The 120,672-nt window shown below is 29.2% G+C and overlaps 1 protein-coding gene across 8 annotated transcripts; it reads right to left on the bottom strand.

Moving 5' to 3' along the window:
* Positions 1–23,262: 23,262 nt before the first annotated feature.
* LOC147817049 (transcription-associated protein 1-like) lies at positions 23,263–107,682 on the bottom strand. Of its 8 annotated transcripts, XM_087154278.1 has the most exons (12): positions 107,351–107,670; positions 104,627–104,791; positions 104,016–104,065; positions 103,111–103,221; positions 42,529–42,612; positions 41,679–41,775; positions 40,584–40,722; positions 35,554–35,704; positions 32,962–33,160; positions 29,971–30,075; positions 27,335–27,523; positions 23,263–27,070 (listed from the first exon to the last, which is right to left on the bottom strand). In XM_087154278.1, exons 2-6 carry the CDS (start codon positions 104,730–104,732, stop codon positions 41,689–41,691), a joined length of 438 nt encoding a protein of 145 aa, XP_087010404.1. In that variant the 5' UTR covers positions 104,733–104,791; positions 107,351–107,670; the 3' UTR covers positions 23,263–27,070; positions 27,335–27,523; positions 29,971–30,075; positions 32,962–33,160; positions 35,554–35,704; positions 40,584–40,722; positions 41,679–41,688. The 8 variants fall into 8 exon arrangements, 7 of the variants coding, with proteins under 7 accessions (XP_087010404.1, XP_087010419.1, XP_087010405.1 ...); XM_087154293.1 differs by having other exon boundaries at positions 23,263–27,523; positions 107,284–107,682; XM_087154279.1 differs by having other exon boundaries at positions 23,263–27,523; positions 107,311–107,676.
* Positions 107,683–120,672: the final 12,990 nt, after the last annotated feature.

Here is a 120,672-nt window from a genome sequence, read left to right as displayed (position 1 = left end):
TTTTGATGACTTCATCGCTTCAATCATGTTGTTGGACACATAATTGTGGATCATTAATCTACATGACCCCCTCCTCTGGCTCACAATAGGCTGTTGAGCCACGCGCTACTTTTAAGGAAAAATATAATACACATTTTTAATAGCTTAAGCATTTAACAAAAAAAAAACACACACACATATATTGAGCATTTTATTTTATTTTATAACCGTCGTTGAACAGCCGGCCCAATTTTATGGGTTTACGACTACTGATGTTCAACTCCGCAGCCTTGTAATTTTGAACCCAATCCAAAAGACAAGGGAACTCCTGGATCGAGTATTGAGAGAAATTAGCCTTCGTGGAGTACTTTTTGACTTCAGCTGACCCGCATTTGCGGTCAGCTGAAGTCAGACGGAGAGGAAGACCACGAAAACCTCTCACGGTTAACCTGATTGCAAGAGGACTCTAACTTATGTTCTGTCTACTACCTACGTCAGTACTGTGGTCGGTGTAAGCCGGATGCGGAATTTGTATCGACTGGGATTCGAACCCGGTTCACTAATTAGAAGTCGAACACTCTATTACCTGAGCTATTGCGGCTCATATTGAACATTTGTTATAATATTGATGCCTAGATGTTTGAAAAATTTATCTTGGATGAAAAAAAAATAATTCTGTAAAATTAAGTAAGAATTTAGAAGATGTCACTTTGTCCAATTATAGATATAATCTAATTTGCCAAGAAAACACTGTAAAAAATTTCGAATTAAATTACGATTAAAAGTACTGACCGTTTGAGTGCATTATCTGTAAAATCATGCTCACTGTAAAATCTATTTCTGCGGTAAAATTTTATACCGTAATTTTTAAAGAAAATTTTGTTCCATGATTTATTATTCATAAGATTTTTTCCCTCACCTGAATATTAATTTGCAATCCGTTATGCAAATACTTTTGTTTATTTCCGATTTAGAAAAATTCTGCAAATATATATTAAGAAGACGGTAATTTCCAAACAGCCTTTTTTAGAAGCTGTTTATAAATATTGAGTTAAATTATTATTTTAAAATCAAGTATAAAATTGATTGATTATTATTTTTAATTTTCAAAATAAAACAAAACACATTTGTTATCTTGAAATACACCTTCCGAAAACAATTATTATTATTATTGTTTTTATTATTATTATTAACATTTCTGAAGCCCTATTTGCATACTTACCAGTCCTTTCTAAATCTTATTTTTAAATAATTTTTATTTTACGTTCAGAACTTTAACAAACTATTAGAATCATTAAAATTGATTTTGAATGGGCGGGTTGATAGCGAAAAAATCTATAACTTGGAAGTGTTGGTTTCGCCAAACTAATAAAAAAAAAGATTCTATCATAAATATGGAAACCGAAAAAAAAAATCGCATCTGTTGATTTTAAACAAGAGAAAATAAAAAAGAAAAACTCCCTCCTCACACATTTTCACAAATTAAAAAGTTGGCATGAGGCCAAAGAAGTAATAAACCATGAATTTGAAAACAATAACTTGATATTTAAACTCAAATTTTAATTCAATCTTTTTTAGACGTTTTCAATTTTATTATTTCTTTCTTTTATTCATAACGTGTTACAAAATCAATATAATTTCTGTTCAAAGCTTAAAGAATATATATACTAATTTTAAAGAAAGATAAAACTTTCTTGGTATAGGGGGATTTAAAAAGAGTCTAGAAAAAAAAGGCTTAAAAGATCATTCACTGCTTTGAAATGAAATATAACTTTAAATCAGTATGGGTTAAAAATGTTCCAAAACCGCTATGTTTGGAGAGAAGGGAAGAGGTAATATCACATACAACACCACACATTTTGGTTAAATTAAAAATATTTAAAATTATTTAATATTTTTAAAATTATTTAATAAATTTATTCTGATTTTATTATTTAATATATTTATACTTTTTTTTTATCTCTATTATCAAAATAAGGGCTCATCTACATTCAGATCACAAATGTAATTTAAAAATATACTTTAAAATTAAAAAATAAATTTTGATGTCCACTGTTATTTTCTGTTATGTCGACTGTTATAGAGAATGAAGTAAGTCAGGTAACGGCATCAAATCGACATATTGAGTCTTGGGATTATTTTCTTTAATAATTGCAATTTAATTATTTTTAACCAGATTATTAATAAAAAGAAAATATACATATTTTTTTGTAAAAAAACGTGTAAAATCTTTAATATCCAATTGCAATGATTGTAACATTTGTCTGTTTTCCTTTAAATTCAATTTATTTTATTCGTTTTTTGTTTATGCGTGAACTAAATACAAATTCAGAACTAGTCTGTGAATCTTACATAACATCCAATTTTAAAACTATTATTATTAAAACTATACAAAATTTAATTACTCCCTTCAAATAGTCTTTCTTTACTTACTAAATCGGTTTTCCGTCAATCGATCATCGAGTTTAACGAGGGCCTATACCACACAACCTCGGTCCCTACGCAGACTGATCCAAGTGGTCACCCACTCTCACACTGACGGCAGCCAGTGATACTTTACTTCGGTAATCTGCAGGGAACCGTGTACTAACAATCAGTCCACAGCGGAACACTTAAAACGTAGGCCAAAAAGAATATTCCTAACCATTCTCATATCATATTTGCGTTACTATCGATTTAAGCGACACCTGTGCTAATGATCAAGGGTGACACGGACAAAATAAAAATTTTTTAACGATGTTTAATAACTATTTTTCATCATATGCATATATTTTTTGAAATTTTGACACCTATGCAATGATTTAAAATTAATCCGAAAGTTCTCCTGTGAGCTCAAAAAATATAAAAAATCATTAAAGTGTCCGCCAAATGACCCCCTCAAATGCAGTATTCAATATTAATTAGAAAGCAAAGGAGAACAATGTCTATAACTGAAATGCACAATAGTGTATAAAAAAAGTAGGCCAAAAAGAATATTCTTATCCCTTCGCATATCATATTTGCGTCACTATCGATTTTAGCGACACCTGTGCTAATGACCTAGGGTGACATGGTCAAAAAAATATTTTTTTAACGATGTTTAATAAATATTTTTCATCATATGTATATATTTTTAGAAATTTTGACACCTATGCAATGATTTAAAATTAATCCGAAAGTTCTCCTGTGAGCTCAAAAAATATAAAAAATCATTAAAGTGTCCGCCAAATGACCCCCTCAAATGCAATATTCAATATTAGTTAGAAAGCAAAGGAGAACAATGTCTATAACTGAAATGCACAATAGTGTATAAAAAAAGTAGGCCAAAAAGAATATTCTTATCCCTTCGCATATCATATTTGCGTCACTATCGATTTTAGCGACACCTGTGCTAATGATCTAGGGTGACATCGTCAAAAAAATATTTTTTTAGCGATGTTTAATAAATATTTTTCATCATATGTATATATTTTTAGAAATTTTGACACCTATGCAATGATTTCAAATTAATCCGAAAGTTCTCCTGTGAGCTCAAAAAATATAAAAAATCATTAAAGTGTCCGCCAAATGACCCCCTTAAATGCAGTATTCAATATTAATTAGAAATCAAAGGAGAACAATGTCTATAACTGAAATGCACAATAGTGTATAAAAAAAAGTAGGCCAAAAAGAATACTCCTAACCCTTCGCATGTCATATTTGCGTCACTATCGATTTTAGCGACACCTGTGCTAATGATCTAGGGTGACATGGTCAAAAAATTATTTTTTAACTATGTATAATAAATATTTTTCATCATAAGTATATATTTTTAGAAATTTTGACACCCATGCAATGATTTAAAATTAATCCGAAAGTTTTCCTGTGAGCTCAAAAAATATAAAAAATCATTAAAGTGTCCGCCAAATGACCCCCTCAACTGCAGTATTTAATATTAATTAGAAAGCAAAGGAGAACAATGTCTATAACTGAAATGCACAATAGTGTATAAAAAAAAGTAGGCCAAAAAGAATATTCTTATCCCTTCTCATATCATATTTGCGTCACTATCGATTTTAGCGACACCTGTGCTAATGATCTAGGGCATGCCCTCCTTTTATGAGGATTTTGAAAATAATTCTTTCTAGTGGTAGCGAACCAAAGTAGAAATTTTTAAAGCTAATGGATCTCTCATAAAACTTTTATCAGAACTTAAGTATCTAGCCATATGGCCTGCACTTTTATAAGTAATAGTGGACAAGTTACGCTAAAATTAATTTTTTTTAAATATTAAGGCATTAATTTTGCTACCGTCTGAAAAGAAGATTTCTGAAACTACGGAAATTCCGTAGCAGTTGGAGGGTATGATCTAGGGTGACACGAGCAAAATAAAAAATGTCAAAACATGTTTAATAAATATTTTTCTTCATTCGCATATATTTTTAGAAATTTTGACACCTATGCAATGATTTAAAATTAAAAGGCTCACTTCTTAAATATTTTTAGCCGTTTTGATACATATTAAGTGTCAAAAGTATTAGTTCAAATAAAAATTTCAACACTAAACAATATTTATTGCGGATGATTCGGTTAGTTTAGTTATGCAAAACTGGCTATGAGCATAGCACATGATAAAAGGATATTTTAAAAATTTAAAAGAATTTGTGACACTATCTAGCCATAGTTTAAATAGTAAATAAATTTAGAAAATTTTCCCTTTTAATGTAAATATGCCTGGATGAGCAAATTTAGAGCAATTCATGCTAAAGGAATTTAGTTATGCATTCATATTTTATGTACGTTATTTCTGGCTAATTACTAACATACGACTACCAAAACAGGGTAGTCATCCCCTCTGCAGAGGACCAAAGTTGCGATGGCATGTCTTCGGATCATCCTCAGGTATGTTACCCACACCGTTGCCAACAGCCCATTGTGCAGCTCTAGTGTGACGTAATAGTGCTAAGCAAGTAAAAAGTTTCAGAATCAAACAGAAAAACTTCCTCTGAATAAACATAGTTTTTTGTTATTAGATTTTGAATCTTAATCCTTAAATTATAGTGATAACCGCCATCTTTAAAATATGTATGGCCTCACTAGTTAAATCAGAAAAGTGACCAAAATTGTCTACACTTTAATGTTAATTTCCAATTTTTGCTTCATCAGTTTACTCTGCACATAGTTAAGCAAATCAAACGCTCCTTATTATGAAACACATTTAGTCAAAAATAATTAAATGTAAAAAAAAAAAAAAATCAGTACCATTTAATTTAATGATAGACTAAAAATTCTAAATGTCACATAGAATGAAAGCGCGATTAGAAAATAAGAATGAAAATGCAGTTTTTAAGTAAAGAAGTTTTTTAAAAAAATTAAATTTTTAACTTTTAATCTGATTCTTAAGAATTCATCATTTTTAATCTCATTTCTTTATCATTTATATAAATACAACTTTAAATATGTCATTTAAAGTTGTATTTATATAAATGATAAAAAAAATGAGTATGATTTTAAATTTTGCTACCATTCTTAAATTTATTATTTAAAAATAATAATTGTAAAAACTTTTTTCAGCTTCAAATTATAGATCGATAAGCAACTTTCATAATTGCGAGGAAAAACAATTTCCCTTAAATTACAAATATGCAAAAAGAGAAATTAATATTAAGGGATCTTAATGTTCAACCGCGCACCAGATTGAACTAGTGGGATTATAATTTACAATTTACGGTAACCTAATATTTTTTTAGAGTCACGAAAAACGAATCGTTCGAAAAACTATGATGGCTTAGTAATGAGAAATGCGTTCTTAGGCCCGAGTTTGTGACTTCAAAGTATTTTCCGTACTTAATAGCTTTATTTTGTATCCATCATTGAACAGTCGACCCGATTTTGAGTTTACGACTAACAATATTCAATTCTGTAGCCTGAAAATTTTTGACCCAATCCAGAAGACTGTGCGATCAAGTATTAGGAGAAATTCAACCCTTGTGGAAGACTTTTTTTGATGAAACTAACTCCCATTTACTTTACATGATGATGAAAAGCACGAAAATTTCCCATGGTTAGTCTGACGGCAAGAAGACTTCAATCAATGACCTGCCTACCACAGAGGATATTTTACATCCGCTCTGTGGTCAGTGCAAGCTGGGAAAGGAGCGCTCTATTCCCTGAGCCACCACGGTTCGCACTTATTTGTTAACATGTTTAAAGCTAGATTCTGGAACCATTAAGATTGAATATTAGTGTTTTTAAGTAGCTCCTTTTTTATTTCGCGCACTGTATAATATTTGTAAAAAATGAAATAAAACATTTTCTATGGATCGCAAACTTTAAAAAAATTTATGTAAAATCAAAACCAGTTTATTTGTTTGGTCACTGCAGGTGGCTAGCCGACACTTGAAGCGGGTTTACGGCTTTTCGTGGCCACTGCGTAAACAATATTCCCCACAAATTCGGAGGTCCGCAGGTCCCCACCCCCTGACTTGCAAGGCACACAGCCGTCACCCAGAAGCGACGCGTGTGCAATCCCGCACACTTAATGCCCACTCCTACAACCCTACAGACCTACTATTTTTTTTTTAGCCGTCGTTGAACAGCCGACCCAATTTTGAGTTTACGTTTACTAATTGTAAGATGCTAGACTGTAAAAATTATTCTATATAGCAATCAAAAGAGCAGGAAAGGGACAAATAGGCTGTTAAACAGGATAATTACAATTTTTCTTTCAAACTTTATTTAAAATTATTAACAAGGGAGATTGGTGACCTCTCTCATAGGAATCCTTGAAGCTTCTGAGTACCGCTACATTTACAGTGAGAGAGGATGACGCAACACTAATGTTCAACTCCGCAGCCTTGTCATTTTGAACCAAACCGGAAGACAAGGAAACTCCTGGATCAGTACCCCCAGAGGTATGTTATGGGAACATGGAGGACTTTGAGACTCGATAGATTTACTCTTTCGGCCAGCTGGGATCGAAACCGCGAACTCTTGGACATGGGTCCACTGCCCTACCAACCAGGCTATATCTCTATTTGTTTAGAAAATTTAAATGGTAGCACAGGTAAATGTTTGGGCATGGATCCTAAAGCGGATCCTAGACTCCATGTGTTTGGGTCATTTCGAGTTTTATCAGACAAATAAACTGGGTTTAATTATCTTAATGGCACTTATGCTATGATGATTCTCTATACTTATTCACCTGGTATAGGTAATAAATGCTAGTTTTCCTTTCTAATATTTATTTGAAACTCTAAATGCACTAATTCTAATAGTGACCACTTATGTGAGGATAATACTACAAATATATAAAGGTCATCAATAATGTCTAATTTGCATTACAGGGTGGCTTCTAAATACTGTAACACTCAAAAAGATAGGAATTAATTTGAAACGTTTGGTAAAATAATTTCTTTCTCACTATTCCTGTGATCGCTTTCTATAAGTGCAAACGTTTTTTGCTGAGAGCAAATCATTTAGAATAAATTTAAAGATGTTATCGTAAGGTTAAACAGTTTTTCGATAGTGATAATTTCTACAGGTAGAATCTTTACGTAATTAAAATCTCTCGGGTTTAATAGAACATATAAATGTTCTATTAAATTAAAGATATAAGAATTGATTATTGGATTCTAATAGCTGTAAAGATAAATTTCTAGGGACTTTCATTCTTGTGGTAAGTTTAAATGTAATTCAATTTTCATACTTTTTTAAAAATATAACAATAAATCTGAATCCCCAAACTATAATAATATAATATTCCAACAATAAATCTGAAAATAAAATCTATAGCAGCTTTGAAGCTGCTTTCAGAGTTTCTTCATTTCAACACTTTTGAATGAAAACGTTTTAAAAAGAAATGCCACCAACTGTTTTTTTCCTTTTCTTTTAAGATAAAAGTTCAGAAATGACAACTTAATGAAAAAGAACGTCTATTGCCTTACAACCATTTTCATGAAAATTCCACTAAGTAATATTTTAATTTTGTATCTCTTAATGCTCGGGTACCTTAACAGGAAAAGACATTTGTTTAGATGCTCTGATTTCTTTTTTCTGCAAAAAAAAAAGAAAAAAAAACATAATAGTTTATAATTGTCTTCTTTTTTTCTTTTTCTTCTTCTTTGGTTCAAGAGCTACCACGGGCAGAGTCGGATTATACCTTTCGTAGGCCCTAGGCATAGCCCTTTTTGGGCCCTTCCCCCACTCCTCCCCTCTTTTCTAAATATATGCTAAAATTTTCTTGCATGTTTTTTTTAACATTTTTTTTAATATGGATTTTAATTTACAAATTTGTTTATCGAACTTTATCTGCAATACCAACATACTGCCGATATTGCAGTTGATATCGATAATACCATTATGATTTGTTCGCTCGATAACTATGTAAACACTTCACGTCAACAATACAACAACAAACCAGCAAAGAAAATAGTGAAATTGATAGTGATATTTGTCGATTCTTGAATCAAATGCAGAAGGAGAAAGATCTTTCTCCAGATTAAAATTGATAAAAAATTATTTGCTTTCAACAATGAATCAAGATCGTTTGGCATCGCTCGAACTTATGTCTATTGAATACGACATTTTGCATAGTTTGGAATTCGACAGCATAATACAAGATTTCGTTGAATCCAAAAATCGCAAAAAAGTAATATAATAAGATTCTGCAAAATAATTTATTACCGAAAAATATTATATTTTTATTTGTATCTTCATAATTTTGTGCAAAATACACTTGTTTTTAAAGCTAAATTATTTTTGTCAACAAATTTTTTTCTCCCAAGTTTTTCGTAGGCCCTAGGCACGTGCCTAGTGTGCCTATAGGTTAATCCGGCCCTGACCACGGGTCGTGCACCTCTAGTGTATAATTTCTGAATCATGCGCCCTCACACCTCGTGCGCTCCCCAGCACATAGGAGGTTGCGGCGTCAATTACACCACTGGGTGTTACTATTGCATAAAGACTATTAATCTTGTTTGACTGCTGTTCCCGTCAACAGTCCTCCTCAATAAACGTGAAATATCCTCAGTGGTAGACGGATCATGGGTTAGAGTCCCCTTGCGGTCAGGCTAACAGTGGGAGGTTCTCGTGGTCTTCCTCTCCTTGTAACGCAAATGCGGGTTTGCACCATCAAAAAGTCCTCCACGAAGGCAAATTTCTCCCAATACTCGATCCAGGAGTTCCCTTGTCTTCTGGATTGGGTTCAAAATGACAAGGGTAAGGAGTTGAACATTAGTAGTCTTAAACCCATAAAATTGGGTAGGCTGTTCAACGACGGTTATATATATATATATATATATATATATATATATATATATATATATATATATATATATATATATATATATATATATATATATATATATATATATATATATATATATATATATATATATATATATATATATATATATATATATATATATATATATATATATATATATATATATAAAATTAGTCCTCCACGGAGCCGCGATGGCTCAGGGGATAGAGTGTTGCCTTCCAATGAGGCGAACCAGGTTCCAATCCCAGTCGATACGAAATCCGCATCCGGCTTGCACCGACCACAGCGAAATATCCTCAGTGGTAGACGGATCTTTTTCCTATATATTAATTTTCGTATAATTTATGTCAATCCTCTTTTATATTATATTTCTTAACCTTTATTTTGTAATTAAACCTCGTTCTTAATAGTAGAATAATTAAAACAGATTTAGAAATTTGTGATACGAAATTTTATTTACATGGATTGCTTATATTTTCTATATTCTACTTTAAAACCCTCTTTGTTATCTGCATTTTACCCACTTCATCTCGTAAGGTAGAGGCTAGGTAAAACTCATAGGGCGGTGTAAGATGGTTTCCCGTCTCCCTTTTTTAAGTAGAGATAGGGAAGCCCTATGTGGAGCAGGCATCTAAGAATTCTCTTTTTTTTTTTTTTTTTTTTTTTTTTAAATCTCTTTTTCCTATATATTAATTTTCGCATAATTTATGTAATTTTTCTTTTAAATATTATTATTATATTCCTTAGCCTTTACTTTGTAATTGAACCTCGTTCTTTATAGTAGTATAATTAAACTAGTAATAGAGTTAGAAATTTGCGATACGAAATTTTATTTATATGAATTGTTTATATTTTCTCTATTAAATTTTCTGCTAAAACCCTACGTGTTGTCTGCATTTTACTCTTAAGGTTAGAGGCTAAGGAAAACTCATAGCATACATAATTATTCATAGCATACATAAACACATCCTGGCATCTACACTTTCTATCATAGTGAGTAGCGTTTTTAAAAACTGCTTTATGGTGCATTTTTCGTGTTTTAAAAGCCCTTTAAATGTGCTTATTTTACTGGTTGTTTTTAAAAAATGCTTAATTTTCCCTTTTTGAATATTAGATTTTTCTTTTCTTTAACATGCCGATTTTCGTCACGTATTATGCAAGAGCGTGGATTTCATTTTGTTCTATTCATTGTTCATTCGAACATAATACATTTTGACTTACCGTCGGCCCATAGCATATGACAGTAATTTTAAATGTTTGATGAAATACTGATGCGAGCATATACTGAGCTGGATGGGTTTGGATAGATTCCTCAATAACCTCAACTTATACTTTAAACAATTAAAATAACGAAAAAATATTTTTAATACTAAAGTATCATTAAAAAATTGTACAAAATGTTATTATTAACAGTAATAAAAATTGCTTTAAATAAAAAAAAACATACTTTTAAGATTGGGACAGTTTGTTTCTGTAACATTTGGAGAAGGCGTTGAGCAAAATTTATCTAGTTTTTTTAAATCAAAATCATATAGGATAATCAAAGTATTTGTGTTAATTATCTTTCTGAAAACTTTTTTTATGTAATATTTTTAAAAAAGTTTAAAGTTAGAATTTTTGTTTAAGGTATGCATTTGATTACTTTGATTACTGCTGAGGGAGGAAAAGAATTTATCTGATCATCAGAATTTTAATTTAAAATTTCTTCAAAATGTGGACATTTCTGTTTATCAATTAAATAACTTTATTTTCCATTTTAAACACGGCAATGTCGATTTAAAACCAGAAGAATTAAACCGGAACAAGAACACATTTCACTTAAGATTGCTTTAATTTTATTGAACTTTCACTTTCTGCTATTATTTCGTATTAACAGGGAAAAAAAAGTCATACCCAGGCAATTTTCATCATTAGAACTCTCTTGCTTCTGCTTCATTTACCTCTTTGCCAAATATCACTGACTCCAAAGAGCTGCATAGTTTTGCAAACATCAGCTTCAATGGAGTCAATTATTTAGCTTTTCTGATGACTCAAAGGATGACACTTCACACACTAATCATAAGGAAAACACGCTCTAGGAGCCAAAACATTTAAAGTAATTTGAAATAAGCATAATTATGTGTTTTAACTAAGTCAAAGAGCAAGCTGTGAGATATATTTTAGAACTTAAAATAAATAACCATCAGAACTAACTAATAATAAAAATCCTTGTCTAAAAAATATGTAGAAATACAATTGCAAGAAGAAATATTAAAAGAGCAGGAAAAAAGGTGCAAGGCCAGTTGCAAAATTGAAAGTTTGCAAGGAGAGAATAATATAATAATTGGATTCATATTGTAAAGAAACCTTTTATTATAAGCAACTTTATTTCTAAGCACTAAATTGGTTTATGTAAAGTTTTTTATGTAGCCTTTTCTAATGGAAACGGATATTTAGCAACACATACACATAATAAATCATTTAGGAATAATAATTCTATCCAACACAGGGATGGAAAATAGTACTTTCATGCTTAGAACATTAAAAGTAATCTGGAAAAAAACTTCATCATGTTTAACAACTCACATTATTATGAAATTTAATTTCAAAATTAACTGTACTAGAAAAAAAAATTTTGAGAACGGAAATTTAAGTATAGTTACTTAAATAAATAATTTATAAAAAAAATTAATGCCAAAATGAATAAAAAAGCAAATCCTAACAGTTCTAACAGTCCTAAAAGCAAATCCTAACAAATCCAAAAGAAAATAGTTCATGACAATAATCCTATAGCAAGAAAACATTAAAGTCAAAAATCTAATCTTTGTAAGTTTTTACAATGTTGCTTTTTTTTCTTCAAATCAACAGAAAAAAAAAAGTAAAATAAAAAGTATACCCTTCAAAGCTTTCAATATCAGAACATTCTAACTTCTTTTTCATTAACTAATGACTAAATATCACCAACTCCAAAGAGTTGCATAGTTTACTAATATCAACTTCAATGGAGTTAGTTATTTAGCCAAATACACATATGGTGTCACATAGATGATACTTCATACACTTATCGCGAGGAATGATACAGCATGAAACATTTAAACTAATCTGATATAAAAATGTGATTATGTGCATTTACTAAACCCAAGAGAAAGCTGAAAGATGGAAAAATATATACATATGTATTAGTATACATATTTTTATAAACTGAAAAGGTAAAAGCTGTGTGAGCAACCTATAATAAATAAAATGAAATAACAAATAAAGTACTGCCCACTACTTTTAAGTATAGTATAGTAAAAGTACTAATTGAAGAAATGTTTCTATGCAAAAATTAGAGAAAATATTCCAGGAAAAGAAAACTAAGAATAAAACCAAGTGCTAAATTTGAAAGAAGAGATCAAGAACACTAGATTAAGTTCCTAGTAAAAGATCTCATAGCATAAATAAGAACGAAGAATAGAAACTTACGCATATACCATTATATTAAGATAGCTGCAAATCCAAATGCATTATAAACATCTTGTATTACAAACAGAAATACATTAGTTTCAAAATAGCAACTCAACAACTACAGGTTCTAAAGAAAACTTTCAGGAGCGAGGAAAACAGCAGGTTATATTCTTTAGAAGATCATTTTAATTAAATTAAGATTAGACTGAATTATACAAATATCACCATTAATGAAAGTCATACTAAATATAAAAACAATTTGCAAATTCTAGCACAAGGTAATAGAAATTAAGAAAAAAAATGTAATAAATTCAGGCAGATGAATTTTTTTATAACAAACTAGGAAAATTGTAGGTCCAAATATAACAATTATATAACTATATAAAAATTTCTTCTTTATCCCGAGACCACAAGCTATAAATTAAAATCAACTAATACCTTAAACATGGAATTTATAATAGGCAGAAAAATATGAAATATAAAAGCTCCAGACAAATGCTAAAAAGAAATTATAGAAGCAAAGAGAACTTCAGGTCAACAGATCATACTACAATTTCTTCGTCTGTAGAGAATACCAGCCGTAAATTAAAATTAATAAATAATTGAAACATAAATATTTAAGATAAGCAAAAAATATTAAATATAAAAATTCTGGACAAATGTCAGAAAAATAATCAAAAAACCGTATAGAAATTTTTTTTTCACCCTCAAAGACCACACAAGCTATAAAATTAAAATCAATAAGTTCCAGGCAAATTTATAAAAAATTATTCTCTATTTACAATATTTTCCGTATGTTAGAAGCACAATGAAAATGAAAAGAATAAAATTTCTATGTGTGAATAAAATTATGAGAATAATTAAGTTTGAGAAAGCGTTTAGTTTTGAATAATAAATTAAGAATAAGACGTAGATAATGAAATAACAAAAAGATTAAAGCTTTTTATGTTGCAGCCCACTTCCCTGAAACTTTTTTATTACCACCCAAAAATTTATAAAAAATTATTCTCTATTTATAATACTTTCCCTATGTTAGAAGCACAATTCACATGAAAAGAATAAAATTTATTATCTTAATATACAATCAATATATAAAAATAAGAATTATAAAAAACACACTATTGAAAAATGACAAAAAAATTAACACACAATTAGCTGCAAATAAATCTTTATAGGCCTACTTTACAATTAAATGAATTTTTTTAAAAAAAGATTTTAATAGATTATATTTACTCTTTGTCAGTTGAAAGTCATTTGTTTATTTTTCTTGATAATAGACTTTTTACCAATAAATACCATTCTTAATTTATAGTAATAACTTAAAATGATAAATTTCCCCATGCAGTTAAGAATGCAAACATTCAAAAACATTAAATATAAAAATAGAAAAAAAAATCAATCTAAAATTAGAAACTATAAAAAGGAGAGATTAGAGATTATAAAAAAAGAGAGAACAGGTTGTATAACAAGTATGCTGTAGCAACACTACAGTAGTGTGAAAAAACCAAGGCCAAATATTAAATAATACATTCCCAAAACATTTATAATAAGTTGAAAAGCTTAGAGCTCAGAGTAGATTTTTCAGAAAAATACTGTATAAAGTAACAAAAAATATTAATAAACTAACAAATTTTATTAAAATATCTTTTAGAATTAAAACTAATAATATTATACAAACTATAATAAATCTTAAATAAAATTTTTTATTGTAAAAAATGCCTTTACAATTTAGGAAATTTTCTGCAAAATTCATGACATATACATTTTTAGGAGAATGACATAAATATTATTAAAATATTTAAAGCAGAATAGTTATATAAATGTAAAAAGCAAACTGGAATTGTAAATAGAAAATTATAATTAGAGAAGATGAAAAATATGGTTAAATAAACAATAAAATAATAACAATAAAACCCAGTTTAAAATCTGGAAAATACAGTAGAATCTTAACTTTCCGGATTAAATTGAAATCATACAAAAATTTACATTATATACAATTATATTTACATTAACAAACATTGAGCAGGGTGGCCACTTTATTTAGGTTTTAAATTTCCCTGATTTTTTCAGGTTTTCCAGGTAAACATACTAAAATTTTCAGGTCAGCATGTTTTTTTCTCATAAAGTGTAGGATAGGTACAAGAAAAGTGTCAATATTATAAAATATTTTATTTAAAATGTTATTCTTTTAATATATCACCGTGAAAAATAATCAGACTAAATTGATTTTAACAAATTAGTAAAATATTAGTTTTTTATTCTTTAATGTTTGGATAAATTTTTAAAAAATTAAGACAGATGTGGTGAAAATATCTTCAGCTAGTAGAATATAGTGTTTTTATTGACTAAAAAATGTTTTAATGTGATACACTAAGTAATTTTTTCCCAAAGTGTACTAAATATCAAATAAAGAGCGACCAAAAAAAAAAAAAACTTGAATAAGTATTGTTTAATAAGCAAAATAATATAAATATATTTTCATTAAGCAAAAGAAAAAGATTCTAGGCGATTAAACATCAAAAAAATTTTATTTTTACAGTGGCTTCCAAAAGTGTCGTACACTTATGAGTTTTATTGAAATAAGGCTTTTTTCATTAATTAAAATGAATATTTCAGAATGGGTATTTAATAATAAGATGAATAACCTTTTTTTAGCAAATCATCATGGAATATTTTAAAAATGAAGTAAAAGTTTATTTTTAAGAAATCAATAAAAAAATAACAAAAATTTTACTTTACAATCATTGTACACTTAAATGCTTTTAGATTTCAGAATTATTGTCTATTAATTTAATTTTTTTATTTAATTATTTTCATTTAATTTAATTTACTCATTTATTTGTAATTTAGTATCAAACTTATGTTAGCAAAATTATATTTTAATTTTTGCTGGCTAATTCCATAATATTTTCTTCTCTTCTATAATGGCTCGTAGTCATAATTATACAACAGACAACATTTGAAAGATGATTATTTGTCATCATAAGAGGTAAATCAGTAATGAATATTGCTGAATTAGTCTATTTTGTCCCATTCCATTGTGCAATATGTGATAAAATGCTTAAAAGATGTACTTCATATCAACGTGATCTGAGATTAAAATTATAAAATTTGTGAAAAAATTCATAAATTCCCATATGAAAGTTGTAAAATCTCTGCAAAATTTTATAAAAATATTCTGCTTAAATTTCATTTTCGATGAGGCTTTACTTTGCAAAATCAATGATAAATAGATCCTAATATAGTAATAATGTTTTATCGGCTAATGGAAACAAATTTAACACATTGGGTTTTGATGTGCATTATGAAGCAGAAAAAATGAGGAACTTTATCCAAAGAACTCAGTTGGAACAGTTAAGCATGGTGGTGGTGTCTTTGTATGTTGATGCATATTAACATAAGGATAGGGTAAATAGTTATTTATTGATGGCATAATGAATCTACCTATTCATTTAAATATTTTAAAACACATTTACAATTATCAGCCAAAAATTTGGATTGGAATCTTTGTCTTATATTAAAATTGCTATCATAAGCACACGTCTCTCATCATTTGTGCCCAATGTCTCAATAATTGATCACAAGCTTTCAGCGCCCCACCTCAATTGCCAAACTTAAACCCAATAAAGTATATTTGAAGAGAACTAGGTGCATGATAACATGACATTAAAAGAAAAAACTAACTATAATTAATAATGGTAAAAAAAAGCAACGTCATGTGCACATGAATAAAAACTTTTTAGATTTTATGTTTACACATCATTGAACATACTTTTTTCTCAGTCTTTGCCAGATTTTTAAGGTAAAAGAAGAAACAGTTTCAGAAATATCTCTAGATTGCAAACAACATTTACAAACGTTCAACATTGTAATTACTACACATTTCGTATTTTGAATCAAAAATCAAATATTTACCATATCATATAGTTGCTACTGAAAAGAACCTTTTTATAATGAAAGTATAAGAGGCTAAAATGAAATTAAGAAAATGAGAATTAATGCAACAATTGAAACGATCTATCGTCAAACATTGCTGTTAGTGATTGCAAGAAAATGTGTGATTGATCGGCTTTGCTGAGAAAAAATAATTTACCGATTTCATTGGATGAGAGTACAAAAGCTAGTGCAATCTAAAATCTTTTGCTACTAAGTTATAACCAAGGAATTTTTGGAGAATTTTATTAGGTAAAAAATATTAAAACATTTTGTCAAAAAAAAAAAAAAAAACTACCCAAAAGCATTGGAACAAATTAGAACAATAAATGAATTCAGCCCACAGACTAGAAGAAAAAAGAAAACCTACTTTTTATAATTATAAGCAAATATCCCAACCTCTTCTTCCAAAATCTTTGACCATTCTAAAATGTACAGTTCCATAGTCTCCAATGAAGTCAAAGGTTTATTCATTCATTTAGCAACACTGTCTAAAAGAGTGAGTTTATAATGGATGGTAAAATAATTTAAATTAGTAAAATTAAAAAAATATATATAAGAGAAAATTCCAGCTTTTCTTTAAAATTCCCTGAATTTTCCAGTATAAAAAAAGTCCCTGATAATTCCAGGCGGGTAGTTCCCCTGACTAAGTTTTTAGTTGGGTTTTGCTAACTATATCTTACTGAGTGATGTTCTGTCTTGAAATCTAGTAGCACAATTTACACTTGACATTTTGATTAAACATACGCTAAACTTTTTAAATTTTCAGAATATCTTTAAATGTTAGCATATTGTAGTTTCATGAGCAGAATTTGAAAACAAAGATACAACAATGTTTGGAAGTTAATAAAAGTTTGCAAAACTTTCAATGCTACGAGAATGCTTCATCCAGACATTTCAGCTTGTTCTTGGCTAACAAATTTAACTCAAAACAAATCTAAAGATGCATCTTCAATCATTTCTGAATCAAAGCAGAACATGACTGATTTTTAAATTGTTCAACAATATTCTCTCCTAATTTTTGTTTAATAAAATAACAAAATATATTATTTTAAATATGTTCTTTCATATGAACTTCTTTTGACCTCTTCTGAGGCATCTTCATACTTTCTTAACTGTGATAATTAAAAAGTGAGTGACGATTGCGTGTATTGAATTATGGGCATTCAGTTACTTCCCTTAATTCAGAAACAGTTTTCATTTGAATTCCTCCTCTCCTTCTTTTAACTGTAACTCATTTTTTCAAGAAGTGTAATCCATAACTGTAGCTTTGTTCTGTTTGTTAGTAAGTGGCAGATAGCAATTTGTTACACATCTTTCTAAATGCAACAATAAAAAATCTAAATGCCTTAACAAGAAAACAAATAAACGGACTTATTAATCGAAAAGCATTTTAAAATTCAATCATTAATACAAACATTTCATACTACTTTAAACTTGCTTCATAATCCGCTTTTTTTTTTTTAAATTTTATTAGAGTGATGTATTTTTATCAAATTGTCACTAAAAAATTACATACAAGTAATATCATGCATGAAATATAACAAAGAAAAGAAATTACAACTAAACATAAAGAGAGGGAATACAAGTAGTTAGGGAAAGTGCAAATAGCTAGGGAAAATAAATTTTACGTACAACAAATGTAGTTCTTCTTGATCTTGTAGCTCGGCTAGTTCAAGAGAACTTCTACAGTGGGATGTTCAATTTCAAATAGTTCAGGAGAGTTACATTCTGTTAGATATAAAACTATATTTAAATAAGAAAATTCATAAATAATTTAATAAAAATCGAAATATCCTTTTAAAATGAAGAGTATATTATTATATTCTGAGAACATTTAAGCATTTCTATTTAGAAGTAGCACACAGAGTTCATACTCAGAAAATATTTTCTCCTGACTTTTTCAAGCAGATTTTTATACAAATCCAGGATTTATTTTTCTGAAAAAATTCAATAAAATTTAAATTTGATAAAACTATAAATTAAAATTATAATAAAATCGCAACTCAAAATTATAAGTTTAATTACAATGGACAATTACAGTCAAATTTTTTTATAATTTTAATGCATTCAGAATCCCTCAAAACTCCCAGAAAACATTTTATTACTTTTCTAAGAAGGCTATTTATTTAGTTATTTTCAATCAAAAAACGCTTACTTTCGTTTTCGCCTGAAACGGGGAGTCACGTGATTATTCACAAACTGACGTCACACGTGTCCATCTGCCGTTCACTTACAATAGCTGTGCTGTGAAAACCAATACGTTCTTGCTTTCGTTTAAATTTTCTAATTAAATCCAACCGTTTTAGATGGTCTAAAGCTATCTGTATAAAAAATTGCGCCTTAATATCGCTTAATAAAAATTTGGATTTGATATAACGTATTTTTATAATGTTAAATTTCAGTGGTACCCACTGAAACATTGTTAATACTTGACGAAATTTTCTAGCTCGGAATATTTAAGATTTTTTAGTTCAATAAAAAAAAGTGCATGGTATTGCTTATAAATTACGCGTTATAAATACAAAATAACTTCGTTTTTTCATTTTTTAACTATAATCTTAATTTTAATGTATACTTCAAGTTCATTTGGAAGATTTATTTTCATCTTAAGTTAAGTGAAAGAAATGTTGGATCAATTTCTTATGTAGAATAAATAGTTTCAGATTTTAAAATGTAGGACAGCGTAAGTTACTGATAATTTTTATCTATTTATTCTAGCGTGAATTCAAAGCATGTAATTGTCTTCACAGCAGTAGCCTCTTAAAAAACTTGTGATCCCAGCAAAACTTTAATATATATATATATATATATATATATATATATATATATATATATTCCTGCAGATTTTATTAACTTTACTTTAATTGTCTTAATCTATGCTATAAGTATTTGAAATCAAGCATATGCATTTATTTAGTTCTTTATTGCAGAAATAGGAATAAAATTTCATAAATGCATATAAAAAAATTTTTCGCCATAGCAAAGTTCCTATTTACTCAAAAAATAAAAATATTGAGAAAAAATATCAACATTACTGTTTATTTTTTAATTATTTAATAAATTATTAAGAATGTGCATTAGAATTTCTTTCCATTTTGTATAAGTTAATTTTTTATTTTTCTTCTCTAGCTTTAGTGAAACAAAAACTTCCAGCTTAATGATATTCGCTGAAACTTTGTGGATAAATAAGTTAATTAGATATGGATAAATGAGAAATTAAGTGAAATTTTAAGTATAACTAGATTATGGTGATGATGATGGTCAGATATATTTCAATGGACTAGATTCTTGAAAGTGTTGATACGTTTTCGGCTATACCGTATGCATAACCCGGTATTTTTTTAAAACTATTTTATTAATTTTTTTTTTAATTAAAAATGTATAATGTATTAATTTTACTATTTTAGAATTCTTCATTGCAAGCACTGACAAATAGCTTGCAAAAATAAGGAGAGAAATTAACAATAACCATACTTTATAAATACTATATTGCAGAAAAAGGAATTAAAATTTATAAATTTAAAAATAAAAATAATTTTGAACTGTAACGGAATTCCAATTTAAGCTAGGAATAATAAATATAAGCGTTAATGTGTATTTAAATATTTAATGCATAGTGAAACAAAAAAAAAGATAACATAAACTGGATTAGTAAATATTTACTTAAAAAGAAAATCCTTCAACTCTAGTAATAAATAAATAAATTAAAGAAGCATCATTAAATTACAGTATTTGAATTTTTGATCATTAGCACATAGATCGTAACGATGATGGACTGATATTTTTCAATGGACTAGATTTATGAAAATACTGATTTGTTTTAATGCAATAACGAATTATAAAATCATTCATCCTATATCAAAATGTATAAAATTTCTATCCAATCTGTGACTTATTTTAATTATGTAATTAGGTTGTAATGAAGCATTATTTTAATTTAAAAGTAAATGGAATAAAATAGTATTTTCTATGAACTTTAACACCACTGATTTCAGCCGAAAAGAAATGTTGATTGGCTGTAAAGAGTTTATCATTCATAATCATTTCTTCAGATATTTTAATGATAAATAACAACGTTTGAAGTTTTAAAATCTTTCTTTCATTTTGCACACACTCTCAGAACCGTAAATTTAATTCACAAAATTTTTACTGATAATTTACAAAGGATGTTCATACGATATATGTGATATCAAAACTAAAAGAGCATTGAAATAGCCTTGGCGGATGGAGACGGCACGTTTCCCTTCGGCACATTTGACGTCATAACCAATCAGGGGTCGTTTTTGATTGCATCACTTACGGAGGCCTTTTGGGGCAATTTAAATGTTTAATAACTAAATAAATTAACATTTGCCGCAAAAAACAATCAGATTTTCGGTTTCAGGGGAGAATTTCCAATAAGTTAGGTATGAAAATAAAAAAATTTATGATGTGCTGTAATTGTCCATTATAAGTAAGCAATTACAAATTATTTTTATTTAAAAAAATCAGGTGATTTAAATTATGTCAACTCTGATGAAGAATAATAAAGTGTCAGAAATATGACTGAAAAAGGAAACACAAGGCAAAACTTGCAAATGAAACTGCACCTCTGAAGAATTGAAATTTATTCAGTTAAAAAATATGGCTTCATAAAAGATATAAAAGCAGCTGACAAAAAATGTTTTGTTCTTAACAATTAAAGTCTCGTAAGAAATTATAAAACAATTTGTCATAAAATATCAAGAAGAACGAGAAACAAAAGTGGATACAAAGAAAAACCTAACATCTAAATACTCTTAGGGCAGAATTTTAATACTTTTAAGGCACCTTAACAACACTCCAGAATTTAACTAACAGCATTCCAGAAATGCTTAAGAATAATGGAAGAATCTTGTAGAATACACCTAATCAAAATCACAAATTAGCAATTTCAAAAACAGTAAAAAATGCTATATTGGAAATCCAGTATCATTTGAAATTTAGAGTTATTAAAATTTCTCCTTTTTTTTAAAATTTACATGATTTCAAATAAGGCACAATTTTTTCTAACAGAATTTTATGAAGATTTATTCAAAAAATTATTTTTAGAAAGAAGACAGAATGCTCTTACAAAAAAGAAAAGTTTTTCTGTTCTGTCACAATAAGAGTTATGATTGATTTGAAATTGAAAATTTAACTTACAAATTACAATGCATGATATTTGACTTAAATAATGAAAAGTTAGTCAGTTTATCAGTTTTTGAAAAAAAATATTGATTTAAATATCATATACCACTATGCTTATATATGAAAATTCGCTTTTTTATTGATGATTTTCAAAATCTGTTCTCTGTTTAAACCAAAGTTTTTAAAATTTTGTCAGTCAGTTTTAAATTTAGATACGTTTAAATTGATTGCCAAAACAAAAAATTCCTAAAAAAAAGAATGGATGTGTTATTTATTTGTTCAAAACGATGACATAATAACAGAGATGACGTAATAGAGAGAGTACATAAATAACAGAGATAATAATAAAAAGCAAGACAAGATCTTAAAAAGTAAAAATTGAATACTCAAATATTGTCCACGAGCATTTTATTCAGAATAATGGGCCCTAAAGAACTCTTTGCTATGTTGCTATTGCAAAACAGCTGCCACTGTAAAATATATACAAAAGTTAGTAAGAATATAAAGAAACTTAAAAATCTATACAAAAAAATTTAATAATGCTTTTAAAAGAAAAATTATATTCTTAACAATCAACGCCTATCTATTCTTAGAAGCTGTGATGGGACAAGATATATTTTTCAAAATATATATATGTAAAATGTTTAGTTTGAACTTTTATTTTTATCCAAACTAGCTTAGGTTTCATTACAAATAATTATTAATTATTATTTTTTTTTAAAGGTGTTCTTCTAGTTCATATTAGCCCCATTTTATGGGGCTAGTGAGGATAGATGTCATAAAACTGATTATTTAATCTATTGTTACTTATTAAAAGTAAACAATATCAAAATTAAATTTTTACAATGTTAAATAAATGCTAATTTGTAAATAGCATCTAATCTCTAGTGTTCAATTATTTAAAAAGTTTTTTCAAACAGCCTACTACATTAAAACATTAATTTTATTTAGTAGTATCTGTGATATTTACAAACTTTGTAAAACTAAAATGAATTCTTGGGTTCTGAAATTTTCAATTCTGAAATTTTAAATATTTTTTTTTAACCCTTCTTTAAAAGATATAAATTTGGTACAACAACTATTTTGTACTTTTTGAAATTCACATTAAATTCTTTCTATTTTTTTTAAATATTTTAATATCTATTAGACCTGCTGCTGAGTGAAAAAAACTATTTATTAGTAATACCTTCATCATACTTTCAAATGGAATTTAAAAACAAGCTTCCTTCTTAGAATTACAGCTTCGTATTAACATCATGGTATTCTTAAGTTTTTATGGCTAGTTAATCAAAAATTATTGTGCGCTCCTACTTTTAATTTTTATTTTGTTTAGAGTCTGGCAGTTTGATCAAAAGTAACAAGCAAGAAGTAAACTTTTATTTATTTAAAAAATTATTTGTTTACTTTCAGATAAGCAGGGGTAATTGTGAGACCAAGTCAAAATTCCGGAAAAATTTCTTGAGTTAAAAAAAAAAGAAGAAAAAAAAAAAACAAGGTTTTTTCTCTCCTTTTTCTCAATATTTCTTAGTTTACTTAACATATATTTAAAATTTTACACATACCTATGATGACCTGGAGAAGTAATTAAAATTTACAAATATGTTTTTCGTTCTTGAGTTTATGATTTTAACAACTATTTACTGATAAAAAATGAATATTAATCATGAATATAAGGTTATAAAGTATATTTCTGGCTCTCCCTTACAAACAAATAAAATAAACTGTGTTTTTAAGTTCCACCTTTGAAAATTTGATTTCTGGAAACTTCTGTGATCAATGATTTTTTAAAACGTCTGGACCTTCAATATCCGGAAACTTCCGGATCACCGTTAGCGAAAAATCCGGAAATCCAGATTTTTTCCGGAGCACATTCAGCCCTGGATAAGTAAATCTGTCATTATTCGGTAGGCTATATGGTTAAATAAGAATCTTTTTAAATCCTTATTTACTTGATTTATAGTTATTTTGTTATGCAAAGTAAATAACAACAGTATTTCTTTCTGCTATCTGATGTTCACATACACACAAATGATAAGATTACCTTAAAATTGATTTCATTATTCTCACAAATGTGCAAGAAGAAAGGGAGAAACAATTTTAGAACAGCCTGATATTTATTATATTACCATCTAGATTAATTTAGCCAGTAGTAAAAATGATCAAGAACCAAATTAGAGTAGGGTAAACTAACCAGTGAAGGAACACTTAAGCTTCGCTTGCCTTTTAAAAAATCATATTAATTTCAAAATTCGTAATTTTAGTTAAATGACAGCGTCAACATATTTGTTACTAATTGCAAATTATGTAAAAATAATTTAGCAAACTTACATAATATTGTTTTAAAGTTTTGGAGGTTCAAACAACAAGTAGTAAGAAGACCAAGTGAAGGAACAGCTCTTACCAGTGAAGGAACACAAAATTGCCCAGTAAAGGAACACTTAATTTTGTTTTTTTTAAATGCTCTTTGGTTAGGTTTGGTCTGGTTATTTTTTAATGCTCTTTTATGAATTTATTAGCCATACAAATATATAAAAACAAGACTATTTATGAAATTATAACATACAAGTACTTGTGAATGCTAACTTTTTTCTGTAATCATGAGCTAGAAATTAAAGTGATGTTAAACACAAAATAAATAAAAAAAAAAACCATTCTTTCTTATAATTTGACAGTCAATAAAATCATTGTCATCTAAATCATTGTGTCATCCGATGCTGTTTATTATCATTATTATTTTATCACCTTTTTGTTTACTCTTTTTCCTCTTATTTCTTGAAGCTTTTTTTTCTTTTTTAAGTATTTTTTCTTTCTTTTTCTTCTCCATATTCTTTTGTTTTAACTTTTTTTTAGATCTTTCAGCCTCTTGAAATGTTTGCCCTTTCTCTGAAGTTAGTGCAAAAGGTAATTTATTCGTTTTTCTTCTTGTTTGACCTTTCTTTTTATCATCAATGCTTGGCTAATGTGAATGGTTCTTCCAAACTTCTGATTTTTCAGCAACAATTCTAGAATGCCTTTCTCGAAAATAGACGGGGGAAAGGTGTCTTGAAGTTTGAGGGAAATCCATCTCTTGTTGACTTATATCTAGAGGATCTTTAGAAGTACTGATTTTACTTATAGAATCATTTCTTTTTTCAACTAAGAGAGGATCAGCATGAGGACTCATTTCAAATTCGATATCTAAGATGTCATTATCAATACTAGCTTCAGTTCCTAAGTTTGACTGAACCAAGTGGTCTTCTTTTAATAGGTACTTCTTCCATATTAAAAAAAAGTACAGGCTCTTGGACATTTTTGATATTAGACTCTTCAGTCAATGCAGCGTTAAAAATATGCGACAAGGATGTCTTCAACACTACGCTTTGAATAACTCTGCACTAGCCAAAGAGTATATCCAGTGTGTCTCAGCAAAGTATTGTTTTATTATAAAATATGCACCATTCATTGAACAAGTCCATAATTTACGTAACTAAAATTATCATCTTTTAAAAATAAATTCATGAATAAGAAAAATTATAGCAGGTACAAAAATCAAGTTGATCTATGTGACATTTTACTATATCACCAGTTGTTGTAACAGCTTGGTAAGAGAATGGACTTAACCACCATTGCTGGAAATCACTTTTGACCATGTCCATAAGACTGGATCGTCGACACTGAACGATCTTTGAAGATAATCGCTATATTTCTTACATACATCTTTCTCCTGCCTTAACTTTTTCTCAGCTGTCAGATCTTAATGGAGACTATCTAAAAAAGTTCTCCCTATCCATCAGCAGGACTAGCACTAATTGTTCTGGTAGGATTGCAATGTTGTCGAAGAAAAAATTTTGCTACATGTTACCTCAAATTTCCCATCATGATATGTCTTTACAGTCTGGACTGTTCTTTCTCTGGACTGACCATTTCCGGACTGACGTCTTGGAGTGATCATAACCCTTTAAATAAGATTCATCTCCAAGAAAGTCTGGCACTCAGATGCTCGAAATTTACCTCCGTTATCGGAAACAATGACATGAGGTATTCCATGGGTAGCAAAAATTTCTTGGAGGATATTGACTATTGTAGAGGCGGATGTTGAAGTCATATGACATACTTCCATCCACTTTGACATGGCATCTACTATGATGAGCAATGCTTGTCCCTGCAAAGCCTAGGGGCATGACAAGTCTGTTGACATTTTTTGGAATCTCTCAACATGCAATTCTATGTCATAATCTGGCCACCACATGTATGAACATATTACTTTATATTTGGAAGGGTGAATACCCTTTGCATCGATACGGTAGCCCAAAAAAATCGAACTTGATTTACACTAAAAAATAATTTCTTCCTATTTGTTTCAAGACCCGATCTTTTCAAATGCTCAAGTACTTGCTTAAAACAAGTAGCTAACTCTTCTTCAGAGCTTCCTCGAATCAAAATAAGGAACAACTCCTTCTAAATTTTCTAGATAAATCTTCAATTAAATTTTGAAAAATTCCTGGGGCTATGTTAATTTTAAATTGAATCCTTTTTACCTTATATGCACGTTTATGCGTGATAATAGTTTGAGCTTCAGTGGAAGCATCATCAACTGATAATTTTAAGTATATCTGAGCCAAATCTATCTTACCATAATAACCTTTTTTAAGATTCGTAAGGAGGTGATTTACAGTGGAAATCACAAAAAGATGAGCACTCGTTGCTTTGTTTAACATGATTTTATAATCTCCGCACAATTGTACTTCACCTGAAGATTTAATCACTAGAAAAACCGGGGCTGACCATTTTGGATTAGAAATTTCTTCAATAACCCCTTCACTTTAAAATTTTGCTAGGGCAGCACAGCTTCAATTTTGGGCCTAATTGCGCAAGAAACGTTTCTCGCTTTACATCGAACAGGAGCAATAACCGACTTTATAAGAAGAGATACTGGATTAACGTATACGATCCCTTTTTATCAACTATTTCAATAATTCCAATTTTAATTTCATTTACCCCAGTTAATGAAATTTCCAAAGCAAACCAAGAACATCTCAAAATATTTGCACTGTCAATTTTTGAAATTAATAATTCTAGCTTTACTTAAGCCGGCTAGTGAACTCCTATTTTCAGAAAAGTTGCACAGTTTAATGGAAGTTTCTTTGATCATGAGTTGCTCAGAACGGAAAACTTTATTCACAATATTTTCAAATAAATAATTAAATAATAAAAATCTGAATCAATTTCCATTTCTAATTTTTCTTACACAGAGATTAAAAAATTACAACATTAAAATATTCAGGTTGAACTTCAATTTCATTTGCACACTGCTTCTCATAGGGATCAAGAGAAAAATTCTCTCATCACCAAGAATTTCTGTAAAGATAAAAATTCAATTGTTGAGGCTGAGAGGTAGAAGCCTTCCAGTCTGAATGAGAAGAATTCAACATTTATATTAGCTTTTTATAAAATGCAATAAATTGGAATCACACAAACAAGGAAACAACTCCTTGCAGAGTAAATATTAAGAATTAAAACTGTATTGAAAGAAAAAAAAGTAGCCAAAAGAGATATTAAAAAGATAATCATCATAAAACGGCTATTCAGTGTACGCAAAATTTGAAACTATTTTCATCTTACCTAAACTATGACCAGCAACAAAACACTTTTCCACAAACTGCTGGACTACGGAATACAAAAACAAATTATTGAGCTCTTGAGTCACAGTATCCACAATTGATTGACAGTATGAAGAGCTACTAGACAATAAGATATCTATTAAAGTATCATTTGTGAAGTGGCGTAACTTAGGTAATCATTTTCATTGTTCTGAAAAGGGTAAAAAAAGATAAATAAGCATAAATACACTCAATTTTTTTAAAACAGAACTAAATAACTTAAAAAATAAACAATAAAAGTCGAACAAGTTATCCAAAAAAGAAGCACGAAAGACATATGGTGACACATAAAGCATAATTATGAAAGAATGCCTTTCTAGAAAGTTCATTTTAAAGAAAGTTCATAAAAAAATACTTTTTTGATTTGTGAAATCAAATAACTTCATGATTTCCGTAATAAATTTAAATTATAAAAATTAAATATATCCTATGATTTTTCAAAAATATTTATACAGTACAAAGTCTATTTCCTTTCTTAATAAATCCTCTTTCCCCACAGCAGTTATTTTTAAAACAGAAGCTTAACAACTTATTAAACTCAACTCATAAAATATTGAAACAGTCACACTAGTCTTAGCATATATTTTTTACCCCTTTGAAAATCTTTTTAATATTAAGCTCTATACTTTTCAATCAATTACTAATAACTATATAAAAGCTTAAAGATTTACAGCCAATTTAAATTAACACAATAAGCATTATTGTTCAGATATCATCACATCACAACTAAATATAGATCCAAGTTAAAATTGCATAGTATTCACAGGCAGAGAAAGTTTTGTATCATAATTTCTTTTAAATAAATTAAAATCTGAAAAACATTTTAAATTTCAAAAATATATTCTGAGATGAGAAACCAAAAATATTAGGAATTATGAATCAAAATTTGAGGATGATTAAACCATAGCCATTCTCAAATGAAAACTAAAATACAATGATTCCAACAATTTATGAATAGATTTTTCTTCTTAGTTAAGAACCAATTAATTTCTTTGAATGTGAGTAAAACTTAATTGTACCTTAAATATATATAATTTTTTAACACCCAAAAGAAGATGATCATTGAATTTTCAATAAAATTCATAAATACCCAGGTATTTGTGAATTTTGAGTATTAACTCGGGTAAATACCCAGGGTATTTGCCAAGTTATAAAATCTAAAGGCATGGTGTAATAAAAAAGAAAAAAATAAATGAATGAAAAATAAGGAATAAAAAAATACACATAAAAAAAAGAAGTTAAGACTGTTATATGTGCAGCAAATTTAGTAACTAACTATGCATTTTAATTGTTGTGTTATAGAAGAAAATATAAAATCTGAATAATGTAGGAAAATATAACTTATAAGCAACTAATTTTGAAATAGACATTTTACTGTACACAGATCCGGCCTGAAATTACTTAATTATTTAAGCTAGTTAATAAATATTCATTTTATGCATATTAAATATTTATGTTTTTGAAAAAAATATAAAATCTAAATAATGTAAGGAAATATAACTTATAAGCAACTAATATTGAAATACAAATTTCACAGTATCTTATCTGCTGTATTGTACTTTACAGATATGTTCTTAAAATTCTATTAAAGTTAAGCTAGTTGATAAATATGCATTTTACAGTGCTGACACTTATTCACAACAATGCTGATAGTACTTTTCTTATTCTTGTGATAAGAAATAGACTAGAAGAATTTAACACTAAGTAAAATTAATAATAGGATAATTGTAAACTTTTAACAAGCAGTAATTGATCAATATGTAACTACACCAATTAAAAAATGTTTACATAATAGGATGTTAAAAATATAAAAGGTTATGTAAGGTAGTTAAAGGTAAGTAGTAAATGAAACATTTAGGTAGCAAAACTGAAAACCAGCAGCTATGTTTGTAGAAACATGACCTTTTTCTTTATCAATAAATAAATTTAAAGTTTGATTTTAGTAGTTATTATAAATTTTAAGCCAATAATTCCCTTTCTTGTGTGTTTTAAGTCATTTCTTAATTATGTAAATACTTCGCAATGTAAATGCCCTTAACTACCTACTGTAAATTCTTGTGAGTGGTTTTTTCTAAGCATTCTCCTCAAGAAGGAAAAAAATGCAGTAAATTTGAAAAATGACTTCAGAAAATCAGAAAAAGAGCAAAAAATATTTCACATTTTTTTAAAAATAACTTCACAGAGAAATGACTCAAAATGTTATTTTATGCCGAATAACAAAAAAAGTAACATTGTTCCTCTGTGTCCATACATAAGAGTATAGTCATCTAATATATTTCATTCTATTGAAATGAAAAAAGTTCGAAAAATTTCAAAATCACGCTAATGATGTCAGTATAGTAGTTTACTTGCCTTCAGTTACTATCTATGGAGTCTCACAATAGAAAAAATAATTATTAGCAAGTTATTTTAAAAACTGAATTAATAAAAGTAAAATGTTAATCCTTAAAGTGCATTTTTTCTTATACTAATAATAAATGCTACAATGTAAAGTAGAAAGGTAAAAAAGTCTTGCCTGATGTTTCCTTTAAAAGTTGTTTGTAACATTTTGGAAATTTATAAATTTAGAATAGGGTTCAACTTTCAAAAATAACATACCTTGCATCCTAACAGCAATAAGACACTGTTTTTGCACATTCACAATGCACACCTTTATGTATTTTCATACACCTTCACTTTGGCTTGGATCTTACTTAGCTTACCCTTATAAAAAGAAAAAAATTCATATGAAGAAATTTTACATGACAAAAAAAAATTTTAACATGAAAATAAGGATTTAAAAAAAGTATTCTTATGGGTTAATCATGGGTTGTTTTTATGGTGAAAAAATGTGTTAATTTTCAACACTTGCCAAACTTGCAAAAAAATTTTTTGTACTTTCTGTTAATGGAAAATAGTTATTTGAACCGTTCTATGTAAGCCCTCAAAATTTCAGATCGATTTGATTTTTTTTTTTGACGAAGTTATAGAATTTTGAAAAACATGTGTACTTTTCTTGATTTTTGAGCATTCCACATATGCAGTCTTTTGGTCTATACATCTTTTACCAAAGAACTTTTTAATTTTAATGTTTTCTATATTTTCAAATAATTAATATTTATTATAAAACAAATATTTTTATTCATTATTGTAATTATTGTTATAACAAAGAATTTATTATGAATGTAATTAAAACAATATGTCATAAATGTCACTGTACACGATTGTACACAATGTGCTGGTTCATTGAATACTAGAAGTTTAACAAACTATACTTTATTTAACAATTGTAAATAATCAAACCAAAATCATTACACTATTGCAATGGTAGCTACGACTGGCTCAAACAAGAGTTCAAGAGCAACTGACTAGTTTGAAACAACTACAACAAATGCCATTTCGCTTAAAACCGAACTAATTGACTAATTCTTCTACTATTAAATTATTTTATTTGAAGCAACATTATAAATATGTCTCCTAGAAAAGAAATATCAACTGAAAAACGTGCAGCTATAATATCTTTAAGAAAAGCAGGTCACACTATAGACAAAATCCCTGCATTGGAAAACGTTTCATTACCATGCGTTTATTCTACAATTAAGAGGTTCAATGAAACAGGACTCTACGTTGATCGTACACGTTCCGGAAGGCCAAAGATTACATCAAATCGAGATGATCGAAAAATTATTGCTACAAGTTTAAAAAATAGATTCGATACACCTGCACAACTGAAGTGTAAATTATTCCTAGGTTCAGAAAAAGTTTCAACTTCAACGTATGTTAAATTAAATGTAAGTTAAATTTTAAAAAAATATATAATTTAAAATTTTTAGAAAATTTAATAAAAAAAATTATCATTAATGAATGACTCACTCACTGCCTTATTTTGGAAACAAGACATCAATGAACGCATCAGCTCATAAATTAAATAAGATAGTGCGACTATCTTTACCACACATCAATATTAAACACATGCAAACTATTTATATTAGCTGCTAAAAACATTGCTCTATATAGTTTGTCTAAAGTAAGAATTCCTACAGCCATTTTTCTGGGCCCGTGGAGGTGACTATGGAAACGAGATCTAATTATTTCAAGAAGGGGTGTCGGGTTGTTGTGTCGAACAGGTTTTGGATCGAAAGAAAGGCAATATTTTTCTTTGCCCAAGAATGAAGAGAAGCTACCCTCCCTAAAATGTGCTATTCTTGGTTCCATAGCAGTAGATGGCCACAGAATTAGTGGCAGGGGGAGTTCTTACCGTAGACAAACTATACCTATGTTTAACATGTTAACCAATAATCATAACAAATACAAACTGATTTTACAAGTCCTCCACGAAGGAAAATTTCTTCCAATACTCGATCCAGGAGTTTTCTTGCCTTCTGGATTGGGTTCAAAATTACAAGGCTACGGAGTTGAACATTAGTAGTCGTAAATCCAAAAATTGGGTCGGCTGTTCAACGACGGTTATAATTTTTTTTTTTTAAAAGCTGGTTTAAAATAATGGCCACTTATTTATCCAAACAGTAAAACATATTATAAAATAAAATAATGAACATGTTGCATTAAATTTTATAACAAAATATTAAATCTTTATCAACTAATGTGAATAAGAATTAGAATTGTGATAGGATACACTAAACATCAAAAACACTTATTGCACTCAAAACATTTAAAAACTAAATAAATAAATATCTAACTATACTTTTCATCACATTTAATTTAAAATATTTGCTCAATACCAATTGAAATCTTGAAATTTTAAGATTATTTTAATAAGTTTTAAAATGCATGAGTAAATAGAAAATGAATTGCATATAAACTCAAAGAATAACTTTATCCTTAAATCTCATAACAGTTTTGAGTCATTTGTAAAAAGCAGCTATTTCTTTTAAATATATCGTAAAAAAGAAAATTCCAGAAATTACAGCTTGATTAACTGTCATTGTCTTAGTTGTTTAACACTGTTTCTGCAAAACTACCTTGCAATGTCTGGTTTTAGACTAACTAAAATAGAAAGGATAAAACCAACCATTTTTAAACATTTTGATCAGCATTTAATAATAATTTAAATAATTCATGGTTAATTTTGAGTTACAGTTTATTGCTACTCAATAATTACGTAATGCTTAACTTTTACAAAGTCTAACTATGAGGCTGAGATAGCCTGGTAGGTAGGGCACTGTGCCCATTCCCAAGACTTCGTGTGTTTAATTCCCGGTGGCCGAAGACTCTCTGTGTAGTAGATGGTGATTGATGCATGTTAAATCTGTTGAGTCGAAAAGTCCTCCATGTTCCCATAATAAATCAATACATCTGGAGGTACTGGATTAGAGATTATTATATGTATTATTATTAAGAATATTAATATGTTTCATTAGAGCTTTGTTGTAAATAAATAAAAATATATGATTTAAATTTAAAAAAAATCTGACTTAAAAATATATATACTGTGATTTGTGCCATTTAGTTTTATTCTGAAATGATTTATGTTGCATGCATATTAGACGAAAAACCAACCAATAATACTGATATATTTTTGAAAAAATGCATGCAATTTTTACAAAAATCTTAAAATAATAGAACTTTTAAGCGGCCTCTTTTACATACCATATGAGAAAAGACGAGGTTCTAAAGTGATGCAGAATGTATTCCCGTCTAACAATGCTATTTGAGATAGCACAGGCTGGTGTCGTAGATTGTGTTTTTGCAATGGAACATAATCAATGAGCAGTTCTCTACTTGGCCCGATAATATTATTGATGCTTGTATTTCTAACTTCTGCAATTACTATCAATGAATTCATAGCCTATAAATATTCAAACTGAATTAACTCATGTAAATATGTATAGAAATTTGAACAAAACAGTTTAGAGCCTAACAATGTTATCCAGATAATAAAAGCTAAGAATATATTTGAAATAAAAATTACAAGTTACAATCTAACAATCATCTCACACAGTTTCTCAATGTTCTAAGTTAAAATTTCACAAATTGTTGTAAAATTTTATTTTTTTATTTCAGTAGTCATCAAAAATAAAAAAAACTGAGCATGTATTTCACAATTAAAAATCAATTAATTTTATAAAGAAAAAACGTAAATATTTCTATGATTTTTTTCTCCATAAATGCAACAGCTCACTTTTTAATTTCATGCAAATAAACTAAATACAATTCAATTCTATCCCAACTGTGTACCAAAATCAATTTATAATCTTTTATTTTTTCTCCAACCACATAGAACATCAGTATAAACATTAATAGGCTTACTTTGATTTTTAACGAACTTCTTGGAATTAAATCTCCAGTCAGCTTAATTAAATGTTAACATTAGATATTGTGAGATTAGCACAATTGGCTTGAATTTTGGCTTTGTTAATTTTTAATGGATCTCATTCTGTATTCCAAACCAACAATTAAATATGCACTTCTTAACTGGCATTTAATCAGACAGGTCATAGTGAGTTTATCTCCCATGGCTTATTCTTATTTATATCTTTATTCAAAATATATTATTTTTTCTCAAAATGTTAAATGTAAACTAAGTAACAAGAGCTCTGCAATATTTTATGAAATAAAAGTTTCGTACAGTCATCCTGTTCCTGTTTTTCATCACTTACGATTTATTTAATTTTCAACATATATCATCTGCAATTATTATTGAAGCAACATCCACCTATCCAAACTGGAATTGTAAGGTTTAAGTATACTTTTTCACTAAGTTTGTTTTCTGTTAAAAATCAACAAAATCATCAAAGTAAATTTTTTACTTACATCAACTTCAAAATAATAGCCACATGCAGAATTTGACCAATTAGGTGATCAGCTAGCTAAGCTAAGAATGAGTAGTTTCGAATTCCAAGATTAAAATCAATTTTTTTCAGTAAATAAGACAAGTTTAAAAGTTATGAATATGTTCCACAACACCTGCATTTCAAGTTTGAATACAGATTTCAATGAAATTCACTTATAATTGGATATTCAAAGGAAACTGAAAAGCAATGACTACAGCAATTATCAGCAGCTTGTAAAGCAATAGTAATTGTTCTGCAATTAAACCAGGTATGAGATAATTACCGCTCACATGCCAGTCTGAAAATAATTTTTTATGACTTGACATAAATAAAAACTTAAAATAATTGAGCTACAAGTTATCAACTAATAATAGCCTCAAACAGTTTCTCAATGTTCTGAAATTAAAATTTCCCATATTCTTGTCAAAGCCTCAAAACATAATAAATACTAAGATTATATTTTCCAATAAAAAATTAAACATAATAAATACTAAGATTACATTTTCAAATCGAAAATCAAACATGAAAGGTTTTTCATCAATTAAACCAAGTATGGGCAAATAACCACTCACAAGCCAGCTCTTTCCTGTCTGAAAATTTTTTTTACAACTTGCCACAAATAAAAAATATATTTACATAATATTTACAATAATTATATACATATCAAATTATTGTCTGAGTCCCAAATATATAATGCAAAACATCCAGAAAATTAGAGATAATATATGATTACACCATTTTATCTTCTACGAATAAACATGCATTTTCATCCATGCACCTTGTAAAGAATTTTATTAAAAATGGAGGCTAAGGGATGAACATTTAGCATTACTTTTTGAAATTTGAACAATGCAGTTCAATTTTTTTTTTTAAAGAACCTTTGAAATCACAATTGCAGTTTAATGCAACATATTGCTATTTTTGCTATAATATTTTTAAGCTTTTTGAAATTTTAAATTATCATCTTCCAATTTTCAAAGAAATTTGCTTAACACTGTATAAAGATAAACTAAACTATATTATGATAAACTAAATATATTCATATTTTTAATGTTAAAAATTTCCGGTCTTATGAACATTTTAGGGAAAAACAATTATGGTCCCTAAAATTTAAGTTGTAATTTTCTATACTCAGTTAAGCTGTAAGTTAAAAAATTAAGTTTCGATATTCAGCGTTGTCTGTCTCCTAACAACTCTGATGACAAATTTCTTTGATGTCTCGAAGATTTTCGACTAATTCTTAGACTGATAAAAAAATTATTCTTTTTTTATAAATAATATTTATGAGGAAATCATTCACGATAATTTATATATTTTTTCAAAACATTTAATTTATTACATAATTAAAACAAAAGAAATAAATCTGTTTGTTATTAAAGTTATTGAAAAAGACTATAAAAATAGTTACCTGATCTCTAACACATGTATGTGGTTGCGTCAGCTGTCATACAAGTTCTTGAACAACTTCAATTATAGTTTTGTTTTCATCTGCAATCATGTCTGCATCATCACCAGGATAATGTTTAGAGCAAGTAGGGAGCATCGTTAGGAAATTATTTCTAAACAAATAAAAATGTTGGAAAAAATTAGTGAAGTAAAATCATTTCGTTTCTTTTTAAATTGTTTGTAAATCAGTAGAGAACTAATAAAAAAAGCATATAACAAGTAGTATTTTTGACATATTGGTTAACCTTTTCAACCTATCAATTACAATGAAAAATAGGAAATATTGATGTGTCATGATATCCATTGAGTAAGGCAGTTGTCATTTTTTTTTAGCTAATGCTAAGTCTTATATTTTGAAAAGCCTGGGATTGATACTTGACACATTAAACAGTTTATTTTTAACTTAAGAAAGTAAAAGCATTAGATTAAAAAAATATTCACAATTTCTTTTTTTTTTCCACATTTATTTAACTCAAGGCAAGACATAGATATGAAAAAGAGAAATATTTGGCTGTTCTTGTAATCATTGTTTTAGAATGAAAAATTTGAAAAACTAGGTTGAAAGTACAATTTAAAAACATGTAAGCTTGATGTGAGTATGCTGCACAGAAGTCTAAGTAAAAATAACATTCCGATCATTCATGCTCAAATTAAAAAGTAATGTAACAATGGTATAAACTATACTAATAAAAAACTATAGGGGCAAATATATACAAAAACAATATTGATTGGAGGATCAGGATAAATCTAAACAAAGTATTAATAAGGAAACTAATACATCAGATATTACTTGATAAACTAAATAACTTTGATATACATTACAAAATTATCTTAAACTCATAAATAAAATTTGTATTTTTATATCTCAAAAAATAAATTTGTCTATTTTACTTAGCAAGATCAACAGCACCACTTGAAACTTCACCAGTTAAATCCATCATTACAAAAAGTAATGCTTTGAGAAAACTATACATAAACCCATATCTTATGACATTTTTCAAACAAGGTCTTTAATGCTATGCATCTGTAAAATACTTTGGAGAAATATTAAGAAAATGACAGTATATTTCTCCCAAAACAACTATTCATATTTAAGTCCCAAACAGCATTAATAAAGGTTAAATTTGCATTTATTAATTTATGGAAGAAAAGTAGCTAAAGAAAGAACTATGGAGAAAAAAAAACAGATAATAATATCAGGGATGATATTCAAAATTGTTTAAAAAAAAACTGAAGCTGTTCCATAATGAAAAACTTATCAACAATACTTTATGTATGATTATTCTCTTCAAAAATGTATTTGGAAGAAACAGAGTCCCATTTCAACAAGAAGGAAATTAATCTTTAAAAAAAAAAAAAAACAGAATTTAGACGAAATAGAGTGGTGGGAGAATGGAAAGTCTCGTAAATTTTTAAAAAACAATATTCTTAGCTTACAGCTTAAATATTTTTATTCTAAACATTTAAAAATATGGTCTTTAATTCTTTAAAACTGAATTTTCTTTTGGTGACGGGTGGCATTGTAATCAAACATAATCTCTCTGATCTCAACCCTTCCAAAGAGTTTTTGAGAACGAATGCAAGAATACAGAAACTTTTTTCAAAATAAAAATATTAGTTTTTTCTAAATTAAATATTAGTAAACTAAGTATTAGTAAACATTGTTTACCCTTTAAAAAATATTTCTAGAAGCGTTATTTTTTTAAATTAAATTTCTTAGTTTTGTAAAGGAAAGAAATAAGGAACAACTGCAATAGATAACTTGAATAATACAAATCTACAAACTATGGAAACTAATATGCCCTTGAAAACGGGCAATAAATACAATTTACTTGATGATCTGAAATAAAATTTTAGATTCGATTTGATATTCTGAATCAGTGAAACAATCATTGTAAATGATTAAACCGTAACCAAAATTAACAATTGAGAATCAAAGGAAGCCATTATTACAGTGATAAACATCCCTCATATTATTTGTAAGTTTATTTAATTTAGTTTAAATGATCAAAATTTAATTTAATGCAGAATATATGCTTATCAATGAAGATTAGAAACTCTTTGTTGTCAGGTTAACTGTGGAAAGTTTTCACATTTTTTTCCTTCTGAATTAGTTTCAAAATTATAAGGCTAAAAAGTTGAACATTGATAGCCGTATATCCAAATATGGATAGGCTATTAAATGAAGGAAAGATTAAATAAAACATATAATTGGGTAAAATTATACTGTGTTTTTTAATATAACAGGCTTTCCACCAGATACAATAGCCTTTAAAAAATTTCAATGTCAAAACTTCCAGCATACTTTGCAACTTCATAAGCAAAGCTTTCCAAAGTGGTGATTTGTATTTATTGAAATTGTGTCCCAACTGTGATAAATGGAGGAGTTTAGAAATGGGTTCTTTTCTGAATAACAAATAATTATATGCAAATAAGCATTTTTTAGGTCAATATACATATTTTTCTGATAAGTAGAATTATAATCGAATGCTAGCTTTTAGAGAAAATAAAATATTTTCAAAACTGTTGTTATTAAGAAAGGAACCAGATAATAAACTATTTCCTTTTACAATATAAAAAGTTGGAAATATTTGAATGGAACCATTTCTTACAGCTTTTAGATTTTATTATGAAACTTTATATTATGCAACCAGTTTGTTCACAAATATTTTCCAGAGTTGTTCTAGATAGAAATTCAATTATCATAAATTCAGTAGTGATTCCAAAACATTTTACAAAAATGTATTTTTTATATTATTGTCCAATTAAAAGAATTGAGTACAGCAAATATAATATAATTAAAAGAGAAAAAATAAACTATTTTGTTTTCAAATTTATTTTTATCAATAGTCTAATTTAAAATTAAGAATTGCAAATTTAAGCTAGAAGAAAGAAGATTAAGAAAGTTTGTCTAAATTTATTCCTAAACAAGGTCTTTAACAAGGTTTAAAAAATTAAATCTGTGTAACATTATAAATGTAAAAATTTGTCCAGAATTTAAAGATTGATAGGTCTAAAATTCATTTCTAGTTCGAAAAAAAAAAGCTTGGTGAGTAGGTGTTTAACATTGAAGTTGCTCGTTATGTTTGCTGTCAATAATATAGATAGAAATTTATTTGTGTTTAAAAAAATAAAGTGGATGCCTTTTAATAAAATAAAAGTTTCATTCCTTGTGTTTTAATTATAAATATGTGAGAAGAATGATTTCTAAAATGCATTTGCCGTTATCAGCACTGAACAGATACAAATTCTTTAAGACAATATTTATATAATATATATTAGATAACATATATTATATAGACAATATTAAAATTAGTATTCTTTAAAACAATATTAGACAGTTGAAAATATCCTTCAAGTTTTTTTTCCTACTCTAAATGACTAATACTAGTCAATAGATGTTAAAAACAGTGGATACTATTTTTCAAGGATACTCTTTTTTCATACAGTGGATACTCTTTTTTCAAGGAGATTCTATATTTTCAAATTTTATTATGAATATAAACACTATAAACAACTATATAAATTTAACAGAAAGTAAATATATGCTTATGCTTTTTTCTGCAGGACAGGCAGCTGCAGTTTTGCAATAGTTTCAAATTTTAAAACCAAAACTTCAAGCATCCTCATTAACAAGTCACGGCCCTAAATAAAGCATTTTTTTTTCCAAAATAAAATAAACATCATAGATGACTTTTTACTGCTTCATACATATCATACCAGAGCTAATGTTGCTACAAATATTATTCTCATGGAAATAACTAATTTTCAAAAAAATATTCTGGAAAATTTCTACAATAGACTTAGCACAGTTTTATTAGCAGCCTAGCTATAATACCATGAATTATAAAGTAGTTTTAATACCATGAAATAATCTGAACTGAAATACACTTTAAGAATAGTTAAGGTGTTTAAAAATAGTTGAAATTCATAGCTAGAAGAATATAATGTGAAAATATGGCTGAAAGTATAAGGCTTTGATATGATGCCAGATTCTCATGGTTATTGACATCATATTTTTATAGACATAAGAAGTGTAACAAAATAAATTTAACTGCACAAGCAACTCTCATGATTTCATTAAAATGCAACTATTATTCATACAATAAAAATTCTTCACAATTTCGAAGCATTATTGTCTTGCATTACAATAAATTTAATTAGTGGCCTAAAATTTATATTTTAATTAATAAGAAAACAAGAACTTACATTGCCATTTTCTCGATCAGATCTTATTTTAACGCATTCAACTAAATTCAGAATAAGCTTGCAAGACATTGTTTAAATTGTAGTTACTAAAGATTCATCATAAACATTTTTTAAGAACACATTTACAGCCTTAGCCAGATCCTTCAACTATAAATATTGCCTCACATGATGCACAAGATCAGCTAAAGTGCTATAAGCAAAAGGCCTAAAAATGTACAAGATTCTAACATTAAAATAAGTAATACCACAGTCAGTAAAGGCAATTAAAGAGCTGTGAAACATAATTCATTTAACAAGAATTATTTTCAAGCCTCATAATGCAGGGCTGAAACTGGATGAAAACAAGAAAAATAGTTGCATCATATATGAAAAAAAGTCTCCTAAATAGTCTCAAAGATATATAAAATAGTTGCTAACATCATATCCTCCTGTAATATAATTTTAATTATTTGTGCTGTAATAGCATAAAATTCAAATAACATGCATTTAGATACTCATATTTTATAAAAAATTTCCTTTTCTTAGAGTCATTAATTTTTAGATATAATTAGAGAGATATGCACAATTCTGAAAATGGCACAAAAATTAAAGAATTTCTCAAAAATAAGGAGAACTCGTACACACAGAGAGCATTTTAAACAGAAATATTTTTCAAATGGTATCTAAAGTAAACATTTTTTTAAAAAAATGAGTCATTTATTTAAAAATAAAGAGAGAAAAAAACATGTTTCAGAATAAAGGAAAAAAACAAGACATATTTAAGTAATAAAAAAAAGCATTTACTATCTCTTAGCTCTGTGGCTAAAGTATGACAAGCTGCTACGAGCAATTCTTTGCACAAGTGGGCCATTTCTTGAGGACATAGACACAACAATCCTATCATTCCTTTAGCAAACTATGAGGAATGTTCATTCACAACATACTACAAAGAAATAATCAAATTAAAATCACAGCTAGGTTAAATTATCAAAATTTGAATTAAAATTAGATTTGCAACTAATTTAGGATAATATTACTCAGATAAACATAAATACAGTGCATGCTGTGTATTAAATTTACATCCGTTTTGAGAACACTCGATTTTAAAAAGCAACAAATTTTAAAAACCAAAATGCAGGAAAAAATCATTTCGAAGTTGAATTTCAAACTAAATTAAGTTGATTAAAAACTAAATTGATTACTACATCTTTGTTTTATTAAAACAAAACCTACATTTGACATTAACCTGAACTAAATTTTTTAACTTAGGAGGGTTTTAAAATATTATATTTGATAAGTGAAATTTCAAATTAAAGATTCACCATAATTTGAAAGCATGTAAGAGTTTCTAAAACGTTAAATATCCTTTTCTTTTTTGTAAAGTTCATTTTAAGAATTTAAGAGTTCTTCTGAAATCCACTGAAGTTAGATTTACCTAATTGAATGATTGAGAATCCATGACATTGGATGATAGGCATTTTACAATTTTTCTTAGTACATAAACAGTTTTCTTTTGGATTCCTTTAGACTCCCTTTTTCCTAATTTTTTAAACTTTTGCCCTTCAATTTCAACACAAAATGCAATCAACACCAATAACTTTGTTGATAGAGAACAGATAAAAATTTATTATTGATATGTATTCAGAACTTGAGAATATAGAAAATTCTAATCATTCAAACAAGAAAAAGCAACGTTTTTCATCGTTTTAAACAAAAGCCTTACAAAATTTCGTCACATTTTTCTTTATTTAAAATTTGTTAGCAGTGTGCTCAACATTGTTATACCACATTAGAGTACTTCTAAGCAGCAAAGGGATTTCCTCAAAAATACAGGATAAAAAATATTTATTAAAAAAAATAAAGATTGATCCTTAATATATTAGTCATTAACCCACTCACTTGATATATTCTAACTAGGTAAGCCAGAAAAGATAATGTTTTTATCTGTGCAGGCATAAAGTAAACATAAACTTCTTTGTTGAGAAATGGATTGCTCCTAAAATAAAACAAAACAAAAAATAAAATTTCTGTAAACATTCTGCATTTTGTCTGCTTTTTTCCCCAAAGAACAAATTAAATGTATAAAATTTAATGTTTAACTTTGTCCCACAGAGTCATTGAAAATAAAATTCTTTCACAGAATACAATTGAATAAGTAAAAAACAATACTGAGGAGTTTTATTGTATAAAACCACTCTGACTTGATCATTTGGTATAAATATAAAATAAGTAAAAAAGAAAGACATTTAAGGTATATCCTACATGCAAGTAGTTAATTTAAAAAGTTTCTCTCTATATTTTCTGCTATATTTTGACTGTAAACATTATAAAAATAAAATTAAAATGACAAGGGAGTCAAGGATAAAACAACAATCAAGATCAAAATCAATAAAATAGATTTTACAGCAAAAATCATGCAAGTTGACCATTTGTAATGTACCAATTTGATGGCCTAGTTTGGGAAGTGGTCAGTATATTAAAAGGTGATACAAGAGTGGTGTTAATTATAGTCTTGGTATACCTAGTGGGCTGATTAACTTAATAAGTTACATTGAACTCCATAGTAAAATGTTTGTTTCAATTAAGAAAGCTTTATTTTTAATAAGTGTAACAAAGTAATAAAATACGTTATACACGATATCATCAATATTTCTTAAACTACTATACTCAAAATAGTACACTATGAAATATATTAATACAAAAGCAAATTCATTGAAAAAGATAAATCATATAAATAACACATTTTTACTTCAAAGCTGCATGGTGGCCTGAAGGTCTTATGAAATTCTATGATTATTCTTAAAACTACTAATATGTTTTCCTCATTTTCCACCTAAAATATGAATATTTGAATAAAAATAAAACATCAATAAAATCAGTATAGGAGAAGTCATAAAATTCCAACATTAAACATATAGAGGAAATATATGTTGAGAAAAATATCCGCATAATTTCTCTAAGTTTTTATGAAAGCAACAAAATTCTAGTTAATAAATAGCAACATTTTATTAGCTAATCTGTTCAGATGTAAATATCAATCTAATGTAGTTAAGTAATTTATAATTATTTATTATTATAAAATGTAGAGCTAGAGAAGAAAATTTTCAGTTTTCAAAAAATATTTTCAGCTATTCAAAATTTTTACCAAATAAACTTCACTTTGCATAATTTTTGTATTAGTATTACCTCGGAGAGATAAATTTAATTTTAATTAGAATATTATTTATAATTACGGGCTTACAAATCCTGGGCACACGGTTGCCTAAAGACTTACAGCCCAATATTTCAGTAAAATTTAACACTTTTTTTAATCAAACAGCATGGCTCATAAAAATGAAATCCTAGAAGTTTAAACTTTTCTAGATCCATGCTCTTGATTTTTATGTATTTCAATTATACTCAACAAATAACAATGCATGCAGAACAAAAGCATACTGCAAGTTCTTGTTCTGCCTATATAATTCAAATGTGTAATTGAGTTGAAGATTACTTTAATCTCTTTAAAGTAGGGTTTCAATGATCTCAAAACAAAAATGCAATGAATATACCGCTTAACATTTATGTAGAACACTAATTTTAGTAAGCAATCCCCTAATATATCATTTAAAAGTTTTATAACTACTTGTTGACTGAAATCACATGAAAAAAAAAACAATCAATATTTGTGCAACTGGGAAATCTTACAAGATTTTTTATTGTATTTGGTGAAAATAATAAGTAAGCATATCACCTTTGAAATCGACATCATAAAAATTTGATGTTGCGAAATTGCTTATCAACTTTCCTTTCCATTGAATGACTTAATTCCCAAAGAGGTTGAAACAATGAATCCTCTGTGTAAGACTCTAAATATCTAAACCATGTAAATAATCAATAGACAGTCCCTATATTGGAACTATCAAATATTGTGATTATGACAAGCATTTAAAAAAGAAAGAAAAAGGATATTGGATCAAAATTTTTCAATTCTTTAAATCTACTTTCTCAAAAATCTGTATTTTCATTCCTGGAAAATCGAATATTCAATACACACAAAAAATTCAGGACAAATACGGATAAAATACTTTAAATCAGGAACATCAAGATCATCAGGACAATTACTAACCCTGATTTAATCTAATTTTTAAAAACAGCAGTCTTGAATATAAAAAAAAATTGAGATCAAGCGTAAATAGAGAAAACCTGATTATTCTGCCAAGACATTAAAATGAGGTTGATTTCATACACACACAACATAACCTACAGACATTAGCAATAATGGGGCTATTTTTTTAAATACTGTTCAAATTTTGTTATCTTAAACTCATATCAATGACTATTAACTGTGTTCATTAAGTTCATCAGTTATGTAAACTAAATAATTGACAACATATGAATAAAAAATACATAAAAGAGTAAAGGAAAAAAATTTAGATTGGCTACCTTCATAAAAAATAATACAGGATATATATAAAAATATGTACATTAAAATATACAAAATGATCCATTGGCATGACATGAAAATACATACATGGGTGGCTTTTTCAGCATTGAACTATGGTTCTCCATCTTCTAAAACTCTGATGAAAATTTTTATAGCCTGATCCAAAAATGAAGGATATTGTGGATTACTAACAATAGTCTGAAAAAATAAAAGGATACTTTTATTACAAAATTATAACACAAATATTTCATTAAAATATTCTTTTTATTATTGTTAGTTAAACATCTATTCAAATTCTTTTATTTTTATTTATTATTTGAAAAAATATTTTTATAAACATAGTACATTTGATTTCAATGATGTGCCTCTAGTCTTTAGGTTTCAAATTCAAACTGTAATGTATCAAAATAAATATTTTTTTTTCTTCCTTCATTAGAGTAATAAAACTAATAACATGTTTATCATTAATAGTCTATTAATACTAATATAGGATAAATAGTGTTTTTATGTCTCAGCTTGCTTAAACAGTTTTTAAAAAGCTTTTGAGCCAATCACTTGAATGCTCCTTAATTCTTAGAATTTAAATTCTTATTTGCCATTCAATTAAATTCAATGATATTCATACAATTGGTGCTAAAACATTAATTTCCAAATAAATAAATTTATCAATATATGGGAAACTAAACTGCTAATTGCATTTAAAGTAAAAGAAAAAAAATTGGTAAAAAAGTGAAAAATGAACCAAAAAATAGGAGGCAAAATTAAATATATAGAAAATGGGGAGAGGTTTAAAAAGGTTCCTGTAATACGGTAGTCAAAATAGATTTGAATGCTGGGCTTAACGGCACAATGACTTTAATTGTGGCATACATAATCTGCAAAATTATGAAAAATGAACTGTCATTTCTGAAACTGAAAAAATAAATTTCGAATTCCCCATACAATGACATTCTGAATATAGCATTTTACTATATTAAATTTAAACCTTACTTCAAGCTCTCCACTCAATTCTGGCAAAGCTTTCAATTTTCTTTCCTCCTCTATAAAAGAAAAGAAAAGAGAAAATTAAAGTTATGCAATATAAAAATCAATAGGAAAAGTGAATCAATGACAGATAAATAAATAAAAAATAAAATAAGCTATAATTACAGGTTACTACAATAAATGCATAAAATATATTTGATCAAGGTTTTGCTTTAAAAAGAAATGCGGATTTGATTAAATTAAAAATGAGAAGTAAGAATATTTAAGTATGATTTTAGATCAGGTGCAGATAAATACAATGATTTATTTATAGGTAGGTATATAGTTATCTTTAAGTAAGTATGATTTAAGTAGATAAGTAAGATTTATTTATAAGTATATTACTTTGGTTATTTTATTTTTTGTGAATATCAATGTATGAGAATTGTAAACATCACCAACAAAGTAACATGAGCCATAAGTATATAGTTATTCATTAGGTACATCCTTAGTACAAAATATAATATCTATGTAATCTCAAATACAAAATTGCTATGAGAAATTCTCAAGTGAAAATAAATTCTGATTTTTCAATTCCCAATGACTAATTATTAAACTTACTTGCAACAGGATCTATGAGCATTGATACATATGAGCAGTAAGTATTCATAACAGCAACAGGATCATTAATGGATGCTGATACACTCATTACTGGTATCTTTGCCATGCTTAACGACTCCAGAAAAAGCTATTCAACAATAAAACTCACCTCCAATTTTAACAATTCTATAAAAAAAATTTAAATATTTTTAAGAATTTGCATAAATTGTAAGGACTGCAATTATTCATAGGCAAAATTAGTAAACATGCATTAGAAATTTTAAAAAAACAGAGATTATTCTGTTTTATAAGAACAAGAAATGTTATATTAGAGTTTTCACTTAACGCCACTTAAAGCTTCAGTCTCTAGCGGAGTTATATTCCATAAAATAATAAAAATACAGTTGATGCTCAATATAATGAATCCTCCGGTCCAAACAAAAGCGAATGAGATAACATGAGTTTGCTTTATCGTGTTTATTTATATTGCACATATTTACTTAGATTTTATACTAGATACCTTTTTAAAAAAGTAGAGTTTCAGTTATTTTGAGATTTATAATCCAAAATCAAAACAATATATAACTACAAACTTATATTGCTTTAGGAACTGTGGATTTACATGCTCGCACTTTCAGATCTGGTCAATATTTATTAGGTCTTTAGTACATATTCTCACAAACACATAATAACAACTAAGACAAGCACATGCATACATTTTTAGTAACTATTCGCTTGCGCCCAGTGAAGCAAAAAGTACTTGGTTACCCTTGATTAGTTTACCCTCACAAAAGGTTTAACAATTGCGTAATATTTCCACACAAATTAACTAAGAAAGCAGAATTTTATTTACAATTATTAGTCAAGTTTCTATACAGTAATAATGAGGGGAATATTTCCGTATCCTGATCTGTCATACCGACTATAAGGTAACAAAATTATTTTAAATTTGCAAACTTAAAAAAATAAATCAAACAAGTAGAAATTTGTCTGAGGATGGCTATGAGTAATATCCTTTCAGTAGGCCCCCTTTTATTTTATTTTTTTTAGTTTCTCAAGGACCACTGCATGAAAGCTGCCAAAACTAGGCATTTATTCAGCTATAGATCATGATACAGAAATCTCCCCATAATGAGCTACTTGATATAACAAGGTAAAATAAACGGACTGCAATAAGTGATTAAGGTAATAAAAGTTTAATAGGGTTGCAAAAACTACGGTTAACCAATTTTAAAAAGGGAGAAAAAAAGGAATTAAAAAGATTATAGAAAAACGGACTTTACAGCAATTTAGACTCATTGAACTTGTATAATTATAAAGATAAAGCAACTACATTCATACCGGCACTAGGTTTGACAAATTTCCACGGCCCAATTATAAAAAAATGTTACACAAAATTTTCTTTAAAATATATTAGTTGCATTTAAATGTGCAATGCAAAATTGCTGAGCTTTTATATAAATAATTCCAATGTTGAAAGATTAAGAACACGTTATTGCGCTTATTACTATGAGAAAAAAAAAACTCACACCATTCTTAATTGACATTATCTAATGCTGATGCACATACTGGAATATTTCAAACTATTTTCATAAAATAATTAAGGGTATGCTTGGTGAAATGTTCATCACAGCCTTTTGTTTGTTTACGAACTGATTTCATAATTATGTAAAGGATCCGGTTGCCTATTTCTGTACATGTTACTAACCCGTTCAAATGGAAGTATTCAAATTGTAAAAAGCCATTGTCACTCAAGGCCAAAAATGCATTTTTTTTTCTTTTTTGTTGTTGTTGTTGTTACTTTACGTCGCACTGGAGCTGCACAATGGGTTATTGGCGACGGTCTGGGAAACATCCCGGAGGATGATCCGAAGACATGCCATCACAATTTTGATCCTGTGCGGAAGGGATGGTACCCCCGCTTCGGTAGCCCGACGACCTGCGCGCGAAGTCGAGCACTTTACGGTAGCACAGTTTAACGAGGACCAATACCGCACACCCTCGGTCCCTACGCCGACTGATCCAAGTGGCCACCCACCCGCACACTGACCTTAGCCAGTGATGCTTGACTTCGGTGATATGCTGGGAACCGTGTCTTAACGATCAGTCCACTGCGGGACTTTCTTTTTTACAATGTCGGACATAATAAATATAAATAAATCACTGAATAAAACCAAGGCTTAACTCGATCTGCCGCTGACGTTTGCCGCAGCGCCAGCGTGTGACGGCAGATCGAGTTAAGCCTGGATAAAACAAAAAACTTCGTTGTCATTAGTAGGGAACGTATCATCTTTCAAGCAATTTGAGTATTAATAAATTATTTATAAATAAAAATTTTTTTAGTTTAAAGATAAAAAAATTCTTTTTTGTTTTTTGCCCCATCATTCGATCATCAGACTATTTAATACCCGGTAACATAATACGTGGTCCAATTAAAATATTATGGGTCAATATTAAGGTCTGATATCGGGCCTTGCGTTAATATTGAAAATTGACTTCGAAACGCCTCGTCCTAAAAGTTTTTAGAAGACGAATTTCCTCATTTTAAAGCGATTGAACGCACTATTTTAGATATGCGTACATAGTGAACAACAGGGCCACATTGTGTACCCCCTATGAGGTCTATAATTATTTCCTCAGGTAGGGTACTCCATAATCCGGTAATATGATACGTGGTCCTATTTGAATATTATAGGTTAATATAAGAGGGAGATATATGACCATATTTTTATACAGAAAATAGACTTCGAATTTCTTCATTTAAAAGTTCATTAAAAGTCTGTGAGAAAGTTAGATTTGAAGGCACGGAGGTCCCGGGATCGACACACTGCAACGGTCGACTTTGAATTTTTTTTATTAATTTTATATTATGTTTATTAAAATACTTTTCAACAATTTAACGTGAATCAAGTGTTCTGTATATAGAAATAACTATTTTTCTTTTCTGAAATAGCGAATAATAGCTAATAAACGGTAAAATTTTGATAATTTTTATTTATTTATTTATGTTATTTTTTAACTTTTTTTTCAATATTTTTAAGTAAATAAAGTGTTCTGTACATGAAAAAAATTATTATTTTTTTGTTTAAGAGTGAATAATGACTGAAAAAGGGACAAAAGTCGTATCAGGAGGCACTCACACATCACACCCCGTACATCCCTATAATATTAACCTATAAATTTAAAATTGGGGCAGAAATTGGAGTTTAATGTGACGAACAACTGTACCCGAGGACATTTTTATAGACCCATTAGTGGGCCGAAAATGGGCCAAAATAAGTTTGTTTACTAACCGGGATAAGGTGTTTTAAGCTAAATATTCGCGGAGTAGGCATGTGAAGCATGGCGCTGTTGGTAAAGCTGTGAGGGAAGTTAGATTTGTTGTTTCGGGGGCCATGGGATCGAAACCCTGCGAGGGTCGACATTCGGGTTTTTTCTTTTCTTTATATTATTTTTTTCAATATATTTTTTGATATTTTAACCTGAATCAAGTGTTCTGTATATAAAAAAAAACTAATTTTTCTTTGGGATATAGCGAATAATAGCTAATAAACGGATAAATTTCGGATAATTTTTATTTATTTATTTATTCTAATTTATATCGTTTTTTTAACTTCTTTTTAATATTTTAAAGCGAATAAAGTGTTCTATATGTGAAAAGAAATATTTTTCTTTGTTAAGGAGCGAATAATGGCTGAAAAAGGGACAGTAGTCATATCAGGAGGCACGCACACATCACACCTCGTAACTCCCAGTAATATTAACCTATACATTTAAAACTCCGCCCAAAACTAGAATTTAATGTATCGAACAATTGTGCCGAAGGATTTTTTTATATACCAATTAGTGGGCCCGCAATCTGCCAAAATAAGTTTTGTTTACTAACCGGGAGGAGGTGCTTTAAGCTAAATATTCGCGGGGCAGGCATATGAATCATGGCGCAGTTGGTGAAGCTGTGTGGCAAGTTAGATTTGCTATTCCGGGGGCCATGGGTTCGAAACCCTGCGACGATCGACATTTAACATCTTTCTTTTTTAATATTTTTTTTTATTAATATATTTTTTGATATTTTAACTTGAATCAAGTGTTCTGTATGCAAAAAAAAAAAAGCAATTTTTTGTAGGGCGAAGTAGCGAAAAATAGCTAATAAACGAATAAATTTCGGATAATTTTTATTTATTTATTTATTCTAATTTATATTATTTTTTTTAACTTCTTTTTAATATTTTAAAGCGAATGAAGTGTTCTATATGTGAAAAGAAATATTTTTCTTTGTTAAAGAGCGAATAATGGCTGAAAAAGGGACAGAAGTCATATCAGGAGGCACGCACACATCACACCTCGTAACTCCCTATAATATTAACCTATAAATTTCAAACTCCGCCCAAAATTAGAATTTAATGGATCGAACAATTTTACCGAAGGATTTTTATATACCAATTAGTGGGCCCACAATCTGCCAAAATAAGTTTTGTTTACTAACCGGGAGCAGGTGTTTTAAGCTAAATATTCGCGGGGCAGGCATATGAATCATGGCGCAGTTGGTAAAGCTGTGTGGCAAGCTAGATTTGCTGTTCCGGGGGCCATGGGTTCGAAACCCTGCGGCGATCGACATTTAACATCTTTTTTTTTTTAATATTTTTTTTTTATTAATATATTTTTTGATATTTTAACTTGAATCAAGTGTTCTGTATGCAAAAAAAAAACACAATTTTTTGTAGGGCGAAGTAGCGAAAAATAGCTAATAAACGAATAAATTTCGGATAATTTTTATTTATTTATTTATTCTAATTTATATTATTTTTTTTAACTTCTTTTTAATATTTTAAAGCGAATGAAGTGTTCTATATGTGAAAAGAAATATTTTTCTTTGTTAAAGAGCGAATAATGGCTGAAAAATGGACAGAAGTCATATCAGGAGGCACGCACACATCACACCTCGTAACTCCCTATAATATTGACCTATAAATTTCAAACTCCGCCCAAAATTAGAATTTAATGTATCGAACAATTGCACCGAAGGATTTTTTTACATACCGATTAGTGGGCCCGCAATCTGCCAAAATAAGTTTTGTTTACTAACCGGGAGCAGGTGTTTTTAGCTAAATATTCGCGGGGCAGGCATATGAATCATGGCGCAGTTGGTAAAGCTGTGTGGCAAGTTAGAGTTGTTGTCCCGGGGGCCATGGGTTCAAATCCCTGCGAGTATCGACATTCATATTTTTTGTTATCTTTATATTATTATTTTAAATATATATTTTGATATTTTAACGCGAATCAAGTGTTCTGTATATAAAAAAAAACTATTTTTTCATGGTGAAATAGCGAATAATAGCTAATAATCGGATAAATTTCAGATAAATTTTATTTATTTATTTATTTTAATTTATATTATTTTTTTAAACTTCTTTTCAATATTTGAATGCGAATAAAGTGTCAAATATGTCAAAAGAAATATTTTTCTTTGTTAAGGAGCGAATAAGGGCTGAAAAAGGGGCAGAAGTCATATCAGGAGGAACGCACACATCACACCCCATAACTCCTTATAATATTTACCTATAATTTACAAACTCCGCCAAAAATTAGAATTTAATGAATCGAAAAATTATACTAATGGATTTTTTTATATAACAATTAGTGGGCCCACAATCTGCCAAAATAAGTTTTGTTTACTAACCGGGAGCAGGTGTTTTAAGCTAAATATTCGCGGGGCAGGCATATGAATCATGGCGCAGTTGGTAAAGCTGTGTGGTAAGTTAGATTTGTTGTCCCGGGGGCCATGTGTTCCAATCCCTGCGAGGGTCGACATTAATATTTTTTCTTATCTTTATATTATTATTTTAAATATATTTTTTTGATATTTTAACGTGAATCAAGTGTTCTGTATATAAAAAAAAAACTATTTTTTCTTGGGGAAATAGCGAATAATAGCTAATAATCGGATAAATTTCAGATAAATTTTATTTATTTATTTATTTTAATTTATATTATTTTTTAACTGCTTTTCAATATTTTAATACGAATAAAGTGTCAAATATGTCAAAAGAAATATTTTTCTTTGTTAAAGAGCGAATAATGGCTGAAATAGGGACGGAAGTCATATCAGGAGGCACGCACACATCACACCCCGTAAATCCCTATAATATTTACCTATAAATTTCAAACTCCGCCCAAAATTAGAATTTAATGTATCAAGCAACTGTACCGAAGGAATTTTTTATATACCGATTAGTGGGCCCACAATCTGCCAAAATAAGTTTTGTTTACTAACCGGGAGGAGGTGTTTTAAGCTAAATATTCGCGGGACAGGCATATGAATCATGGCGCAGTTGGTAAACCTAGGTGGCAAGTTAGATTTGTTGTTCCGGGGGCCATGGGTTCGAAACCCTGCAACGGTCGACATTCAAATTTTTCCTTTTTTTTATATTATTTTTTTTTAATATATTTTTTTAAATTTTAACCTGAATTAAGTGTTCTGTATATAAAAAAAATACTATTTTTTCTTTGGGAAATAGCGAATAATAGCTAATAAACGGATAAATTTCGGATAATTTTTATTTATTTTAATTTATATTATTTTTTTAACTTCTTTTCTATATTTTTAAGCGAATAAAGTGTTCTATATGTGAAAAGAAATATTTTTCTTTGTTAAGGAGCGAATAATGGCTGAAAAAGCGACAGAAGTCATATTAGGAGGCACGCACACATCACACCTCGTAGCTCCCTATAATATTAACCTATAAATTTCAAACTCCGCCCAAAATTAGAATTTAATGGATCGAACAATTTTACCGAAGGATTTTTATATACCAATTAGTGGGCCCACAATCTGCCAAAATAAGTTTTGTTTACTAACCGGGAGGAGGTGTTTTAAGCTAAATATTCGCGGGGCAGACACATGAATCATGGCGCAGTTGGTAAAGCTGTGTGGCAAGTTAGATTTGCTGTTCCGGGGGCCATGGGTTCGAAACCCTGCGACGATCGACATTTAACATCTTTTTTTTTTAATATTTTTTTTTATTAATATATTTTTTGATATTTTAACTTGAATCAAGTGTTCTGTATGCAAAAAAAAAAAAAATTTTTTTTGTAGGGCGAAGTTGCGAAAAATAGCTAATAAACGAATAAATTTCGGATAATTTTTATTTATTTATTTATTCTAATTTATATTATTTTTTTTAACTTCTTTTTAATATTTTAAAGCGAATGAAGTGTTCTATATGTGAAAAGAAATATTTTTCTTTGTTAAAGAGCGAATAATGGCTGAAAAAGGGACAGAAGTCATATCAGGAGGCACGCACACATCACACCTCGTAACTCCCTATAATATTAACCTATAAATTTCAAACTCCGTCCAAAATTAGAATTTAATGGATCGAACAATTTTACCGAAGGATTTTTATATACCAATTAGTGGGCCCACAATCTGCCAAAATAAGTTTTGTTTACTAACCGGGAGGAGGTGTTTTAAGCTAAATATTCGCGGGGCAGGCATATGAATCATGGCGCAGTTGGTAAAGCTGTGTGGCAAGTTAAATTTGCTGTTCCGGGGGCCATGGGTTCGAAACCCTGCGACGATCGACATTTAACATCTTTTTTTTTTAATATTTTTTTTTATTAATATATTTTTTGATATTTTAACTTGAATCAAGTGTTCTGTATGCAAAAAAAAAAAAAATTTTTTTTGTAGGGCGAAGTTGCGAAAAATAGCTAATAAACGAATAAATTTCGGATAATTTTTATTTATTTATTTATTCTAATTTATATTATTTTTTTTAACTTCTTTTTAATATTTTAAAGCGAATGAAGTGTTCTATATGTGAAAAGAAATATTTTTCTTTGTTAAAGAGCGAATAAAGGCTGAAAAAGGGGCAGAAGTCATATCAGGAGGAACGCACACATCACACCACGTAACTCCTTATAATATTAACCTATAAATTTCAAACACCGCCCAAAATTAGAATTTAATGTATCGAAAAATTGTACTGAAGGATTTTTTTATATACCAATTAGAGGGCCCACAATCTGCCAAAATAAGTTTTGTTTACTAACCGGGAGGAGGTGTTTTAAGCTAAATATTCGCGGGACAGGCATATGAATCATGGCGCATTTGGTAAACCTAGGTGGCAAGTTAGATTTGTTGTTCCGGGGGCCATGGGTTCGAAACCCAGCGAAGGTCGACATTTAAATTTTTTCTCTTTTTTTATATTATTTTTGTAATAAATTTTTTGATATTTTAACGTGAATCAAGTGTTCTGTATACAAAAAAAAAACTATTTTTTCTTTGGGAAATAGCGAATAATAGCTAATAATCGGATAAATTTCGGATAAATTTTATTTATTTATTTATTTTAATTTTTATTATTTTTTTAACTTCTTTTCAATATTTTTAAGCGAATAAAGTGTTCTATATGTGAAAAGAAATATTTTTCTTTTTTAAGGAGCGAATAATGGCTGAAAAAGCGACAGAAGTTATATTAGGAGGCACGCACACATCACACCTTGTAACTCCCTATAATATTAGCCTATAAATTTCAAACTCCGCCCGAAATTAGAATTTAATGTATCGAACAATTTTACCGAAGGATTTTTTTATATACCAATTAGTGGGCCCACAATCTGCCAAAATAAGTTTTGTTTACTAACCGGGAGGAGGTGTTTTAAGCTAAATATTCGCGGGGCAGGCATATGAATCATGGCGCAGTTGGTAAAGCTGTGTGGCAAGTTAGATTTGCTATTCCGGGGGCCATGGGTTCGAAACCCTGCGACGATCGACATTTAACATCTTTCTTTTTTAATATTTTTTTTTATTAATATATTTTTTGATATTTTAACTTGAATCAAGTGTTCTGTATGCAAAAAAAAAAAACAATTTTTTGTAGGGCGAAGTAGCGAAAAATAGCTAATAAACGAATAAATTTCGGATAATTTTTATTTATTTATTTATTCTAATTTATATTATTTTTTTTAACTTCTTTTTAATATTTTAAAGCGAATGAAGTGTTCTATATGTGAAAAGAAATATTTTTCTTTGTTAAAGAGCGAATAATGGCTGAAAAATGGACAGAAGTCATATCAGGAGGCACGCACACATCGCACTCCGTAACTCCTTATAATATTAACCTAATAATTTCAAACTCCGCCCAAAATTAGAATTTAATGTATCGAAAAATTGTACTGAAGGATTTTTTTATATACCAATTAGTGGGCCCACAATCTGCCAAAATAAGTTTGGTTTACTCACCGGGAAAAGATGTTTTAAGCTAAATATTCGCGGGACAGGCATATGAATCATGGCGCAGTTGGTAAAGCTGTGTGGCAAGTTAGATTTGTTGTCCCGGGGACCATGGGCTCAATTCCCTGCGAGGGTCGACATTCATATTTTTTCTTATCTTGATATTATTATTTTAAATATATTTTTTGATATTTTAACGTGAATCAAGTGCTCTGTATATAAAAAAAAAAACTATTTTTTCTTGGGGATATAGCGAATAATAGCTAATAATCGGATAAATTTCAGATAAATTTTATTTATTTATTTATTTTAATTTATATTATTTTTTTTATCTTCTTTTCAATATTTTTAAGCGAATAAAGTGTTCTATATGTGAAAAGAAATATTTTTCTTTGTTAAGGAGCGAATATGGGCTGAAAAAGGGACAGTAGTCATATCAGGAGGCACGCACACATCACACCTCGTAACTCCCTATAATATTAACCTATAAATTTCAAACTCCGCCCAAAATTAGAATTTAATGTATCGAACAATTTTACTGAAGGATTTTTTTATATACCAATCAGTGGGCCCACAATCTGCCAAAATATGTTTTGTTTACTAACCGGGAGGAGGGGTTTTAAGCTAAATATTCGCGGTTCAGGCATATGAATCATGGCGCAGTTGGTAAAGCTGTGTGGCAGGTTATATTTGCTGTTCCGGGTGCCATGGGTTCGAAACCCTACGACGATCGACATTCAAATTTTTTCTTTTTTTTAATATTATTTTTTTTAACATATTTTTCGATATTTTAACTCGAATCAAGTGTTCTGTATACAAAAAAAAAAAAAAAAAACAATTTTTTGGGGGGAAGTAGCGAATAATAGCTAATAATCGGATAAATTTCGGATAAATTTCATTTATTTATTTATTTTATTTTATATTATTTTTTTAACTTCTTTTCAATATTTTAACAAAGAAAGATGCACAATTTTACTCTTAGTACACCTTACGCATTAGAATCTATCGAATATATTGTAAAAATAATTTCAAACAATGGAAATAAACCAATTTTCCTGGATTTTTCCAATTTTTACCCATTATTCGCCATTTTCTCAAATTAAAAAAATTATTTCCTATATGTAGGACCCTCTTAAATATGGAAAAACGCATTGAAAAAATAATATAATACAAAAGTATCGGAAGAAAAAAAAAGAAATTTTTTGAAAAAATGATAACGCTGGGATTCGAACCTGCGCCCCCTCTCCCCTGCCGTCAGTTACTTGTCCCGTGCCCTGACCACAATACCACTAGAACACGAGAAGCCGGACACAATTTCTCTTCAAAAGTCCTCTTTCTGTCAGCTATCCAATAGAACTTTGAGGGGCCCTCTGCACCACCTAATTCATCTATAAAAATTTCCTGCAGCAGATATGTTTGGACCATAGACCCCTACTTAAGGTTCGAGTTTGAAAATTATAACTTAATATTCAAGGGAGTTAGACGACTTCGAAATTCGAACCTCACCCCGCCATTTTTTTTTATCTATTATATGTTTATTAATATTCCATTATGCGTTCTTTAACAAAGGAAGATGCTCAATTTTACTCTTAGTACACCTTACGCTTTAGAAACTGTCGAATATATTGTAAAAATAATTTAAAACAATGGAAATAAACCAATTTTCCTGGATTTTTCCAGTTTTTACCCATTATTCGCCACTTTCTCAAATTGAAAAAATTATTTCCTATATGTAGGACCCTCTTTAATATGGAAAAACTCATTGAAAAAATAATATAATACAAAATTATCGGAGGAAAAAAAAAAGAAATTTTTTGAAAACATGATAACGCTGATATTCGACCCTGCGCCCCCTCGCCCCTGCCGTCAATTACTAGTCCCGTGTCCTGACCACAATACCACTTGAACACGAGAAGCCGGACACAATTTCTCTTCAAAAGTCCTCTTTCTGTCAGCTGTCCAATGGAACTTTGAGGGGCCCCCTGCTCCCCCTAATTCATCTATAAAAATTTCCTGCAGCAGATATGTTTGGACCATAGACCCCTACTTAAGGTTCGAGTTTGAAAATTATAACTTAATATTCAAGGGAGTTAGACGGCTTCGAAATTCGAACCCAACCCCGCCATTTTTTTTATATTTATTATATGTTTATTAATATTCCATTATGCGTTCTTTAACAAAGAAAGATGCACAATTTTACTCTTAGAACACCTTACGCATTAGAAACTGTCGAATATATTGTAAAAATAATTTAAAACAATGGAAATAAACCAATTTTACTGGATTTTTCCAGTTTTTACCCATTATTCGCCATTTTCTCAAATTAAAAAATTTTTTTCCTATATGTAGGACCCTCTTAAATATGGAAAAACAGATTGAAAAAATAATATAATACAAAATTATCGGAAGAAAAAAAAAGAAATTTTTTGAAAAAATGATAACGATGGGATTCGAACCTGCCCCCCCTCGCCCCAGCTGTCAGTTACTTGTCCCGTGTCCTGACCACAATACCACCAGAACACGAGAAGCCGGACACAATTTCTCTTCAAAAGTCCTCTTTCTGTCAGCTATCCAATAGAACTTTGAGGGGCCCCCTGCTCCCCCTAATTCATCTATAAAAATTTCCTGCACCAGATATGCTTGGACCATAGACCCCTACTTAAGGTTCGAGTTTGAAAATTATAACTTAATATTCAAGGGAGTTAGACGACTTCGAAATTCGAACCCCTCCCCGCCATTTTTTTAAATTTATTATATGTTTATTAATATTCCATTATGCGTTCTTTAACAAAGGAAGATGCACAATTTTACTCTTAGTACACCTTACGCATTAGAAACTGTCGAATATATTGTAAAAATAATTTAAAACAATGGAAATAAACCAATTTTCCTGGATTTTTCCAGTTTTTACCCATTATTCGCCATTTTCTCAAGTTAAAAAAATTATTTCCTATATGTAGGACCCTCTTAAATATGGAAAAACACATTGAAAAAATAATATAATACAAAATTATCGGAAGAAAAAAAAAGAAATTTTTTGAAAAAATGATAACGCTGGGATTCGAACCTGCGCCCCCTCGAACCTGCCGTCAGTTACTTGTCTCGTGTCCTGACCACAATACCACTAGAACACGAGAAGCCGGACACAATTTCTCTTCAAAAGTCCTCTTTCTGTCAGCTATCCAATAGAACTTTGAGTTGCCCCCTGCTCCCCCTAATTCATCTATAAAAATTTCCTGCAGCAGATATGTTTGGATCATAGACCCCTACTCAGGATCCGAGTTTGAAAATTATAACTTAGTATTAAAGGGAGTTAGAGGGCTTCGAAATTCGAACCCCACCCCGCCATTTTTTTTTATTTATTATATTTTTATTATTATTCCATTATGCGTTCTTTAACAAAGAAAGATGCACAATTTTACTCATAGAACACCTTACGCATTAGAAATTGACGAATATATTGTAAAAATTATTTAAAACAATGGAAATAAGCCAATTTTCCTGGATTTTTCCAGTTTTTACCCACTATTCGCCATTTTCTCAATTTAAAAAAATTATTTCCTATATGTAGGGCCCTCTGAGATTTGGAAAAACACCTTGAAAAAATAATATAATGCAGAATAATCGAAAGAAGAAAAAAAAGAAATTTTTTTGAAAAGTTGATAAAGCTGGGATTCGAACCTGCGCCCCCTCGCCCCTGTGTTCAGTTACTTGTTCCGTGTCCTGACCACAATGCCACTAGAACACGAGAAGCCGGACACAATTTCTCTTCAAAAGTCCTCTTTCTGTCAGCTATCCAATAGAACTTTGAGGGGCCCCCTGCTCCCCTTAATTCATCTATAAAAATTTCCTGCAGCAGATATGTTTGGACCATAGACCCCTACTTAAGGTTCGAGTTTGAAAATTATAACTTAATATTCAAGGGAGTTAGACGACTTCGAAATTCGAACCTCACCCCGCCATTTTTTTTTATCTATTATATGTTTATTAATATTCCATTATGCGTTCTTTAACAAAGGAAGATGCTCAATTTTACTCTTAGTACACCTTACGCATTAGAAACTGTCGAATATATTGTAAAAATAATTTAAAACAATGGAAATAAACCAATTTTCCTGGATTTTTCCAGTTTTTACCCATTATTCGCCATTTTCTCAAATTGAAAAAATTATTTCCTATTTGTAGGACCCTCTTAAATATGGAAAAACTCATTGAAAAAATAATATAATACAAAATTATCGGAAGAAAAAAAAAGAAATTTTTTGAAAACATGATAACGCTGGGATTCGAACCTGCGGCCCCTCGCCCCTGCCGTCAGTTACTAGTCCCGTGTCCTGACCACAATACCACTAGAACACGAGAAGCAGGACACAATTTCTCTTCAAAAGTCCTCTTTCTGTAAGCTATCCAATAGAACTTTGAGGGGGCCCCTGCTCCCCTTAATTCATCTATAAAAATTTCCTGCAGCATATATGTTTGGACCATAGACCCCTACTTAAGGTTCGAGTTTGAAAATTATAACTTAATATTCAAGGGAGTTAGACGGCTTCGAAATTCGAACCCCACCCCGCCATTTTTTATTTTATTTATTATATGTTTATTAATATTCCATTATGCGTTATTTAACAAAGAAAGATGCACAATTTTACTCTTAGAACACCTTACGCATAAGAAACTGTCGAATATATTGTAAAAATAATTTAAAACAATGGAAATAAACCAATTTTCCTGGATTTTTCCAGTTTTTACCCATTATTCGCCATTTTCTCAAATTGAAAAAATTATTTCCTATTTGTAGGACCCTCTTAAATATGGTAAAACTCATTAAAAAAAAATTATAATACAAAATTATCGGAAGAAAAAAAAAGAAATTTTTGGAAAACATGATAACGCTGGGATTCGAACCTGCGCCCCCTCGCCCCTGCCGTCAGTTACTAGTCCCGTGTCCTGACCACAATACAGCTAGAACACGAGAAGCCGGACACAATTTCTCTTCAAAAGTCCTCTTTCTGTAAGCTATCCAATAGAACTTTGAGGGGCCCCCTGCTCCCCTTAATTCATCTATAAAAATTTCCTGCAGCAGATATGTTTGGACCATAGACCCCTACTTAAGGTTCGAGTTTGAAAATTATAACTTAATATTCAAGGGAGTTAGACGGCTTCGAAATTCGAACCCAACCCCGCCTTTTTTTTAAATTTATTATATGTTTATTAATATTCCATTATGCGTTCTTCAACAAAGAAAGATGCACAATTTTACTCTTAGTACACCTTACGCTTTAGAAACTGTCGAATATATTGTAAAAATAATTTAAAACAATGGAAATAAACCAATTTTCCTGGATTTTTCCAGTTTTTACCCATTATTCGCCATTTTCTCAAATTGAAAAAATTATTTCCTATATGTAGGACCCTCTTTAATATGGAAAAACTCATTGAAAAAATAATATAATACAAAATTATCGGAGGAAAAAAAAAGAAATTTTTTGAAAACATGATAACGCTGATATTCGACCCTGCGCCCCCTCGCCCCTGCCGTCAATTACTAGTCCCGTGTCCTGACCACAATACCACTTGAACACGAGAAGCCGGACACAATTTCTCTTCAAAAGTCCTCTTTCTGTCAGCTGTCCAATGGAACTTTGAGGGGCCCCCTGCTCCCCCTAATTCATCTATAAAAATTTCCTGCAGCAGATATGTTTGGACCATAGACCCCTACTTAAGGTTCGAGTTTGAAAATTATAACTTAATATTCAAGGGAGTTAGACGGCTTCGAAATTCGAACCCAACCCCGCCATTTTTTTTATATTTATTATATGTTTATTAATATTCCATTATGCGTTCTTTAACAAAGAGAGATGCACAATTTTACTCTTAGAACACCTTACGCATTAGAAACTGTCGAATATATTGTAAAAATAATTTAAAACAATGGAAATAAACCAATTTTACTGGATTTTTCCAGTTTTTACCCATTATTCGCCATTTTCTCAAATTAAAAAATTTTTTTCCTATATGTAGGACCCTCTTAAATATGGAAAAACAGATTGAAAAAATAATATAATACAAAATTATCGGAAGAAAAAAAAAGAAATTTTTTGAAAAAATGATAACGCTGGGGTTCGAACCTGCGCCCCCTCGCCCCAGCCGTCAGTTACTTGTCCCGTGTCCTGACCACAATACCACCAGAACACGAGAAGCCGGACACAATTTCTCTTCAAAAGTCCTCTTTCTGTCAGCTATCCAATAGAACTTTGAGGGGCCCCCTGCTCCCCCTAATTCATCTATAAAAATTTCCTGCACCAGATATGTTTGGACCATAGACCCCTACTTAAGGTTCGAGTTTGAAAATTATAACTTAATATTCAAGGGAGTTAGACGACTTCGAAATTCGAACCCCTCCCCGCCATTTTTTTTTATTTATTATATGTTTATTAATATTCCATTATGCGTTCTTTAACAAAGGAAGATGCACAATTTTACTCTTAGTACACCTTACGCATTAGAAACTGTCGAATATATTGTAAAAATAATTTAAAACAATGGAAATAAACCAATTTTCCTGGATTTTTCCAGTTTTTACCCATTATTCGCCATTTTCTCAAGTTAAAAAAATTATTTCCTATATGTAGGACCCTCTTAAATATGGAAAAACACATTGAAAAAATAATATAATACAAAATTATCGGAAGAAAAAAAAAGAAATTTTTTGATAAAATGATAACGCTGGGATTCGAACCTGCGTCCCCTCGCCCCAGCCGTCAGTTACTTGTCCCGTCTCCTGACCACAATACCACCAGAACACGAGAAGCCTGACACAATTTCTCTTCAAAAGTCCTCTTTCTGTCAGCTATCCAATAGAACTTTGAGGGGCCCCTGCTCCCCCTAATTAATCTATAAAAATTTCCTGCAGCAGATATGTTTGGACCATAGACCCCTACTTAAGGTTAGAGTTTGAAAATTATAACTTAATATTCAAGGGAGTTAGACGGCTTCGAAATTCGAACCCCACCCCGCCATTTTTTTTTATTTATTATATGTTTATTAATATTCCATTATGCGTTCTTTAACAAAGAAAGATACACAATTTTACTCTTAGAACACCTTACACATTAGAAACTGTCGAATATATTGTAAAAATAATTTAAAACAATGGAAATAAACCAATTTTACTGGATTTTTCCAGTTTTTACCCATTATTCGATATTTTCTCAAATTACAAAAATTTTTTCCTATATGTAGGACCCTCTTAAATATGGAAAAACACATTGAAAAAATAATATAATACAAAATTATCGGAAGAAAAAAAAAGAAATTTTTTGAAAAAATGATAACGCTGGGATTCGAACCTGCGCCCCCTCGAACCTGCCGTCAGTTACTTGTCTCGTGTCCTGACCACAATACCACTAGAACACGAGAAGCCGGACACAATTTCTCTTCAAAAGTCCTCTTTCTGTCAGCTATCCAATAGAACTTTGAGTTGCCCCCTGCTCCCCCTAATTCATCTATAAAAATTTCCTGCAGCAGATATGTTTGGATCATAGACCCCTACTCAGGATCCGAGTTTGAAAATTATAACTTAGTATTAAAGGGAGTTAGAGGGCTTCGAAATTCGAACCCCACCCCGCCATTTTTTTTTATTTATTATATTTTTATTATTATTCCATTATGCGTTCTTTAACAAAGAAAGATGCACAATTTTACTCATAGAACACCTTACGCATTAGAAATTGACGAATATATTGTAAAAATTATTTAAAACAATGGAAATAAGCCAATTTTCCTGGATTTTTCCAGTTTTTACCCACTATTCGCCATTTTCTCAATTTAAAAAAATTATTTCCTATATGTAGGGCCCTCTGAGATTTGGAAAAACACCTTGAAAAAATAATATAATGCAGAATAATCGAAAGAAGAAAAAAAAGAAATTTTTTTGAAAAGTTGATAAAGCTGGGATTCGAACCTGCGCCCCCTCGCCCCTGTGTTCAGTTACTTGTTCCGTGTCCTGACCACAATGCCACTAGAACACGAGAAGCCGGACACAATTTCTCTTCAAAAGTCCTCTTTCTGTCAGCTATCCAATAGAACTTTGAGGGGCCCCCTGCTCCCCTTAATTCATCTATAAAAATTTCCTGCAGCAGATATGTTTGGACCATAGACCCCTACTTAAGGTTCGAGTTTGAAAATTATAACTTAATATTCAAGGGAGTTAGACGACTTCGAAATTCGAACCTCACCCCGCCATTTTTTTTTATCTATTATATGTTTATTAATATTCCATTATGCGTTCTTTAACAAAGGAAGATGCTCAATTTTACTCTTAGTACACCTTACGCATTAGAAACTGTCGAATATATTGTAAAAATAATTTAAAACAATGGAAATAAACCAATTTTCCTGGATTTTTCCAGTTTTTACCCATTATTCGCCATTTTCTCAAATTGAAAAAATTATTTCCTATTTGTAGGACCCTCTTAAATATGGAAAAACTCATTGAAAAAATAATATAATACAAAATTATCGGAAGAAAAAAAAAGAAATTTTTTGAAAACATGATAACGCTGGGATTCGAACCTGCGGCCCCTCGCCCCTGCCGTCAGTTACTAGTCCCGTGTCCTGACCACAATACCACTAGAACACGAGAAGCAGGACACAATTTCTCTTCAAAAGTCCTCTTTCTGTAAGCTATCCAATAGAACTTTGAGGGGGCCCCTGCTCCCCTTAATTCATCTATAAAAATTTCCTGCAGCATATATGTTTGGACCATAGACCCCTACTTAAGGTTCGAGTTTGAAAATTATAACTTAATATTCAAGGGAGTTAGACGGCTTCGAAATTCGAACCCCACCCCGCCATTTTTTATTTTATTTATTATATGTTTATTAATATTCCATTATGCGTTATTTAACAAAGAAAGATGCACAATTTTACTCTTAGAACACCTTACGCATAAGAAACTGTCGAATATATTGTAAAAATAATTTAAAACAATGGAAATAAACCAATTTTCCTGGATTTTTCCAGTTTTTACCCATTATTCGCCATTTTCTCAAATTGAAAAAATTATTTCCTATTTGTAGGACCCTCTTAAATATGGTAAAACTCATTAAAAAAAAATTATAATACAAAATTATCGGAAGAAAAAAAAAGAAATTTTTGGAAAACATGATAACGCTGGGATTCGAACCTGCGCCCCCTCGCCCCTGCCGTCAGTTACTAGTCCCGTGTCCTGACCACAATACAGCTAGAACACGAGAAGCCGGACACAATTTCTCTTCAAAAGTCCTCTTTCTGTAAGCTATCCAATAGAACTTTGAGGGGCCCCCTGCTCCCCTTAATTCATCTATAAAAATTTCCTGCAGCAGATATGTTTGGACCATAGACCCCTACTTAAGGTTCGAGTTTGAAAATTATAACTTAATATTCAAGGGAGTTAGACGGCTTCGAAATTCGAACCCAACCCCGCCTTTTTTTTAAATTTATTATATGTTTATTAATATTCCATTATGCGTTCTTCAACAAAGAAAGATGCACAATTTTACTCTTAGTACACCTTACGCTTTAGAAACTGTCGAATATATTGTAAAAATAATTTAAAACAATGGAAATAAACCAATTTTCCTGGATTTTTCCAGTTTTTACCCATTATTCGCCATTTTCTCAAATTGAAAAAATTATTTCCTATATGTAGGACCCTCTTTAATATGGAAAAACTCATTGAAAAAATAATATAATACAAAATTATCGGAGGAAAAAAAAAGAAATTTTTTGAAAACATGATAACGCTGATATTCGACCCTGCGCCCCCTCGCCCCTGCCGTCAATTACTAGTCCCGTGTCCTGACCACAATACCACTTGAACACGAGAAGCCGGACACAATTTCTCTTCAAAAGTCCTCTTTCTGTCAGCTGTCCAATGGAACTTTGAGGGGCCCCCTGCTCCCCCTAATTCATCTATAAAAATTTCCTGCAGCAGATATGTTTGGACCATAGACCCCTACTTAAGGTTCGAGTTTGAAAATTATAACTTAATATTCAAGGGAGTTAGACGGCTTCGAAATTCGAACCCAACCCCGCCATTTTTTTTATATTTATTTTATGTTTATTAATATTCCATTATGCGTTCTTTAACAAAGAAAGATGCACAATTTTACTCTTAGAACACCTTACGCATTAGAAACTGTCGAATATATTGTAAAAATAATTTAAAACAATGGAAATAAACCAATTTTACTGGATTTTTCCAGTTTTTACCCATTATTCGCCATTTTCTCAAATTAAAAAATTTTTTTCCTATATGTAGGACCCTCTTAAATATGGAAAAACAGATTGAAAAAATAATATAATACAAAATTATCGGAAGAAAAAAAAAGAAATTTTTTGAAAAAATGATAACGCTGGGGTTCGAACCTGCGCCCCCTCGCCCCAGCCGTCAGTTACTTGTCCCGTGTCCTGACCACAATACCACCAGAACACGAGAAGCCGGACACAATTTCTCTTCAAAAGTCCTCTTTCTGTCAGCTATCCAATAGAACTTTGAGGGGCCCCCTGCTCCCCCTAATTCATCTATAAAAATTTCCTGCACCAGATATGTTTGGACCATAGACCCCTACTTAAGGTTCGAGTTTGAAAATTATAACTTAATATTCAAGGGAGTTAGACGACTTCGAAATTCGAACCCCTCCCCGCCATTTTTTTTTATTTATTATATGTTTATTAATATTCCATTATGCGTTCTTTAACAAAGGAAGATGCACAATTTTACTCTTAGTACACCTTACGCATTAGAAACTGTCGAATATATTGTAAAAATAATTTAAAACAATGGAAATAAACCAATTTTCCTGGATTTTTCCAGTTTTTACCCATTATTCGCCATTTTCTCAAGTTAAAAAAATTATTTCCTATATGTAGGACCCTCTTAAATATGGAAAAACACATTGAAAAAATAATATAATACAAAATTATCGGAAGAAAAAAAAAGAAATTTTTTGATAAAATGATAACGCTGGGATTCGAACCTGCGTCCCCTCGCCCCAGCCGTCAGTTACTTGTCCCGTCTCCTGACCACAATACCACCAGAACACGAGAAGCCTGACACAATTTCTCTTCAAAAGTCCTCTTTCTGTCAGCTATCCAATAGAACTTTGAGGGGCCCCTGCTCCCCCTAATTAATCTATAAAAATTTCCTGCAGCAGATATGTTTGGACCATAGACCCCTACTTAAGGTTAGAGTTTGAAAATTATAACTTAATATTCAAGGGAGTTAGACGGCTTCGAAATTCGAACCCCACCCCGCCATTTTTTTTTATTTATTATATGTTTATTAATATTCCATTATGCGTTCTTTAACAAAGAAAGATACACAATTTTACTCTTAGAACACCTTACACATTAGAAACTGTCGAATATATTGTAAAAATAATTTAAAACAATGGAAATAAACCAATTTTACTGGATTTTTCCAGTTTTTACCCATTATTCGATATTTTCTCAAATTACAAAAATTTTTTCCTATATGTAGGACCCTCTTAAATATGGAAAAACACATTGAAAAAATAATATAATACAAAATTATCGGAAGAAAAAAAAAGAAATTTTTTGAAAAAATGATAACGCTGGGATTCGAACCTGCGCCCCCTCGAACCTGCCGTCAGTTACTTGTCTCGTGTCCTGACCACAATACCACTAGAACACGAGAAGCCGGACACAATTTCTCTTCAAAAGTCCTCTTTCTGTCAGCTATCCAATAGAACTTTGAGTTGCCCCCTGCTCCCCCTAATTCATCTATAAAAATTTCCTGCAGCAGATATGTTTGGATCATAGACCCCTACTCAGGATCCGAGTTTGAAAATTATAACTTAGTATTAAAGGGAGTTAGAGGGCTTCGAAATTCGAACCCCACCCCGCCATTTTTTTTTATTTATTATATTTTTATTATTATTCCATTATGCGTTCTTTAACAAAGAAAGATGCACAATTTTACTCATAGAACACCTTACGCATTAGAAATTGACGAATATATTGTAAAAATTATTTAAAACAATGGAAATAAGCCAATTTTCCTGGATTTTTCCAGTTTTTACCCACTATTCGCCATTTTCTCAATTTAAAAAAATTATTTCCTATATGTAGGGCCCTCTGAGATTTGGAAAAACACCTTGAAAAAATAATATAATGCAGAATAATCGAAAGAAGAAAAAAAAGAAATTTTTTTGAAAAGTTGATAAAGCTGGGATTCGAACCTGCGCCCCCTCGCCCCTGTGTTCAGTTACTTGTTCCGTGTCCTGACCACAATGCCACTGGAACACGAGAAGCCGGACACAATTTCTCTTCAAAAGTCCTCTTTCTGTCAGCTATCCAATAGAACTTTGAGGGGCCCCCTGCTCCCCTTAATTCATCTATAAAAATTTCCTGCAGCAGATATGTTTGGACCATAGACCCCTACTTAAGGTTCGAGTTTGAAAATTATAACTTAATATTCTAGGGAGTTAGACGGCTTCGAAATTCGAACCCCTCCCGGCCATTTTTTATTATTTATTATATGTTTATTAATATTCCATTATGCGTTCTTTAACAAAGAAAGATGCACAATTTTACTCTTAGAACACCTTACGCATAAGAAACTGACGAATATATTGTAAAAATAATTTAAAACAATGGAAATAAACCAATTTTCCTGGATTTTTCCAGTTTTTACCCATTTTTCGCCATTTTCTCAAATTAAAAAATTTATTTCCTATATGTAGGACCCTTTTAAATATGGAAAAACACATTGAAAAAATAATATAATACAAAATTATCGGAAGAAAAAAAAAGAAATTTTTTGAAAAAATGATAACGCTGGGATTCGAACCTGCGCCCCCTCTCCCCTGCCGTCAGTTACTTGTCCCGTGTCCTGACCACAATACCACTAGAACACGAGAAGCCGGACACAATTTCTCTTCAAAAGTCCTCTTTCTGTCAGCTATCCAATAGAACTTTGAGGGGCCCCCTGCACCACCTAATTCATCTATAAAAATTTCCTGCAGCAGATGTTTGGACCATAGACCCCTACTTAAGGTTCGAGTTTGAAAATTATAACTTAATATTCAAGGGAGTTAGACGGCTTCGAAATTCGAACCCAACCCCGCCTTTTTTTTAAATTTATTATATGTTTATTAATATTCCATTATGCGTTCTTTAACAAAGGAAGATGCACAATTTTACTCTTAGTACACCTTACGCATTAGAAACTGTCGAATATATTGTAAAAATAATTTAAAACAATGGAAATAAACCAATTTTCCTGGATTTTTCCAGTTTTTACCCATTATTCGCCATTTTCTCAAGTTAAAAAAATTATTTCCTATATGTAGGACCCTCTTAAATATGGAAAAACACATTGAAAAAATAATATAATACAAAATTATCGGAAGAAAAAAAAAGAAATTTTTTGATAAAATGATAACGCTGGGATTCGAACCTGCGTCCCCTCGCCCCAGCCGTCAGTTACTTGTCCCGTGTCCTGACCACAATACCACCAGAACACGAGAAGCCTGACACAATTTCTCTTCAAAAGTCCTCTTTCTGTCAGCTATCCAATAGAACTTTGAGGGGCCCCTGCTCCCCCTAATTAATCTATAAAAATTTCCTGCAGCAGATATGTTTGGACCATAGACCCCTACTTAAGGTTAGAGTTTGAAAATTATAACTTAATATTCAAGGGAGTTAGACGGCTTCGAAATTCGAACCCCACCCCGCCATTTTTTTTTATTTATTATATGTTTATTAATATTCCATTATGCGTTCTTTAACAAAGAAAGATACACAATTTTACTCTTAGAACACCTTACACATTAGAAACTGTCGAATATATTGTAAAAATAATTTAAAACAATGGAAATAAACTAATTTTACTGGATTTTTCCAGTTTTTACCCATTATTCGATATTTTCTCAAATTAAAAAAATTTTTTCCTGTATGTAGGACCCTCTTAAATATGGAAAAACACATTGAAAAAATAATATAATACAAAATTATCGGAAGAAAAAAAAAGAAATTTTTTGAAAAAATGATAACGCTGGGATTCGAACCTGCGCCCCCTCGAACCTGCCGTCAGTTACTTGTCTCGTGTCCTGACCACAATACCACTAGAACACGAGAAGCCGGACGCAATTTCTCTTCAAAAGTCCTCTTTCTGTCAGCTATCCAATAGAACTTTGAGTTGCCCCCTGCTCCCCCTAATTCATCTATAAAAATTTCCTGCCGCAGATATGTTTGGATCATAGACCCCTACTCAGGATCCGAGTTTGAAAATTATAACTTAATATTCAAGGGAGATAGACGGCTTCGAAATTCGAACCCCACCCCGCCATTTTTTTTTTATTTATTTTATGTTTATTAATATTCCATTATGCGTTCTTTAACAAAGAAAGATACACAATTTTACTATTAGAACACCTTACACATTAGAAACTGTCGAATATATTGTAAAAATAATTTAAAACAATGGAAATAAACCAATTTTCCTGGATTTTTCCAGTTTTTACCCATTTTTCGCCATTTTCTCAAGTTAAAAAAATTATTTCCTATATGTAGGACCCTCTTAAATATGGAAAAACACATTGAAAAAATAATATAATACAAAATTATCGGAAGAAAAAAAAAGAAATTTTTTGATAAAATGATAACGCTGGGATTCGAACCTGCGTCCCCTCGCCCCAGCCGTCAGTTACTTGTCCCGTGTCCTGACCACAATACCACCAGAACACGAGAAGCCTGACACAATTTCTCTTCAAAAGTCCTCTTTCTGTCAGCTATCCAATAGAACTTTGAGGGGCCCCTGGCCCCCCTAATTAATCCATAAAAATTTCCTGCAGCAGATATGTTTGGACCTTAGACCCCTTCTTAAGGTTAGAGTTTGAAAATTATAACTTAATATTCAAGGGAGTTAGACGGCTTCGAAATTCGAACCCCTCCCCGCCATTTTTTTTTATTTATTATATGTTTATTAATATTCCATTATGCGTTCTTTAACAAAGAAAGATACACAATTTTACTATTAGAACACCTTACACATTAGAAACTGTCGAATATATTGTAAAAATAATTTAAAACAATGGAAATAAACCAATTTTACTGGATTTTTCCAGTTTTTACCCATTATTCGCCATTTTCTCAAATTAAAAAAAATTTTTCCTATATGTAGGACCCTCTTAAATATGGAAAAACACATTGAAAAAATAATATAATACAAAATTATCGGAAGAAAAAAAAAGAAATTTTTTGAAAAAATGATAACGCTGGGATTCGAGCCTGCGACCCCTCGAACCTGCCGTCAGTTACTTGTCTCGTGTCCTGACCACAATACCACTAGAACACGAGAAGTCGGACACAATTTCTCTTCAAAAGTCCTCTTTCTGTCAGCTATCCAATAGAACTTTGAGTTGCCCCCTGCTCCCCCTAATTCATCTATAAAAATTTTCTGCAGCAGATATGTTTGGATCATAGACCCCTACTCAGGATCCGAGTTTGAAAATTATAACTTAGTATTAAAGGGAGTTAGACGGCCTCGAAATTCGAACCCCACCCCGCCATTTTTTTTTATTTATTATATTTTTATTATTATTCCATTATGCGTTCTTTAACAAAGAAAGATGCACAATTTTACTCATAGAACACCTTACGCATTAGAAATTGACGAATATATTGTAAAAATTATTTAAAACAATGGAAATAAGCCAATTTTCCTGGATTTTTCCAGTTTTTACCCACTATTCGCCATTTTCTCAATTTAAAAAAATTATTTCCTATATGTAGGGCCCTCTGAGATTTGGAAAAACACCTTGAAAAAATAATATAATGCAGAATAATCGAAAGAAGAAAAAAAAGAAATTTTTTTGAAAAGTTGATAAAGCTGGGATTCGAACCTGCGCCCCCTCGCCCCTGCCGTCAGTTACTTGTTCCGTGTCCTGACCACAATACCACTAGAACACGAGAAGCCGGACACAATTTCTCATCAAAAGTCCTCTTTCTGTCAGCTGTCCAATAGAACTTTGAGGGGCCCCTGCTCCCCCTAATTAATCTATAAAAATTTCCTGCAGCAGATATGTTTGGACCATAGACCCCTACTTAAGGTTAGAGTTTGAAAATTATAACTTAATATTCAAGGGAGTTAGACGGCTTCGAAATTCGAACCCCACCCCGCCATTTTTTTTTATTTATTATATGTTTATTAATATTCCATTATGCGTTCTTTAACAAAGAAAGATACACAATTTTACTCTTAGAACACCTTACACATTAGAAACTGTCGAATATATTGTAAAATAATTCAAAACAATGGAAATAAACCAATTTTACTGGATTTTTCCAGTTTTTACCCATTATTCGCCATTTTCTCAAATTAAAAAAATTTTTTCCTATATGTAGGACCCTCTTAAATATGGAAAAACACATTGAAAAAATAATATAATACAAAATTATCGGAAGAAAAAAAAAGAAATTTTTTGAAAAAATGATAACGCTGGGATTCGAACCTGCGCCCCCTCGAACCTGCCGTCAATTACTTGTCCCGTGTCCTGACCACTATACCACTAGAACACGAGAAGCCGGACACAATTTCTCTTCAAAAGTCCTCTTTCTGTCAGCTATCCAATCGAACTTTGAGGGGCCCCCTGCTCCCCCTAATTCATCTATAAAAATTTCCTGCAGCAGATATGTTTGGACCATAGACCCCTACTTAAGGTTCGAGTTTGAAAATTATAACTTAATATTCAAGGGAGTTAGACGGCTTCGAAATTCGAACCCCACCCCGCCATTTTTTTTATCTATTATATGTTTATTAATATTCCATTATGTGTTCTTTAATGCGAATAAAGTCTTTTATATGTGAAAAGAAATATTTTTCTTTGTTAAAGAGTGAATAAAGGCTGAAAAAGGGACAGAACTCATATCAGGAGGCTCGCACACATCACACCCCGTAACTCCCTATAATATTAATCTATACATTTCAAACTCCGCCCAAAATTAGAATTTAATGTATCGAACAATTGTACTGAAGAATGTTTTTATATACCGATTAGTGGGCCCACAATCTGCCAAAATAAGTTTTGTTTACTAACCGGGAGGAGGTGTTTTAAGCTAAATATTTTCGGGACAGGCATATGAATCATGGCACAGTTGGTAAAGCTGTGTGGCAAGTTAGATTTGTTGTCCCGGGGGCCATGGGTTCGAAACCCTGCGCGGGTCGACATTCATATTTTTTCTTATCTTTATATTATTATTTTAAATATATTTTTTGATATTTTAACGTGAATCAAGTGTTCTGTATATAAAAAAAACTATTTTTTCTTGGGGAAATAGCGAATAAAAGCTAATAATCGGATAAATTTCAGATAATTTTTATTTATTTATTTATTTTAATTTATATTATTTTTTTAACTTCTTTTCAATATTTTAATGCGAATAAAGTGTCAAATATGTCAAAAGAAATATTTTTCTTTGTTAAAGAGCGAATAATGGCTGAAAAGGGGACGGAAGTCATATCAGGAGGCACGCACACATTACACCCCGTAAATCCCTATAATATTTACCTATAAATTTCAAACTCCGCCCAAAATTAGAATTTAATGTATCAAGCAATTGTACCGAAGGATTTTTTTATAGACCTCTTAGTCGGCCCACAATGGGCCAAAATAAATTTTGTTTACTAACCGGGATAAAGTGTTTTAAGCTAAATATTCGCGGAGTAGGCATGTGAAGCATGGCGCTATTGGTAAAGTTGTGAGGCAAGTTCGATTTGTTGTTCCGGGGGCCATGGGTTCGAAACCCTGCGACGGTCGACATTCAAATTTTTTCTCTTTTTTTATATTATTTTTTTAATAAATTTTTTGATATTTTAACGTGAATCAAGTTTTTTGTATACAAAAAAAAACTATTTTTTCTTTGGGAAATAGCGAAAAATAGCTAATAAACGGAAAAATTTCGGATAATTTTTACTTATTTATTTATTTCAATTTATATTATTTTGTTAACTTCTTTTCAATATTTTTAAGTGAATAAAGTGTTCTATATGTGAAAAGAAATATTTTTCTTTGTTAAGGAGCGAATAATGGCTGAAAAAGGGACAGAAGTCATATCAGGAGGCACGCACACATCACACCTCGTAACTCCCTATAATATTAACCTATAAATTTCAAACTCCGCCCGAAATTAGAATTGATTGTATCGAACAATTTTACCGAAGGATTTTTTTATATACCAATTAGTGGGCCCACAATCTGCCAAAATAAATTTTGTTTACTGACCAGGAGCAGTTGCCCGCTACTGGAGGGGGTTCGAATCCCAGGGACGGACAAATTTTCAAAAAATGTTCTTTTTTTCTGTTTATTTTAATTAATATTATTTTTTTAATGTGTTTGTCGATATTCTGGTGGGTCCTGCATGTAGGAAATAATTTTTTTTATTAGGAAAATGTGAAAAAGCTGGAAAAATCCAGGAAAATCAATTTATTTGCTCTTTTTCGACTTCTTTTGTAACATTTTGAATATTTTAGCATGCATGGGGTGTTTTCTGTGTATGAAATCCAGCAAAGAAAGCGTAATGGAATAATAAAAAAAAAGAATAAAAATATAAAATGGCGCGAGTAAGGTTCAAATTTCGAGACCCCCTAGCTCCCTTCAATATCAAGGTATAATTTTCAAACTCGGACCCTAAGTAGGGGTCTATGGTCCATACATGGCTGCGGAAGAAAATTTTTAAAGGCTAATTAAAAATTATTTTTCGCATGGAATTATCTTTGATTGATATAATGAATTTTACATTTGTGTGCAAAACATTTGTCAGTTAGTTTAAAAAAAAATTTGATTTTTTTTTAACTAATTAAAAAAATTTATTAATTTTAAAACAAAATTTTCTTGACCAGTCTTAAATAAAAAATATAGAATAAAAGTTATTCTTCGCATGGAATTATCTTTGATTGATAAAATGAATTTTACATTTGTGTGCGTGATTCGTCAGTTTAAAAAAAATTTGAATTATGGCGAAATACCCAGAAAATAAAATTAACATTAAGGGGTCCAAACTTTGAACAGCTGTCCTGACCAAACTATTGGCAGAATTTGTACGAGATTGTCGCTAACGCCGTGTCTTTTGTCTGAAATCCCTATCTGAAGAAAAAAAAAAAGACTATTATTGAGTAAAAATACGTTTTTGCATCTGATTTCGCATCTTAAAATATTGTGTGCACTAATTAATTAGCAAATTTGAAGTCACCTCCTCGAACCATTGAATCCTAGAGCGTGAAAATCCGATTATCAAAAGTTATTTGGGTTTTTTATTTTGGGCACTGTACATTTATGAATTCAAAATAGTTTCTATTGCTGAACCGTTTCCAGCTTTCTCAGAGATCCTTTAGTATAAGTTACTTTATAACCGTCGTTGAACAGTTAACCCAATTTTGGGTTTACGACTACTAAAGTTCAACTCCGTAGACTTGTAACTTTGAACCCAAACCAGAAGACAAGGAAAAACCCTAGACGAACTATTGCGAGAAATTTGCCTTCATGGACCTTTTGATGGAACTTACATTGCTTCATTTTTATATTCTATCTACATTACAAAAGTGGCTCATTATCATTCACAGATATTTTTTTAAAAAAATTCTTATATATACATTATAATTTGACAATTTTGATAAAAAATTTTTTTTCTCAGTTCAAGCGGATTTTTGATGCAAGATTCAATAGTAAAAAAGCTGAAAAAAAGTGATGAAAAGCAAAAAAAATTAAAATGCAAGATGTAGTTAAAAATTTCATCCTTTATTTGGGCACAAAATGTTTTACAAAATTGAAAAAAAAAATAATCAGGGAATAAACAGAATAGCAACATAATCAGATAAAACAAATTGAAAAAGAAATCATATATTCTAATCACATTAGCACCTTTGCAAATAAAAATAGATAGCATCGAAAAAAAACAGTTCCAACATAAAATATGCATGGATTTCAATCGCTCTACCAAGTGGCTTGAATTATTTACTTTTGAATTATTCATTGAATAATTAATTATAAAAATAACAATTCATGTAATTAATTAATGAAAATTAATACAAATAATAATTGAAATATTTCATATAATAATCCATATAAATTGGTGAGGAAAAATTACTAATTTTTGATACAGTAAATTTATTTGAAATATAAATAAAAAGCAGAACCTTTTCGCTGTATAATTTGTTTTTTTTTTGTTTGTAAAGATAGATTCGAAAATTGTGTATTTTTTAATGACATATTTCAGATCTACTCATGCTTCTAAGTTAAAATATATATAAAAAAAAATTTTCATATGTTTTTCCTCTAATAGAAGTAGATCATAAAAAAAGGTGTCAGAAACTTAAAATTGAAAAACAATCATATAAAAGAAAAATTTTGAAAATTAATCTTTGTTAATTAAGATTTATTTTGCAAAAGGCAAATCGTATATATTAATAAAAATATGCAAAATACTAAGGAATCTGAGATCATTAGTTTCGATATATAGTCAAACCCCGCTATAGTGAACACGGTTTATAGTGAACTCCCGAATATAGTGAACAAAATGTTCGCTCCCGTGCCTTGCTACACACATATAATGTTATTTTTTGTACATATAGTGAAACAAAAAAAGAGAGATAGTTGGATATTATAAACTTTTTTCTGTCTTCGACTGATTTATTTTCTTCATATTTTGAAATTTCTACTTCAAAATAAATACATATACCGATTTTTAAAACTATTTACAGCATGAAATGTAGCGATAAGCATTTTTTTTGTTTGCTTCATTATTGAATTCGTTCAGCATTCAATGAAGCCGCCATCTTCTAGTATCTGGACAAAGGCTTCAAGTTAAAGCCGATGAATTCGCTAAGTGATTTTGTGAGACTACTTTTATGTGTTTGAATGGCTGGATAGACAGGTTTAAAAAAAGCGGAATAACATAAATTCAGGAAAAATTATCGGAGAGTCAGGAAGTGTTTCCCTTTTTGATGCTGAGGACTGCTCATCAGCTAGAAATTATTAAAAAAAAATTTGCACGTAAGACGAAGAGTAATAAGAAATAAAAGTTAACACATTTTTGTTACTACGTATTATTTTTCAGTCATTTTTGTATTTCATTTTATTGATCATTTATTTAAATGATGTGTCATAAAAGGGAGGATTTTGGAACCATTAGTTAAAACTGTTTGCGGAACAGATATAGCGAAGTCCTGGTTAGCGAAAAATCCAGATGTTTTCCGGAGCACAATCATCTCTGACTATAGTGCAGGGGTGCCACTCTAAAAAATTTCAAGACTGAACTCATTTTTTGACCAAATAATACTGTCTAGCATTGTTTACCAAACTTTTAGAAATTTATAGCACACTGACACCAAAATTTACCTTTCCTTGTTATTAGCCTATTAAATCAATAATTTGATTATTTTTTCTAATTTTTTATTTTATGTTTTTTTAACAAACAAAACGAAAATAACAGCCAACCTTGCATATTTCTTAACAACCTGAAACCATTCATATCCCTGTTTTTCACTTCACCATTACTTATTTTTTGCTCTAGCACTATAATTTCTTTCTTTTTTAAAAAAATAATCTTGATTTAACTTTGACCAGCATGACGATAGGTTATGGTGGAGGAAGCAAATTAGAGCAGACTTAGATTCATTAATAGTACAAAATTTAATTATACAAGTAGATAAAGTTCAGGCAATCCTATTTGTCAAGACTTGAAAGAATGAGATTTAGTGAAGCTGACAAAAAGAAGATAAATTAAAGTCCTGACATCAATACCATATCATATGTTATCATTAAGATACAATATTTTTTTATTTCGACAAAAAAAAAATTACAAAATTTCTAATGAAAAAAAAAAGAAATTTTTTTTTAATTGATAGAATTTGATTTTTATTGATTTTTCTCAAGACTGATTTCAGTCCCTGGGACTGAAAAGTGGCACCCATGTATAGTGATACTGAAAAATTAAGGACTTTTAAAAGCCTTGCACCAAAATTAAGTACATTTAAAGACCCTCATTTTAAAAAAAAAATTAAGTTTCTGAGGACCGTGGGAACCCTGTTGAATTTCAACCAATGATAAATGTTGCTTTGATGAAATAGTCAATTGAAAATGAAATATGAGCCTATAAAAATAACAATTAATTTTGAACAGATTTCATTTTGCAACTTGGGTTAGAGACAACACATTATTGAAAAGAAAGCATTGCAATCTGTTTTAAAAAGTTCAATTATTAATAAGAATTGAGATTCAAGAGATTCAGATTTATTGAAAATGTGAACAACCACCACAACTACAAAAATATAACACATTTATGAAGAAAAAAAATTTTTTTTTTAATAGAAATTACAATTTTATAGATTCTGGGCATCTGAGACTACTAACTAAACAAAAAACAGAAGCATTTTAAACAACTAAAACCAACTCATATTTTGATACTAAAGAATATAATTTTGCATGATATAGTTTAACAATATATCATACCTAGCCAAATTATTAGACACACTGTATAGAGTATCACCTGATAATTAAGATTTTACATAGAATCTAATAGTGTGTCTAATAATTTGTCCAGGGGCTGTAGATATAATTCATTTTGTTATTTAAAAAAAATAGTTATAAATTTCATCGTTATTTGACATTAAAATAAATTTCCCTTCTATCATTGCATACTATGCTCAGTTGTTAATATTTTAAGTTCATCCAAAATATCTGTGTTCTGAATATAAAATCCCAGACCTTAAATAATAATTAAATAATCAGAAAAAACAAACAAACAAATAAGTAATGAAAGAACAAATGGCTTATAGTCTAAGCATTGGGTGACAGAGAATACAGTGAATGAAAACAATCTGCAATTATTACAACTCTAAATTAAAAAAGAAAAAAACATAGACATAAGAGTGTATCATGAAAAACAATTTTTTTCGATATTCAAAATTTTGAGACCATAAAAAGTTTTCGCTGTAGTTACATACTCTCCAAAAATATTTAGGTCTTTTAGAATGAGCCTAAAGTTAAGCTCTTTTTTAAGCTCAAAAACATACATTAAAAAATTTTTCAATTTTTTAAAAAATTTCTCTTCAAATCATAATACAAATATTAGTTTTTAAGTTAACAAATGTACAAAGGGGTGATTGTGATCCCAATTGAAAAATCCTGAACATTTCTTGAGTAAAATCATTAATGACACGTTTCAAAAAATTACCGTATTTTTTAAATTTAAACCATTGATATTTTCACAACATGAAATTCTAAATAAATTACATGCAGCATAATTTAAATTAATAATTATGTATAAGTTTATTTTTATTTCTAATCACATTTATTATTCTACCAGAAAAAATAGTTTCAAATGGAAGAGATGTCAAACATAAATTCTAGTTCTAATATTTTTATTTATAAATGTGATCAATAATTTCTTGAAACTTCTGGACTTTGGATTTCCAGAAATTTCTGGATCGCGGTTAGCGAAAAATCCAGATTTTTTCTGGAGCACAATCATCTCTGCGTACAGTAACAGTCGGGCATGAGATTAGAAAATACTGATCAACCCAAATCATGAAAGAAAAAAAAAAAGCATGTGAAACTATTTTGCTCAAAATGTAACCATTTAAATTATTTACATATTTATTTGAAGTTTTTTTTTTTACTGCATATGTATCCATTTACCAGGAATTAGCATTTGGTTCCCTCTTTGTCACCTGACTTTATTACACCTTTTTTGGGAGAAGGATGGGAACAATTCCGAGAAAGATTGCCAATTGGCGATCATATGACGAAAATATCGATATTAAACATTTAAAAAATTTGATGGAGGCAAGTTTTACTTAATATATTTTAAACTTATTATTCTGAGTATTTATGGTAATAATTAGGCTATGTAACAACGTTATGCATAATGATTCTTTTTATATGACCATATACACCTGCTATTGAAGAACTTCTTCCCAGTTTCATTACAAATTCACTATTCCAAATAGAGGGAAGCGGTTAAGAAAAATAAATACTCAATACAGCATTTTCTTTCATTACATTAAAGTTTAGGAAGTTAGGAAATAAGTAAGAAGAGTCCCATGTGAAAATATTATACTTAAACTTTCTGTAATATATACTTAAATATCTGGAATCTGCATAGTAATCTAACCTATTGATGGAAAATACCTATAGTTGAAAATTGAAAATACAGTTAAACCTGAAAAACAATTATTTCTAATTCAGATTCCAGGTGACCTGAATAATAAATTTCATACATAACTTTTCAAAAAAAGTAATTTTCTTTCTAAATCTTAAATTTTTAAACTTAAAAACTAAAATTTGTAACATGCTTTTGCTTTGAAAAAAAAAATTAAAATTTTAAACTAGGGGTGCGCAAGCTTTTTAAGTGAAGGGCCACTTGCACAGCAGGTAGATAAACAAAGGGCCGCATACATATTTAGTCATGTCTGCGGCAAATATGATAATTTTTATAAAAACATTAATGTTCTAAGCATTAAATATTTTTGTCAGAAAACTTAATAACATACTTCAGAAAATTAAATACTTTTAATTATTTGAATTTATTTAAAACTAAAACAACCAATACTTTTTTTTAAAAAAGCTTTTTCGATTTTTCTCAATAATTAGTTTATTTACTAATATATATAGGAGAGATATAAATTCTTACAGAATGAAAGTGCTAAAAATATACATATTTTATAGAGTAATATAAATTTGAATGAAATATTTTAACTAAATAAAATTTTAAAAAAAACTAAATTAAAAGGAAATTTTTTATACATTCAGCTCCTGCGGGCTGCACAACAACAGTTGGCGGACCGCATGTTGTGCGTTCCTATTTTAACCAAGCTTTTTCACCTAAATAAAAAATTAAAAAAACTTTTTCACCTAATAATAAATAAAATTTTAGGCCCATTGTACAAAATCAAGATACTTTTTTCAATAAGGCTAATTTTTTTTTCAAATAATTTTTTTTCAACTATTATATTGTCAATGAAAACTTTTCACAGCCTTGAAATTTTTATATGATTACATATGTTTTCCATTTTTGTACACAAATGATGAGCTGATACATATATGATATCTGATGAAAAATATACATATTTCATGCAACAGATGAGAATGTCTGTTCCGTATCACAAAAAGATATTTCATATCTAACAGGAACATCAACAGTACACAAGTGGTTTCCGTTACTTACACCCAAATTAGGATGTAATGTTAGAATTCAATTTTATTTTTCACTCAATGTCAGACCAAGGTAAGGAGGATTCAGTTCAACTTCAGGCCAGGTATAGCCCAGTTTCAGATTATGGACAGGACTGGACTTGACATCTGTGGAAATAAACCAGAACAATTAATTTAAAATCTTATTCAGGGTGTATAGTCAAATCTTTCAACAAAAAATAAGTACTTTTTAAGCAATTAAAAAATATTTTTAAGCACTATATACATTAACAAAATGCAAAATAATTTTCAAAGACTTTACATGATCATGATAAAATAACTCATAATAAGAGTTCATAAGAGTTCTTTGTCAGAAATATCATGATAAATTCTGACAAAGAACTCTTTTCTTGATTATATCAGCCATTATAAAATACTGGAGAGATTTTTCAGCTCGATATCAGAGGGTGGAAAATGAAGCTTGAAATTGAGAATATCTTGCAAAATGCAGCAGAGTTGCACACGAGCAGGGTTTGTAATTTTTTTGATTTTTTTTCTTTGAAAAAAAAAAAAAAATCAGATTTTTTTTATTTAAATCGAATTTTTTTGATTTTTATTCAAATATATTGTAAGAACTTGGATTTATAATTAAAAAAAACTTTATAAATGTTTAATCAATATGAAAGTAATATTAAACTATATTATAAAAATATTTTAGAAGATTTAACTACCTAAAACAATTTTTCATTATAATACATAGCATAGCAACCATTTCGAAACAAATGCAAGATTGAAATTTAAAGACTAGATGAAATAGAGAATTTAAAGAATACTTAAACTATTAAACCAAAGTTTCAATTAGCAAACCATAATTTTAATTTAAAATTGTGATTTTCTTTCTTTTGATTTTTAAAATGACAAAATAAATGTAACAGACTGTGTTTATAAATGTAGTCATTCATCAAAAAATAAACAAATATTTAATCTATAAATTTTTATAGCAAAATATTAATTCTTAATTCCAAATCAAAATAGATAAGTTAAGCTACAAAAAAAAAAAAAATTAAAAAATCTATCTATGTACTCATTGGAAATTTTTTTCTTCAGAAAATTTCTTTCTGATAATGTCAAAGATGTACACTGTAAACATGTACACTGTTACCAGTTAATAACCCTACTGCTTTAAGTAGAGTTTAACCCCTTGGGGACGGGTGATTCAGAAAAGCATTCGTACAAAATCAGAATCAAGTTGCAATTAAATAAAAAATGGTAACTTAAATGTATTCGTTACTAATTTTACAGACTTACTTTGCTTTTATTTTAATTATTGTTAGTTTAATCATATATATAATCAATGATAATTCAATGTATAACTAAATAGTTTTATTTTGAACAAAGTAATGGTGAATTAAATAAATCAAAAAATTATAACTCCGCCCACAAATAAACTGCTAAAGAAATACTTTGATTACCAGTTTTATCTTCTTACCCTGATTGATACGGTTTTTTGCTGTCACGTATTTGTGACAGTCGGCGCGAAAGGGTTAAAGGGGAAGAATGACACTGTATCAGAAAAAAATATCTGAATCAATCAGCATTTTTATTCCATTTTTGGCAAATTAGGGTATTTTTTTTTAATATAACCTCAAGCTTTAGAAATATACATTTTCCACCAATAAAATATAATGAAGATTTTACCTCCATGCTTTTTCAATCATAAGGTAGAATTTAAATTAACATTATTTGTATTTTTTTTTTGTGAAAAAAATTCATGTTTATTAATAACTTTCTACAGCTATGCAAGTCCATATTAAGACAGCCCTGAATGTTTTCTTTAATCTGTACTTTCAATTTCAAGCATTAAAAGATTTTTAAAAATGTAATTTCTAATGTGTTGGAATTTATCACACACCAAGAATGAAAGTAATTTCGTTAACTAAAATTAATTAATGCAGCACTTCATTTAAAATAAACTTTAAAACTAAGAAAAGAAAATAATAAAAGTATCAATAATTTTAAACACTGTTTTTTAACTTTTCAAATCAATGTATATATAAAAAATCTGTTGATTTAAATCAATGATTTTTAAAAAAAAAAATCATTTGATTGAAATCATGATTTGCACATGAGAGTGCAAGAATCTCACTTATCCCAGCTCAGTGGACGTGCTTGCTAACTCACAAGTATTTCACTAAACATGCAAAAAGATTGGCGCTTTCATACTCTATAGACCAATGATGCGCCGAAGTAGTCTGTGGTTGGATGAATTGTGGAAATGCTGAATAGAACAATGTGTAAAGCACGCTTTTGCATACTATGTGTCGAAAATCAACATGGTAGAGAAAAAAATCTGATTTTCGAAAATGGAAAATTACACACTTTTTAAAAACACTCAATGAAAATAGCATCTTTCAGGGCTTTTAAAAAAAGAAAAAAGGCACCTTTAAGCACTTTTTAAAAATGCACCATGTTATTATTATTGGGTTGGTAGAAAGTATTTTTTTAAGAGTGAAATAAAACATAAAAAAAATTGTTAAACTTATTCAAGTGATACTTATTTAAAAAGAACATAACTGAAGACAAAAAACATTTTTAACAACAAATATCAAACCATTCAAAAAAGAAACTAACAAACATATAAATAATCCATAGATGGCTAAAGTTATTCCATATTTATTAAGTTAAATCAAATAGTATAAATAACCAAAAAGTAATGCTTTGAATTAAACAAAATAAATGAATAAATGAAAAAAATATAATATTTGGAAAATGAAAAATAAAGGAAGAACTTATTAATCAATAAAATAAAAGATTAACTTTTTAACAACTAAGTCACATTAAAAAAAAATACATCACCCTGAATTAATAAAATACAGTTAAACTCTGCTGAACTCCCGGACATTGTGAACGAAATGCTCGCTCACGTGCCTTGCCATACACATATAATATCATTTTTTGTGGATATAGCGAACCAAAAGATGAGAGGAAATTGGATATTCTGAACTTTTTTCTGCCCTTGAGTGATTTTTTCCTTCATTTGTTGGTAATTTCGAAATTCCTACATAAAATACATATACCAATTTTTAAGACCTCTTATTGAGTGAAATGTAGCCAGAAGCATTTTTTCTTATTTGCTTCTTTTATCTCAGTTTTTCATCCCTAAATCTTTTGCACGCACGACGATGAGTAATAAAAAATATAAGTGAACACATTTTTTGTTACTACATATTGCTCTTTAATCATTTTTGTATTTCTTTTCATTGGTCATTTATTTAAATAATGTGTAATAAAAGGGAGCAGTTTGGAAAAATTAATTAAAATTGTTTGCAGTATGGATATAATCAACTCCCAGTTATAGTGAACTGAAATTTCTGCCCCTTGAAGGTTCACTATAGCGAGGTTTGACTGTATTATACAATAATATGTGATTAATTGAAATTAAATCATATTTAACCACTTACATAGTTTTTAAAAGCAGAAGAAAAACGTTTAAAGATTCAATATGCTTAAATTTTCTATTTTTAAAAAGAAATGAATCAAATAAAGATGGAACCAAAGAATTGGGTTGAAAAGGCTCAGAAGAAAACATCAACAATAAGAAGGAATTACTTGCGATAGATGGCTCTTTTTCCACAGACTCAACAGGATGACTCGTTGAATGAGGTTCAAATTTGGACAAAGCACGACTTGAATTCTTTGTAGTAGGTCTAAGTGGTCCTTCTAACCTAAAATCATAAACATTTTGTTATTCTTCGAGCATGTAAGGATTTTTAAAAAAATATATATATAGCTTAATCCAAGCAAAAAAACGCTTACAAAAATTGAGTATTAAATGAAAAGATATAAAAAGTTAATTCCACGGGAGTCGGTGACCAATCGATATCGGTCGTCGACACATTAGGTTTGAAGAATAAGTGGTCATCATGGGTGCCCACTCTAAAAATATTTCAAGACAGAACTTATTTTTTTGATAAATTAACGCAATCTAGAAGAATTTTCAGACATTTATAGTTCACTGACTTCAGAATGTACCTTTCTATAATAAGGACTTATATATTAAACTAATTATAAAGATTTTTTTCATTCATTATATTAATTTATTTTTTACAGCAAACAAGATAAAAATAACAGCTAACCTTGTACATCTTTTCACATCAACCACTAAATAATAAACAAAAATTTTTTTCTAAGTTATACATATCTCTATTTATTTTTTCACTTCATCATTATTTATTTTTTGTTCCATCTCCATAATTTTTTTTTAAATAATAATCTCAATTTAACTTGGGTCAGCATCAAAAAACGCTTTAGATACACTAATAGTACAAATTTTGTTTACGCAGGTAAGCGTTGAAGTTCCATCTCATTCTTTGCTACATCATTACTTGATCATTTCACAGTAATTATAAAAATTACCAATGTTTACATTAAAATGTAACTTTTATTTTTCCTTAACAGCAAAAATTTTTTACATTTTTAAGGAAATACATAAATTTTAATATTAAAAACAAATTGAAAAGAGATATTAATTTAATTTTACCTACTGATTTTCTTTCAAGACTGACTTCAGTTTATTTATGAAAATAATTAAAAAATTCCAAATTAAAGTCATAAATAAGGTTAACAAACAAATATTAATAGGTTTCAAAAAATAAATCTTAAGATTAATAAACTGAGCAACCTGAATTTGCAAACTGAGTTATAAATGTTAAAATATGAGATGTTTGTTATGTATTTTACTTGAGAGGAAAAGAATTAAAAATTTCAATCATTTAAAAAAAAATCAATAAGGGACAGTTTTGTTGTTGACTAAAGATTTCCAAAAAGTCCCCAACATCTTTTGTTGTGAAATTTTTTAAAGCCTGTAATTAAAAAATTGGTTAATTAAATATCAACTCAATCAATCTAAGCTAAATTTAAATAATCCAATTCCAATTTCTTACAAATTAAATTTAAATTTCCAATTTCTTAAATTTTCAACTCAAGTGGAATAAACCCTTTTTCAAAAAGAAATATCAGATATCTAAACAGTTTAAAATAGCAATCTAGTTTAAATAATAACATTAATTTTAGAGCTATTTAATGTCATTCTCAAATAAGTGAAAACAAGAAGAAAAAAATTATGAATTTCTTAAAAAATTAAAATAAGTGATATTTATTAATATTTTATATAAAAGAATTTAGGTTATGTTTTCAATAGTTTATGGACAACTTTATTTTACATTACTTAAAAGAACATAATCAATTTATCAATACCACTAAATAAACAAATCACATATTAAACATTGATACCACTAAAATCATATATTGAATTCACACAATTAATTACAAATAGCATAATAATTTTCATTATCAAATAATGTTAAGTATGATTACCCAAACCAACTCCTGAATAATATGATAAATAGAATTTAAAATTCTCTTTAAAACTAACAAATAATTCTTTTTTTTTTTTTAAGTTAATGTGACAAACTTTTTGTAACTATACTGAATTTAATTTGCTTACATACGAGTTATATAATACCTATTGTTAAACAATTGTATTTGTCATTTTTAATTCTTTTCCAGTTCGCCCTCTTTTTTTTTGTTTTATTCAGTTTCTTCCACTGTTCTGGAAGAAATATGTTCAGCGTATCTGCTACATTTTAGATTTTCAAATCCATAACTAATTCCAAGAAATTTTCATGACTTAATGAAGTTACTATTTTCTTTGATAAAAACAACCATAAATTTAAAAAAGCATTGTAATAACATTAATTGAAATGATAGGTATAACCAAAACTGTTATACTCTGCATCTTCATATTTACAGATTTTAAATTTAAAAAACAGAGTAAAGAAAAAGTTGAAGCAATAAAATAGCTGAAAAAAATAAAAATAAAATAATTTTTTTTCTCTTTCTCCTGCAAAATTATATTCTAAAGAGACTTTTCTTGTTCATCTGAAAGGAAAGATATTCCTGATTTTTCTGTTCTCATTTCGGAATAAAAAAATTCACCATTGACTGGCTTGCTTTAGCTAGAATTTTAAATTTATAAAATAAATAAAAAAATAAATAAAAACAAAATTTCTGAAATCACAGAAGTATAAAAGATAATTCGCTCTAGAAATGATGTTCTTTCATTTTTTGATAGAAAACCATAATTTTTAAAGAACACAATAAAAACATTTTATACTTTAATAAAATATGACTGTGACTGGGGATTTTGTTAGAAATTTAGATATTTGGAACACCATGAAATTGGCAGAGGGGGAGGAATTCAATTAAAAAAATTAGATTTTTCAGCAAACTAAATCCATGACTTCCCATGATTTCTTTGAAAATATAACTAAAATCATGACAAATTTGGTTCAATACCGAAATTCATGAATTTTCATGATTTTCCAGGTGAGCAGATACCCTGTATGTTTCTTCCGGGCTGAAATGCCAACAATGTTTAGATAGATATTTTTGTTTAAAACTTTTTCTATGTTTATTTGAAATAATACAGATTCCCATTAGAAATTAAGTTCAAAATTGGAAGAAAATATCCTTTTTTTTTATTTTGATACAATTAAACTGAATGAATTTATATGAAGAACATAAAATTTAACTATATAAAATAGTTTTAAAAAAAAATCTGTTTGGTTTAAACCACATAGGTCTTTATTCAACTATCCAACCGTCTATCCATGTTAGAAATTATTCCAAAAATATATGTTAAGTAAAAATAAATAAAAAATTTAAAATTTTTAGAAAATTTTATTAAAAAAATTAACATTAATGAATGACTCACTCACTGCCTCATTTTGGCCAAAAGACATCAATGAATGCCTCAGCTCATAAATTAAATAAGATAGTGGGACTCTATCATGCGTCACACCAAAATATTAAACACTTAGACATTTAAAAGCCACCATCTTATATTAACCGCAAAAACATTGCTTTATATAGTTTTTCTAAAGTAAGAATTCCCCTAACCATTTGTCTGGGCCAGTGGAGGTGACTATGGTAATGAGGTCTAATCAAAGAATAAAACTAATTGACAAATTCAGAAAAAGACAAAATAAGTAAGTAATATTTAAAATAATAAATTAAAATCGAAAAGCAACTGAATCCAAATTTGTTTTATTTTAATTTATAAAGTCAGAAATACAATTCTGGCAGGACAGTACTTCATCAGGGGACACATTGCCGGCCAACACACAGGAGCCTTTCAGTTGTCAGTAGTGAAATCAAAAACTGACTGCGTCCCCAAGGCCTCATAATGGAAAATTAAATAAGAAAAAGCAATTAAAAAAATTGAAAAGGAAATGCAAAGAAAAATTGATGACAAACAGTCCCAATTTAAAAGTTCACAGCGTAAGTCTAAGTAATGATTTAAAAGTACACAGACTAAGATCTAATAAAAAGACGCCCACATATAAGAAAAATATAAATTGCCAAATCATTAAGAAAACTCTAGAAATAAGTCAAGTGCTGACCCCTTTTTGAAAATCCTGAAATAAAACAGAAAAACATTAAATGAGTGAAAATTTTTAAAAAGTGCTGCCATCTATATGGGGTAACGAAGTATAACTATTTAAAGTGGGGTCGTTGTTTAGAACAGCTTTTGGCTCGAGAAACGACGAAAGAAAGGGAATCCTTTTCTTCGCCCTATAATGAAGAGAAGCTACCCTCCCTGAAATGCACTATTCTTGGTTCCATAGCAGCAGATGGCCACAGACTTTGTGGTGGGCAGAGTTCATATCATAGACAAACTATACCTATGCTTAACATATTAACCAATGTTCATAACGAGTACAAACTGGTTTTACAAGTAAAACTGATTTAAAATAAAGTTTAAAATAATGGCCACTTATTAATCTAAACAATTAAACATATTATAAAATAAAATAATGAACATGTTGCATTCAGTTTTATAACAAAAAAATTTAATCTTTAACAACTAGTATGAATGAGCATTAGAATTGTCATAGATTTCAAGATTCATTGTCATCAAAAACATTTATTGCACTCAAAAAATTTTAAAAACTAAATAAATGAATATCTAACTATACTTTTCACTCACATTTAATTTAAAATATTTGCTTAACAGACCAATTTAAATCCTGAAATTTTAAGATTATTTAAATAAGTTTTAAAATGCATGAGTATATAGAAAATGAATTGCATAAACTCAAAGAATAACCAGTAGTCTGTCCAGGGTAAATTTACTACCGTTTAGCGGTACCTTCACAAAACCAACTTTTGAAAAACCGGTAGTTTAACAAAATACTTTAAAATAAGTAAGTTCAAAGATTCTCCACCTCTTAAAATTTTGTTTCTGTATCCCCATAAAGAAACTATAAATCCTAGAGTTTTTTAAAATGAAGCAATGAGATTCTCTCTCTATAAACTTTAAAGGAAGACAAAATTCAAACATCATTCTAAACATTTGAATATTATCTTCAACATTATTGTAAATTTATTCTAACAGATCTTTATTTTTGTATGAAACGTTTTTTTCTCTGTGAAACTTTTTTTTGTATGACCTAGTCGAAAAGTTTCTCATAATGAAAATAACTTATTTCTAGTACTGTTAAATGCAAGTTGAAATTTAACTGTGAACAATGGATTTTTAAATTTGGAAACAATTTTAAGCCCGAAATGTAACAATAGCGAAATTATTTTTTAATACAGTAAGACGCCAATTATCCGAACCCTTATTATCCAAACGTCCAATTATCCGAACTACATCCGAATTCGCCTTTTTTTTTTTTAAGTTTAGAATTCTTTTTAACTTATCGACAATTTTTCTAAATTTAGAAGAATGAAAAATATCCACTACATCTGAAGACCATATTTAATTTACAGCCTTTTTCAGCAGTTTAACCTACATACCCCTTTAGCCCTCTTCAATTGAAAATTATCTTAAAAGAATGCAAGCTTCATTTTGACAATCTACAATGGTTGGAACGAGGAAGGTGTTTATGAATAGACAAGTGCTGAAGTTCTACAATTGAAGGATGGGTAGTTGTCACTTATGGTTAATGATTAGTAATAACAGTGCTTGGAATCTTAAATCTTGGAATAAAATTCTTAACAGAAAAACAAACGAAACTGAAGTTTCTGAATGAAGTTTCTTTTGGGTGAAAAGGTGCCAGGTTTATACAGCAGAAGAAATAGAAGACTGGTGTCGAGACAATGAAAATGACTCAGGATTTAAAATTTTAATTGATGATGAAATTGTTGTTGAAATTTTGAATGAAAATCAAAACTCCACAGACTAAGAGGAAGAAGTAGGTGATCAAGTTCAAGATAGTGGACTTTCTCATATAGTAGCATGCAATTTATTAGATATTGCAATGAATTGGTTAGAATGTCAAAATGATGTTGATCCAGTTCAGTTGATTAATTTAAAAAGAATAAAGGATATGGCTGCACAAAAAGAGCATCTTCTTTGAAACAAAAGTTTTTGCTGGATACTTTTGCAATGGAAAATGAAGAAAAATGTGGTAAAAATCAGTAATTGACAAAAAAATGATAAAAAAGCAAAAATATGATAAAAATAATTCAAATTGAAGAAAAAGTAATACAAATAAATATTTAAAAATTTAAAAAATAAAGTTTTAAACACGCCAGAGCTATTTTAGATAGTACTGCCAGTCCTAAGCCTAGAAAAAGTGTGAAGGGAAGCTAGTGCATAAATAATAATTATTTAAACTAGATTTTAAACAACTTTCCAACTATTCATTATCTGAACCGCATTCGGTCCCGAGCAGTTCGGATAATCGGCGCTCTACTGTACATGGACAAAAATTTACTAATCATAAATGATTTTTATTTGTAGTGACAATTTTTGAAAATAATTTCTTATTTTACCATATTTTTGTGTTGATTTTTTGATGTAACTTTTAATTTTCACAAATTATGTCTAAATTTTCACAAAATAGGTACCCCTAAAAAAAAACCTAGACAGACCCCTAATAACTTTATCCTTAAATCTCATAGCAATTTTGAGTCATTTGTAAAAGCAGCTATTTCTTTTAAATATATCTTAAAAAAGAAAACTCCAGAAATTACAGCTTGATGAAACGCCATTGTCTTAGTTGTTTAACACAAAACTACCTTGCAATGTCTAGTTTTTAGACTAACTAAATGAGAAAGGAAAAAACTAACTATTTTTAAACACTTTGATCAGCATTTAATAATAATTTAAATAATGCATAGTTAATTTTGAGTTACAGTTTATTGCTACTCAATAATTATGTAATGCTTAACTTTTACAAAGTCTAACTATGAGGCTGGGATAGCCTGGTTGGTAGGGCACTGGAGCACTAAGAGTTCGTGGGTTCGATCTGCGCCGGCCGAAGACTCCTGGTGTAGTAAATGGTGACTGATGCACGTTAAATCTGTCGAGTCACAAAGTCCTCCATGTTCCGATAACAAATCATACCTCTGGGAGTACTGATACAGGAGTTTCATTGTCTCCTGGATTATATCAACATTAAAAGGCTACGGAGTTGAACATTAGCAGTAGTCGTAAACCCAAAATTGGGTAGATTGTTTAATGACGAATATATATATAAAAAAAATCTAACTATGAACAAAAAAATTTGAGATAGTTTTGATGTTTTTAAATCTAACCAACCACAGTTTTTATGGGAAGTTTTACCAGCCAAAAAATTCCAAACTCTGAAGAGAATAATACACAATTCATATTTATTATTATTATTTTTAAGAAGCAAATATTTTCTACCTGTGCTGTTTTATTTAAATACGATCTCCCCCCATTTCAACGTTCAGTTCATAGATATAAAGAAAACCTTCGAAAGATGCAACCATCACACACGGAACATTTTGTATTCTGAAATCATTCAATAAAATTAAACAATGCAATATGTAATACAAAACTGGACAATCACAACATTTATTTTAAATTTTGAAACTTTTATTACTTTATTAATCACAAAATGTTAAAATAAATGTTGAGTACAGAATGTTAAATGGAAAAAAAAACAAGAAAAACAAGAGCTTTAATTTTAAAAACACTATTTCCAAAAAGGAGTTTTAAGGAAAAAATATACATAAAATTTAAATTTGTAGATAGTTTTGCTCCCAGATGACAGACTTTAACAAGCCCCCAGCTTTAACAAACTTGTTTTTATTATTATTTCATGGCAGTAAGTTTCAAAAAATAAAATGGTAAGAAATTTGTATAGTTGTGATTTGAATGTATATCATCAAAAAATTAGTTTTTTACCCATCAGCATAGGAAAAATTCCTGTAGATTTCATGAAATATTATAAATTTCATGATAATTTTTGCATAATGTACTAAATATTTTACACATAAGGAATTTTAGGGACTTTTATAGTAATAAAAATAGAATTTTTTTTATATATTTTCCAGTTAGTATTCTAATCTAATAATGATACTGATGACTACCATAGAAATCACACATTTAAACATGGCAGTGAAAAAAGGAAAGAAAATCAGTTCAGAGAAACAAAAAGAGAGAAAAACTAGTGAGTTCATTTCCACATTTGATTATCATGAACACAATGCCACATTTATATTAAAATCACACAAGCAGGCCAAGAGCAATGCTTTGAATGATCTTAAATAAAATTTGACGGGTAACACTAGACATATTAGAGACATTGAAGATGTAAATTTTGTTGAACTGTTTTTAATTGTTCGTTCATAGTTATGAAAAGTATTTTACTCTATCTTATCAAATAATAGAAATATAATAACACAGTTTATTTTTAAAATAATAGTATTTAAATTATAAATTATTTAAGACTGAGAAAGACTGTTTTAAAATATAATTTTGCTATTCTTTTTTAAAACAATCCTGCTATTACATCTTTATTAAATTTTCTTTTCTTAGAGTTATTAATTTTTAGATATAATTAGTTATATATGCACAATTCTGAAAATGGTACAAAAATAAAAGAATTTCTCAAAAAATAAGGAGAACTAGTACACACAGAGAACATTTCAAACAATATTTTTCAAATGGTATCTAAAGTTAAAAATTTTTTTAAAAAAAATGAGTCATTTATTTAAAAATAAAGAGAAAAAAAACATGTTTCAGGATAAAGGAAAAAAACAAGACATATTTAAGTAATAAAAAAAGCATTTACTATCTCTTAGCTCTGTGGCTAAAATATGACGGGCTGCTACAAGCAATACTTTGTGCAAGTGGGCCACTTCTTGCGGACATAGACACAACAATCCTATCATTCCTTTAGCAAACTGTGAGGAATATTCATTCACAATATTCTACAAAAAAAAATCAAATTAAAATCACAGCTGGGTTAAATTATTATCTTAATTTAAATAAATTTGAAATTAATTTAGGATAATATTACTCAGATAAACATAAATACAGAGCATGCTGCCTATTAAAATCACATCCATTTTTAGAACACTTGATTTTAAAAAGCAGCAAATTTTAAAAACCAAAATGTAGGAAAAAGTCATTTCAAAGTTTAATTTTAAACTAAATTAAATTGATTAAAAACTAAATTGATTACTACATTTATGTTTTATTTTTGCAAAACCTACATTTGACATGAACATGAGCAACATTTTTTAACTTGCAGGAGGATTTTAAAATATTATATTTGATAAGCAAAATTTCAAATTAAAGATTCACCATAGTTTGAAAACATATCAGAGTTTCTAAAACATTAAATATCCTTTTCTTTTCAGTATAGTTTATTTTAAGAAATCAAGAGTTCTTCTTAAATCCATTGAAGTTAGATTCACTTTATTGAATGATTGAGGATCCATGACATTGAATGATAGGCATTTTACAATTTTTCTTAGCCCATAAACAGTTTTCTTTTGGATTCCCTTAGACTCCCTTTTTCCTAATTTTTTAAACTTTTGCCCTTCAATTTCAACACAAAATACAATCAACACCAGTAACTTTGCTCATAGACAACAGACAACAATTTATTATTTATATTTATTCAAAACTTGAGAATATAGAAAATTCTAATCATTCAAACAAAAAAAGCAAAGTTTTTCACTGTTTTAAACAAAAGCCATACAAAATTTTGTCTTTACATAACGATAATAATTTTATTAGAAGATGGTTTTTACATAGTTTGATATTAAAATGATTCCGTTCTAACTGAAATAATAGTAAAAAGCAGCTAATTTTACAATTCAGTGATTTTATAATTGGAGGTTCCTGTATTAATGATACAGTTAAATCACAGTAGTAAAAAATAAAATAAAATGCTCAGAAATTATTTTCCATTCACAACATAATAAAATAAATTTAATAATCAGAAAAAATTCCAATAGTCAAAATAGTTCTAAAAAAATTAATTTCCTCCTTCATTGTGAACTAATAAACAAGTAAGCAAGGAAATACGAGTGGAGGGATTAACCAAATATATCATCATATCAAGCCTTTCTTTTACCTTGCTTCATATATGAATATACTCCATTTTTATTTTCATTAGCTTGACTTTATAAAAAATATTTATTAAAAAAAAGTAGAGAATGATTCTTAATATATTAGTCATTGACCTAATCACTTGATATATTCTAACTAGGTAAGCCAGAAAAGATAACGTTTTTATCTATGCATGCATAAAGTCAACATAAACTTCTTTGTTGAAAGATGGATTGCTCCTAAAATAAAACAAAACAAAAAATAAAATTTCTGCAAACATTCTGCATTTTGTCTTTTTCTCCCCAAGAACAAATTAAATGCACAAAATTTAATGCTTAACTTTGTCCCACCTAGTCATTGAACATAAAATTCTTTCACAGAATACAATTGAATGAGTAAAAAACAATGATGTAGAGTTTTACTGTATAAAACCACTCTGACTTGATCATTTGGTATAAAATATAAAATAAGTAAAAAAGAAAGACATTAAGGTATATCCTGCATGCAAGTAGTTAATTTAAAAAGTTTCTCTCTATATTTTCACTGTAAACATTATAAAAATGAAATTAAAATGACAAGCCAGTCAAGGATAAAACAAAAATCAATAAAATAGATTTTACAGCAAAAATCATGCAAGTTGACCATTTGTAATGTACCAATTTGATGGACTAGTTTGAGAAATGGTCAGTATTTTAAGAGGTGATGCAAGAGTGGTGTTAATTATAGTCTTGGTATACCTAATGGGCTGATCAACTTAATAGGTTACATTGTACTCCAAAGTAAAATATTTGTCTCAATTAAGAAAGTTTTATTTTTAATAAGTGTAACAAAGTAATAAAATACATTATACAAGATAGCGTCAATATTCCTTAGACTATTTTTTTAGTTGAATATATAACATTGTTTTAAGATATTTAGAAAAAACTAACACTTTGCAATATTTTTGCAGCAAGCCTTTTCAAAGAAAAAAGAAAAGACATTCAATCAAGGATAAGAATAAAAACTGAGACCCATAAAATAAATTTGATTTCATTTGGATAAAACAGTTGTTTTAATTAAAAAAGGATTAATAAGCTTTAAAAAAGATTAAAAAATATCAAATTTTCTGTGATATTGACAAATATTTCTCAGGCTAACTATTTCTTAATTAAATTATGAGCTGGTTGTAAGATATTTAAAAAAAAATTATATTCTAAGTTTAGATGATTTGATCCAAACAGAATAAGAATTAGAAAATTATATATCCACATTGAGATGCATTTTATCAAAGATAATACTTTATTGTTATCTTATATAGGACATGTTGTGAATTAATTGAAACTTTATTGGATGTATGAGTTTTTCTATAAAATTAGAAAATTATTTTTTCATGACTGTACAATAAAAAACATTCTGTTTTTGAATTGTATTGCTAGAATACCTAAGAGCAAGTTCCAAAACCTCCAAGGCAGAGAACTAACCCAATGTAAAAGGACACAGGTAATGTTGTAAGTTAAATAAATATTACACTAATACAGTGTCTTTTCAATGACTTAACAAGGTCATTTTTCAATTTTTGTAAGTCATTCAAATTGAAACATAATAAAAACTTAGTTTGAAAAGTAAATTTCCAAATTCTAAATTTAACTTAATATTTTTTTTAGCTAGAATATGTAATTAAAGATAGTTAAGTCAGCTGCATGTTTTAAAAAAAAAATTATAAAATATTATAAATGTAAAAAAAAAAAAAAAAATTATGCAATTTGTAGTCAAAAGAAATTGTATGTAAATCTTTCATATTTATTTAATTTAATATTTATACTATGAAAGATTAACAATGCCTGACATTCTAAAAAATATTTTAATTTTCCAAAAAATAAAATATTATTATAATACTGTTATCATTAAAATTAACATATCTTCAGCTTAATTTAGAAAAAGTTTACTCTTAAAAACTTTGTATCAAAAATGCAGCCAAAAAACTAAACAAGTAGAGGTAATTCAAAACTGTGGGATAAGACATCGAACAAAGGATAAAAACTCTTAAATAAAAACTTTAAAAAGTTTAATTTTTTAAGGTTTGTACTGTATCTAATTATTCTAAAATAGTATAATTACAAGTTAAAATCATAGGTAGCTCCGTAAGTTATTCAGGGGTAATTGTGAGGCCAAGTTAAAATTCCAGAAAATTTCCTGAGTTTTTTTTAAAAAAAAGAAAAAAGTTTACATTGAAAAACTAGAAAAAAATTTAAACAAAGTTTGTTTCCTTTTTCTCAATATTTCTTAGTTTACTTAAAATATATTTAAAATTTTACACATACCTATGATGACCTGCAGAAGTAATTAAAATTTACAAATATGTCTTTTTTTCTTGAGTTTATGATTATAACTATTTACTAATAAAAAATGTATCTGGCTCTCCCTTACAAACAAAATAAACTGTGTTTTTAAGTTCCACCTTTGAAAATTTGATTTCCGGAAACTTCTGTGATCAATGATTTTTTGAAACATCTGGACCTTCGATCTCTGGAAAATTCCGGATCACTGTTAGCGAAAAATCCGGATTTTTTCCGGAGCACAATCAGCCCTGGTTATTGAAATTAAGTTGATAAATCCGTAGATTAAATTGATACTATTTACTAATAATTGAAAAATAGATTCTGAAGATCAAAATTAATGTTTTCTTTTGCTTCTCTCTTCCAGTCCCTGCTCTTATAATTTATTTAAAATTAATGTTTTAAAGTTGGAGTATATTCCTTACTAAATGTTGAATCTTATTTTGCACTGAAAGGGTTTTGTTTTAATTTTAATCATTTTTATCCCTACAAACTTTCCATTGATAAAAGAATTTAACTTGCATTTATTTTATTAAGTAGAATATTTATTTTTTTAAAAATTTAATTCTATGAAAGTTAAAATTTTTTAATGTTAAAATGTATGTTTAAATGGACTTTTGCATTATGTAATGTGATAAAAAAACATGAATTTTTCCTTTTTTTAATATTTATTTCTAATTATCTGTTCTTTTCTTATAAATTGATTCTGATTTTCTGATTGTGTTTCCCCCCCCCCTGGGTAATCAGTTTTTAATTTTAAACATTTAAAAGTATTTAATTTAATGTAAATATATTACAAGGTTAACTGATAAAAAGAATTTAGTGCCTAGAACAATGATGTTTATAAAACAATTACTACCTATAATTGCTGTCAGCATGCCTGTCTAAATTCTTGGGCATGCAACCCTTCATAGGTCAATCTGTTGTGCATGTGGCCCCTCAGGTCAAAAGGTAGTGCACCTATTATAATAATAGTAAAATTTTTTCTTAACTTTGAAGGCTTATACAGATTGAAAGCATGCATATATGATTTTTTTAAGCGATGTTAAAGTAAATACCACTAAAAATTGACCTGAAGTTCGAATTAGCTAAGCAAGAAAAAAGATTCCAAGCATGTTTTAGAATTAAATTACGAAAAAAATGCTCCTCACATTAAATTTTTAAATGAAGTTACTTCATAACTTTTTTTATTTTACTTGAATATCATTTTTGAAATTTAATAGCACTAAGAATAATAATGAAAACAATTATAAATTGCAATTGAAGTCCTCAAAATTAAAATATGAATGAGCTTTAAGAAGGTTTAGAAAGAAAAAAAAAGACTTTTTAATGGGCTCCTAAAACCATATTTAAATTTAAGGCTTTTTTAGGAATGGAAACCCTTTTATACTTGTGAGTAAGCTAATTTTTAAATATTACCAAAGCTACGTCAAATAGTTTAAATTTTACAATGGTTTAGCCAAATAACTATTTTTATTGCTTACTCAGGAAATGAAAGAGAAAAAATACAATAATCTAATCTACATGCAATTAAAAAGGCTTTTAAACACAAGACTTGAAATTTTCATATCATATGAACTAATAATTATTTTAATAACTAAAAAAAAAATTGATTCACAGACACTAAAATTATTTTTTCTCACCAACTCAGTAGTTGAATCTGTTCCTTTTTTTCACTTGTCTGAATTTGAATCTGTGTTATGGTAAATGTTTCTTTCAATGAAGGTTCCAACGTAGCTGCGGATAAATCCTTTACTTTTGGAGTAGGTTGTGTTTCAAATATAAGATGCAAGTAATTAGGCAGTTCTTTGTAAGTATTCTTTACACAAAGCAGAAACATCTGTATCTAAAAATAATTGGAAAATCACAAAAGCTTAATTATTTTTTACAATTTAGAATATATTTTCTTCATACAATCAGTATGTAGCATGATAATGTAACCAACCGATTTCATGATGCTATTAAGAATCATACTAATAATAATCATACATCATACTATTGCTCTTTTAAATATTTTGCCTTTTTTAATATAATTATAATTAATATCATGATGCTATATGATATGATAATTATATGATATAGTAAACACATCATATAATTATTATAATTTCATATGTTATCACAATAAAGTTGGAGCTTGTTTTATAATTACAAAAATGTATTCATGTTGAACAATGCAGAGAATTAAATATTTATACACCATATTTTTTCTTCTTCAATAAAGAGTTTGTCATAAGCCAATCTGATTAAATAAATAACACACACAACAAAAAAAGGCATCCACAGTCAATAATTTCTAATTAAAATTTTAGAAGTAAAAAACACATAAATGTTTCGTAAAATTTCAACAAGAAAATTAAAAAGAATATAGTTTCTTTAAAAAAAAATACAGCAGAAAATTGCATTGAGTTAAAATATTTGCAAGTTATTAAATTTATGATGAAATCTACTTTATTTTAATACATAGATTTAAATTTGTTGAACCCTATTTTCAAGCGACACAACCATATCATAATTAATATTTTACATGCTTTGTTTTGCTTTGAAGTCAAACGATGACTATACAATTTTTCACAAATTTTTTTCATTTGTTGTAAGTTGAAGAGGTGTTAGTAATAGCTAAATTTTTTAAATATATCATTATTTTCACATCACTGCATGCAACCCTTAGATTTCTCACTTAGTTAAGTTTTATTTTAATATGCTTGATGTTTTGGCATATTGTGGTTTAACAGGATGGTGAAGAATACCAAAACGAACAATATAAAATAAGTGAATAACAGAAGTATTTAACCCATGGAAGTAAAAAAAAAAGAGATTTTAATTACATTAAAAAGATTTATTTAGAACAAATTACCAATGAATGGAGAAACTTATAAACACTGAATAGAGAGTATTTCTATATTTCTCCATAATTCTTTTTTTAATTTATTTTTCTCTACTTAATAAATCATGAAAATTTTAAAGGTTCCTTTCGCATTGGACTTTAAAATTGTCAAAAAAGTTTAAATAATTCAAAGTATTAATAAAATCGTCCTGTTGTGTTGTGGGGGAATCATTGATATTTTATATCCCCTAATATTTTGAGTTATTCACACGAAAATTAAAAAGAGCCCACAATATATTTTTTTTCATTATGACTTTCATTTAAATTTAGTGCAAAAAAAGCATTTCATAACATTTAAAAAATAAATTTATGATTAAGACTTGATATAATTAAATATATATATTTAAGGATCAGAGCAATTTGGATTGGAAAAACAATATTCCTCAGAATTTTTCATTTAGTAAAAGCAAAAAAATATGGAATTCTTTTAAGCAATGTCTATGAAAAATCTTGAGAAATTAAAACAAAAAAATTTTAGGAACAATTTGCCAAGAAATTTCTGTACAGAGAATTTAAAATGAGTTCACTCCTTGTGATCATTAACATTTATATTGCAAATTATAGGCCAATAAACTTTATTTATAAATTGATTCATTGCAGAACTAATCCTCGGCAATGTTTCTATATCCTCTGTTTATTTATAAATTGAATCATTGCAGAATTATCTTCCTCTTTTTCCTCTATTCTTTACTTCTTTCATTCCCTCATTTTATCAAGAATTATTCATAGAAGCATTTATCAATGTAATGGAAGCCGACATTTGAACTTTTAAGAGCAAAATAACTAATTAATCAAACAAGTGTAAAATCTAAAAAAAAAAATTTAGTTTAAGATGCATTAATAAAAAAATAGTAGCAACAGTAATGTAAAATGACAAATAACTGTGAAATATATTAATACAAAAGCAAATTCATTGAAAATGATAAATCATATAAATAACACATTCTTACCTCCACATTGCATGGTGGCCTTATGAAATTCTATGATTATTCTAAAAACTACTAATGTTTTCCACATTTTCCAACTGAAATATGAATATTTGATATGAATACTTGAATAATAATAAAACAGCAATAAAATCAGTATAGGAGAAGTCATAAAATTCTAACATTAAACATATAGAGGAAATATATGTTGAGAAAGGAATCTGCATAATTTCTCTTCAAGTTCTCATAAAAGCAACAAAATTATAAATAGCAACATTATATTAGCTAATCTGTTCAGATGTAAACATCAATCTTTTGTAGTAAGGTAATTTCTGAAAAAATTTTAAAAAAATTATCAAGTATTTAAAATAAAAAATTCGGTTTTGAGAATTGAATTGAATTGAATGTATGGTTTAGTGGCACAAAGTCCAAAAGAGGACATGCTGCGCCAAACAATACGGTAAAACAGTTCAATGGACAAAATACAGGCACCACTTTATTTGTCATACCATTATAACTTATAAAATTGTATAAGTTTGTAAATGGAATAAGTTTGTAAATGGAATAAGTTTGTATATAGAATCAGATAAAAGGTATGAATAAAATCACATTAAAGGGTAGGAATGAAATCGGATAAAAGTTATGAATACGATATAAAATACACGAAATAAGTAAAATAAGTTGTTCTCTAAAGTGAATTCGGTTTTGAGATGAAGCACAGTAAGTCAAATTTTATTTTCACTTTAAATTCTGTAACAAAAAGCACCACTCTTTTCCCACAATTTGAAGGAAATACAAACTCTTAATCTTCTATTTATTATTATAAAATGTAGAGAAGTAAATTAATAATGCTAGAGAAGAAAATTTTCAGTTTTCAAAAAATATTTTCAGCTATTCAAAATTTTGACCAAATAAACTTTACTTTGCACAATTTTTGTACTAGTATTTCAGCTTGTACCCAATATTTCAGTAAAATATAGCACCTTTTTTAATCACACAGTATGGCTTATAAAAATGAATTACTAGAAGTTTAAACTTTTCTAGATCCCTGCTCTTTATTTTCATGCATTTCAATTAAACTCAACAAATAACAATGCATGCAGAACAAAAATATACTGTAAGTTCTTGTTCTGACTATATTGTAAGGGAAATTAAATTGATCGATAATTGTTACTATTTGAAATTATACATAACTGCTGGCTGATTTACAAACGACTTATTAATAAAAGAAGTTTTTTTTAAATATATATATTCAGAAGATAGTTGTAACTTACTTCTAATAATTTGAACATTAAAGACAAGGTTGGTTTGCTATGAGGTAGCAAATGATTATTCGTAGGGAGTAGGTGAATTATTTTTGAAATTGTCTCACAAAGTTGTTGAAAAAAATAATACAATTCAGTGGAAATATTTTTTAAGGAAATCGTAATAAAAAAGCAAATTAAAATATATAATTAAATAATAATTTTTAAAAAATATTTTCAAAACAACAAGAATCATATTAGTTGAGCAACAAAACATTCATTATTAACCATTGTGATAACAATATTTGATTTATATTGAGTAAATTTGAATACATATTGAGTATATGATAATTTTCAACAATGATAATTTTATATTTTGTTTGGTTAACAAAAACTTGACCAAAGTCAATAATTAAATTTGAAAAATATTGTAATACACTGTGAAATATGTATGTTTCATGACAATTTATCATAATATTAAAATTCTAATTAGGTCTGATAAGTTATATTTTTAATAAATTGTCAATAAAATATTAGACAACAGACAAATTTTCATGCTTAAAATATTATATAACAAGAAGTAGAGTTCTCAAATTTAATTTTGAAATTATATGATCAAAATATGGAATATCCTATTTGCTAGTAAATTTAAAAACATTTAATAAATCTCTAAAAACTTGAATAGACAAAAAACTGCAATACCTTTAAACTTAAAAAAAAAGTCTTTATGCATTATTATTAAATAAAATACAAACATTGCCCAAGCTGAAGACATTAAGCAGCCTTTGTAGCAGGCCAAAGAAAAAATCAGGACATCAATAAAAACAGGATAAAATTGGAACAGCAGAGCATTTTCTGGAACAGTTAATTAAAAAGTATAATTTACTCTACTTAATAGTAACAAAATAAAATTTCACAGCAAAAAAATTACTTGTTCATAGCAAAACGTTTTAACAGTTTCCAGAATAATTTTATCAATACAGAACAACAAATAATAGTTCCAAATCAAAACATGGAAAATTTGATGGGACTGTTGCATTAAAAAAAAATGAACAGCATTAATTCGTCAATATTTTACTCATACCAATATATAATTCAAATGCTTAATTGAGTTGAAGATTTCTTTAATCTAATTAAAGTAGGGTTTCAATAATCTCAAAACTAAAATGCAATGAATATGTTGCTTAACGTTTATGTACAACATTAATTTTAGTGAGCAATCCTCCTACCCATCATTTAAAAGCTTTATGACTACTTGTTAACTGAAATCACATGAAAGAAAACAATCAAAATTTAGACAAAACTGGGAAATCTTACAAGATTTTCTAATGTATTTGGTGAAAATAATAAGTAAGCATATCACCCTTGAAATCGACATCATAAAAATTTGATGTTGCAAAATTGCTTATCAATTTTCCTTTTCATTGAATGACTTAATTCCCAACGAGGTTGAAACAATGAATCCTCTGGGTAAGGCCTAAATATCTAAGCCATGTAAGTAATCAATAGACAGTCCCTATATTGGAACTATCAAATATTGCGATAATGACAAGCATTTAAAAAAAAAAAAAAGATATTGGATCAAAATTTTTCAATTCTTTAAATCTACTTTTTCAAAAATCTGCATTTTTATTCCTGGAAAATTGAATATTCTATACACACATAAAATTCAGGACAAATACAGATAAAATACTTTTTATCAGAAACATCAAGATTATCAGGACAATTTCTAACAGTGATTTAATCTAATTTTTAAAAACAGCAGTCTTGAGTATAAAAACAAACTGAGATCAAGCGTAAATAGGGAAAACCTGATTGTTCTGCCAAGATATTAAAATGAGTTTGATTTTATACACACATAACGTAACCTACAAACATTCGTAACGAAGGGATTACTTTTTTAAATACTGTTCAAATTTTGGTATCTTAAACCCATATCAATGACTATTAATTGTGTTCAAAAAGCTTATGAGTTATGTTAACTACTAATTGACAATGTATAGATAAAAAAACATAAAAGAGTAAAGGAAAAAAATTTAGATTGGCTATGTTCATAAAAAATAATACAGGATATATATATATATATATATATATATATATATATATATATACACATCAAAATATGCAAAATGATCCATTGGTATGACATGAAAATACATACATGTGTAGTTTTTTCTGCAATGAATTGTGATTCTCCATCTCCTAAAATTCTGATGAAAATTTTTATATCATGATCAAAAAATGAAGGATATTGTGGATTGCTAACAATAGTCTGAAAAAATAAAAGGATACATTAATTACAAAATTATAACATAAATATTTTATTTAAATATTATTCTTTTTATTATTGTTAGTCAAACATCTATTCAAATTCCTTTATTTTTATTTGTTATTTCAAAAAAAATATATATATAATTTTATAAACATAGTATGCTTTATTTCAATGGTGTGCCTCTAGTCTTTAACTATCAAATTCAAACTGTGATGTATCAAAATGAATATTTTTTTTCCTTCATTAGAGTAATAAAACTAATAACATGTTTACCATTAATAGTCTATTAATACTAACATAGGAGGGAAGATAAATAGTGATTTTATGTCTCAGCTTGCTGAAACAGTTTTTAAAAAGCTTTTGAGCTAAACATATCACTTTAATGCTTCTTAATTCTTAAAATTTAAATTCTTATTTGCCATTCAATTAAATTCAATGACCTTGATACAATTGGTACTAAAACGTTAATTTTTTAATAAATACGTTTATTGGTAATTACATTTAATGTAAAAGAAAAAAAAATTGGCAAAAAAGTGAAAAATTAAACCAAAAAATATGAGGCCAATTTCAATAACTAGAAAATGGGGTGGGGTTTAAAAGGTTCCTGTAATTCCATAGTCAAAATTGAATTGAATGCTGGGCTTAATGGCACAATGACTTCAATTGTGGCATACATAACCTGTGAAATTACGAAAAATAAACTGTCATTTCTGAAACTGAAAAAATTAATTTAGAATACCCCATAAAATGACATTATGAATACAGCATTTTACTATATTAAATTAAAACCTTACTTCAACCTCTCCACTTAATTCTTGCAAAGCTTTCAATTTACTTTCATCCTCTATAAAAGAAAAGAAAAAGAGAAAATTAAAGTTTTGCAATATAAAAATCAATAGGAATTAATGATAGATAAATATAGAAAAAATAAGCTATAATTGCAGGTTACTACAATAAATACATAAAATATATTTGATCAAGGTTTTGCTTTAAAAAGAAATGTGGATATGATTAAATTAAAAATGAGAAGTAAGAATATTTAAGTATGCTTTTTGATCAAGTGCAGATAAATACAATGATTTATTTATTGGTATATAGTTATGTTTAAAAAGAGACAAAAAAATATTGAAGAATAATTTTGTATTTGATGCAGATAAGTAAGATTTACTGATAAGTATATTACTTTGGTCATTTTATTTTTATGAATATCAATAAATGAGAATTGTAAACATTATCAAAATAAAAAAAAAAACATGAGCCATAAGTATATAGTTATTCATTAAGTACATCTTTAGTACTAAATATATCTACGTAATCTCTATTACTAAATTGCAATGAGAAATTTTTAAGTGAAAATAAATTCTGATTTTTCAAGTCCCAATGACTAATTAGGTATTAAACTTACTTGCAACAGGATCTTGGAGCATTGATACATATGAGCTGTAAGAATTCATAATGGCAACATGATCATTAATGGGTGCTGATACACTCATTACGGGTATCCCTGCCATGCGTAAGGACTCCAGAAAAAGCTATTCAATGATAAAACTCACCTCCAATTTTAACAATTCTATAAAAAAAAAATAATAATAAATAAATATTTTTAAGAATTTGCATAAATTGTAAGGACTGCAATTATTCACAGGCAAAATCAGAGACCATGTATTAGAAATTTTAAAAAAAAACAGACATTATTCTGTTTTATAAGAACAAGAAATGTTATATTAGAGTTTTTACTTAACACCACTTAAAGCTTCAGTCTCTAGCTGAGTTATATGGTATAAAATACAGTGTTTTCATTACAGAAAAAAAATTAGAGAGAATTTCTCCCCCTTTCTCAAAAACAGGGTGAGATCTCAAAAAGTTAAGTGAGATTTCTAAAAATTAAAAAAAACGCGAATAGACTTGGAAAAATTTTTTTTCTTTAATTATAATACACATTTAACATCTTCTAATTTTTCAAGCATTGAATATTTTTGCTGCATCATCATATGGAAAACGTTTTATATCTACTTTTTCATCAGCCTTTCTCATTAAGTTGCTCAAATGTTTATCAGTCATTTGTATAAGATATTTTGTCTTAATTCGGTTTTGAGTGCTAAATGACCTTGTAACAGATGCTGAACAATTCGGAATCACTTAGAAAATGTGTAGCATTGAAAAAAATTTTCATGTCTTATATGAAGAAATCTTACCTTCCGTGAACACGTGGTTGCAGAAAAAATGTGTTCTGAAAGGTGTTCCGTCATTCGGGGGGGGGGGGGGGGCATTGTGTTCTGCTGTTCGCACCGGTTCTGAACAATACTGGTAAATAGGGAAGCTAGATAACAGGGATCCGTGTTGAAAATAATGAAAGATCAAGGAAGAAAAGTGAAACGGATTTTATTCAAAATGGCAGAAGACTAATTTTTTTCCAAAATTCGCTCATTTTGAAATTGATTAATAGAGTGCGCGATCTTCTCGTGTTAATAATTTTTTAATGCGAGAAAAGAAAAAAATAAGCGAGATTCTCGCGCTGTAGTGAAAACACTGAAATAATATAAATACAGTTGACGCTTAATATAATGACCCCACTGGTCCAAACAAAAGCGAATGATAAAACATGAGTTTGCAATATCGTGATGATATATATGTAGTGCACATATTTACTTAGATTTTTTACTAGATACCTTTTTAAAGAAGTAGAGTTTCAAGTATTTTGAGATTTATAATCCAAAATCAAGACAATACATAACTACAAACTCATATTATGGAACTATGAATTTAATTTTTGCCCCTTACATGCTCACACTTTCAGATCTGGTCATTTTAAGATAATTTGACAAAAATAGGTATCGTGGTGAATTTGTTTTTAAAATGCTAAGTACAACATAGGCTAACACTTTAGTGTAGGTATTGATAGAGATACTCATACCCCTAGATACTCATATTCTTAAAATCTTTTTAAAAATGGATATTTATTAGGTCTTTAGTACATATTCACACAAACACATAATAACAACTAAGAAAAGCACATGTATACATTTTTAGTGACTTTTTGCTTGTGCCCAGTAAAGTGAAATGTGCCAGTAGTTATACTCCAACAGCCATGAATTTGGTTACCCTTGATAAGTTTACCCTCGCATAAGGTTTATCAATTGTGTAATATTTTCAGATAGATTAACTAAGAAAACAGAATTTTATTTACAATTGTTAGTTAATTTTTATCTAGTACTAATGAGGGGAATATTTCCGTATCATGCCGACTATAATCATCAAAGTTATAAATTTATTTCAAATTTGCAAACTAAAATAAATAAATAAAACAAGTAGAAGTTTGTCTGAGGATGGCTATGAGTAATATCCTTTCAGTAGGCCCCCTTTTATGTTATTTTTTTTAGAGGGCCACTGCCTGAAAACTTATTTAGCTATAGATCAGGATACAGAAATCTTCCCATAATGAGCTACAGTAAGGTATAATAAACTTACTGCAATAAGTGATTAAAGTAATAAAAGTTTAATAGGGTTGCAAAAAACTACGTTTAACCAATTTTAAAAAGGGAGGGGGGGGGGGAAAGGTATTAAATTACAGCAACTTAGGCTCATTGAACTTGTACAGGGGTCTGTCTAGGTTTTTCTGAGAGGTACCTATTTTGTGAAAATTTAGACATAATTTGTGAAAAATTTAAAATTATATAAAAAAAATCAACACAAAAATATGGTAAAAATATGGATTTATCGTTTCTTAAGGGATACAAAAACAAAATTTTAAGAAAAAGTATTTTGTGAAACTACCGTTTTTCCTTAAGTTGAATTTGTGAAACTACCGTTTTTCCTAAAGTTGAATTTGTGAAGGTACCGCTAAAAGGTAGTAAATTTGGCCTGGACAGACCCCTGTTGTATAATTATGAAGATAAAGCAACTGCTTTTATACCGACACTGGGTTTATGTTACACAAAATTAATTTCTTCGCAAAATTTTATTTGTATTTAAAAGTGCAATACAAAATTGCTGAGCTTTTAAATAAATAATTCTAAACATGATTATGTTGAAAAATTAAAAAAACGCTATTGCGATTATTACTATGAGAAATAAAACAAAAGAACTGACAGAAATCTTAATTAACATTGACTAATGCTGATGCACATACTGGAATATTTCAAACTACCTATTTCATTAAATAATTAAGGGCATGCTTAGTGAAATGTTCATCACAGTCTATTGTTTGTTTACGAACTGATTTCATAATTATGTAAAGATTCCGGTTGCCTATTTCTGCAAATGTTGCTAACCAGTTCAAATGGAAATACTAAATTTGTAAAAAGCCATTTGTTACTGCATGCAAAAGTGAATCTCAAAGGCGAGTTCTTCACTAGTGAATATTCGCTCATAATTTTCACCAATCTGTCTGATTGACTGATTTCATGTTTGATTTCACCAATCTGTCTGTCTGAAAGTCTGATTCGGCGAACAACTGGACCACTTACACCAGTGTTTCCCAAAGTGTGGTACGCGTACCCCCAGGACTACGGGAACGGTTTAGCTGGGGTACGCGTTCTTATGCGAAATATCTTGCAACAAACGAAAATTTAAAAAAAATTTATTTAAAAATAAAACTAGCCATGAAAATTTACGATTACGTATTTTTCTAATGGCTAGTTTTGCATAGTTGACAGGTCTCGATCGTTAAGACACGGTTCCCAGCAGATCACCGAAGTCAAGCATCACTGACTGCAGTCAGTGTGCGGGTGGGTGGCCCCTTGGATCAGTCTGCGTAGGGACCGAGGGTGTGCGGTATTGGTCCTCGTTAAACTGTGCTACCGTAAAGTGCTCGACTTCGCGTGCAGGTCGTCGGGCTACCGAAGCGGGGGTGCCATCCCCTCTACAGAGGATCAAAATTGTGATGGCATGTCTTCGGATCATCCTCAGGGATGTTTCCCAGACCGTCGCCAATAGCCCATTGTGCAGCTCTAGTGCGACGTAAATGAACAAATCAAATCAAATCAATCAAGCAGAGTTGACAGTTAATAATTAGTGGTATCAACAGCCAGTTGTGCTTTTTAACTTTTGTAAAAAATTTTTATAGTAAAAAATGCATTAATTTTTGTATTAGTGGTACACAGCGTTACGAAAAATTTAGAAAGGGTACACAAAAGTCATAAGTTTGGAAAACACTGACCTACCTACACGAACTCCGAGCTTCGCGGTTCCACATTGTTCCTCACCCTTTATCTGCAGGAACTTACAGCTTCTTGACTCCTTGTTGGTTCGGGTTGCTTTCGGCAGCATTGCTGCGAAAGATTATTCACACTAAATACGAAAAATTCGAATATGTGAATGGTCCAAATTTTAGAGCCATCTGCGGTGACCAGCTTTGCATCATAGTTCAACGCTTCCTTTGAATTCTCAGCACTAGAATTTTAAATTCAAGTCGAAGGGTTAAAAATTTTTTCAGACCTGCTTGCGATTCGCGATCGCAACACTCGAATACGCCATCTGGGGAGAGACCGGTTTCATGCCTTTAGCCCTTCTCCCTTCCCTCTCCTCCTCTTTTCAGTTGTATAGGAATATACTACGATATCTTCCCTTTTCTTAATATTTTTCCTTTTTATTTAATCAAAATATTTTTTAAAATTTCCATGATACTCTTCTTTAGAACTATGTTTAATGCAGTTTTCAGTTCTATCTATGTGTTTCAAGTTGAAAGATTTTAATCTATATGAAAATCAAGAGAGAAACTAACGTACTTCCTTCCTCTATGACTTTCCACACGCTAATGGGGAAAGCATGTGAAGTGTTGCCATAGGAAAAGAGTTCTGCTCTACGCCACCTGCAGCCCATTTCGATCGCCAATGGCGAGTTCATCTGCCAAACGAAACTCATCGATTCAAGGTTCTACATAGTCGTCCACTACCATGAATCACCTCTTTATGGTTTAATGGAATAAAAGCCGGAAATGGCTATGCTGCGCTAAGTACAAGGGTATAATTTGAAGAAACATGTTATCTAGCATAACTGTTGAACAGTTTAATTACCCTGATGGTTATAAAATATCAAAATTGTTACTTTTTTTATTTTTTTCCTTTGTCTCATAAGAAGCACATAATCTATATCTATTTTGGTAAAAACGTGTTATTTAGCATTAATGGGGTAATTGGGATAATTATAAAAACCTGAAAGTAACCTTCTTTTAGCTTTTCTTATTCTCCCATAAAGAACACGTGGTCCAAATTTGAGTATTTATTTCGCATTAGTTATAATTTTAATAACTCATAAAAATAATAATTAATACCAATTACCAACTTGTGTATATTATATTTTTATCTCTGTCTCATAATCACCCCTTAAATACAAAATATCGAATTTAAACTTTTAAAATTTTTCTGTTTACCACAAATTTTAACTTCCTAACTTCCCGCGATGTGAGAAAATTAAGGATGAAAGAGGAAGAGCATTTTATTATATACCGATATTATAACATTTGGTATTACATATCATGCATTATACATCATGTATATGGATTTTCACATTAAAAATGTTATTTCGGAAAAGAAAATACAAAATTTGATTGAAATGTATGTGCGATGTTTAAATAATACCACGATTGCAATTTGAATTATTCAAAGCATTTGCTTTTTCTGCGCTATGTACAAACACGCTATACATACACATGTACATTATATGTACATTGCGCTATAAAAGAAAAGAAAAAACGGAACACCAAGAATAACTTTTGATTCAATGATTGAATTTTCACATGGTAAGACTTGATTTTAGTTGTTATACTATACCGTAGTATATATACTATATGCTACTATACGGTATAGTTAGACTATACCGTATAGTAGCAATCTGGAAAATATGCCAGGAGAGCTACCGAAAGCTTGGATTAATGTTAACTTTGCCTTTGCGTATTTCTCCCTATTAGAAAATTTTTTTTTAACGAATCAAAATTTTTTCACATACAATCGTAAAATTCGCTTTTGCTAAGATAATTCCACGAAAAAAAATTCAATTTTTCATAATTATTGGTTATTAATTTACGTGTCAGGGTCGTTTCACCAAATCTCTCTGATTCCCCCTTATTATGGACGTCACCATACTATCGACCAAACCATAGACTAGATTGGCAGTTCAGTATGATCCATGATAATCGCCAAGTGAGGGAAGGTTAATGGAAAGGAATGGCTCTTTCGTAAAGAATGACCAGTATTCGTTTGTAGTCGTCTGTCGTAGAAGGTCCAACAAGGGGTCAAGCCCCCCTCCCTCCGAAAGGGGGCCTCAAACAAATTAATTCAGAATATTTAAATTAAAACGAATTTTATACTTTACATTTTTTTCTCACATATTTTTCACATGTGTTTCTAAGAATCTAAAATCACTAATATTGATACCATTATGCGCAGATTCATTTTAATGTCAATTTAAATCGCATTTTTTTCTGTTATCGATGTATTTTGTACTGTATGGTGCAATTTACCACACATTGTAAGCTTAAAAATTACTTCTGCAATAAAGAAAAATAGTTGTAGCAGTCACCGTCATTTCAAACAATTTCCACGCTTTTGACTCTCATAAAGTAAAAATTATTCGATAATAAAAAATTGAACTTTCATGCACATTTAACAAAGCATTTAAGGAACATTTTGATATGAAAATGTTATTTTTATATGCATCGATTGGGTTTTGAATCATTTAAATGTTTTGAAAATAAAGTTATAAGTACATTTTTTACATCCACGTTTTCTATCTAAGGATATGATGCCCCGCTTTGCGAGAACTTCGAAATGGTTATGCCCGTTAAATTGTAAAATTCGAATTTTTTTAAATTGTTACAGAATATAATTTTAGGAACAAAAAAAGGTCTATTCTAATCAGGGGACTTTATGTTAATATATATTGCAAATAAATACAAAGAAAGTTTTAAAATTTATCCTTATGATTCCCAATTCGTTTCGAAGATGCTTTCAAAGTGAACATCTATGTTTGGTAAAATGCTAATTTCTCCATTTGAGAAAAAGAGTGAGTTCCATCGGCTTAAAAAATAAAATTCAAACAAATATAGTTAAAATTTGTAATGATTTTTCAATTTACAAATTTTAAATTTGAGTCCGATTAACGAATATTAACTAACTTACATTTTAAAAATAAATGCCACATATGGCTGCTGTTTGTCTGCCTGTGTTTTCGTTTCTCTGCAGAGCTGAAAGCAGACTTTTCACCAAAATTTCCGTTTCGCCCTGTATGCCATATTGGCATACGCCTGCACCGAATAACCTTTCACACAGTTAATTAATTATTGTTTACCACATATCAATGAGAAATACCTTTTTCTTCTACCATTTAAATTTGCTTTTGCTTTTATAGTTAAGAATTTTAAGTCGCAAAAATAGACAAAATAATAATAATAATAATTAATGAGTTAGGAGACCAAATTTCGAAAAGTATGAGTTTTTATTTTATTTCTCAGGATTTATTTGACCGATTTTGCTTAAATTTTGTATTTTGACATTTAAAACTGCATTATTTCAAATGATGAATAAATTTTATACCTTGCCTTTCTAAAGTTTTTCGACTTTCATTAAATAAAATAATAATAAACGTTTACTAAAAGTTATATTTTACATGAAATTAACTTTAGAAAAACGAATTGGAATTGGTTGATGTGATTGGAATTTAATGCAAAACTTCTTCAATTCGCTTAAAAGAAAATTGGGGATATAATGAACTACGAAAAAACTAAAGTTAACATTAAAGGGTCCAAACTTTCAAACGCGCTCCTGAAAAAACTGTTAAAACAATATTTCCTGATTGAAGCTACTATATTTTAAGGGCCAGAAATCCTAGTTCGTCGAAAAAAGGTATGTTTAATCAGAGAAAGTACAAGTACGTCCTTATGCCTTATTTTCTAGCTTTAAATATCGTTTGCACAAATTAATTAGTATATTTGACGTCACCCTCTCGAACCATTAAGAACGAGTCCTAGAACATGAAGATCCGAACTTTAGATCAAAAGTTATTCCAGTGGGTTCATTTAATTTTTGCGCACTGTAGATTTATTTGAAGTATATGTCAATATTGCTGATAATAGTAAAAGATTTTTTCATTTTTATATAGAAAGGTAATTTAGCTGGTGGTTATCCTCATATATATATGCTTTGAAAACTTTATGGATTATGATTGGAAGAGGAAAATAATGTTAAATGATGTTCACTTTCTATATTAATATCGGAAATAAGTAAATAAAAGCGTCTTCTATTTTGTCATTTTTCGTTAATTTTAATAAAAGAAAAATGCATTTTCCCCAAAGCCGCTATTGCGGAAAGCTAATTTTTTTAAAACTCGTTATAAACAAAGAATTTCTGTACCTTAAATATTAATGTTTTGAAGGTATCGTAATATCGGACATCTCGCAATATGAATCTCGATATATCAAACTTTCAGTGGATGGGTGCCGCAGTTGGTTTGTCGCCGGCCTTCTGAGCCCAAGTCTGCGGGCTCGATCCCCGGCCCAGACACCGGATTTTCGGGATGCAGAAAATCCTCAGCGGCCATGTCGTATGATTATGCGGCATGTAAAAGATCCCTGGAGTGCCTTATTGGCTCTTGGCATTTCCAGCAAAATTAAATTCCTAGTGCACTTTAGCATCCAAATAGAGTCTCGGTGCTGCCATCTAGTGTGGCAGAAACTAGACGTCCATATTAACATGACCAACGGTATCTCACCCATTGTGGTGGTCCTGAAAGAGTGGATGCCACCCCTGGAGAACACACTAGGTCTGCTCATCGGCAAGACCGATTGTGCAGCTCATTGGAAATAAAAAAATATCAAACTTTCACTGTACTTTAATTTGCAAAAATACGAAAGGAAATTTTGGTTTAAAGAATAAATATTTGTACCAATGGAAAGTGTATTAAAATTATACTAAACTAGTTTTGATATATGTTGCTAAAAATTTCCAAGAAAAAAGTTACTATATTTATATTTTATTTAAATTAAGAATTTTTTAACTGTTTTTTTTTTTAAATTTTAAAACATATTAAATTTAATGTGTATTATTGACTACTAATGAAAAAGAAAGGGAAGGGGAGTGCAATGTATGTACATTTACAAAACAAAAATAAGTTAATTCTAAATGATTAAATGAGAATATTTTTCATTTCATACAAAATTCTTGTTAAATAAATAAAAAGAATTAACTTTTACCGAAAATAAGTGAATAAATATTAACAAAAAAAAATTGATTAAGATTAATTTATTGCAAGATTTAAGGTATTAACTTTTATTTTAGTACTGGTGTTAATTCATACATATGAATTTTGCTCTTAACACTAAAACCAGCAGTTTTGCTATTTTGAACCAAACTTAGAGTACAAGATAACTTTTTGTAAAGTTTTACGACAAATTCACTTTCATGGAGGACATCAGAATTGAAAGAAGCTCACATTTGCTTTACATTTGTAGAAAGAAAAGGAAAAAAAAACATGAAAATGGTTAGCTCGAGGGCAAGATTATTATCTTTAATGCAAGTATTGTATGTCGGAACTGTGCAAACCAAAAACAGTATATGAATTAACATGGGAATTCGAACCCAAGTCTCATCAGTAGGAGTCAATTATCAAAGAAGCCATATCGGCTCTAGAACATTTATTATTTAAGTTGTAAAAAACAACAGAAAATTTAATATGCAGTATTAAAAATTTCGTTATAATGTAAACGCGCTATATGTCGATTAAAGAAGTTGCTGTGCAGTTTTGCCATTCCTCCATCGCACAATTTTGGAGAAAGCGGCGTCTATAACGATACAAAAAAACTAACAAGTAAATAAAATAAGGCGTAATAGAATAAATTCTTACTTTTGTCGCGTTTTTTTTTTTTTTTTAAATTTCCCCGTCAGGAAGACGAACTTTTCGGACGAGAGCAGAGATTAAAATCCTGATTTGTATGTCCATTTTGTTGATCCTAATTTTCTTTATTATATTAAAAAAAAAATTGTGTCTTTTCATGATTAGAAAAACTATTTCTGATGGAAATAGCACTTGCGCTTTAACTGCAGAATGAATGAGGTCCTCCTTATTGAAGTTCATAAGACAACTTGGTAGATATTACAAGTCCATTTTAATATTTTAATTCGTGTATGAGCTATTATAATTGACTTTATTAGCATATATAAGTATATACGCTATTTAAGAGCAAATTAAAAAAAGAAAAAAGATTGACAGATCAAACTTAGTTCTTCACTACTTCCAAGTAATTTAAAAATAAAATTCTTTACATTAAACGGTGTGTTCTTTACATTAAACGGAAACGGTTCTTGTCTCCTCCCATCCCTCAGGGATGTTGAATAACTTTCTATATGAAAACAAACGAAAGACTTGTCGCTCAGAATTTTCTGAGGAAAAGTGAACAGACAGTTGGTGGTAATGTGCAAGTAAAAAGAACACATTTTCGTCTTTTATTTATTCTCATCTACAAAAAAAATAACAAATAAAAATTAAATAAAAAAGCTGGATTTTCTTAAATAATGTAATATTATATTTCTTTTCAGGGTTTTCCCGACGACATTTAAGCAGTAATGTATGATACATTTTAATACGGAAGGGAATACGAGACAAATAAAAATATGTTTTATCATGGCAAAAAGATGCAAATAAAGAAATTAAAATTTTATTGGTCTATTTATAAAACTGCTACTTTTTAAAAAAATAAAAAAAAATATGCGGGTGGGTGACCCCTTGGATCTGTCTACGTAGGGACAAAGGGTGTGCGGTATTGGTCCTCGTTAAGCTGTTCTACCGTAAAGTGCTCGACTTCGCGTGTACGTCGTCGGGCTACCGGAGCGGGAGTGCCACCCCCTCTTCAGAGGATCAAAATTGTGATGGCATGTCTTCGGATCATCCTCAGGGATGTTTCCTAGACTGTCGCCAATAGCCCATTGTGCAGCTCTAGTGCGACGTAAATGAACAAATCAAATCAGCTACTTTAAAATAGGTTCTAAAGAATTTATTCAGAATCACATGATATACATATAAATTCCAAATGGAAATATTATAAACATAAACACTGCAATTATTTGCAAAAAAGCCGACGTATATAACATAAACATAGAACAATATAGACTAATTAACAAGATAGATTAAGAATAGATTTTAGCGACACCTGTGCTAATAATCTAGACTGACGCGGACAAAATAAAACTTTTTTTAAAGATGTTTAATATACATTCTTCAGCATCTATATATATATTTCTCTTACACGGCGATAAAAAAAAGCCTAATTACAACTCCCCGAATGGCAACGCTAGAAAATAGACCAATGATTGCAGCGAAAAATGTCACATGCCAAATCTAGCTAAGATGGCTCAACATATAGCGCTTTTAAAAACGGAAACTGAAATAACCAGGGAGAGCATAAGCTAGGCAGAAGTCTTTGTCGATAGATCTCTATTTTAGTTTTTTGTCGAAAGCGTTTTTTTTTTTTTTTCACGAATTTATGTATTTCGAATTTATTTGACAATTTTTGATTTATATCACGAACTTATTTGTTTTACTAGAATTTATTTGTTTATGCAGGTTTTTCCATTGCAATTCACTTATTTCAATTTTTAATAGACTTAATTATAGCCGAAATTTTAACCTTTTTAAAGAGATATCAGTTTTAGAAATTTTATCTTAAGATTTTATACTATAGCACATTTCTAATAGATTTAACGAATTACATGTCATTTATTTGAATTCAAATTTATTTTAAGGACTCAGTATTTACTAAAAAGATGTAATTTTTTTTAGAAAAAGAATTGTTATATGGATTTGAATGATTGTTTTGAATTCTTAGAATTTTGTGCATTTGCAATGTACCTAAGTTAGTAGCGAGCTAAGCGAGCTTGGTTTGCGAAGCAGACCATACAAGATTGCGTAGCAATTTTCGGGGGTTGGCGAGCGTTAGCGAGCAGGGGGCGCAGCCCACTAGTATGTATATATTATTAGAAATTTTGACACATATGCAATGATTTAAAATTAATACGAAAGTTCTCATGCGTACCAAAAAAATATAAAAAATCATTAAAGTGTCCGCCAAATGTACCCTAAAATGCAGTATTTGATATTAATTAGAAAGCAAGGGAGAAAAATGTCTATCTCAAATAGACAATAGTGTACTTAAAAAGTAGTTGCTGTAGTTGTAGTTCATTTACGTCACACTAGAGATGCTCAATGGGCTATTGGCGACGGTCAGGGAAACATCCCTGAGTATGATACCAGGACATGCCATCACAATTTCGATCCTCTGCAGAGGGGGTGGCACTCCCGCTTCGGTTGCCCGACGATTTGCACGCGAATTCGAGCACTTTACGGTAGAACAGTTTAACGAGGACCAATATCGCACAAACTCGGTCCCTACGCAGACTGATCCAAGTGGTCTCCCACCCGCACACTCACCTCAGCCAGTAATGCTTGATTTCGGTGATCTGCTGGGAACCGTGTCGTAACGATCAGTCCACTGCGGAACACTTAAAAAGTAGGCCAAAAAGAATATTCCTAACCCTTTTCATATCATATTTGCGTCACTATCGATTTTAGCGACACCTGTGCTAATGGTCAAGGGCGACACGTCAAACACGTCCCTACAAAATCAGCTATTTCTACCTTTTTAAGGGACTTGCGTATTCACCTCACTAAAAATATTGAACCGAACGTTATACTGATATAGTTACTTGATTGTTTCGTTGATACTACTTTTTAACGTAAAAAATTATTTTTGGGTGTTTTTTTAATTATTTAATTAAGAGTAAATTACTATTAAATTTAATTTCCGTTACCGTATTTATTTTGATTTTGACAAATAGACTGCGATTACCCTCCGGGATGAAAGTATCGAGTTAACCTTACACATTAATTTTTTTTTAAAAAAAAAGACGAAGAAAACCAAACAAATTTAAACCTTAAAGGACTGGATTTTCACAAAGGGGGGTTGTTGAAAAGATCTTTCCTCCTTAAGGAGGTGGCAACGTTAAAAAGGTTGAGAATCTATGGTCTATTGTTATATAACACCCCCAGTTCTAGTTCAATATTAAGGGGAGATTTAAGGCAATATATATATACAATGTATGAGCAACAGTTTTTCCATTTGATGCATTAAGAAATGTACACATACATTCTTACATATTACTCCATATTTTGCCCCCCCCCCCCAATTTGTTTGTAATTATTTCCTTTGGTATGCTATACTATAATTTAACACTTGACCTTGTTTGAAAATTGCAAAATAATCATAAGGGAAGATATAGAACCATATATATATATATATATATATATATATATATATATATATATATATATATATATATATATATATATATATATATATATATATATATATACAGTATTTAAGAAACAATATCTTTATTTTAACGTTTTTTGTAATTTACACACTTAGAAAAGGAAAAAATAGTACTTTTAGGTATACGTTTCAATTCATAAAAATAAATACACAATTTTTGTTTTACTAAATATAGTGTTTTAATTGTGAATTTAGGACCCACGGAGCTAGCAGTTTGTGGCTTCACACCACTTAACCCTACCAGTCGTATCTGACGGTCTGATTTAGAACAAGTTGTGTAGGTGGTATGTTATAACATAACTCTTGACCGAGGAAAAGCTATGGTTCAATAGAAATTACTATGGGCCATATACATTATCCCTAACAAAATAAAAGAGACGCTTTCCGGCATTTCTTTTAATTCCTCAAGAAATACATAACAGAATATTTAATTATTGTTTAGTTCATGCGATTTTTCATACTTAGCAATAAGATTTAAAGTATTCAAAAGTTAGGGAGACCCTGAACCATTAAAAGTGTGAAATTCCAACATATGCCATTTTAAATTTATGAATTTAGAATTACAAAAAAACACTTAAAGATTAAATTTATAATGTGGCAATTTTAAAAATATATTAGTTTTAAAATTCATTTAATATCATTAAATTTTAAACTGAAGTTATCTAGACTATCAACGGATGAACCAAACTTAGTTTGACAATCTGACTGGTGTAGCATAAGGGGGGAGGAATACGAAAATTATTTTGTCTTTTAGGACTGTCAAAATACTGATGGGTAATGGAATAACAAAGACAAATTTCTATTAAAATTATTCCGCATGGTAAGCTAAAACTTTAAATGCATTAGAAGCATGCATTCTGTTGAATTTCATGAATTTATCAATAAATCGTTTTTGAAAGCTTATTTCATGTAAAATGGGTCGTCAATCAACTTGTCCGCTCGTGTTAATTCGAGTGCGCTAAACAGGTCGCACACTCGCGATAATTTGAGAGGCTTTGTATTTTATGCTGCTATAAGTTTTCACACTCGAATATAATCGAAAATAACAATGTGAAAGCTAAGAAAAATTATCCTTTTATTGATATTTAAAAAAAATCTGCACGTTAACTACCATAAAAATAACTATATAGTAAGGTTTTTCCCCCACCCGATTTTATAATGGTAACTCCCTAATAACCTGTATTGTTACTTAATTTATCCTCAGTGGTAGATGGATAATGGCTTAGAGTCCTCTTACCGTCAGGCTAACTATGGGAAGGTTTCCTCTGCATGCAACGCAAATGCGGTTATGTGCATCAAAAAGTCCTCTTCGAAACTAAATTTCTCCTAATGCTAGATCCAGGAGTTTCCTTGTCTTCTAGGTTGAGCTCTAAATTTCAAATTACGAAATTGAAGATTGGTAGCCGTATCTTCAGATCGACTGTTCACCAACGGCTATAAATTAAAATAACATGCAATGAGCCGTGGTGGCTCAGGGAATAGAACGTTCACCTTCCAATAAAGTGAACCGGGAGCAAATTCCGCACCCTGTTCGCACCGACCATAGTACTGACAATAGACAGTGGTAGACGGATCAGAGGTTAGAGTCACCTTACTGTCAGGCTAACCGTGGGAGGTTTTTCTCACCATGTAACGCAAATGCGGGTTGGTTTCATCAAAAAGTCCTCCACGAAGGCAAATTTCTCCCAATATTTGATCGAAGAGTTCCCTTGTCTTCCGGATTAGAATCAAAATTACAAGGCTGCGAAGTTGAACATTAGTAGTCGTAAACCCAAAAATTGTGCCGGTTGTTCAACGACGGTTATAAAATAAAAATAATCTGTAGTTAGAGCAATGGTGGCTAAGGGAATAGAACACTCGCCTCCCAAAGAGATGCTCGGGATAAAATTATAAGGCTACGGAGTTGAACACGGTAGTCGTAAAGACAAAAATTGGGTCGGCAGTTCAACAATGGGCTATAATATAAAATAACCTATAATTGTCTTCGTTACTATTAATTCATTTTCCTGTCTTCGAGGATAGAATTTTGCATTCAAACTATTTAGGACTAGCTAAGAGACATAAATATTTACAAGAAATCCTTTCCTGTTGATAATGCTAGCAAGCAGAATTTATCATCGTTTTGCCTTTAAAATAACAATTTATTGCAGACCTAGTTGTTTTTCATCAAAAGGGGGTGTCTATTCCTTCGTATTAAACCAAATGAATCATGCGGTGACAAACAATTTTTCCAGCAGATCATAAAAATTGAACAACCTCGGTGTTTTGTCTCTCGATAGCTCTCAATCTTTAAATACATCTCAAATTGTGAAACCACAGATGGACTGAATTTCTTTCACATTTTTATTTCACTCTCTCCTCCACAATTAACACTCTCGGTTTCTCTTACTTTCTCTCTTGTGATTACAGCCCCGCTTTTACAGTGGCTAGGCACAACATACCACCCGCCTTGACAATTTCACAAAAATAAACAATATTCAACAGATACAAACGACAGACATAAACTATAGTGCAATATATAATACAAAAATCACTTAAAGTTGGTTAGAATTAAATGTATTATTTCACAATTTACAGGTCTTTTATCGATACCTTTGTTTTTGATGTCACCACTCTAATTATATTATCATCGCCTGGGTGCACCTTAATTATTTTAGCAAGATTTCAATACCCTTGAATTCAGTACCCAATTCAGTACCCTTGAAATATCCTCACCTTTCACTAAAACCACTTCATTTTCTTTAAACTCTTCGCTTCCCTTACTCCATTTAGGTCTAGTCTGCAGACGATTTAAATAATCTGTTGAAGAAATGAGTTGAATGTTCGACCCTTTTTTGATAATAGTTATCAAACTTTACTCTGCTAACAAATTATTTCTGTTCAAAAATATAGTATTCATACATTTTCTGGGTATTCCTTATAGTTTTTTTTAAATATTTTAATGTTAGAAAAATATCTCAATGGTTGCCGTCATCATTTTCTAATTTTAGTTTTCAACTTTTACTGTTAAATAAATGAAAGCATATAAGAAAACTTTTATAGTATCATTTTGTCCGATATTAATCTGAACTATAAAAGTGTCCTTCTATTTTATTAATTGGAATGCCTAATTTTAATATAGTTTCTTATTTATA

Source organism: Parasteatoda tepidariorum, chromosome 1 (assembly GCF_982258835.1).
Source record: "Parasteatoda tepidariorum strain Cologne lab strain chromosome 1, Ptep-v5.0, whole genome shotgun sequence".
Lineage (NCBI taxonomy): Eukaryota > Metazoa > Arthropoda > Arachnida > Araneae > Theridiidae > Parasteatoda > Parasteatoda tepidariorum.
The sequence above is the reverse complement of the archived record's forward strand: the minus strand, read 5'-3'. Positions and strand labels throughout refer to the sequence as shown.

Coding starts and splice junctions, on each gene's coding strand:
- LOC147817049 (XM_087154293.1), bottom strand. CDS start 104,732: ATGGCAGGGATACCCGTAATGAGTGTATCAGCACCCATTAATGATCAT. Junction 104,066..104,626: donor GCTCCAAGATCCTGTTGCAA/GTAAGTTTAATA, acceptor TTTCTTTTATAG/AGGATGAAAGTAAATTGAAA. Junction 103,222..104,015: donor AATTAAGTGGAGAGGTTGAA/GTAAGGTTTTAA, acceptor TTATTTTTTCAG/ACTATTGTTAGCAATCCACA.